The 144,179-nt window shown below is 34.8% G+C and overlaps 1 protein-coding gene across 3 annotated transcripts; it reads left to right on the top strand.

Annotated features, from left to right (window-relative positions):
• The first annotated feature begins 62,630 nt into the window (after positions 1 to 62,630).
• Positions 62,631 to 127,711, top strand: LOC138693354 (glucose dehydrogenase [FAD, quinone]-like). 3 transcript variants are annotated; one of them, XM_069817270.1, is made up of 3 exons: positions 62,631 to 62,713; positions 79,069 to 81,019; positions 122,549 to 122,628. In XM_069817270.1, the coding sequence occupies exon 2, from the start codon at positions 79,072 to 79,074 to the stop codon at positions 80,959 to 80,961; it is 1,890 nt and encodes a 629-aa protein (XP_069673371.1). In that variant the 5' UTR covers positions 62,631 to 62,713; positions 79,069 to 79,071; the 3' UTR covers positions 80,962 to 81,019; positions 122,549 to 122,628. The 3 variants fall into 3 exon arrangements, with proteins under 3 accessions (XP_069673371.1, XP_069673373.1, XP_069673372.1); XM_069817272.1 differs by lacking the exons at positions 62,631 to 62,713; positions 79,069 to 81,019 and adding an exon at positions 92,655 to 92,773 and having other exon boundaries at positions 122,549 to 127,711; XM_069817271.1 differs by lacking the exons at positions 62,631 to 62,713; positions 79,069 to 81,019 and adding an exon at positions 107,423 to 107,489 and having other exon boundaries at positions 122,549 to 127,711.
• Positions 127,712 to 144,179: the final 16,468 nt, after the last annotated feature.

The following is a 144,179-nucleotide window of genomic DNA, read 5'->3' as shown; positions in this document are numbered from 1 at the left end:
GTGTTTTTCTTTTCTCTATTTAAATTACCTATTAGACATTTCTACCTCATTAAGAATTATCTATAGATAATTTTATTATGTCATTATATTGAAACTCATAACATCAATAATTCTGCCAGAATGCAAGTGTTTAATTTTGGAAATACTCTTCGAAGCAAGTGAAAAATTTACTATCATCTTTCTATACATACAGCAAGAATTTAAAGACAACTTTCGTCTATTATGTTGCTCATAATCAGGGAACGGATTTATATGGACTAAAAATATATGAAATATGTAAATATATATGTAGTTATTTTTACCAAAATATGGAATTAAATATGGATTTTTACCAAAATATGGAATTAAATATGGACTTAAAATTATAAAAAAATGACTATGTACGTTAAATATTGGTACATTTTAATCAAACTAAACAAAAAATATAATGGACGTACCTTATCTTCCAATGTAGTTTCAACAAAACACAATTTTTATTGTCTGTTACCATACCAATAGGTTACAAACATTTCTTTCAAGTGCTGAAAAGTGAATCTTCTTCTATTGTCTCTGAGGATAGATTTATACTGACTAAAAGAGCGTTCGACGTCACAAGAAGTAACTGGTACATAATTCAATTTCACAATGTCTGCTGGGGATAAGTCCAAGTTAATCTTCACTGTTGATTCACCACTCATCACAGCAACAACCTTTTGTAGTTCTTCATATCCAGGGTTTTTTGAAAGTACAGTGTCCACCTTAGCTCTTACTGCATCTGCAACTTTACCTCTACCACGATTCAGTTGTTCCACAGTACTATTTATAATTTCAAAACTTTCAGATAGTGAAAGGTGCCTAATTTGGAGACTTTTGAGCGTTTTTATGATGCATGAAAATGTATGCTGAATGTGAGCTAAGTCATTCTTCACACTTATGTCACAGGTAACTGTTTTCGCAGTATCAATTGAGACTGCATCTTCAGAGTCCAATGCAAGGAGAACATTGTTAATAGAGTCTATATGTTCGGCATAATATTCAACTGCTTCTAGCCATGTACCCCATCTAGTTAAAATTGGCTTTGGTGGCAATGGAATTTCAGGGTACATTTCTTTCAACACGTTAACTCTACTGGGAGCTTTGAGAAATACTTTTTTCACTGATGAAATCAACAAATCTACTTTAGGGAAATTGTCTCTGACCACTTCTGCCACACGATGAAATGCATGCGCCACACAAGTAAAATGAGTCAATTTAGGATATACAACAGATAATGCTTGTCCAGCTTTGACCATATAAGGGGCAGCATCGCTAATAAAGAATAACACATTATCGTACATAATACCCTTTGGCCACAGGATACCCATAGCTTCGTTGAACAGTTTAACTATAGTTTTGTTATTGCACTTTTCTAGAACATCACAATGTAAAAGAATTCGTTCAGAATATTGTTCACTTAACAAACCGATAACTACATTACCAACAAGTCTACCTTCTTTGTCGGGAGTCTCATCAATGGAAACCCAAATTGAACTATCTTTAATTTCATCTCTTATCTTCTGTATTGTCTCATCGTAGATGGATGGAGCATACGTCTTCCTAAGTGTTGACTCATCCGGGATTGTATGTTGAGTATATTTTTCAAGGAATTCCCTGAAGACCTTATTCTTTAGTTTGTAGAGAGGAATATCAGCAGAGATGAGAGAACGGCACAGGTCGATGTTAAACTCAGATCTTACATTCGATGTTGTTGGTTGTGTTAAAAACAATTGTCTCTGCTTGGAATTTAGTTGTTTGTTGGCCTGATGTTTACTAGTTGTAATGTGTTGTTGCACCAGGAACTTTTGTGTAGATGATACTGCACACTGACACAAATTACAAAATAATATTTTATTGTCAGTTGATAAACCATCTTCTTTAAATTCTGAAATGTAACTTGTTAGTTTTGATTTTAAATTGACTGAATGACGTACTTTTGGCATATTTACCGTCTTTATAGTATGATTTACAAAACTGAACCTATGTGTACTCTGACTGGCATTTAACTGTTGAGCTGCACAACTGAAGTCTGTTAAAAATTTTAAATTAAATTAATACAGTTTTGTAACTTACTTTCCCATTGTTGATAGGACTGCTAATTTTCAAATAACTCTGATGTTAAAGGGATTACTGAACATGTGTTTAAATCTCTATTGTTGAAATGTATTTTTAAAAGTTAATGGAATTTTGTTTTGTTTTATTGTTAAACCTAATATAATATGGACTGTTTTATATGAAATATGGAAAATATATGGAAATTAACGAAAATATGTACTAAACTCTAAAATATGGAAAAATATGGAAAATAAAAGTAGGATTTGTCAACCCTACACATTGTGAAACATAAAGATAATGCAAAATATAAATTATATTAGCTTTATAAGTAAATATGTATTTACATATAAATCCTTTCCCTGCTCATAATGAAATAATAAAACTTATTTAGTAGAAAGTAAAAAAAAAAAAAAAAAATTTGAATTTGCATATTTGACAAATGCTCTCCATTTATAGATGTAAATTAAAATAAAATTCTGGATGATTAGTTATTTTCTAACTATTTGAGAGATGCCGTTAAAAACTTGCATCAAACTTAAATTTCGTAAGAGGAGGTAGATTTTGAAAATATGTACTTTTTAATATTTGAATAACTCCGAAATCATTCATCAGATCATAATGAAACTTATATGCAAGAATACGTAATAGTAAGTTCATAAAGTTTACAAAGTTTTAAGCCTCTGTCATAAAAATGTTAGAAAACAAAAATTTCGCCAATCACCCTTCTTAAAACTCCATGTTTTCTTGAACTCTGCATTAGAATGAAGTGTATGGTCAGCACTAGGGTCGTCCATTACAGGCGCTATGTTAAGTATGTTGAAGTTCGATCGATATTCGTCGATGTTCGCTCTGCAGGAGGAGGCCTGTCGTGTTTGTTCCACCTTGTTATAATAAACTATTCGCTGTCCTCCACTATCACCTCTTCACCGCTTAAGAATTTTACACAGATCTTGGGATTAGATTTTCATATGAAATAAGACGAAGTTTGTAATGGGCTATTCCATATTAAATCGATCGGTAAAAAACCTCGCAATTTTTATACTGTAATTTTTTCTCTATTTATACAAGGTGCTGAGGAGAGTGCATTTTAAAAAATATACTATCGAAAGTCAAACGGTTTTCGTACTATTGAGCGACAAATTTAGCGTATTTTATAAAAACAAGCCTCTTTCAGCGCTCAGAACTCTGGAAGCATTTACTGCAGAACATTGAACGAGAGCTCATTTTGAAGCTGACATTTGATAGGTTATGTTAAGAAGTAATCCTTATTTTTATTGTATACAGAGAGAAACAGATAATCTGATTTTACTTACTTTTAGGCTTTTTGCCAATTTGTAAAAATGTAAAAGCATATTGAGAAAAAACCTTGCATTATTAAGAGGGATTCGGCATTGTTTGGTTAACGGTACGGCAATAAATTTCGAGGGTATTAAATAGATTATTTTCACACGCCTAGACTTGAACGCCGCAGTACCGCACGCACTGGCCGAGAGCTAAAGATAAGTGAGCGTTGGGCAACATTTTACTCCTGTGTTTATGAAAACCTGTGATAAAGCTAGCACAGCCATGACTGCTAGACGACACATCACGTGTTTATGTCTCCTAGCCTTGCTTACCTCGGCTAGCTCCCGCCTCACAGTCAGCTGGTTAGTTCACGCGCGTACTATTTATTTTCTTTATTTGATATTTTCAATACTTTATCAACGTACCATCAGTAAAAAAATGTGTGTTTATTTGTACTGTCAATGCGGAATCTAACTATATATTTTTAAAATATTTTTTTCCTTGTCAAAGGCATCTTAATGAGGAAAAATCTAAATTTCTCCATTTCCATAAAAAGTAAGAAAAATCTGTTTATATGTCAATATAAACTTTAATTTCTCAGCATCAAAATAAACCATGATTTTGATCATTGGCTGAAAGGGTTTCGGAGCCACAACAGTTTAAAGTTGTTAATTTTATGAAAATACGATAAATTTAAATATTTTTAATTTAAACACTACGAAGTTCTGATGCCTCAAACTTTGCACAAACCATTGTATCAGAGTTCTCTACGTACAAAAAAAGTTTTATTGTTTTTAGAAATTATAAGATCAAGTTTCTCTATATTTCCGTCGATATGAGATGGAATAGCTCAATGTCTTAGTTGTCTCTCTCATGTTCGGACATTGCAGGACACTAGTCAGCACCACGCTTCGACCGCCTTTTACTCCCGGAAAAGACTCGGTGCTAGAATGAAAAAATCCCCGGACATTTCTGGAAGTTTCAGCATTGAGAATAATCATGTCACCATCCAGAATAAAATTAAATCCGAAACGTTTCACTCTGCAGAGAATACCGACGGAAGGAATGTGAATGAAACAATACGGGGGCGACAGCAAAGGTCACGAGATAGCTTGAATGATATTCAAGAATACAGTCGGAGGAGAAATGACATCGATAGAATCAGTCTTGCGTTGTGACAGTTACATTACGACTTTAGTTTGTTCCATTGCATGTGAATATGTCTCTTGTATCGGACGGTATTATTATTTCATTCGTAAATATGTCGCGCGTTTAATTAGCTTCGAAATTTTCTCTTGCTATCCTCTTCATTTCCACAGGCGATGTTCTCAACTGTTCATCTTCTTGGAAGAGGCAGTACTTTCTTCGGCCCGTAACTCTCGCCCCCTCAGCGTGCCTACATACACACGTGAAAACAGACTGCAACGCCACCATTGCTTTAAGGTAATCATTCCTTGCGCGAGCTATACTAACTGAAATAAGAGACTGCGTACACTACTGTGGAGAGCTTACGAGAAAGTCTCTGCGAGGTTTATTTTAATTAAGTGCGGTGCGGGGAGGTATTGATGAATGGAGCACAGCTCTGCCTAGAATTGACCGGAGATAAGATAAGTTGTTGTGAGTTTGACCCTTATGACACTAAACAGATGACACTCACAGTTAGCACATGATGTTTAATTATACTGTGGCTGAAAATATCAGATAGTTTGATGGCGAAGTGCATCAACCTCGGTTAAAAACGCAGTAATCATAGATTACAAAACAGCGGTTAAACAGTAACCGTGGTTAAAATGTAATTTCTGTGAACCATTCATAATCAACGATTATTTTAACATGGTTAGCTGACACCTCATTTAACCAGAGTAAAGTTTATGTTGGTACACTGTTTGAACAAAATGACTGAAGGTAAGCATCCATACCTCTGCAAAGATAATAGTCAATGTCTAAAAACGAATGCGCTTACTCCGTTCCACTTCGAAATGAACATGTCCTACATTGTTGTGTTGCATTTGTTTGCTTTTGGGCGTTGTTATATTTGCGAGTTACATTTATTTGTTTTTCAATGCTGTTAGGTTAAAATCGTACAAAATAGAAAATTGAATGCAAAAATGATATTCCAATGTGAGGTTGAAGTATCGATAGAGTTAATTACTAGATTTAAATACAGTAGGCTTATATTATATAAAAAGATGAAATATCCATAAAGGCAGAGGATGCAGAAGATTAGTAGGAATGGTGTACGATCCAGGACCCCATTTACACCAAGAAACTCTGCATTATCCTAAGATCCATCTATAACCTCTCTTCGTTCAGCCAGTGGCATAGAGAAAGAGATATTCGAGTGTGTCCTTTTAAAATACAGAAAATAACAGTTGCATAGAATCTTAATATAAGAAGCCAATCCATGTATTTCTGTGTTATTTCAAGTGATCCATTTGTTTTAGCAGAAATGAAACTGTAGATTTTCAAACACGAAATCCCTCCTGAAATTTTCAGTCACCTAATTCCTCGTAAGAATTTTCTCTTTCCACTAAAGAAACTTCATGCTCACCATCATCTCTATCCAAATAATTCAATTACTGTACAATAATAATCGTCTTCGAAATAATCACCTGTGGCTCTGGCCGCCATTTTGCTTTATTTGCTCTACTAATCACTGGTTATCTCCTTTAACCGCTCGAATATGGCCGGTTAGAGATTACTGTGGTGAATCTCCTTTTTAAGTCCTAACCGAGGTTGATTCACCGTAAAAATTCTTAACCAGGGATTAGGTGACAATTTTAACCAGTGGTTACACTAACCGGCGTTCATGCACATGGGCATGAGATTAGCTTTGTGTAGGTGTGTTCTAGAAGTTGAAACTGTTATTTTATATTTTAAAAGTTGATCGAATGTTTTCACATCGGTTAGTTACTGTGCGAGCAAGAGTGGCGTTACGCTGGCTGTTCCTTGCGTGTAGGATTGGCATTACTCCACATTCCTACCAGGGCTGATCTCGTGAGTTCCCCACAGTAAGTATGACTGCAATATTAGTTTAGTCCTTTATGTGTATGTACATATACAGCATTCGAAAAATCACGTTCAGAGACGGGAGGCGTAGTCAGAGAGCAGTGAGTGGTGAAAAGTTGAGGATAGGCCAAGCAAGGAATCCTCGAGGTGGCACTTTGATCGATTGGTTCTCCCACTGCAGACACATTCCATAACACGCAGAACGTTACGGAGATAAATGGTTTTTTGGCAAGAGTATGTTGCCACCGGTACGCCACTTCCATACCGCTGCGACGCTCAACATTTTGCCTCATTAATTATTTTTGCTCGCGTTAAAGGGCCCGCAGAGACGCTGTCTAACAAGCATTGACCCGTCCTCATGTACGCAACATGTTATGACGGGTTGCCGTGACTAATAGCGTTCTACACTGGTATGTGTTCTTGCAGATGGCAGGGCGAGCAACAAGCGAGTCCCATTATATCCTGTCTCCACCTTGAGTCAAGTTTGCTTCAAATGAGGAGAGTGTATTACCTTGCACGTTCTTACCCATTTTTATATTTTTTAATATCTGATAATTCTAGAATTATTAGAATTATTGTATCTCTCTTATTTTATTCTTATCCCTTCCCTTTCTGATCATTTATTTTCTTTTCTCTTCCTTCTTTCAGTATCTCTTCCATTTTCTTTTTTCCCCTTTTTTTTCTTGATGTTCACTTATTTCTTTCTTCTGCCATCAATTTCACCACACTTTTCCTTTCCTACTTCATTTTGCATTTCTTTCCTACTTCAATCTTAGTTTCTTCCTTCATTGCCTTGTCTTCTTACCTTCCTCTTTATTTCTCCTTCTTTCTACCCCATCTTCATTTATTTTTTCCTTCTTTATATTCTTCTTCTTTTCAGCCTTATTTCCCGACTTGTTTTCTTGTACTTTCATTTATTTTTATTCTTCTTTCCTTCCTTTTATTCATTTGCTTTCCATTTTCCTTTTTATCTTCATTCATTTCTTGTTTCCCCTTTCAGTTTGTCCTTTATTCTTCCTTCATTTTTCCTTTTGATCTTCTTTCTTCCCTTGTTAGCGTTTTTTTCTTCTTAATTTCTTTGCTATTTATTTTTTCCATTCTTCTTTCACTCTTTTATTCTTTCCTTCCTTCTATTGTTCTTAGTTTCCTTGTCATTCCTTCTTCTTACTTTCATCCAGTCATCCTCGATGGTCTAGTGATTAACCATCCTGACTGTTTGATTCGACGTCGATAAAATTCTACTCTGCGAAAAAAAAAAAACAAAGCTGGAAGGTCAGTATGCTTAATATAGCCTTGTAAACTGGGGAAAAGAATTTTATTTGCTATAAAAATATAAATATATTTATTTTTTATGTGTCAAAAACATAAAAATATTCAAATATGGCGAAAACAACTACTTTGTTTAAAAAATGATGCTAGGTACTCACAATCACACTTGAATATCATTACTAGTGCAATGAAAAACAAAGGTCATTTCCAAGTTCTCTATCACAAATACATGCCGGTTATCTCTGAACAACGACTTATACTGCGAAAACGATCCTTCCCCATCACAGGACGCCAGACGTGTATATTTAAAGAGAGGAATGTCACAAACATGTACACACTTCATTAAATAATTGGGCAACTTTGCACATTTATATATACCCTGTTTCTCCCGGACACATTCTAACATTTGTTCATATATGTTTTAAAATGTATCTAATATTACTGTAGACGCGATTTTATTTTAGGCACTTTAATAGACTCATATCGTATCGTATAATGCCGGAGAAATGCTTCTTCGTACAGAAACGCCGCTATTCTAAGGTTGTAAGGCCAATTGTAGTTTACTAATGGATAAGTTTCGGTCTTCCATTTTGTAACACACACTACGTCTCTTGTGACCCTATACCAGATATTACTGACGCCAGCGTTCCTGGCGCGTGTCCTTGAGTACAATACACAGTCTGCGAGCAACCACAGTTGCCAGTCTTGCTGCCCAGACTGTGGCAAAAGTAAGATACTCGCACTTAAGTTTCCCTACTCTAGCGTTCCTACGGTGTGTCCTTGAGTACAGTGTCCAGTCCGTGAGTTTCTGTTGTCACTGCAGCTGAGAACGGTACCTCCTCCTAAAAACACGTCACATCAACAATCTGCCATTCATAATTGCCAACTTTATCGCCCATACTTTGCTACAAATGTAAGACACTCGCACTTCAGGTTCCCATTACTTATTTCACATGCCAAAAACGGTGGCGCGGCCTATAACGGGGAATCAACACAAGATGTTATTAATCGCTGGGGTATTGCTTCACTTTGATGGAAATGACCGACATACCTGAGCTTTGCTTATACGTATATGAACTCTTATTGGTTGGGTATTTCAAATGAAGCAGAATGAAATCAGCTTGAGCAACAATAACCATTCCTAGAAATTATATGTTAATAGATCTCTCGTTTTTGTTCATTTGTTTTTGCTGTAATAACATTGACAATATGCTGCCTAGGAATTCTCAGAACTCGTGGCATTATTATTAATTAAAACCGCGGAGCGGTCATTTTGACCGCATTTAATTTTCAATGCATTTTTACGACAACGTTTTTTTGTACTACATTACTATGAATTTATGACTTTTTCGAAGTTGTTTCAAAGAACATTTCGGCTATTCAATATTTTATTTTTCTTGTAATAGTTTAGTATTTGTAGGCACGTAGACCAAGAATCGCGGAGCGGTCAGAATGACTGCCGTTACTTAAATGTTGTTATAACAGATTTCATAACGATTGTTGCGTCTGTGATTTGAACTTATAACTGAAATTGCTAATTTTCAGTCTCTCAACTTGCTTGCATCTTCTTTGTGCTTATTTTATAACAAGTTATTATGTAAGACTTCGTAAGTGCATTGCACAGATATGTATAATAATTTATGAACATTCGATGTTGTAGAACGCATGAAGTCCTTCCTTACTACGACTTAAATTTGCCGAAAGAAAGTGAATATGAGAAGTTATAAAAATTGTTTTCATTGTCGTCGCTGTATTTTGTAATAAAAAACATGGAAAACTATTTTTCCCACAACTTCTATCCATGACTGTTAAAACAGCGGAAATTTAATTTACAACTCATTGTCTTACAGAAGGTACTAAAACGTTCAGCTTGCTAATATTCCGGCATACACTCTTATCTCTTAATATGCTCTGCGAGAGGGTGTAATTATCGGGGAGGTTTAATTAAGCTATATATCTCTAAGATAAAGTCTTCATCCTAGGAAGATAGACGGCATGGATTTAATGCATCAAGTATGGAGCAGTAAGCATGTTTTATTGAGATATTACTATTAAAATGTCGAACTTACCGAGCTGTGTCCCTGTTGCACTTATCTTCTACTCTTTTCTCTGAAGCTGTGTCTTACAGCATCCCTCGCCAACAGCTGTAGATCAGCATCATCCTAGAAACAAACGGAAATATATTTAACGAGGCATAAACGTCAAATTAACCCCAACTTAATAAAAGGCCTAGGTAGAACAAGATGCGGAAATTATATTCTTCGATGAACTCTTCGAAGATGAAGTTTAAAATGTACAGTACGATTATTTAGTCCTGACAGTCGCCGGCAATGTGCGCCTGGGTCAGGCGAGTCCATTTAGTTACGCTATGGGGTGTTTGGGTTAGTCGCTTGCCGTGAGAGCGATCGGATGTCATGCGTGAGGTAGAGCTGTATGTTTCCAGTACAGTTAAGCTGTACTGCATTCCTTTACTGACGGCTCGGTCTTATCTCTACTCCGGAGCTCTCCCCACTACTCCTATTACTTCCCCTCTTTCGGGTCGAGCTGTCAGGACTAAATAGTCGGTCTGTATTTCTGTGATGTATGATAAATAAAGATGTTTAAAATCCTTATCAACTAAGTATGCTATTCACAGTCGATGATTGGATACCATGATATTGGAGCAATACTAAAATGAGATATTCAGAGGTAGTCGAGAGCCTTGGAGGAAATATATTCTGGAGGGTGTCCAAACGCCTATAGAACCAGGAGATATTTCATATCAAACATGCTCTGCTAAGGTCAATAACCTTCCATATAAAAATAGGAAAAACGACCTTAAAGAATATGCACTGCAGGTTGCTTACGCCAGGGGTTACCTCGTACGAGTTACAATTGGACATCTACAGTATTAAATCTGGAGCCTCTTTGCCACCGTAATTCTCACGAAGCCTCTGAAAGATTCGCACTCGGTTTCTTTTGATAAGTCATCAATGACGAAACAACATTTACCTTGATATATTACAAAAATGATATAATATCTACAGGAAAATCTAAACAAAATAGAAAGGAAAATAGAAACAAGTAAAAGAACAAATAAATCAAAGTAAAGAAAACGAAAAGGGAATAAATAAACAAAGAAAAAGGAAACAACAAAATGCATACATGAAACAGCAAGCGAGAGACAAAATTATCGAGAGACCGTAAGCACCAGAAAATACGAAAAAACAACAATGAACATATAAGAAGAAATGTACAACGAACAACAGGCAACAAGCAAGGACGGCAAATGGCAGACAAACAACAGACAGCAAGCAGAAAAAAAAAATATATATATATATATATATATATATATATATATATATATATATATATACAAGGCGTATGACGCAAGAAAGAAAAATTATCAAGAGGCAGCACGCAAGAGAAAAGAAGAAAGACAAGAAACAAGGGACAACAAATAGACAGCAAGCAAGGTACAACAAATAAAATACACATCGAGCAAGTGACAATAGTATCAAGGGATAGCAACTATTGGTAAGTACTTCACAGCAGGACAACGACTCAATAGAGCATTAAGTTCCATTAACTGGTTAATGGTAGACCATTACGGAAATGGGACCGTTTTAGGTAATTGCTTCTATTGAAATGCAAATTGTTTCCATGTGAAATGTGCTGTGCATAATATTAATCATAGCAGTGAAATTATATTTGGTCAAGGGAAACTGATACCTGTAATTTGATGGTTGTGACTACATTATAAGAAATATGTGATAACAAAGTTTATAGTGTATGGGTAAACATCATGCCGACAAGTCCATTTTTATGGGTCAGTCATGGCGTTAGCCTGGAGATTAATCTTCAATACCTCTCGTAGAAAATTAAAAATCTGTCTGTCTTATTTATGTCTCTATCTTTCTTTATGTAAAGGAGAGAGAATTCTCACTCGAGTTACGTTTTTCGAAGTTATGTTACTGCCATGTTAATAACCACATGATGATAAGGTCTTGGAACATGTGAACGATAATAGGATACTAATAATGGAATAAAGATCTTCAATTTTATTATTATTAATGATGATGACGATGATGATGATGATGATGATGATGGTTTTATAGATATAGTGATGTTGATTGTGATCATTATGAAAACGTCATAATCGAAGTACATTTCACTACCGACAATAATAGTAATGTGCGTCCATTTCATTACTCTATTACTGTCAACATGAGTGTAAAACTTCATCCTTCCATAATTTATAGTTCCTGAGAGAAGTGGGCATTTGCATTAATGTAACTTAACAATAAAATTGACATTACTTTAAAAATTCAAACATTTTCTACGAATTGTAGCTATTTCTTGATAAATCTGCGTCAGCTTTCTTGGAAACTTTGTATCTTTATCCTATAAAATGTTCAGCAGTTCCTGAGATAATGGGTTATTAACTAAGCAAATTTAATATTGGCGCATTAAAAGAACACGATCGATAGCTGACGTCGTTTTAATGGATGTGTAAATTAGATACATTATATTATTTTGTAAAACCGACATTACATGAGCAATGAAAATTATTTCTTCACGCCATTGTGGCACGAAAGTTAAAATCGAAATCGAAATTAATTCCAGCTCAAAAATCCAATGGGTGCTGTACCCATTAAATATATCCCTTGAGTGCTTGTGCACCTATGTAGTCGGCGTCTAGGGTGTATGAATTATCTGTAAAATGGAGACGGCACTCACGTGAGCATCGTACGTGACGCTTTATCACAGCCACGTTCTTTTTTTTTATTATTTATTAGGTTGGTGCATAATTCCGTAAGTTTATTGAAGACATCAGATACACATAAGAGAAAAGTTAATCTTCAACAATATATTCTCCTTCACTATTTACAACAATTTTCCAACGTTAGAGTAGTTTTTCAATTCCACGCCTGTATAAATCGCGTGGTTTTGAGTTAAAGAATTTGTGAAGCCATGTTCGGAGTGCATTTTCATCCGGAAATGATGTTCGTTGAAGGTCGTTCGATTGAGACTGGAAAAGGTGAAAATCTGAGGGCGAAAAATCAGATGAATAAGATGGGTGCGCAATGACTTCCCAACCCAACTCCTGCATAGTGTTTTGTATCAGGTCAGCAGAGTGCGGACGGGCGTAATCATGAAGTAGCATCACTTCATGCAGTCTTGTTAGTTTTTCTTGGATTGCGTGTGCAAGACGTTTCAGTAGGTGGCAATAAATGTCGCATTATGGTGCAATAGTCACAGTTCATCACATTTGCCACTTCGGGTACACTGACGTGGATCACTGTGGATTAATGTGTTTAACCTTTTCATTCACTGCATCCTCTACAGAGGACAGCAACTTCAATGCCACTTCATGGAAAACCAGTTGTTGAGAGCGAGTTCTCTCAGTGGACAGTTCATATCTGGAAGTCTAGGCATCATGCTGTAAAAATGATACTGTGGGTAATTCATAAAAACCTAAAAGGAGTCAAGAACAAACAATTAGACAACAACAAGAAAAGCAATTCGTTGAAGGTCTTCATCAAACATCGATGGTGTTTCTGAACGTGGAGTGTCACTAATGTCAAAACGAAGCTCCTTGAAACGAGAAACCATTTGCTTGCTGTGGTCTCTCCGATAGCATTGTACCCCATACACGGCGCAAATGTTTCTGGCTGCTTTCGCCCACTACTGAACTAAAAATGAATAATATGTGGGAAATGTTTCACTTTCTCCACTTGGCACTCCATTTTCTAGCGTCCATGGCTCCACTCACTATATGCAAAAATTAAAACTTCAATATGTAAACTCAAGCACAAGTGAACTTCAAATAAACAATGACAGTCGATAAATAAACCCATAGCAACTGGAATACCAACACGCGAAACAAAAACGCTACTAACTTATGCACCAACCCAATATTTATTTTTGAGTTCTATCTAGTTGTTACATATTTGCGCTAGTTAACACAATCAGTGTTGTTACAGGTGGAGATTCGGAGTTATGCTGACAATATATCAAGGGGATCTATGCAGTGGTGTGTACTATTTTAAAAAATACTCGGTTTAAACCCAACTAGAGATATAAAACCCTAGAAGAAATAGAATGAAATGATAAATTAGGTGTTGACACTGAATAGGACGTAAATTACATTTTTTATTGCTCAGTCGACATGCTATAAATTACCTTCAGTGTTATTACTCATAATTAAATTATATCTGTCCTTGAACGACTCTTTGATTAGAGAACCTACGTATGTCTTCGTCTCAAGAATTGAATAACAACTACAAATTATCAAGACATGTTACATAGTACATGGACAGATAATGCTGTTTTATGACTGCAAGAAAACTTATTACACTATACAGCATGTAACTACAGTTAATCAGTTTCATAGAATGATGCACTATGGAGGGAGCGAAGCGGACACATATTCATTATAAAACTAGATACGAATAGTGTGCGACGTAATTTTTCGTCCGAAATACTGTAATAAAATTATAGTCACGCTGGTAACAATAATAAAATTGTACATTAGCTGAAACCAAATTGTCGTAGTTTGTAAGTTTAGTACTCTACATTACTTTTAGAGTTCATAGTTCTGTTCAGGTAATAGTAATAACTGCAGGAATGACAGCAACACATCATGTGTAGGCTCGAATTTTGATGGGCTCTACTTCCTGCAACTTTGATAATATGTAAACCAAAATATAAAGAAGTTAAACATAATATTATGCAGTCAACTTATAAAATTGCATCATTTCGTCCCTCCTCTATTTGCGTACTATTTAATAGTACAATATAGACCATAAGTGCAGGGTCGCTTATTTGTCACTTTCGCTAGTTTTCCAATTTTGTTCGGCTAACGTGCAATATTTATTTTGATCAATGTCACTCCGTACAATTTTTCTTTCTCACGGAATTTGACGTTACGTATGTTATAGAATAGCAATGAATATGTTGTGTTCGTGTTAGGAGTCTCCCAAACTACGCCCCATAGTTTATAAAACACGTTTACTTGTACTCTGTGTAACTAGTGATGTGAGAAAGATAAATTCTGAAGTGCAAAATTTTCCGAAAAATATTCCCCTATATTATTTATCCAGAAAATTTTCCGCCCTAATGAATTGTTGCTTTCTCCGTTCCTTTGCTTCCAGCCTCAAGCTCAAGAGATATGCGTGTATTATTGCTTATTAGTTATCAGTAAAGCTCGGATTTCTAAGTAAAATGCATATTCTTTCCTCACTTTTAAAGATAAGCAGAAAGGTTATACTTCGTAAGACACACCTAGATAAGCAGTTTTAACTATGTTTGTTAGTGATTATAAATGCTTATTTCGCAGGAAAAGTTTTTGTTTACTTATTTTACGATTTTTAATTAAAACAGCATATTTTACCCAAAACTACAATTTTAAAGGTGCATATTCCACTCCTAGCCATAATTTATCATTGATTCTTTTTTTATATTGGTTAATAAAAAATTAACTTCCGTCGAATGCGTAAGAAAGCAATCCTAGAGTATGACTCAAGATGTTGTGAAATAATACTGCGTAGTTCTAATTAGGAGAGAACCTTGGGATTCCCCGCCAAGCTTCTGCGACTAAGCAGTGTATAAAGACGTGGATCTTCTTGTTTTCAGCGTGAAGAAAGTGTTTATAAAGTCACCGATTAGAAATAAAAAAATTTCGTGAACTCCTTCCAAATTTGTTTTTACCTCCTCAGCCAGTCTTAACTCGATGGGATACATGGTTACAGGCTCTGTCATACTACGCGGAACATTTCAGTGAAGTGAAAAATGATTTGAATTTCCTAAAAACAGGAGATGCAGTCAGCAACGAATATTTTGCTAAAACGGCATCCAAGAAAAGATTCAGCACATCCATAACCGTTTCTCCAAATTACCCGATATTTTAAAGCAATTGGAAGCTCGAAATAATTCCTTAGAACATTCACTATCTCTGATTGTCGAAATTTCGGTAACATTATCTTCAGAAACACGTGAGGTTGCAAAAATTGCGTTCGACAAACTCAGTTATTACGAAAAATTCCGGTTACAAAACACTGTGTCAAATTTCTAAAAGGCTTACTGGTGAAGAAACAGATATTGAAGAGGAATTCATCGAAGAACTGTAGTGCTTTTCGCATGTGCCTGTGACGTCATGCGACGTCGAAAGAACATTTTCACTGTACAAATCAGGAGCAGATGCCGCAGGAGCTTCGCAGAGGAAAATCTCAGGATGACCTTCCTTGTATACTGCAACAGCCTTCAATATGGTAAGAGTTCTACGAAACAAATAATTTATCATCATATTTCCGTGTTTTCGTTTTTGCTTATTTTGGTGCTTATTTTCACTATGTTTCGTGCTTATTTGCTTGCTTATTTTACTGTTTGATTGTGCTTAGAAATCCGGGCTTTAGTTATCAGTTTTTCAAAAGGAAGTCTTAAGTCTTCTAATCCTTGATGGTTGTGTCAGTACAGACTCCAAAACAACGCCATTGCCACGTTTGTTTTGCAATACCAATACTGATAAGAAAGAAGTGCTGAAGTATATTATATTATGGGAACTTTATTGATCTAATTGCCACAATATTATTAGGGCGTAGCTCCACGGGAGGCAGATGTAAGTCTAACATTTTATTTTAATAAAAAGATTATACTTCGTGTCTTCATAATGGATATATTTCTTCAAGAATGGTTATATTTACTGAGGACTAATTTAATTTATTTCTGCATAACTTACTTAGTATAAAATATATAGGTTAATATTTACATTCATGGATATAGCATGCAGCGTATGAAGTTCGCTGGAATTTCTCTTCCCGTAAACATCTAATAACTGAACCAAAGCGGCAATTATGCGTTGACCTTGAAGTGAATATTCAATTGACGCTGACTTTAGTTATTGTTGACTGAAGAAAATAGTATGTTTGTTTCTGCAGCGAGTTTGTAATGGTTTGACAGGTGAAAATTGTTACAAACTTAGCTATTGCGCATGATCAGCGATGATCGGTTTGAAATTAAATTCAAACAATCTCTGCACGAACGCTCATGTACTGTAAAATAAATAAAATTATAATCTCGTATATTGAAGATGTAATTAAATTTCACAGTGTATCTTAGTAACCGAAGAGACCTACAGATAAGCATGGGAACGCAAAAAGCACGTACCAATCTAGTATATAAAAGTAAATCACAGTTATCTTAATGTGCATGCGTCAGTGTGATCCGCAAATTTTTTTTCTGATTGTCATGAAATAGTTTGATATGCTGCAAGAACACCTGACTATCAGGATAGCGAGATAGTATTTTGACGATATGTACCAGAAAATTCGTCATGAAATTACCTACCAATTGCTTTACAGTTTGGAAAACTCAAACATCCCTCTAATCAGCACAAACAAAATTTTATATCGCGCTCAAATACAGAAATATTTTCGCTCGGTAATCCCTAGACAAATATGTTACCGTTAAGAAATCGGTGAACATATAGGCCTACAATAAAGAGACGTACAAGAACAACAAACAAATTCATATAGTACATATTTGTTCCATGAGTCTTTGTTTCGGAGTTAAAACCAACTTAACTGTACATAAGCGCATGTCCGAATCTGTTTACTAAGTATGCTATAGTTGGCCTACGCGTTATCCAAACCTAAATCTATTGTGCTTTTGTTTTCAGGGCCACTTGAAAGCAATTGTTTATTTACAACCCATTCCAGAAATTGAAATACTTCGTCAGCGTATGTAAGACGGTTGCCAAATTCGCCTATAAAGACAGATTTTTTTTTAAAGAATACGGCAGTCTACGACATTACGCCTACATTCTTAAATTCAGACTGAAGGTGGCCACTCTGATCATTTCCTGTAATGGTAAGCAGCTCCATGTTATTGATGTGTAAACATGAATATAATTGGAACCAAGACCAAATGGGACAACTATTTATGACATTTTGCATGGTCTTCTCTCCACAGATGAAGTGCGACCCATATGTTAGGACACATTCTGTATATATAATGTATATTACGTCGGTCTGCAGCGAAATGAAACCATAGGAAAACTACCCTGTTCTTTTTAGGTGATCTAAGCTATTTATTACACAGGGTGTCTCAAAAGTCTTCATACACAAGTTCAAAATAAAAATGTCACATGATTTCCTCAATATGCCCAACCCGCTCCCCAGATCTCACACTCCCTGATTTTTACCTCTGGGATCATCTTAAGTCGTAGGTCTACCAGGAGAAAATCCGGAATTCTCAACATCCGAAAGGTAACAGGAGAAAACCGAGAATGTCACGAAAGATCATTATCAAGAAAAACTGATTTTAATACCTGAACATTCTTGGTTTTTAATCAGTGTACCAAATGTGCAACGTTACCTTACACGAACATTTCCAATTTTATTATTATTATTATTATTATTATTATTATTATTATTATTATTATATTATTATTATCATTATTATTATTATTATTATTATTATTATTATTATTATTATTATTATTTGTGATTGGACAGTTCTGAAATCTCAGTTGCCACCTATAGAATGCATTGAATACCAAGAAATCGCTAAAAATTGAAATTTCTTGATTTCCGCCTATATCCTTCACCCACAAGCCCTTATCGTCGATGCCTGTCATGTGACGACAGACATGTTGCAGCTTTTGCGTCGGAACAGGTTGCATCGCCGACCTGTGCCTTACTGTCGAAAGCCGTTATATTGAGCATATTATGTGAAATTTCTATTTTGAACTGACATTCCCTATGTATGGAGACTTTTTGGACACTCTGTATATTACATTCCTTTATAATTATGAAGGATTCTAAAATATACCTACGGCATCGATACATAATTGATTCTGTATTTAATGATTGTTTACTAACGTCATTACTTATAAATTTATCATAATCTGTTGCATTATGTAACAACCATTAGAAACTTAATTTCCGCTAATAGAATGTCTTTACTTTTTATTTGTTTTGTGTTGACCCCAGTTTTACTGCAATGCAATGAAGTGGACAAGGCCGCGTTTATTTGCATATAGATAAGTTAATATTACAAATAATGATACTATTGAAATATTTGTCTTTCACAGAAAATGAAGATTTTCGCTCATCCGAAATTGAGTTCGGTCGTGAGTTCGATATCCGCTTCGACTGATTACTTGGTTTTGTTTTTACGAGGCATTCCCTCACTGTCAGTCGAAAGTCAGATGTTTTCATGACGAATTCTCGGAAATACGTATCTCGGCAAAATATCACGCTATCACAAATAACGTGAACACTAAATAACCTAGAGTCCATTGCTCTGGAGTAACGGTCAGCACTTCTGACCGTGAAACGAGCGGTCCTGGTTTAAATTCTAGTTGGGACAAGTTATCTGGTTGAATTTCTTATTGGAGGTTTCCCTCAACCCATTAAGAGAAAATTCTAGGTCAATTTTTGTGCTGGATCCTAGACTTCTTCGCTGGCATTATCATCTTCATATCATTTAGACCAGCGGTCATCAGAAGACTGCACCCTCGGGCTAGCGTCTCTTACCCGTAGACAAGACATGCCCTAGTGTGTATTCGTGGCTGCTAGCGGGTATATTGCCTCCCTATCCCTTGTGCACCACGGAGTATATTTCCTTACCCTTCATATACTCCACCAATTTCAGCGAGTGCTGACGACCATTGATTTAGACCAGGGCCGGGCATGAGAGCGGCTCCATTTAGTCTGCCAGAGCTGCTCTCGCTCAGCAAGGCACTTCAATTCCAAGCCAGAGCAGAACGCTCACGCAGTGGCGGACTCGCATTACAGCATTAGTATAATAAGATAATAATTAATAATTAATATAATAAGAGCCACGGCTGTTCTAGTCATTCAGTCTGTCAGTACATAATAGTTTATAAGGATATTACATCAATCCATTGTACATTGCAGAATTTATAACACTCTTATTAATTTAATGAAATAAACTTCGCTCTATGCACACACACAAATCATTAGGCTTATTTACATAACCCATACGCACATACTGCAATCTCCTCACCACAGTTCTACGTGACAGGCGTATGGCTTCCACTTCCCCTACTTGTTGTGGACAGAGTTCATATGCCAATATAATTAAACATCACTTGATGAATTCGCCTTCGTTGAATGTTTACAATTCCTTTGCAATTTCGTGACAAATTTTGTAGCTAATTCTCATAGCCGATTCACTAATTGCATTACTGTCATCCTGTTAATATATAATATAATATAATATAATATAATATAATATAATATAATATAATATAATATAATATAATATAATATAATATAATATAATATAATATAATATAATATAATATAATATAATATAATATAATCAATATAATATGACATAATATAATATGATATAATATAATATACTATGATATAATATGATATATGATATGATATATGACCATAAATTAATACCACTTAAAGAAAATGTTTCTCAGATACATTATATTACAGTATCTATTAGATATTTATATTGCATTATAAGTTATTATAGTACATTTATTAATATATAGTTTTAAATTATACAAATATTATGATATATCATAGTATAGTATATTACAGTTCATGATATATAATATGATATATATATAATAATATTTGTATAATGTAAAATTATATATTACTAAATGTATAATAACCTATAATGCAATGTAAATATCAAATAGATACTCTAATATAATGTACCTGAGAAACATTTTTTTTAAGTTGTATTAATTTATGGCGTTCATTACCAACATATTTGTCATATTCAGTAGCATGTTGTAAAGAATAATGTCGTTGGATATTGAACTTCTTAAGAAGTTGGAGTGTTTTATGCCAAATTAAACACTTTGCTAACCCACTGCTCTCTACCAAAAAGAACTCCTCCTCCCATGATACATTAAAAGCACTGGGAATAGCGGGACGCTTTAGTGTATGAGCGGAAGCTCCGTCTTCAAAGTTCGCCATCATACTGCAGAGTCACCACTGCACCGACAGTGAATGACCTACAGTATGCACACGTCACAGCGCTCGCAAGACCCGCTCTTTAGAGCACACAGCGCTCATTTCTCTGAATCACGTAATGTGGCCAGCCCTGATTTAGACTCTAGATGTAGTAAAATAAACAACTAAAACTAACCTAGTAGATGAGACAGCGTAGTTAAATAACAGACTTAAAACTGATAAATCTGTTCAAGGGCTAAAACATACTTATCCATACTATGACACTGAAGATGCAACAAAATGCCCTGTACTTAGGTTTACAATGTTTTGGAGACAATGTACATCCCGAACTGATGCTAACAATTACTTAATTGTCACAGCCAAGTCGCAGCAATACTGACGGACTAACCAAATGGATTTTTGTGAAACTGTTTTTTATATACACTAAAAAGAGATGTAGCTTAACTGAACATCCAAATGTAGGTTTAATCAAAGCTGCGATACAAAAGAGATACTGTTAAAATCGTATAATCTCGTATTAAGAGAGGAGGGTCCTCACAGAGCTGTAATTCGGGGCACTGGTTCTCATTTGTTCCGGGTTATCGAGCCTGACAGTGGCGATAATTAAACACTGTACAGCTAGCTGTAAACTCTCTCTTTGATTAACGATCCTCAACTATCGCAAAACTCCGCCACAGGCGTCGGCACCTCTGCACAATACTTAGAGAACTAATGAGAAAACAAAAGGCCAGTCCAGCCGTTAACAAATTCACTTTTATACGCTTTCAATTATGAAATCCATATATAGTAAATGCTATTTAGTTTATTTCTATGAAAAATATTATACCACATCTGTAGATATTGATAAAATATATACAGTAATAATTATATTTTTTTACTCATAATAGGCTAATTCAAATCAAGTTTTAACATCACCAAATTGAACACTGAAGAGGTGTAGCAGATTCAACAGTAACCTCTGTTAGTGGATGTTTCTTTCTTTCTCTTCTACTAATGACTAGCTTTACTATAGTGTGTATGGTAACTAGACTAGACGGCATTTCGGAAGGCGGTCGGCTGCTACATGCGCCGTAGCATTTCTGGTACGTGACGTCACAAACTTGTACCGTAGAACCAATCAGAATCAGTCTATAACAAGTACTTCCAGAGTTCGTTTGTTCACGTGTGAGTGTTTCAATACATTGAATAAGTAAAACTAACATTTACTGTGTACGTCTAAGATAAATAAATGGAAGATGAGACTGTAAAAAGACAAGTATTACACAGGCAGGCGCGGAAAATAGTGTTTAAAGTGTATAATTATTTTAAAAACGTTCACGGGCAGAACGCTGCCGGCCATCTGACTGCAACGTTGCCAACGCGCAAGAAACGACTGCAGAAGCATGCGGTGTGGGATTGAGAAACGTGCAAAGAACATTGTTAGTGAAGGAAAGAAGATTTGTTTGGTGTCGTGCTTACAGTAATCAACGGCTAAGGTCATTCTTGTCTTTTGATCATTTAAATTCTCTCCTGCACTATTAGTATTGCACGTGCTCGTGAAGTACGATGTGGCAATGTTGTACGCTGCCTTGCCTCCTCTATCTGACTCTCTCGACGCAAACGCTAGCAGACTACCGCCTTCCGAATTGCCGTCGACTCTAGGGTTGCCAACCCTCCCGTATTTCCCGGGATCTCCCGTATTTGTCACTAATTTTCAACGGTCTCTCGACTCCCGTATTTTCCTTCTCTTCGAGCATTTTTTTGCAGTGTAAAAATCATTATTATTATAAACTTTTGATTTAGAAAATTAATAATCACTCGCTGTAGTTCATTTTGAGAGATTCGGACAATTTCCTGACGAATATTATCTTTGAGTTCTTGTATGGTGTGCGAGTTCGTCTTGTACACTGCGTTTTTTAAATTTATGCCACAGATAATCGCAGACTGTTAAATCGGGGGATCGAGAGAGCCACAAATACTTACTAACAACTCTCTTTTTTGGAAACACATTGTGAATTTCTCTCATGGAAATATTTGCAGTGTGAGCAGTGGCAGAGTACTGTTGAAAAATTGCACGACCACGCTTACTGTCTGAAAAAAGGGTTCGTACGGTATTCACATAAGTAATGGAATCAACTGTATTCTAAAAAAAAAATTGGTCTCATGATTCTTTCACCACTGACAGCACACCATGCACCGATTTTGTCACCATGAGGAGGCACTTCAACTAAGAAGTCAGTTTTATTCAGTACTCCAGTATAGGTCGCGCCAGGGATTTTGGCAGATGGATTTTCTTAATGTGAATTGGAGAGCGAGTTTCTCACCGCTGCAAGATCGGCTGTTATCTCTGTCGCAGTGGAATGGGTAGGACATAAGAGTAAACATGCACGCCCGAGTATTTGTGCACTCTGGACAGTCACCTCCAAAAACTAAACAAATATTACAGTAGTCTATATGTGTCTTTGGTATTCCCAAGAAAATTGTTCGATTAATTAAAATGTGTCTCAATGAAACTTACAGCAGAGTCCGTATAGGCCAGTTTCTATCTGATGCTTTTCCAATTCTCTGCGGGCTAAATGAAGGAGATGCACTATCACCTTTACTTTTTAACTTCGCTCTAGAATATGCCATTAGGAAAGTTCAGGATAACAGAGAAGGTTTGGAATTGAACGGGTTACATCAGCTTTTTGTCTATGCGGATGACGTGAATATGTTAGGAAAAACTCCACAAACGATTAGGGAAAACACGGGAATTTTACTTGAAGCAAATAAAGCGATAGGGTTGGTAGTAAATCCCGAAAAGACAAAGTATATGATTATGTCTCGTGACCAGAATATTGTACGAAATGGAAATATAATCTGTTATATATATATATATATATATATATATATATATATATATATATATATGTATATTGAAATATGTTAATCCTTAGTCAATAGATAAGACTGACTTTTACGAAATTCGAACATTAAGGGATGGAAAATGGGAGGCAGTAATGATTAAAATAATTATACCGATTTATTTTCTTTAACCAGCAGACGTGCAGCCTTTAAATATAAGACAAAGATTCACTCATTAAATTGGGTTAGACTATTCATCTCATCTCTCAGAATTGTTTCTAAAATGTATAAGGAAAGTGAAATAATTCAATTTCATGTAGGCTTGAAATAAGTTCAGTTTTTTTTTTTTTTTTTTTTTTTACTTCCGAGCGGAGAGGAGAGAGAAAGAAGTCGACGATTTTAAAAATTCACTAAACTATATTTAACTAGAGACGTAAAATTTAAAATGAAGGTTACTCTCTACAATATTGGTTAAAAATTCTCAGATTTTTTAAATACCATGTACTAAAGTACTGATGAAAAGGCAGAAGGGAGTGAGAAATCTCATGTCATCCGATCTCGATGAAAGTCGATATCTGGGGATCTTTGCGATCACAGAATACGAATAAGGTATTATTTAGTCCGTCTTTGTCCCTAAAGTGGTGAAGTGGGACAAAAATGGGTGAAAAATTAAATTAGATATCTTAGGGGTTTTCGAGACGAAAATTATGAATAATACAATTTGCGCGTATTCAATATGGCAGTTTCAGTACTACGAATTATATTTAAAAAAATTAAACATCGGATATCGCACAGGTAACACATGTACAGTATTTAAGGGGGTATGTAACACCTTTTGATAGTAGGCCTGTACATTTAGTAAAATCCAAAGTGTAATTTCTACATATTCTGAATGAATGTTGTGCTGGAATTTAATATAGTCATCAGCCAATACCTCTAGATTAATAAACAACATTTTAGAATCCATAAAATACATTATTTATTGTGAATGGTAATTATATTTTTCAATTGGTGCAATTTGTGCAGGGAAAACTGGTTTCTCCGATATTTTGTACGATTTCGAATATTTTAAAATGCTTTCTTCTCTGTTTATTCACAATGTGCGTGTGAAGAAATTATTGCCCTTATAATATCCATTACAATCCTATTTATTATACTCTTATATAAATCTAACTTCCGCAGCATGCAATTTTACCCAATTAACCAAATTATATTATCATTATTAAGAAGAATCGTAATTTTATTAACTTGAATTATCGCACCACCAGTAGACGTTCCCTAGGTTATTACTGGACAAATCTTGTATATTGATCTGGTAAGGGTAGGATTTTATATATATATATATATATATATATATATATATATATATATATATATATATATATATAATATGCGCAATGCAATGCCTTTTCCTTTTAATTAAGAATTAATTTAATTTAGAAAATGTAGGAGACGTATTGTAAAATCATTGCGAACGGAAGTCATTTACATTTATGAAAGGTATTCTTTGAGTAGGACTGTACCGTGGTGTGTTTCATAATAAGGATAATTGATATGAGCTGCTGTTACGAAAATATGAACGACTCAGAATGTTATCGCATCTCATTCTCGCAGCTTACACAAACAATATTGGCTCGCGTACTGGAAATGTCATCGAGGTCATCTGCCAAAATTGGTGCCTCCGACTATAACTATTGTTTTGAGTACACACATAACCATAGAGGTGGAATCAGGCCTCGTTCGAAAAGAATATTAAATGTTAGTATATTTTTCCATTGTACACATTTTCCAGAATCCACTCACAAAATGTGCGCCTACGTACGGGGTCACCTGGCTGAAGAGCATATGCCACAGTTTTTTATACGGTTTGAAATGCAATAATTTAATAGCCTATAGCACAGATCTATATGAAAGTCCCACTTGTGCTAGACGACGAAGAAATTTTCTAGGAGAATTTTCTAAACAGTTACGAATGTCATGTAATCTTTCTCCGGTGAGAACGCTGCTTTCTTTAGTTTCTTAGGCTGGATACTTCCAGTTTCCTGAAATTTATGATAAAGATTATGGACTGTTTTATGATCTGGAGCGTCTACACATGTGAATCTTTTTGAAACCGTCTTCGAACTTCACGAGCTGACTAAGTTAATACATATGAATTGTAAATAAAGACGCGCCGTGCTGTTGCAAACTCACGAGGGATAATACACTTTATGTACACCGTCTAATTAAGAAACGAATAACACAAAACACACTCGGAACAGCTGCGCTACGACTGTAAGGTCAACAAGTAAGCAAGGAGGCTTAAGGTAAGTTTTCCTCGGTGCGACTATTGCGATAATCGTTGAGCACCATTTCTTTGTATTTTCTATGGAGCTGTTTTTCTCCGAGCTACTGCCGCGACTCTAGAAAATACAAAGAAATAGTGCTCAACGATTATCGTTGAACGATCATCGCAATAGTCGCACCGAGGAAAACGTACCTTTACTATTCCCTCCAGTGAGCGGTAAACAAGGGGGGGGGGGTAGCTCATAGAAAAAACCTCGCACCGCGGGGAAAGCATAACTGAACGCACTGTATCATATATCACATCACACATTACATCATATATCTTATCGTATCGTAGTCTATCATATGATACATACATACATACACACACACACACACACATACATACATACATACATACATACATACATACATACATACATACATACATACGTGTTGTATGTATGCCCATAGGCAGGTGTTTTACTGAAAATCAAGTATTCTCCAACATTTCCTATTTTCTGCCTTCCTCTTAGTCTCCGCATATGATCTACATATCTTAATGTCGTCTATCATCTGATATATTTTTCTGCCCTGAACTATTCTCCTATTCTTTTCAGTGCATCCTTCAGTAGGCAATTTTCTTTTTTCAGCAAGTTACTCAACAAAATTCTTTTTGTCCTTCTGATCAGTTCAAGCATCATTCTTTCTTCACTCACTCTTTCCAACATAACTTCATTTCTTTTTCTGTCTGTCCACTTCACACGCTCCATTCTTCTCCATATTCACATTTCAAATGCTTCCATTCGTTTCTCTTCACTTAAGGTACGTTTTCCTCGGTGCGACTATTGCGATGATCGTTCAACGATGATCGTGCAACGATAATCGTTGAGCACTATTTCTTTGTAATTTCTATGGAGCTGTTTTCCTCCGAGCGACTGCCGCGACTCTAGAAAATACAAAGAAAACGTACCTTTAGTCGTAATGTCCATGTTTCTACCCCATACAATGCCACACTCCAAACAAAGCACTTCACTGTCTCTTCCTTACTTCTTTTTCCAGAGATCCGCAGAAGATGCTTCTTTTTCTACTAAAAGCTTTCTTTGCCATTGCTATCCTCCTTTTGACTTTCTGGCTGCAGCTCATGTCACTGCTTACAGTAGGCCTACATCCACTTCCAAGCATTTGAAACTGTTCACATGCTCTACTGCCTCATTTAGAATTCGCAAGTTTACCTTCTTGTAACATAATATGATATATTATATCTTGTGTACATATTACATATTAGTATTACGTAACAAAATTGTAAATGTCGTTATAGCCGATTCTTAGTAAATCGATATATTATATTATTTTTAAAATAACAATTTATGAAGTGGTTAGTGAATTTTTTGTGTTATTAGTAAGATTTTGAATTGAATTTGCCACCAAATACTGCGGCTTTAAAATTACTTTCCCTTCATAATTCATATTCTGAGTGATAGTAAAAAATGGGCAATGAAACAAAGCTGTCAATGACACACGTTAGGCTACCTACATAATTTTCTTTCATATAGGTCTATGAAGAACTCGTGTATGAAATTTTAATTCAAAGCTGTCTAAGTTATCTTAAGTACACCTTCAATTGAATTTCATTGGAACGAAATTTAAAATTTATTTTTTGGTGATGCTTTGAAAATTTTACATTGAATTAGTGACCGCCTTTTTTAAACATGCAATGTTTTCCACATGTATTTGCAGTTCCAATTTACGTCTTGTATCGATGTCATATCCAACTTTAATATTACACAAGTGAGACATTTTTCTGAGCATTTCAGTTTTATATGCTACTTCAGTTCCACAACACTGAGTCATCTTCATCATATTTGAATGATTTCACCCCTTCTAAGTACTTATATACAAATTGCTTTTAAGGAACCGCAAGTTCATTGCCGCCCTTACATAAGGCCGTCATCGGTCCCCATCCTGTGAAAAATTAATCCAGTCTCTTATCATCATATCCCATCTTCCTCAAATCCATTTTATATTATCCTCCCAGCTACGCCTCGGCCTCCCCAAAGGTCGTTTTCCTACGGCTTCCCAACCATCACTCTATATGAATTTCTGGATTCGCCCATACGTGATACATGCCCTGCCCATCTCAAGCGTCTGGATTTAATGCCCCTAATTATGTCAGATGAAGAATACAATGCGTGCAGTTCTGCGTTGTGTAACTTTCTCCATTCTCCTGTAACTTCAACCCTCTTAGCCTCAAATATTTTCATAAGAACCTTATTCTCAAACACCCTTAATCTCTGTTCCTCTCTCAAAGTGAGAGTCCAAGTTTCACAGAACAACCGGTAATATAACTGTTTTATAAAATCTAACTTTCAGATTTTTTGACAGCGGACTAGATGACAAAAGTTTCTCAACCGAATAATAACAAGGATTTCCCATATTTAATCTGCGTTTAATTTACTCCCCAGCTTCATTCTTATATGTTACTGTTGCTCCAAGATATTTGAATTTTTCCACCTATTCGAAGAATAAATCTCCAATTTTTGTATTTCCATTTCCTACAATATTCTGGTCACGAGACATAATCATATACTTTGCCTTTTCGGGTTTCACTCCCCTTCTAATTAACTTCTGTAATTTAAGTACGTCATTAAGTATCCACATTTCACGAGGTAGGAAAGAATCGCACTGCTTCCATTCTAGATAAAATAATAAATTACCATAAAATAAGAGGTTTTAATCCCGAAGCGGGCACTGTATATATGCGTGCAGGCCTATTGGTAACAGAAGGTCGTGCAATTCTCACGGAAAATCGACAGGATTTTAACATTACTGACAGTTTATTGTGTGGCTGGCCAACTGCAGGTTTCAGTTTTCTGATTGCCGGGGTTAATGTCAGAGTCACCCTCCCAAAGAGGAAAATTACACGCATTGCATCACGAAAGAGATAGTCATGTCAATGAAGGGATGTTTTCCCTTTTGGGCGGGGTTCCACTGCAACAACATACAAAACAAATGACCACCTATGCTATGTTTATGTGCAGATTTACATTTTGGCCGGTAGAGGGGCAATGTGGTGTGAACGTCGCCTGCGTTAATTCAGAAACAATCAAAGGAATCCTCGCGGGATTTTGTAACGCTAAAAAAATTTGATGTAGTACTGTGCCTCGAAACTTTGTGTAAAAATGCCTGACATTCCGATGCTCATTGCTGGTCGATTACAACTCTCATCAACTGGCGTGACTGAGCGTCCTTCTACCCCCTGGGATCAGAGCATTCCACCCTCTCAACAGGGGCGGACATAATCAACTTTTATGAACTGGACAATTTTGCCAAAAATAACTGACCAGACCGTTGTGGACCTTTGTAGAGTTGTCATAAATGCGAGAACCGAAGATACAATCGCAAAAGGAATAATAATAGCAATGACAATAATAATAATAATAATAATAATAATAATAATAATAATAATAATAAAAATAAAAATAATAATAATAATAATAATAATAATAATAATAATAATAATAATAATAATAATAATAATTACTGGCTTTTAAGGAATCCGGAGGTTCATTGCCGCCCTCACATAAGCCCTCCATTTGTCCCTATCCTGAGCAAGATTAATCCAGTCGACCTCCCCAAAGGTCTTTTTTCCTCCGGCCTCCCAACTAACACTCTATATGCATTTGTGGATTCGCCCATACGTGCTACATGCCCTGCCCATCTCAAACGTCTGGATTAATGTTCCTAATTATATCAGGTGAGAATACAATGCGTGCAGTTCTGTGTTGTGTAACTTTCTCCATTCTCCTGTAACTTCATCCCTCTTAGCCCCAAATATTTTCCTAAGCACCTTATTCTCAAACACCCTTAACTTATTTTCCCCTCCCAAAGTGAGAGTCCAAGTTTTACAACCATAAAGAACAACCGGTAATATAACTGTTTTATAAATTCTAACTTCCAGATTTTTTGACAGCAGACTGGATGATAAAAGCTTCTCAACCGAATAATAATAATAATAATAATAATAATAATAATAATAATAATAATAATAATAATAATAATAATAATAATAATAATAATAATAATGTATATTTACTCCAATTAATTTTATACAACTTTCATATAACCCATTAATGTGGTCTTTTTTCCATTCCCGCTTGGTCTTTTTTCCATTCCCGCTTTCCGGGAATCCACCTTTAACTACATTTTTACTACTACTATTACAACATATACCCCATACTATGTACTATTTATTCTACTTACTATTTTAACAAATACCCTTTCTCCTATTTACCTGTTCTTATTCATATACATATTATGTTTCTATCTTAGTTTTCCCTTCCCACTTTTTCATTATATATTCATTCATAGTGTTCTACCCAAAAGTAGGTCTTTCACTGCAAACCCAGCATTCTCCTGCCTTTCCTATTTTCTGTCTTCCTTTTTGTCTTCGCATATCATCCATATATCTTAATATATGTGATATCTTCTTCTGCCACGAACTATTTTCCCGTTCACCATTCCTTCCAGTGCATCCTTCAGTAGGCAGTTTCTTTTCTACCAGTGACCCAGTCAACTCCTTTTCATCTTTCTGATCAGTTTCAGCATCATTCTTTCTTCATCCACTCTTTCCAATACAGCTTCGTTTCTTACTCTGTCCATTTCACACGCTGCATCCTTCTCCATATCCACATTTCAAATGCTTCTATTCGCTTCTCTTCACTTAGTCGTAATGTCCATGTTTCTGCCCCATACAATGCTACACTCCACGCAAAGCACTTCACTATTCTCTTCCTTACTGATTTATCCAGAGGTCCGCAGGAGATGCTCCTTTTTCTATTAAAAGCTTCCTTGGCCATTGCTGTTCTCTTTTTGACTTCCTGGCAGCAGCTCATGTTATTGCTTATAGTACACCCCAAGTATTTGAAGCTGTCCACTTGCTCTACTGCCTCATTTAGAATTTGCGAGTTTACCTTCTTTACTTTTCTTCCCATGGCCATGATCTTCGTCTTGTTGGCATTTATCTTCATTTCATACTGCTCACAGCTGTCATGTAGCTCCAATAGCATATCCCTGAATACTTCTACTAACAACAACAACTAACAACGCCATATTATCAGGAAATTTCACACACTTTATTCTTCTTCCTCCTACTATCACTCCTCCCATATTCTGTAAACACTTCATATACATACACATAGTTGTTCGTAGTTCCTTCAATTTTCTTCCAGTTATTGTTCTATTTAATTTCCTATACGCAATTGATATATTTAGTTTTAGTACTGGTTCTTCAATAGGCCTATTTAATTTTCCGGGAAAGATAGTAGAATGTGTATCGTGTCCCTTTTTGAATGCAGAAAGGGCATATATTTTTTCATATGTCTCCTCTTCTATTTTTTTAACTTCCAAATTCCTATCTCCACCACGCTAGGCCCATCCGTCCTTCCCTGGAGTTAATTTTTATTTACCCTTCCTGTCCCCACGTGATGTTCATTTCTTTATAAACTTTTAATCACTTTAGACGTTTAAACTGCTTAACATTTCTTGTCTCGCTATCTCATTATTTCTCTCCATTATAATTTTACCTACTAACTTTATATTAATTGCATCAATTTCCTGTCATATGCAATTTAGTCCTAATCTGTTTATGATATTTAATAATAATAATAAAAATAATAATAATAACAAAATACAATAAGTATTTATTAACACTGATTGCAACTACTCGCGATTAGATACAGAATAACAAGAACTAAGGAGCAAAACTTACTTTGAAAGATGAAAGGAATAAATTCAGAATTTGTAAAAATAAAATTGCAAAATCTAAATGTACGAAAAATAAAGTGTTGCAACGTTGCAAAAAGTAGCAGAGCTCTTTGAGGTTATTGCTTCGCAATTGTGGGTGAATGTTACTCCAATCATTCACTCCGCAAGACTTCCGAGAGGAGAGTATCTCATCAGATACGTTCCTTTGTAGCTCAGGACGAATATAATGAGTCTTATACACATTTGAGAGATAATATTTACGAAATAAATAAAGACTTTCAATATGAATATACACAAACTCAAAGTCTAAGGAGTTGCAAGGTCTTGATTGATATTGCTATTCTAAATGCTCGTCCAGTGTCAGTCATTTCTAAAGAATGCTCAACTCTTAGTGCTAAAAAAAGCATATATTCATTGAAGAATTTCTGCCTGTTCACGAATCTGCTAACATTTACTTGCAATATGCATATGTAAAGCTTTTTACATCATTGATTAACCTTGAATACCGTATGGTCATATGGTGTTCTGATATTATCTTAAATTAAGTTGAATTTTATTTTATTTTAGTAAGTTATTTTACGACGCTTTATCAACATCTCAGGTTATTTAGAGTCTGAATGAGATGAAGGTGATAATGCCGGTGAAATGAGTCCGGGATCCAGCACCGAAAGTTACTCAGCATTTGCTCATATTGGTTTGAGGGAAAACCTCGGAAAAACCTCAACCAGGTAACTTGCCCCGAACGGGAATCGAACCCGGGCCACCTGGTTTCGCGGCCAGACGCGCTAACCGTTACTCCACAGGTGTGGACTAGTTAAGTTGCAAACACGTTGAAATGAGATACTTTGTTTTTCGTTTTCTTTGTTTTGTAGATTTACCCTAGTAATCTATTGATAATTTAAAGACATAATCTGTAATTTTGAAGACTGTATATTTTGCTTATGATTTTATTTCTACGTTTTACTGATTGCTATCTACTATCAGACTAAAACCCTTTACAAAACCCTGTAAAAAACATGACAGTTATTTACACAGATTCACTACAATATTTGCAAACCTATTGGATTAAATGTGCAAACAGATAACCGACACAAATATGAGCGAACCCAAACATGAAGGAGTGAAGATGAACAAACAGAAATTTATATTGGAATCACCCCATAAATATACAGGGAAATGAAATAACCATAACTAGCTTTGCCAGCTGAGAGGTCCTGGGTTCGATTCCCGGTGCCGGAACGAATTTTTCTCCAATAATAGATATCTATATACATGACTACTTATAGTCATTGATTACTGAATGAAGATGGCGAGGTCACATATGAATATAAAGTTTATGTCAGAAACTATCTGTATGTCATTCTTGGCATCCATGATATGAAGGAAACCAAAAGGCCATACCGATGACTATTATTTTCGTTTTGTGGAAGTTGAACGTATTGGAAAGACTAAAAAAGTTAGTACATTATATCTGCAGTGCCTGAGAAAAGTGACATAAGTCAGTTTCCACAAACCTTTTTTGATAATTTATTGACAACTTACACTGGTTTATGTCGATTTGATTTTTTTCTGTATGAATTATTGTAGTGGGAGAAATGCTTATGTCTCGTTTTCCAAGAGAGCAGATGTTCCGTAAGTTGTCAATAAATTATCAAAAAAGGTTTGTGGAAACTGACTTATGTCATAAAATAAATGTATATAAATTTCAATCATAAGATACATCTGTTTGCAAATGTTTATTTGCTATATGAATATAGAATATATTAACGTTTTCGCCTTATTGGGCATCCTCAGATATAGTAAAATGTGTAATCTGAACCTTGATCAAATTAAGCAAATAACAAATGAGCAATATATTATAAATGGTGTTGGATCTTCATGAGCTATATGTATAAAACTATAAATAAATTTGGAGGATAATTAATTTCAATATGATGCAAATTAAAATTGATTCTTATACATGTAACTCGTGTTACAGTATTAATACAAATGAATCAATTAGAATTATACGAATTACCAGTGATGTTAAAATGAATTATGAATAAAATGAATAAAATAAATTAGCTTAAAAGAGAATGAATTAAAATTCAAAATATTCGAAGAATGAAATGTCTTGAGGTACTATATATAATGTTGATGTTGTGTTGTGACTGATAGATCTTACATTGTCGATTGGTTGTGATGATACGTGTAGAATTTTTCAATCGTGTAGTATACGTTCGCTTGTGATCTCAATGTTATCTGACATTGATGCAAATAGTGGTTGTTATTGATCATTTGGATCTAAATATTCTATCTGATATTAATAACATACAGATAATTATCATTGATGATTGCTATGTGTGATCAAAGTTTATCAGGTACTGTATGTGTAAAGATGATTTATATGTATATGTCTTGATGTTTGTATAAGTGTGTTGGTGGTTTGAAGCGAACACCGTGTATAATATATTGCTCATTTGTTATTTGCTTAATTTGATCAAGGTTCAGATTACACATTTTATTATATCTGAGGATGCCCAATAAGGCGAAAACGTTAATATATTCTATATTCATATAGCAAATAAACATTTGCAAACAGATGTGTCTTATGATTGAAATTTATATACACTTATTTTATTACATTACTAGACATATCTGAAAATAAAAAATGAATTGTAAATGACTTATGTCACTTTTCCCAGGCACTGCAGATATTATTCCCTCGACCATAGGGGCAGTCCCTCATGGACTCGAAGTTCCTGTACAATCTCTGAACTATTGGAGAACATATCCTTAAATTCGAATCCCAGGAAATTTCAGGAGTGGAAGTGTGTGATGAAGACAATGAATCGAAATATTTGCAACAACTTCTTCGAAGGAAACTAAATTATTTAGAGACTTACATTAAAAATAAAAAAGATCAGCTGAAATTCTTTGCTCTGGAATTTTTTGAGTGAAGGTATCCATTTTGGGTACAGATACAACCCTTAAATAAATTAACCGTGAAAATTAATATAATTTCTTACTTCTCTGAGATCGTCTGTAAAAATATTTGATTTAATAATTCTTTTGGTAGTATCTACAAAGATCCTGTCTGGGTACTACACTCCTTTCCGAAAAGCCTGAAGAGCATTACTCTTAGATAATTTGCACTCACTATTCTGCTGCGCATGATTTCCCTGAGGGAGATCTATGACAACTTGAAATAATTATATTTCTCTTAGATAAATTCAGCTGTAATAATCATGTTTGATATGTGTGTGGGGACTTTAAAGTAACTTGCAGGATGTTATGTCAACAGTCTGTTTGCACAATAATTCCATGTTTTTTCTGCGAGGGAACGGGTGATCGAGAAATGAACAGTGTAAGAAAAAACAGTAGTTGTGTAGAAAAGTGTTTACTTGTGGATATAAAATAATACTCAGCGTTGATTAAACAAAGTAATGTTATCTTCTTTACTTATTGTAAATGAGGCCTCATGAAAATATGCTGAAAAACATCAGTAAGTAACCTGAGCATCAATTGTCTGCGTCTAAAATTTTTACGAACATTTATTTATTTATTTAACCTGGTAGAGATAAGGCCATCAGGCCTTCTCTTTCCCTCTACCAGGGGATTACAACTACAATATTAAGAATACAATTACAATTTATGAAAAAAAATTGAAGTCAAGGTTTTTGTTGGGGCTCAAATTTGCTCACTAATATTGGAATATGAATTTAAGGAGTGAGTGAGTGAGTGAGTGAGTGAGTGAGTGAGTGAGTGAGTGAGTGAGTGAGTGAGTGAGTGAGATTAAAAAATATTCTCTTGAAAAGTTTAGGACGTAATGATAGATCTTATGTATAAGAATGTTATGCACACTTTAGTACATAATTTTAGAAAACTGGGTTATAAGTTGAGTTTAAAAGTGTTACTTTAACACTGATATTAAACTAATTAAAATATCCAGGAAGCTTAAGTGACGAACGAGATCAAGTGTGCTTAAATACGACAGGCTCATGTCACTAGATTTAGTGACATGTAAAAGAACTGCTGCTTGACCAAATTCCGGCACACCGGTGACGTTGATATAACCTCGACAGTTGCGAGTGTCGTTAAATAATTTTAAAACATTTTCTCGAGAAAAATGATTTACTATTTACACATAACTTCCTAGCAATATGATAACGTCACTTGTAGTAATTTTGTAGTGTTAATTATAGTGACATTTTTCTTAGTGAGACGGAACATGCAAGACGACATTGTATAACAACTTACAATCGTAACTTATAAAGTATGAACCCGTACTAAAGCTGGGTCCACACTATATAACAAAACACGTTATATAACAAAGTTATATAACTCGTTGTAGAAACGGGAAGAAAATGTTATATAACACGAGTTTTTTTTTTTGTGTTATATAGCAAGTTATATGTTACCCATCGGGTGTCGGTAAAGATCAAAAGATGTTATAAAACATCGTTACATAACATGTTTGTGCATCACGTAACTTGTTATAAAACACACCCGCTGCATAAAACGGTACGAGCTGAGCTTTACTGGAATCATCACGTCACGTGTTTCCATTATTGCGCAGTATCTTGTACGCATTCTCTGCGCTTGGCGTGATTATTCAACTGTGTTTTGAAGTCAACTTGGCATAATGAGTGGAACAAGACTGCAACTTGTGAGTTCATTGATCTGTTCAGAGAAAAACGGGCGTTATAGAATCCGACTGATAGGAACTACAAAGACAGAAATAAAAAACAAAGTTTTTGAAACTTCCATCACATCGAAGTTCCTCTGCCAAGAAATCACCATAATCTCTCTTGAGATCTGCTAAAAGGTTATTCCACTGTATTGTTTTCTAGCCTGTAATGATGGTCGCACCCAACTTTTTCGTTTACAAGGCCTACTACTTCCTGCCAGAATCACACAAGCAGCAGCAGCAGCAGCAGCAGCAAGAACTACATCCTCTGCAATCGACGCCGTTTTCAAACGTGAAATTTATTTCATTTATAGAGGTATATAATTTGTTACAAGAATATTATTTTGATACCAACATAAGTATAAGATATAGCAAGTTAAGGGAAATGTTGCATATAAAGTTTGTTATATAACGTGTTTTGTTATATAGTGTGGACCCAGCTTTAGAAATCTACTGTCATATGTAAGAAGTGCTTATTTTGCCTTCTTCAATAGTATAATAACCTATGGTATTTCTGTGTGGAGAAATAGTTCTAGTGTATCTAATGTTCTTCTTCTGCAAAAAGAAAAAAAAAGCCTTACGTATTTTAACTGGTTCTGCTTATGATGCGCACTGTAAGCCACTATTCATAAATGAGGCTATTCTGACTGTTATTAATCTTTACATCTTCATTCTTTGCTGAAGGTAAAGAAACATTTAGCAAATTATTATCATAGATCTGATCAACATAATTACAATACAAGATACAATTTTCAATTGACTGAATCTAATGTTAGACTGGAAACAACTAAAAAACAATTTATGTCCATGGCAGTATCTATGTTTAATAGATTACATAAGTCTGCACACACTGTTAACTATAAAACTTTTAAGAATGTTTTAAAACATTGGATGATTAATCATCCCTTTTATAGTATTAGCGAATACTTTGAGTCCTCCGTTAATAACTTATGTTTTTAATATAATTTTATTCACTCTGTTTTATTATGACTATGTCCATAGTATTTGTATAATACTCATGACTTTAATCTAATTTAATCTAATCCAATCTAATCTAATCAGCACTCAAGGTACACGATTTTGTAGTTGTCATCGCTAGGCAATACTGATATACTGTTTAAAACCGCAACATACGGTTATGAAAAAAATATATTAAAAATTTCATTTCGATATATCCTCTTTAATTATCGTGATACACCCACAATTCGACTATATTGTAGATTTTCGTACTTACAAATTGGGGTCAGTTAATTGCTAACAAAAATACTATTCAGTTATGATATTTTTCAGTAGATTTGGCCCATCTCTGAATTACAGATTGTAACAAAAATAAAATTCAGTTAATTTTTCCAATGAATAGAAACTATAACTATAGTCAAAAATTGATGGAGAGTCGAGTGTACAGTTGAGTACCAGCATAGCCAACTCTCCCGTGTTTTTAATATCAGTGCAGCCATACGCGATAAAAATTTGATGGAGTGTGCTCTGTTTCTCCTTTTTTGTCTCGTTAGCATGCCAGTAAAATAGTGTGTATTTCTACAATGAAGCGTACAGTTCTCATTATCGTCTCAGTAATAAATGATGTCGTGCATAGCTCTATCACTAACACATTTATCGTTAATAAAAGTTGTCAACAAACAGTGTCGGCTTTTTTTTAAATACTGCACTTATAAAATTGATCCTTTATCAATAAAAAGTACAAAAAAAAAACAGCAAACAAAAGCAATAGTAATTGGCACTTTGCGAACACAAGCATGTCTCGTCAAATGCAATTAAGTGCATCATTGTTGCCATAGCAACCAATATCATCTGTTATCGTATCACGTGTAAACTGCTATTCTGTTATCGGTGTGATGAGTACGGCTTTTGACGTGCAGATTTCCATACTTGTCGAACTAATTAAATTCAGCCAATGACACTGCGCGTAAGCTCGGCGTGGCGGTGTTCGTATGCCACAAAAACGAATTTGTATGAAACATTTTTGGGTTATGAAGGAAACAAAGCGTTGTGGGATGAACGTTTACATTATGTGTACGTATATGTGTCTGTATTTATGCGCTGTGTGGTGGCCTGAAAATGTAGCTGCGTTGATGATTGCATGATCATGTTTCATTTATCACAAACGAGCGTTGCACCATGCTCACCACACAATTACAGAGTTGGATACTTGTAAGCGTAAAGTGTTGGTTCGAAACTCGTACTGGATAGGAAATGAACAGATCTAGTTTCCTATTTTTGTCTTCTTTATAAGTTTCAATAACAATATTTTGCAATTCATTTTGATTGATTTTCAGAAAAGTCTGTAATATATATTAGGAATATTTATTTTTCAGTCACTGACTTTTACTGCAATATGCAAGGTACAAAACCTTTACGTTACATGTTTTAAAAATCGTATGAACGTTTTCGTTGGATTATGCCAACATCATCAGATACGTCATACATTCCAGCAATATCATTAGTCTCTACAAATACAATACATATTAAATGGCATAAAGAGTAATAAAAACATGCTAAAAAACCAACATAATGGGATACAAAATGTCATTCTTGTGTGATTGCCCTTATTGTTAAAAATACACGTGTGAATTACAATATATATATATATATATATATATATATATATATATATATATATATATGTATGTATGTATGTATGTATGTATGTATGTATGTATGTATGTATGTATGTATGTATGTATGTATGTATGTATGTATGTATGTATGTATGTATGTATGTATGTGTGTGTGTTGTGTGATAAAAAATAAAATAGAATAAACTGCATATTGTAAAATGTGAAGAGATGCAATTACAGTATTTGAACTATATTAGCGAATTTGTTTATGTTCGTGTTCTTATTTCTTATTGATGCACGTCTTTCCATTATCCAGATATGTGTGCACCGTGGTGTATATCTTGTAGGTTTGCCTTGAGTGCTTGTTCAAAAGTATTATGGATCTCTTTGTGTCCGACAATATATTTCCATGTTAGATTGTTTTATGTTGATTAGCTGTATGTGCTTAATTAGACGGTGATGATATTCATCCAAGATGTTTGATTTATGGTCGGTTTATGGCAGTCACACAAGAATGACATTTTGCATCCCAATTATGTTGGTTTTTAGTATGTTTTTATTACTCTTTATGCCATTTATTATGTATTGTATTTGTAGAGACTGATGATATGATATAATCATATTACCCTATCCCTGGAAGCAATAGGTTGGCTTAAACTAGATAAGAAAAGAAATTTACATTCACTGCTCTTTCTCTTCGAAATCTTGAACTCTTCTATTCCTTCGTACCTGTCGTCTCGCTTCACTTACCTTTCTTCCCACCACAATCTGAACACACGCTCTCGCCATGAAACAATACTAACAATACCATCCCATCGCACCTCCTCATACTCATCCTCTTTCACAATAGCCCTGCCAAGACTCTGGAATTCGTTACCTGCTACCATCAGGGACTGTCGAAATAAAATTCAATTCAAACGCAAACTTACTAGGCACTTGGTCAGTAATTGAGACTCGTTCAGACATGGTTTCTTGTAAATAGTTCTTTTAATCTACCACAAAATATCTCAATATCCGGTAATTTCATCACTATAGAATTTTGTTATTGTAGGTTTAATTTGTAATTTAGTAAATACAAAAATATTCTTTTTTCTTAACATCTATGATAAAATGTCTAGCTTTCATTAATCAGGTATTATTGTCGTACTTTAATTTTTATGTAATTGTAATTGTAAATTTAATATTAATTGTAATCTTATTGTTCATGTTATAGTTGTAATCCCCTGGTAGAGGGGCAGAGAAGGCCTTACGGCCTTATCTCTACCAGGTTAAATAAATAAATCTAATCTAATCTAATCTAATGATATTGCTAGAATGAATGACGATCTGATGATGTTGGCATAATCCAACGAAAACGTTCATACGATTTTTAAAACATGTAACGTAAAGGTTTTGTACCTTACATATTGCAGTAAAGTCAGTGACTGAAAAAATAAATATTCCTAATATATTCAATAAAAATACTTATTGTCGCTTTACATTATGATTTCAACAATTACTGTAATCATATGGTTAGTTTTCCGTTTAAGAAATCAACATTTATATCACTTAAAATAATGATGTTTTTTCCTTCTTTTAGCAAGCTGTTCAATATTATGTTCAAGTATCTAATGAAAATATGGAGGTCATTCATTACCTTTCAGTTTCAAATTCTTCTCGGACGCCAAACCTCTTTCTTTTCTCTTGGTTTTTATTCATGACACTATTCCGTACTCATTCAGTTTGTGTTTTATTTTTATGATTCATTTTATTCCTGTATCATATATGACATATACAGGATGTAGAAATATGTTAGAAACAAACTTAATTAAGGAATAGATTTTATTAAAGCAAGTATTTCTTTTAGAAGTTCGCTTCCTAAGATTATCACCCTTAAACGTTAGACAGCATTTTATTCCTGGATACAGTGCCGCTTTAAACACACGATGCACTGAATATTGTATCCAAAACTATGCTGCAGACTCCATTAACAAATACAGAGTTCGCTAATTCTTGTTGTGCAAGTGTGAATTGTATTCATTCGAGCTGATAGACTACAATTTACACTTCCTTTTTAGATTTCTCAATGTTCCGTGAAAGGCTTTTAATTTTCGTTGTCATTTAGCCTACTTTTAAAAGTTTAGAAGTTGATGCTAAAACTACTCAGAAAGAGACAAAAGGAATTGGTTGGGTCACTAGTTGAGAAGAAACTGCCTACTGAAGAATGCACTGGAAGGAATTGTGAACGAGAGGAGAGTTCGGGGCAGAAGAAGATATAAGATGATAGACGACATTAAGAGAGATGGATGTAAGTAAAGTTGAACAGCGGTCATGCGTGAAAATTGCAGTGATTCGTGACAGAAATGCTCGTCAGTTTCATTCTGAGCTACGAGAAGCATTGGGTGATAGTGCGTTGGAACATTCTCCCTACTCGCCTGATAATAGTCCATGCGACTTCGTTCTCATTCCGCAATTTAAGAAGCCGCTTGCAAATAGGGACGACATGTTAACAGCATTTCGACGAGCGGTGGTACACATTGACGAATCGCACACAGCCGATGATATTCAACGCCTGCATCATCGTTGGCAAATATATGTGGAAGCCTTGGGGGTTCATTTTGAAGAGTGTTAGCTGTGAGTAATGTACTTTGTTTCCTTTTGTGCATAATAAAACAATACTTTCTACTTATGCATCTTTCAGTTTTCCTTACCCAATCCCTTCTGTCCCCGGACTCAATTTGGTACTAGCATAGCCAAGCATATTCCACTGACTTTTAATCGCATATAGTGAATTTCTATTCCTGCAGCTTTATTGGCTGATATAATATTATAGTTGCCATGACTTGTGAAATGACCCTCGCATTTGAATTTTTTTTGAAAGTGGATAAAACGTTGTGCGATATACTTATCTAACTTCATAGTACAATACTCGACTGGTTATCAAAGTCGTATCGTAAATAACTATTACCCGTAGTTATGTCCTTATATTTCATATTATAAATTGTTGGATCCTGAATGCAATTGTTATATTGAAAAAGCGGTTTGAACTAATTGTTACGTTATAACTCTCCAAAAACATATTTTCACGTTTAACAGCAACGGTAACAGTGAATACTTTTCATTCACTCGAAAGTCGTATGAAAACTGCTACCTTCTCATACATGGCCGAAAATACGATATATAGTTTAGAACAAAATATTGGAAACAAATAGAAATAAAGATGTTACTTCAACGACAGGCTTGTTTGGAACAGGGATAAAAAAAACACGTTTTTTTTTTTCATAAATTATAAATCTACCGTAATACTTTCTTTACACTTACTATCACGAGACAAAGAAATACAAGAACAGTTAAATCTTTGGTGCAAAGAACCTTATGCGTGACACATACGTTATTAATACTGAGTCAACTTCGCCACAGGCAATATCGACGGGTACTTGAAGTATGTTATTACCAACAGAAGTGAAGGACTCGTTCTCATATACAGTAATTACACGGAGATTATTGAACTTCAATTACCATAATATTGCTTTGTGAACCCTTAAATGTCATTCAAATTTTAAAAGTTAAGTTTAAATACCTATTGGATGGGTGTAATGTACGTAAATTAAAAGGCCTTATAACAATTTTTTCTGCAAGCAGTGAAAAGGATACGTCGTGGTGGACGGCCATCAACTCTATGGACTTTTACCATACCTTGGGTTCATCTGAAGTCGCTAGTGTGGATCAGTGATATTCCAGACACAACAATACTGCTGTGAATTGAACGCGGCTGTGAAACTTACGGAATGAGTTGAACGAGTTCAGTGACGTAACAAGATCACAAAGACGAGGAACACGTCTGCCTGAGAGTTCACAGGAATCATTTTTAACATTTATTATGAACATTGTAATGTTTATCAAATCTTCGGAAATATGATCAATATGATTCTAAGGTTTAGATTATGCGTTGCTATACAAAATTGACGCATTATGTTAAAGGGGAAAGGAATTAAATTTTTGGTGAATTTTTCTTCATTCTGGAATACATTCTATTAACGCTTATATAATCACTGATGAACTATTAACTTATTTCAATTAAATAAATAACGATTTCGCTTGTGTTAACGTTTTAAATTATGGTGTTATTTTACATGAGTGACTAGAGTCATTATGTCCATCATTTTTGATTCAGAAGATGATAGAAATAACATTGAAACCAGACAATTAGTAAACTAACATCATAATTTAAACACTTAGTACACGAGTAAAAATTCAAGTGATTTGTGAAGTGATTTAACCGGATTTGTAGGAAGGAAGGTCAATGTCGAGAGAAGTGAAATTGTTTCTGTGAGTGCAAGAGCTGAAATGCTGAGAGTTGGAGTGAAGGAAAAGAATGACGAGTTTATAACAGAAAAGGGTGAAGTGGATGTTTCTGGTCATAAGTAAACTGAAAATCAAGAACAGAGTCGTGAAAGTGTCAATTTTGAATGATCTAAATTAAGTTGTTAGGTTTTAAAGGTGGGAATACTGATCAATTTAAATGGGGTCGAAAGCTAAATTACAAGAGCGTCTACAAAAGGTATATCTGTAATGAATGTCATTGTGGCACCGGATACAAAATTGTGAGGTCCACATTACATGGATGTAAATGTTGACATCAAATAAATCATACCATATCAATTTAAACACACAATTCGTAAGCGATGGCAACATCTCACATCATAGTAACTAATTAAATTTAATAATTACACTCTTATACAAAAACATCAAATTTACACAATGAAAGACAGTACCATGCATGCAGGAATTATAAATATCAGAACCCAGCTGCTTTTTGAATGAATAATTAATTGTTTTCTGTTACTGTGTGGAATGGATTATGCATATGGTGGAAAAATCGTTTATAATCTAAGTTTACACATAATACTTCGGATTCCTTTGCCATTTTGTTTCCAGTATTGCCATATAATTGCGACATCGTAATACGTCTCATTACCTTTTAACCTTATACTTGTAAAGGAGAACAATGGAACAATTCTTGGCAAGTCGCCACATACAAATCAGTTATTCATGTAAAAAGCGTTCCAAAATTCGCACACATGGGACTATATCATATGAATCCGGGATGAAAATTGAAACGGAAATATTAGTGACAAAATTTCGTAAGAATTAATTTGTAATTGCACAATGTGGCAACACAATATTTTGCAAACCATGTTATAAAACATTCATAGAGCAAATGACATCCCCAGTTATTTATTTTAATTGTCTTTTTGTCCTCTACATATTATTATTATTATTATTATTATTATTATTATTATTATTATTATTATTATTATTATTATTATTGTCTTAGCCACTACTCTTTGAAGTTGAATGCGGAGTTTGTGCAATGAGCCAGATGACTTGAAGAGTAGTTGCATGTGGTGCTATACAATTAAAACAGATTACTCCCGCATCAACGACGGGTTCATGCTGTACATTTTTTCTTGGTTATTTAACGATGCTGTATCAACTACGAGAGTGTTGTGTATTATAAAAGAACAAACATATCCTTTACTGTAATTTTTTAACTTAAAATGTTACTGTTTCACAGTCACTACTCTTAATGAAATGTTTAAGCCTATATTACATCAATCTTTGATGAAAAATTGTAATTTAAAATTTTATTGTATCAGAGGCACTACTCTTAACATGTTTAAGCCTATATTACAATAACCTTTAATGTAAATTTTAAACTTAAAATGTTTCTGTTTCATAGGTACCGCTCTTAATGCAATGTTTAAACCCACATTACGATAATCTTTGTTTAAAAATGTTAACTTAGAACACCAGTACAATTGTAACACAGGTACTCCACTGAATGAAATGTTTAAAACTATATTACAATAATCTTTGCTGTAAAATTTAACTTCATAAAAATTGCTAAACTGAAGTATACTGTACTTGTTTAGGAGTAAGGAACATGTTTTAGAATGACCGTGTAGTGCGCGTTACTTGTGTTTGTGAGCAGGGTATCTATTGAAGAATATGTGACAATGTATACCCCGTGCACACTTACACACATTATAGGTTGATTCAAAACCTCTGCGACAAACTCTGAGGGGTAATAGATCTAATATTAAGGAACCGTTTTTATTAAACAACCTACGTCTTTTAACGCGTAGTTTCGAAGTTACAGTTGAAAATGTTTTTGCGCGGGCGTACGTCAATGTATGCGAATGTGTGCACTCCTGTTTGTTTGTTGAGATGTTTGTAAGAGACGTGAAGGGTTGTTATTCTTTGTTTACGTTCAATGTTCAATGCCTTTTCCTTTCAGTTCAGTGTAATCATCAATTGAGAATGGATGTCTACGCGGTCTTCCACCAATGCGCCAGGGACGAAGAGACCCATCGTCTCGAAGGCGCTGATTAAGTCGAGCGAACATTGTGTGGTGAGGGTGATTTCTGTTTTGAAACTGTTGTGGTACATGTGAAAAACTCTTCTTCCCTTTCCGCGAGCCTCCCCATAACACATTTACAGGAAAAGTGTAGACATCCATTCTCAATTGATGATTAAACTGAACTGAAAGGAAAAAATTGAACATTAAACGTAAACAAACAACAAAAACCCCCTCTCGTCTCTTACAAACATCTCAGCAAACAAACAAACAGGGGTGCACACATTCGCATACATTGGCATACGCCCGCGCAAAAACATTTTCAACGGTAACTTCCAAACGACATAGATTGTTTAAAAAAAGGGTTCATTATTGTAAGTCTATCACCCCTCAGAGTTTGTCGCAGAGGTTTTGAATCACCTGTATAATGTGGGACAAGAGAACGGTCTTCAGTTATAACTATTCCCTAGTGAGTTAATTTTAATGACAATATAAACATTATGTATGTGTATATACAGAGAGAGAGAGAATAGAGAGAAAGATAGAGCTAGAGAGGTTTCATATACTGTCTCTATATGGGTAAATTAGTGTTTCGTTTTTTTGCATTATGTAGAAATACCATCAAATAAATTTGTATTTATAACATTTTATCGAAGTTAATGCAGTTTGTGCAAAGAATAGAATTCACAAATTAGATTGTCTTGTAAAGAACATTTTTACTATCACTGAACATTTGACATACTGATTTTTTATAATAGAGTATTCTGACTTACAGAGGAACAGGAATGAGGACAAGTTTGGAGGCAGATCTGATTTTATGACAAAATTAGATGGTACATTGAACGCAAAGTACTTCGTGTTCATGGTGAATAGTTCGTTCTAAGCCATACGGTAGTCTTATTTTTCTATAATCACCACTGTACTGTGAAGATTGCGGGAACTCTGCCAATTGGTTACATGACTTGCTTCTACAATGTTTAAAGAGGTTAGGAAATTGTTTAGTGATCCGAAAATTTTTATGGTTACATTGATTTATGCCTTCAAATTTAGTACGTGATAAAATCTCATTCCATGAAAATGAGATATAGTATTTCTTCATTACGCATTTTAAGAGCTTCGTGAACTGTTTTATAATGTTACCACTGAAATTGACGATTAAAGCTCATATTCTCGAATTGTCACTCAAAACCACGCAAATAAAACGGTTCATAGTTCACAAAAATATGACGAACTTTTCTAGCCTATCTAAATGATTCATAAAACAAATCTGTAAAATTCTCGAAAGTTGGTGTATCTAAATGAATCAATTCCGAGGCTTACGTAGTATGTAATGAACTAACTGTTTGCATAGCCACAAATAAGCCATTGGTACACTAAAACCTAGATCATATATGTAACAGATAACTCATCGCTATGTTAAAATCGGCAGCACTTTGAAGAGAACAACCGCCAGGATCGCCACCCGTTCGCCGTAAACGAACACAAGACGGCAGTACAGTCGCTAATGCAATTCAAATGGAATTTATGACGTGACTCCTTGTGTAATAACTAGATGGCAGAGTAGTAAATCTGACAAAAGTTGTTAACGTCAAAGTCTATAAGGCCGACCTATCTGTTACATATGATCTAGGACTAAAATAAACTGTAGTATTTCGTAGTTAGTTATTTACTAAAATTCTGCTTTAAAATGAATTACAGTGCGATTATTTACTCCTGACAGTCGCCGGCAATGTGCGCCTTGGTCAGGCGAGTCCATTTAGTTACGCCAAGGGGTATTTGGGTTAGTCACTCGCTTGCCTTCGGAGCGATCGGATGTCATGCGTGCGGTTGAGCGGTATGTTTCTAGTACAGTTAAGTTGTACTGCATTCCTTTACCGACCGATCGCCCTTATCTCTACTCCGGAACTCTCCCCACTACTACTATTACTTCCCCTCTTTCGCGTCGCCGAGCTGTCAGGACTAAATAATCGGTCTGTACTTGCAATTATTCACAAGGTAATGTTTATACCATCAGCTTTACAAACGTCTAGAGCAGAAGTTTTCAACAAGTGTGCCGCGAGAAAATGAAATAGTAAAGATTGCCGTGGTAAAATTTTTAAAAATAAATAAAAGTGAAAAGAGTATTAAACTAAAGGGTGAGTCCACAAGAGTCAACATTCAGCGAACGCAGCGTAAGCCAACATTGAGTAAACACATTGTACGTGTGTGAGCGGCAAAGAGGACATGACTGACGCGCAGGTAGGGTTGCCAGGTGAGTAAAGTTAGAATATCGTACCAATCTTTAAAAAAATATCGTATTTACTAGTCTTTATACGAAAAAAATAAATAAATAACTTACCCCCATTACGTAAAAATTTTCTTTTTAATTTGATTATTAAACGTAAAAACGTGAAATGGCTAATTTTATTATAACGACCACGTTAAAAATAAAATAGACTGTCACAATGACACACACAAAATGATATAACATTTACTGTCAGCCCACGTATATGACACTTAGCTATCCCCCATCTAACCCGATCTAATCATGTCACAGTACTCGGAGCACCATCACTTATCTATCCCCTCATATAACCCATTCCAACCTCGTCTCAGTTCTTGGCCTCATGTCATGTAGCTATCCTCTCATCTCACCCACTCAACTTGTTATAGTCTTTGTAATTCTGTCACTTATCTATCCCCTCATTTAACCCAATCTAACTTCGTCGAAATTCTTTGCATCATGTCACTTGTCTATCGTCTCACCTAAGCCATTCTAAACATGTCATAGACCTCCGCCCCCTGTTTATTATGCACTGCATATTTTTGTTTAGCATTACTGATGAATTGTACATGCTGTAAATAGAATAGTAGACATTATAGCTCTACTGATGAATTGTTTAAGATTATAAATTGATTTAATCTACTTGATATGAATTGTACAATTTTGTATAGTTTAACGAAAATATGTTTGTAAATTGAATTAATTGGTTTGCTATGTATTGTATATGTTTGTCTGATGAATTGTATATGTTTTTAAAATGAATAGTAGTCTGTACAGCTCTACTGATGAATTGTATATGTTGTAAATTGAATAATAGTCTCTATAGGTCAATTGATGAATTGTATATGCTGTAAATTGTATAGTAGTTTGTATAGCTCAACTGATGAATTGTTTATGATTATAAATTGAATTAATCTACTAGATATAAATTGTACAAATTTGTATAGCTTAACGAAAGTATGCTTGTAAATTGAATTAATCTGTTTACTTTGTATTGTATATGTTTGTATAGTTTGGCTCATGAATTTTGTACGATTTATATTGAATAGTAATCTGTACAGCTATATTGATGAATTGTTTATGTTTGGAATTTGAAGTAATTTGCATGATATGTATTATAAATTTCTGCATATCTCAACTGATTGAATGGTTTATGCCTTATATTGAATTAACTTACTTGTTATGTATTATATTTTATACCTCAACTGATGAATAATCGTTTGCGTTTGTAAATTTAATAATCTGATTGCTTATGTACTGTATAATTTTAGTAGAGCCATCGAAGTAGTTCAGCCGGCAGACTCGCTGGCCTGCTGATCTAGAGCTGCGCTCGGGCTTGAGTTGGATCTCCCATTTGGTCTCATTGATTGGTCTCTTCCGAGGTTTTTCCTAGCCGTAGGACTAATGCCGAATGGTCTATGGCGAGTCCTCGGCCTCACTTCATTTCAGCCTCTTTGGTCTGATTACCTGGTTGGATTTTTTCCGAGGTTTTCCCCAACCATAAGGCAAATGCCAGGTAATCTTTGAGCGAATCCTCGGGCATCACCTCATCCCACTACATCTCGCCAAAATATTGTACAAAATTGTAGAAAAATTGCAAAGTTGTAAAAATGGTAATATATTGTAAAAATTGTAAAAATTTGTCAAATTTGTAATTGTAATTTTAATCTTGTAAAATTTTGATTTGTTCCATACCTTAAAGCTTCATTGCTAATGTAAGATCTATGGAATATAATAAATGAAATAAAGTATCACTTAGTTATCTCCTCGTCTACCCACTCCGGTCTTGCCATAGTCTTTGATCTCCTGTAACTTAACTATCTCTTCATCCACTTTATCTACTCTTGTCACAGTTCTTGGTCCCCTGTAACTTAACTATCATCTCATCCAACCCACTCTACTCTTGTCACAGTTCTTGGTCTTCTGTAACTTAACTATCACCTCATCCAACCCACTCTACTCTCGTCACAGTTCTTGGTCTTCTGTAACTTAACTATCACCTCATCCAACCCACTCTACTCTTGTCACAGTTCTTGGTCTTCTGTAAATTAACTATCACCTCATCCAACCCACTCTACTTTTGTCACAATTCTTGGTCTTCTGTAACTTAACTATCACCTCATCCAATCCACTCCACTCTTGTCACAGTTCTTGGTCTTCTGTAAATAAACTATCACCTCATCCAACCCACTCTACTCTTGTCACAGTTCTTGGTCTTCTGTAAATAAACTATCACCTCATCCAACCCACTCTACTCTTGTCACAGTTCTTGGTCTTCTGTAAATAAACTATCATCTCATCCAACCCACTCTACTCTTGTCACAGTTCTTGGTCTTCTGTAAATTAACTATCACCTCATCCAACCCACTCTACTTTTGTCACAATTCTTGGTCTTCTGTAACTTAACTATCACCTCATCCAACCCACTCTACTCTTGTCACAGTTCTTGGTCTTCTGTAAATAAACTATCACCTCATCCAACCCACTCTACTCTTGTCACAGTTCTTGCTCTCCTATAACTTAACTATCACCTCATCCAACCCACTCTACTCTTGTCACAGTTCTTGGTCTTCTGTAACTTAACTATCACCTCATCCAACCCACTCTACTCTTGTCACAGTTCTTGGTCTCCTGTAACTTAACTATCACCTCATCCAACCCACTCTACTCTTGTCACAGTTCTTGGTCTCCTGTAACTTAACTATCACCTCATCCAACCCACTCTACTCTTGTCACATTCCTCAGCCTCAAGTCACTTATCCATCTCCTCAACTAACCTTCAAGTCACAAAATTTACGGAAAAATACGTCAGCTGAGCGTAAAACAGAGTTCAACATAATCCCCACGAACAAGCACCACCACTAATGTATGCACCGTCAACTGTAGTAGATAATTACCCAAAAATTGTTTTATTAATACGATATTATACGAGTATAATAAGTTGTTTGTTACCTCACTTCAAGTTGATTGCATACTCTTTGTTGTCAGTTTGTCTGATCGAGAATGCACATTATTTTGAACTTTTTTTGAGCAAGAGTTCTTATAATTACTAAAGATATTCCTTCCATTTACAAAGCATAATGGTTATGTCCATATACACAGGCACTGAACGCATGAGGATATTTTGAGTCACTATAAAGCACTGTATTTAATTTTCTGTTTGTACATAAAACTTCACCTACGATTTTTTTAGTTCACAAAGTTCACTAACTTTGTAGTTTTCAGACACAATACACACACATTTCCTCCTTTCGTAAACAACATATTCTTAATAGTAGAAAAGTTCAACATGGAACATTGAATAAACCAAACTCCATTAATGAAAACAAATGAATCATAGGCCTAGTAGCTTGGTAAGAATATCTATGGTTGCGTTTTCACAGATGCATTCGATATCTCGATGAATACCATGAACTTTTAGGTCTTGAAAGCCAGATGTCGCTTTGGCAAGACGTAAAATTTATATTACGCGGAAACAAAAATATCCATTATTAAGATATCGAATGTCATGAATTCATTACTTAAAATGCCACTTTGCATCGATTGTCTTAATCGACGTTTTAGCTATAAAGAAACGTTCTGAACGATTCAGGTTAGGAAATAGTAACTATGACAATTTACCTTCATCTTTCTCCCGAAACAACCTCCATTATTCAGATAATGGAATATAAAATTACTGTCCCATACGCCCTACATATTTCGTTCCTACAAGTCTCTGATATTTAGGTAAAGAAATAAACAACTGTACTGGCGTTCAAAGATATCTGACCTAGAATTCTCTGAGTGTGTAGGCTTAGTTTCTAACAACGAGATAAGTCAAGACCAAAGATAAATAAATCAAATAGGTTTTCGATACAATAGACAAAGAGTTCGGAATATATAACAAACTCTTAGCAATGGACAAACTTTGAGGTAGTTCCGCTAGTTCTCAATAGGTGACACTAATATCATTAACTATGTATAAGAATATTTGGAACTGGATAAAGCGAACTCTAGAGCCACGTTGGCCACTAGTTACCCTGCCGTACAGAGCTGTGTGAAACAACAGACAACCTCGATTATATTCTTAAACAATTTACTACACAGTCAAGTGCAAAGTTTAAGGAGTATAACGGCGGTGTTATAAATGCACTAAATAACTAAAACAATATAAAATTAAGAAATATACTATATCAGCTTATCACAGTGAAATAAAGGTGATATATGATGTGGTTTAGGAAATGTCATTTAAATGAGAGGAAGCAAATTTCGGTGCAATGTTTACCAAAACGTTAAGTGCATAATTATGACCACGTTTCCGTTTAATTTTGATCTAGAGAAAATACTTCCAGCAGCCATAAATTATTTTCCGTATTGATCATATTGTTTATCAACTCTAGGGAACAGAATTATCACAAGGACCATGGTCGACTGAAAACATCATGAACACATTCAGCCGAGAAAATGCGAGCAGAATACAACCGTATAATTAATTGCATCATTTCTATTGCAATTTTAAAGATTCGGCGTTCTTTCCAGTTTGTTCCATATTTTACATATTGCTGTTGGCGACACTGACTGTTACCTACGCCATCCATTCATTCAACAGTAACATGCTAGTAACAACCTAATGAAGTACATTTACACCAACAAATGTTCAGTTACTCTCGATTGGTAAGGGTCAGTTTTCTTTGATTGCCAGTGTACACTGGCGTTCAAAGACATCTGACCTTCAATTTCCTGATCGTGTAAGGTTATTTTCTAACCACGGGATAAGTCAGAACAAAAGATTTAACAATTTGACAAAATTTGAAATAGTTCCACTTGTTCTCAATAGGTAATATATTGTTTCCAATTTTAATTTGGGAGGCATTATCATCATACTATATTTTAAATGCCTGTGCCTATTTAGAATTTAATTTTGTATCTTTCAATGTTTCCCAAAGTTTTATTTCAATATTTAAATTCCTTTATTGTGCTGCAAATAATATTACTATCTATACATTCTCTCTTGATGTATTATTCGAAAGATATATTATAATGAACAGAGTACCCTTTTTATCATCTTTGCTGTTCACGAGACGACGAACTGTTGTGAAATTTTAACTATCTTCAGCAATGATGAAAATCCACGCCGCTCATTTCCATGTAATATATTCATGAGACAATAAATTACACATATGTCAACTATTTCAGTTATTAAATTTTAGCACAAATTTTAATAACAAAGTTAAGTTTTTGATCGCAATGCGTATAATACATTCAGTCACAACACTAACTAAACTAAAAAAGGACCAGACTAAAGCTATTAAAACAACAGGGTATTCATTTTGGTACATATTATGTGTGAACTATGCACGATCAAAAAGTTAGAATGAAACTTCTTTAACATCAAAGGAAATGAATGTGACCGTTACAGTTTACGAGATGCTATATTTTAACTAATAAACAATTTAATTGAAAAAGTACTGGATATTGCAGACATTTTTCATTCCTTGCGTTTTTGAGAGACACGAATTTCAGTAACAAAATTATTAAATCGATAAAATCCACGCTATAAAAACGTGCCAAGACATCAACTAAAGTACATAGGAGACGATAACTGACCTACATAGAATCGTAACTAGAAACATTCCGTTTTATGGATGTAAAGTCTGGAAATTAATAAGACAGAAGACACACCCTTAACATTAGCGGAAATGAAATCATTCAAAATAATTGAAGAAATAGGCCTAATATGTGAACTGAAGTTGCTGTTTAGTCAATTGTCCTAACAAGTTGGAACCTCATAAGTGACACCAATAAGACATCACTCATGAGGCAGCTAAGCCAGGAGATAATGGGTTAGTATGACCAGTTCTTACTTCCTTCATTGCATACATCGATGACTAGTAACATATTATACTAATCAAACTTCAGATGGATACAAATAATGTTATCGTTCTTTCTCTGGCACAAATCGTCAAGTGAGATGTACTGCCTGATAATAGATTTACATGTCAACCAGAACCTCAATAAAAGGTAATACTGGAGTTATAATCTAAAATAAAATGTATAAAAACACAAATTAATCTGTACTAACCATGTTTACATAAAAGAGAGATAAAGAGTTCATAAAATAAGAAGCAGAAGATCAAATATTCGATTATCTAACGATGGATCGAGATCATTACGTATGGCATGACCTAACCATTCTCAGAATTATCCTGATAATCATGACTGTTATGATATTGCAGTTTATCGTGAAATGCATATAAATTACACGACTTCCGTAAGCTAACCGTTTACAGCTCATCATTAGCGGTAGCGTAGCCCCACCTCCTAATCTAACTCTAAATTACGTCTTCCCAGTTTGCTCATCTTTCTCTAAGACTCGCCTTCCTCTACTCATTTTCTAGTTAACACGTTTGTGGTCGCTCGCTCCTAATATCATCTGGTTTATTAAACATTAGTTGTCTGCAATGAAGTAATTTGCCGACTCTATATTTGCTACTACAGGGTGTTAAAAAAGTGTCCATAATTTTAGGAGGTGATAGTATACATCAAGACATGAAAAAATGTTTGTGCGAGATCGTGCGTATTTGCTTGTTTTCCGCACAGAACCAATACGCGGTAAGTGTGAAATACCACATTCAGTATTCCCAACCTAACACACATAACAATTTCCCTCTTCTTACCGCTTAAGCGCGACATTCATTTTACTGCTTTAGGTTTTTAACATATTATTTTTAGAGACGTTTAACATAGTAATAATTATAAATAGGAAACTTACCACTGCAATTTCACCTAAATTGCAATGTTAATTATTGTTTTTAAATATTTGCAAAAATTAAGTAAAGTCTACTACTCCACGAAACTTATTACATTCCTGATACAAGTAACATTAAGGAAGCCGTAAAAAAATCAACAAGATTCCAGATGCGGATGTTATTACTGCAATATATTATATAAATAATACTGTTAAAATATTAAAATAAAAAAATAAATCATTACATAACCTTACCGTTTGTTTCAAGTTCGCATTTATAGATTGGGGGGAAAAGACAGACGTATATCACGGCCTGCTGGAGTATAGTAAACACAGAAAACATTTTATAGCAACAATGTTGAAGAAAGATATTTTGGTTTTCCGAAGTTGCCGTCATTAAACAGAAATCAACATGGAGATTTCATTGCAACTAATTAGAAATTCGTCTTTCAGGTATGTAATAAACGATCTTCGCACAAAATAATGTACGATACACGAGCGGTATGTTTGTTTTCATATTCTCGGAAATTAAAAAAGCTCAACTACGTTTCGCTTTTTCAATCTTTCCCTCGAACATGAAAACGTCAACATACCGCTCTTGTAACGTATATTACTATTAATAAACATGGGTTCTACAACACATACTTTCTGAAATCTGAACACTTGTTCATAGGAGGTGCTCAATATGACGTTCATCCATGGCAATGCATTTTTCTGCCCTATAATACAGCAGGCTACCAGATAATCATCCGTAGTTGACATCCTTGGCATGGAATAATGATACGTCGCAAGGAATACTGAAAACAAAAGTTTGGTTGCGGATACGAGCGGGGTTCAGCAGAGATGGTGTTGTGAATTTTCGTAATCAGCATGTGTGGGCGAGTGAAAATTCCCATGCCGTTGAAGAAATAAGGCATCAGCACCGATTCTCAATCAACTTTAAGGACCATACGTGCTACCACAGAGATTAACTGGGGCTCGTTATGAGGACATTCTTATTAAAATATTGCCTACCTTGCTGGAGTATGTGCCATGTCAGCAAAGGCTACAGATATGGTTCATACATGATGGCACACCAGCACATTTTTTCGGCAATGAGTGTGGACATGTGACGCTGATATTTCAGGACCGCTGGATTGATTGGGGAGGCCCCACACCTTGGCCTGCTCGTTCCCCAAACCTAGATCCCCTAGACTTTTGGTTATCAAGAACAGGCAGGTCAATTTCAACGAGTTCGTGATTCCTTACGCCAAAGGGCAGAGGAATGCACTGCCATGAATGGACGTGACATTGAGCACCTCCTATGAACAAGTGTTCAGATCTCAGAAAGTATGTGTTGTAGGACCCATGTTTATTAGACACAATTTTCTTGTTTTGATGTATATAGCACCTCCTGAAATATTGGATACTTTTTTAACACCCTGTATATGTATTAGTCTTCCCGATATAAATTATTTAATGGATGGGTTTAAGAAAAAATTACTTTCCGAGTGGAATTCTGTGCCGAAAACTATTATGAATGTTATACCAGAAATCGCTTTGATTCAAAGACGCAATTTATTATCCTTGTCTTCAGGCAGAATATGCTTTACTTGAAAGCAAGAATACAAAGTATATTCCTCAATCATATTCACAAAAACTACAACGTTAGCACCAGCTATAATTGAAGTCAATAATCCTAGTGACTTATTAGAAACATTTAAAAAATGATAAAAAATAAAGCAAATGGCAATGTGACCATTGAAAATTTCACTTATTTGAGTTGAAGCATAAGTACATCTCCATTTATGACAACGAAAAAGTTATCTAGTTAGAAAGGAAGCAGCTAGTACTACAGAGAGTCCACTGCTGTGGAGTAACTGTTAGCATATATGACCGTGAAACTAGCGGACCCAGGTTCAAATCCTTGTTGAGACAAGTTACCTGGTTTAGGTATTTTTCTAGGTTTTCCCTTAACACATTAAGAAAAAATGTTAGGTAACTTTCGACTCTAGATCTTGGACTTATTTGGTCGATGATATCACCTTCATTTCAGTCAGAGGTTAGATAACTGTAACAGCTGATATAGTGTCATAAAATGAACCAATTAACATAGTCCAGAGAAATATGACAAAATGTTCAGAATTCCATGCCAGCGAAGCTAGGAAAAAGATGGAAATAGGAATAGAATGGCACGGCGAATGGTAAAATGAAATAATATTTTCCTATGATTAAGGAAAGATTGGCTATGGAGCTACCATTATCCAAATATTTAAAGTTTATTGTTACTGATTGTGGAAAACTATAATATATTCTGCACCATATACTATTCTAAATTCGCCTTGGGAAGAGGAGATTACCTACCAGCATATTCCGAATCTCACCGGTCCGGTGGAAAACAATGAAGTCACGCTGTAGCGAAATAAGAACGAAACTGCTGGAAGGTTCGATGGCTATCATGGCGGCTGTACAAGTTGTTGTCTGTGCTACGCTAGCAAGATTTTGAGAAATTTTCGTACTGCCATCTCGTTCAAAGAAAAGAGAGCATAAACAATTTATTTCTTGAACCGGTAGTAATAACTGGTCCTTTGACATGTTCGCTCATAAGCCATTAACATATTGTTTTTACGTTGTGCTTATTACAAACAATACAGCAGAATCAAAGCAGGACACACCGACATGACACAGCAGTGCACGATGTCATTCGTCTGCTAATTCCCGCCCTATACAAGAACCAATCAGATTCACTGATGGCGACTGACGAAGACTGCCAACTGCAAGCTGATGGAACCGGTGCCACATCGGTGGAGCATCAGTGACGTCATCGTTGAAATTCGGAACAACGTGATGCCATCATATTGCTCAGCGCTGAGATTCGGAATAGGCTCTACCTAATACCTTCAAAACACTACAACGTCATTTACCACGTTTTATTTCCGAACCCGTCATTTATAGTGCCGACACTTAGACATAACATGGCATTTCATCGTGAGATAACAGTAATATTGTGAGAAGCGCCTAGTGAAGTAATTACAGAGAATATGGGAGAACACAAAATATCAAATACCGGTATGCGTATTATCAAAATATTTACTGACATTTTAATCCCGACCTTCGTCATGAGAATCGACTCTCTAACCATTACACCTGAGAACCAGCAGTATCAAAGATCTACAGCACAACTCAACCACCGTCAAATACCTGAATTCCACACTAAAAGAGGAATTTTCTTCACAGTTACCAAAGATTCCACAAGGTCGGTCGGTAATCGAAACCCTGTCCTTCTGCAGAAGGGGAGTCATCTGTCAAATAGACTAGAGTACTTTGGAAAGCACTTTAATAAGAATGTGATCTCGTAAAATATTCGCAGATCTAGACGCGGCACTGTCAGTTTCTGGGTGGAAGGATGGAAAAGTTAAGGAACATAGTTTGTCATTAGCGATGTGGAAAATCCGTCCTCAGATGGATTTGGAATCGCGCGGTCTGTGAGTATGTGTCACTCCCCTCTTCCTCCAGACAGACCCAATCAATCAAACAATCGATACATACTTAACACATTAGCACATCTACATTCAGCACTTCATCATGCTCGCAACCACCTCCCTCATTCCCTGCACAGAGACCCTCTCGTAAAAACCGCTGGATCGATGGAGAGCAATCATTGTACGTTCCGCACATCATATTGGGCAATTCGCTATCCACTTAGATTAGAGTAACAAGATGTTTCAAATGCTGTTACACCACAGCTTTATTTGAAAGCTTTCTCTTCCCATACTAATTTACAGAATAAGTGTTTCATTAATGTAGGTACTAGTGAATATAGAGGATTCCACTTCAAGAAAATAGCATTGAACATATCGAGGCTGTTCCATCTACCATTTATATGTATTTTTCTTGAGAATTGGGAATTAATTAGATTCATTTAATTCATAGAACATAATTTCATTGAGAACTAGAACGATTTCGTGTGCTAAAATTGTGTCACAGCTCTAAAATTAACATATATTTAATTTACAAATAACGGGATAACAGCTAAATTGATAGAATAGTCTTCCGCTGTCTTGCCGGACATCTCCGCTGTAAAACTTAACAGACAAGTAGGGGTGGTACAGTTAAGGCTATGATTTTACACTGACTATTACACTTTTACTACGTCACACTACTTTTGACCAATAAAACGGTACAAACGGACATCTTTCAACCAATCATGGATGCTTATCGCACAATTTTTATCGCGTCCCTAGCATTTGTTTAATTTTATCGCGTCCCTAGCATTTGTTTATTTTTATCACTACCCTAGCATTTCTTTCTTTGTTTGCCAACATTTCAAACTGCACTGGTCTGGACGTCAAAAAACAGAAAATTACAAACCACTCCAGTCGATGCACAGCACTTTCAAATGTGACTCGCATTGGTATTCAAGAACAAGGATTAATAAAGATCACTGGTCATAGCTATGCATCTTCCCTGAAACCCTATTTACAAATAAATGAAGAGCACCATTCGGAAATTCTGAATAAGTTGAGGGATACACCATGTACATCAACGAGTTCATTTCTTTTACGCACACGTCCAATATAACATCAACTGAACCACCAACCACTAAAACATTCAAATTTGAAAATTGTGCTTTCAATAATTGTTTCTTTTAAAATTATTCACGTTTATTTTTTATTTCATCATCGTTAATTAAAACGTTTCTTATTTATTTCATCATCCCTAATTAAAAGTTTTCCAACACTCGTTTATATTATTTAGGTTATGTTATAGCTTCTGCTATATGATATTATGAATAGTCACGTATCAGAGATTGTTTAATACTAAGATTTATAGAAAATCATCTGTCAAGTGACGTTTATTACTGGGATCGGGATAATTGAAGTGGAATGCAACTGTTTTAATAAAAATGAAACTGAATCATCAAAGCCTTCTTGACCAGTAACCGTCCACAGAGTTCAATGAAGATTCCATAGCTGGCACAACTGAATAACTGATAACAAGAAAACAGTTAATCATAACACACTACTGCCATCTACTAGCGTAATATTTATAATGTTGAGATGGTACAAATTTGAAGACAGTTTTGTATTTTCGTAAGTCAATTAATATTTTATTGCATTGGAGTACCGTACTTCGTTGCTTCTAATCTTTATATACTTTCTTCTAATCGTGTAATAGTCAATTAAATCCCACTCGAGTTTTGATTTTCTCTAGATAAATCAAAACCTCTAGTGAGATTACTGTTGATAAAACACATACATATTCTGCGCTTATTTGAAAAAGTACACAAAATTTAACTGTCAGCAAAACAACAAAGGCATTAGGTGTGTATCTTAGGTTTTTGTTTGATTATAGTGTGAAGTTAATAACGGAAAATGTGTGCTGCACATAATCCTAAATTTGTATTATAAGCACTTCTTAACATTTTTAATAACGGAAAAAGTGTGCTGCACACAATCATAATTTTGTATTATAAGCGCTCCGTAACATTTAATAAGAGAAAACGTGCGCTGCAAATAATCTTAAATTTGTATTATAAGTGCTTCTTAACATTTAATAGTGGTAAACGTGTGCTGCACATAATCTTAACTCTATATTATAACACTTCTTCACCCAATAAAATAATATTTTATTATTATTATTATTATTATTATTATTATTATTATTATTATTAATATTTGTAATTGCAGTAACGGTTTATGTCCCTAAAACTGTAATTTAATGCCTACTTTCGATCATTATGAAGCCTAGTTGAGATGTATAAAAGTTGGTTAATGATCTAAATATCCGAAGTATAGTTATAATGTATATAAAACATAATATATGTTTTTGGAAGTATCATTATGGCATTAAGAGGTTTTTTTATCATTTCAACGGACTCAACTTACCTATGTTGTGCGATAAACTTGCTTGAACACTGTACGTATTAGGAAGAGAGTGAGATAGAGATACTACACCTCACTCGTTCTACTAACGGCGGCATCTTGAGGCAACAGGCTACTAGCCAAGACCCGTACGACCAATGCTTTTTTCTTAAGGTGGAATGCTCTATAGTACAATAACGATATTTAATTGGAAATAAGGTATTTAAAATCAAACCTAAAATGGGCAAATAAAAGTTTGTTATTCGGAGTAAATACTACACCTTATGAATACAAATTTGTTTATTGCTCTATAAGGCATATGTATAAGTACTGATTGTCATTTACGGATGTACAGACACCGGGACCAATTTGTGTGCTTGGCGTACGTCACAGCTATGCCATACCTCTATTCCCGCAATTGCAAAATTAACTTAACTGAAAACGTTGGTCGTGAGTTAACTTATCTATTACATGCTGGTCCGTTCTGGTGGAAGGTAATGTTTGCTTTCAGAACACTGCCTGCTCGCTCTACAGTCTACACACTCACCAAAGTTTTCTAACGGTCGTGCAACGGTCGCCAAACGCAGGTTCCGGTATCTATAGCACGATTCACAACGCTTCTACGCATGCCAAAAGAAATAATTCTGCAAACCAAGTGCTTTGGTGAGCTGCTGAGCGCTAAAATGACTACATAGACTTGTAATCTACAAATAGAAACATTGTATACAATACAATATGTAGAAATGTTATGGTCAAAATTCTTACAGTCATCATTGATTCAATATGAAACCTATATTACATGCATAAGTGTTCTGCCCATGGGCAGGTCTTTCACTGCAAACCCACAATTCTTCAACCTTTCCTATTTTCTGCCTTCCTCTTAGTCTCCGCATACGATCCACATATCTTAATGTCGTCTATCATCTACTATATTCTTTTACCCCGAACTCTTCTCCCGTTCACCAATCCTCCGAGTGCACCCTTCAGTAGGCAGTTTCTCCTCAACCAGTGACCCAACCAATTCCTTTTTCTCTTTATAATCAGTTTCAGCATCATTCTTTCTTCGCTCACTCTTTCCAACACAAATTCTTTTCTTATTCTGTCTGTCCACTTCACACGCTTCATTCTTCTCCATATCTACATTTAAATGTTTCTATTCGTTTCTCTTCATTCCGTCGTAATGTCCATGTTTTTGCTCCATACAATATCACACACCACACAAAGCACTTCACTAGTCTCTTCCTTAGTTTTTTCCAGAGATCTTCAGAAGATACTCCTTTTTCTATTAAAAGCTTCCTTTGCATTGCTTTGACTTCCTGGCTGAAGCTCATGTCTCTGCTTACAGTACATCCCATGTATTTGAAGCTGCCCACTTGCTCTGTTATCTCATTTAGAATTCTCAAATTTTCCTTCTTCAGTTTTCTTGCGAGTATAGTTAAGTGAAATTAAAAGAAGCCTATAATAAACGAGGTTTCGTTATTTCCAAGAAAGGCATCTTCTGTATACTTAATAAGATTGGTAAACCTCGAATGGAGTTAATTTGTATCATCTCGTGGGGTGCGGTGACTTGTGACGGGGGATGGATTTGCTTGCTTTTTCCACTTTGGAATTAATCCCATCCGAGCTTTGCCAGTCTTATGAGGTACACACAAGATGCCTTTCTTGGAAATAACGAAACCACGTTTTTTGCAGGCTCCTGTGATTTTCACGTAACTGTACTTGGCATCGGAAAGGGTTGTTATGTACCCCTTCCTCGATTTTCTTGAACATTGCTACTGTGCTACCGTGCACTCTGATTATGAAATCACTCACTACTGGTCTGTCACCTCTCGCCGCAATTCAGCTGTCGGTGTGATTCCTGACGCACATGACGTCATTCAAATTCGTTATCAGAGATCGGAAACAACCGTACATATAACTTTAACTTAGGTTTTAGATTTCAGTTTTCGATGTCATTAATTAAATAATTTTTCTATATTTCTTAATTTGTATTTTTATTTGTTAAGTAGGATCTTTAGAGACTACAAAAAAGTGGAAGCCTAGATTCTAATTCAAATAACTGTTAAAAAGTATTTTTTAGAAAACTAAATGCGAGATGATGCATAACATGCTATAATATGAGGTATCAAGCTTCAAGTATCTGGAAATAAAAGCAAGAATGATGGATTTAATTATTTTCACTTCTTCTCATTTTCCTTTCAGAAACGAATATGAAATATGAGAGAGAAAATTGTGTGTAAGACACAAGGAATAGCAAAGAATTAAAGCTAAATTCATTTGCAAATCTAATGGGAAAACTTTCATTGTCTTATAATCGTCCATTACAAAAACTATTTAAAATTCAATATGATAACAGAAGACTGACAGATAAGACACCGTTGACAAGAAAATTAAGCTACTATTGCGGTAAATTAAAATTTCTTTTTCATTGCCTGTCTCGTATAACGTTATAATGATTGTAGTTCAATGAACTCGACTGTGTTGCATTGCTTACTGATGTTGTAATACACTATGCCCTTAAGGTGTGGGCCAAGCGACATTAAAGTTTTATAGTGACAAACTATTTGGCAAATTAGAATTTTATTATAGCCTGTCGGCGTGCAAAGATGGCAGCAAGGAAGCAACGACCTATAGTACACTCCCATATTCAGATAGTTTGTGTGCCAAAGGTGCGCAAAAAATTGCAAAGATGTTGCACGAACTCGCCAAGTTCAAGGGCGACCGATGGTATAAGAGAGAACGTGGTCCTGAACCACATTTATTTGCTTGCGAAGTCTGTGACGATAAATCTTCTTCATATACAGTCATCTCAGTTATTCTGTGTAGGCCTAAGTGCGTGGAGGTAATTCTTATCAGGTGTGTAGTGAAAAATCTAAGGTATTTTTTCTACAGTAACTACGAAACTTCAAGTAAGCTTATAACACTTATAATTAAGCTTTGCGTAAAATAGTAGAACTATAAGTGGTTTTTATAAGTGCTTATATATTACATAAATCTAACGTAAATGTATTTCAATATCAAGAAAAACTTTAGCTACATTCATAATAGAGTATTAAATAAAATGTTTATCAGGGAAGCACTGAAAGTGATAGGCTACAATGGAAATATTTCGACATGTGACTCACTGGTAGGATTAGCTTAGCAGCAGCTGGACTATTGACCCTAATGAGTGTATCTTATTACTAGAGTCCTGCGTTTGGTTACCTAGAGTCACAAAGCAACCCTTAACAGTGTAGTTGCGTATGGGGTATAGGCCTAGATCAGTGGCACTGAACCCCAGACACACAGTTCAGGTCTATCTTCAGTGAGTAAGGCAGTCAACATGTCGAAACAAAACAAATAGTAGTCAGTGTAAATGATTTTGTTTTTACTGGGATTCATTGTATGACTTTAATTTTATTTATTTAATCATTTCCTTATTTCATTGTATTATTTCCTTATTCATTCATTCATTCATTCATTCATTCATTCATTCATTCATTCATTCATTCATTCATTCATTTATATATACATATATATATATATATATATATATATATATATATATATATATTGCACACACACATAGGCTTGTGTCCAGTTCTTGTGGAAAACAAGTATCCATAATTAATTTCTACAATCTGTCATTAGAAACGGTAACACAAGGATTAAAAAAAATCTACAAATATTTCTAAATGAAAGAAAGTTAAAACATCAAGGCCGAAGTATACATATATAATTTGAACTGGTAATGGAAATTACGGGAAAACGGCTGAACGGATTTTAATGAGTGACCCCTCATTTTCATGCCTGGCATCCAAAGTTTTTCGGAAAAGTAGTAGTTTTCAGTGAAATGTCAATTTTCCCACATAATTTTCCTATTTTCCAAAATCCATCTGTTGTCAGTTTTGAGAACTAATTTTATTCAATCACGGCCGACTTAATTGAATTTCAGAACAAAACACACACTACAATAAACAATAGGCTATTACACGAAGGCCATGACTTGCAGGATTGCCGACATATTTAGAGCTCAATTCAATTTGTTATTAAAATCTGATTCTGCAGTGTATAATTTTCTGAGTACAGCTGTGTATTGGATATTCAAATCTACGAAACTTGAGGTGGTTTGATGACATTATTACCATTAGAAATTAAATATTATTATAGTTAATATCATGATGCGTCTATTCTTCATTAATCGTACATAATATTGATGCTATATTGATGACATGAAAGTGAAACGTTTTGAGGTTATGTAAGTAAATGTAGAGAATATCTTAATTTAGATCTTAATTTCTATAATTTACTGAGTGACTGCTATATATAACTACAAAACTTAAGTAAGATAATAATATTGTTATTAAAAATCAAATGTTTTTATACTTATTAACCCAGTGGGGTTGGGTCTTATTCATATACTTAATGGCGGTGTAGTGTAGATATTGATATGCGTCCTTGTCTTCAGTATTGGCTCGAGAGAGCCCAAAAATTACAGTTCCTAAGGAAAGATCAAAAGGTATTACTTACTGATAAAATAAGAGACCTAGAAAATTTTGTAGTCTCCAGATCATTTCAGCAAGTTCTCTTAGTAAGATAAAATGATTTTACGCTCTTCATTTTAAGTTCTACATGCAGCAGCTATACGCAAATGCTATTGTTCGAAAGCTTAGCAAACCTGACATTTTTTTAACTTTTGCCTACAATCCACAATGACCTGAAATAGCTACTGCTATCGTCCTGACATTGATACTTGCGTTTTCGCGTTAAAACTCAAAAACTGAATTTGGATAGGTTCAAGAAAAAGTATTTGGCTAAAAAAATCCATTCAGAGGGAGTATGCTTCATTATTATGGATATGGAAGCAAATAACTATCAAAAAGACAATTATTCTTCATTGAAAATAAATCTGAAAAATTTTTATTTGAACGTCTAACGAACATACTTTGCAGCAGTATTTGCTGCACAAGCCACTAGTTTCATATATTTCAATAGTAATTCAATTTCGATTGTGGATATTCGAATTTTAGTTTCTTCTATAAATTGCCATATTATTTACAGTAGTCTAATTCTAAACTCATTTTCGCTTTGATAATATATATTTTAAAAAGTGCAAATTAAATATTCAGAACTCAGTAAATATGAGAAAAATAATGAGCGTTGATTTTTACTTTTTGGATAAGTTGACTTTATTTAAATATTCAGCTTGTTATTAAATTCACGTGGCAGTATATTTTGTACGTCCGTACTATTCTAATTGTCCAGTCACTATACAGACGAACACACGAATAAACATATATAACAAGAAACAGAACGGGGAGACAGCCTGTGACTCTCAGAGCGAAGCTAGTAGCCTGTATGATCCATGTACACCTAACTTGTATTCAAAGTAACCAAACGCCGGACTCTACTTACTACGTTTTCTGTACCACGGAATTCAATTGTATCACAAGAGTAAGTTGCCTGCGTTCCACGCGTACTCAAATGAAGGAGAAATTGTACGTGTTAATAGAGCAATGTGACGATATTAATTTGTGCGACTAATGTCTATCTTCAAAAATTATAATTTGTTATGTAAAAGGAATTTTTTAACTGGACATAATAAATAACTTCTGGGAAGAAAAGTGGCATTGGGTTTAAGATATAATATCGAGTAATAATACAGTGTGTCCGCACAAATATTCCGGGATTAATAATTCTGTCACTAGGTGTTTTACGAAATTCATACCAGTGGCATTAGAAAGAATAACACAAAGAATTTCAGGTAATGTACGTATAATTCATAATTGTTGACCGAAACAACAGATGACAGCACAATAAGAAAGAGAAAACGCCGTTTCCGTTAATTCGTTTGTCAGTAAGGCATTGTTGGATATAAGCAAATTGTGTTAAATGATCTGAATGTTACATTTTCAAGGCTCTGTGAATTGTACTAGTGATGGGCGAAGTTGTTCTTTTCCCGGAACAGTTCCGACGGTTCCGGTTCCGAAAAAATACTATGTTCCAAATAACAGTTCCGAAATAACAGTCACCAGTGGTGATGAGTCGGAGTCGTTGAGTCGTTCAAACGAACGGTACAGTATCCTCCCTCTTCACCATAGACAAATAACACCATGCAGCTCACACTGGAGCACTCATAGGCATGACATAGTACACATTCTTATCTATAGATGGCACTGCAATGCACATTCGAATCGATTTTGGAAAATTGCTGTGCATGCGGACAGAACTCAAAAGCTTAATGTTAGTAATTACACAGCTGTTGACTACAAGGACAGAATACAACACTTTGTTTTCGTACATAAAGTTATAAAGACATGGTAGCCAACTAAAAAAAAATAACATAACATTTAAAACATATGGTATGTAATTTCTGTTCTCTCTCTTACATAATAAAAAAAAAACAAATCATTAATTTTTATTTTTACTTTTCTTAATGCACGGTTATAATAATAATAATAATAATAATAATAATAATAATAATAATAATAAATATTACAATTTCATAAATAAAAAAGATATATATTGGCAGTACAGAAACCTGGAAACCCCACAGTGGGTTATTAAAATGTTGGAATCGCATCTTTACCAAAGTGTAATTTAAACTTCGCATTAAACATCGCTCTCCAAATCAGTACTTATATGGGTAGTTTCCAACAAATAATGCTACAAAATTTTGTCGTTCTTTGATAACAGAGAAGATAGCACAAAAACTTGTGCTTGTCAGACTTAACCTCAACAAACGACATACAGACATTGTAACTAAACCACTCATTACCATTTACGACTTTAACCTTTGTATAGAATCAGCTGATCAATGAATTAATAATAGTATGCGTACTTTATGACTTTGTAGAATGTTTATAAAACAGAATTAGTCAACTAATGGTGAAATAAACCATAAAGCGGGAATGAATATTACAGATTATTAAATACTTACTATAACATTACAGATGATTGGCCAGTCTTACAAATGTTGATATTAAAGTTCGCGCCACCGCAAGGATTTCAATTTCCATGCGCCCCCCTCCAACCAAATGAGAGTTTCAAATACCAACTTCATCCAACGAAGTTCCAAGTACAACATAAAGAACAACGAGAACAGTGTAACTGCTGCTGTCGTTGGTTCATCGGAACAAGCTCCGACGTTCCGACTGTTATCTCGGAGTCGGAACATACCTTGTGCAACGCGGTACTGCGAGCCCGCAACAGCTAGGCAAGTGAGCAGCTCGGAGTCGGAACACTGTTATTTCGGAACAGGAGGTTCCGACCTACTGTTCATTTTTGCAACAGTTCCGAGGGAGTCGGAACATACCTTGTGCAACGCGGTACTGCGAGCTCGCAACAGCTGGGCAAGTGAGCAGCTCGGAGTCGGAACACTGTTATTTCGGAACAGGAGGTTCCGACCTACTGTTCATTTTTGCAACAGTTCCGAGACCGGAACAGTTCCAAAATAACTGTTGTGTTATTTTTTGCCCATCTCTAAATTGTACTTGTTTACTTTTCCATTGACGTGGAACGTTGCGTCGTCACTAAAAATGAATTTGGCTGAAAGGTCTTCATCATCCGCCATTAGTGTCAATAAACTTTCACAGAAAACACGTCGTTTTGCATGGTCATCAGGTTTCAACTTATGCACTAATTGCAGTTTGAAGGGTGAAATCGCAGACGACAACGTAGGACCTTGGAAACGGTGGATATAGAAATGGTTAACTGCAGGCTAACTCTACGCACAGACTTTCGAGGACTATGTACAAACGCCTCCCTTACCTGTTCTACAGTTTCCGCAATAACAGTTTGGAATACTTCGAATTACTGAATTTTCTATTATTCTGCTCCTTGCCAACGACAGCGAAATGTTTCAAATCCCATTGTGTGAATAAAATTGCGGATATATTTTAATGAGGCAACTGGGAGACCGAAATGATGATTGCAAAAGTTATGGTGCAAGATTCATGAATAGGGCTAAAATTCAGAATTCAGTTTGAAAATATATACCAAATTTCAAGAGACAGAAAGTAAATGTACGTTTCAAGAACAGAATAATTGAATACCGAGCCATACATGTTTGAATGTACAATATTCTTAATACTGAATTTAAACTGATTTCGAATTTAGATTTCTGTTGTTACAAATTGTCAGGCCTTCATAAAATTATTTCGCATTGAACATTCATTTAAAGATTTTATGACATTCAGAAAGTCAGTGCAAAGAGAAATTTATTTTGTCCATAATTATTACATAATTATATATGAATTTTAATTTCTTTAACAATGTGGAATATTTTTAATAGCCTATACATTTCGAAATAAGCTTTATTTTATATTGGTTACACATATTTTGTAGACGTTTGAGACAGGCAGGGCATGTAGCACGTATGGGCGAATCCAGCAATGCATATAGAGTGTTAGTTGGAAGGTCTGAGGGAAAAATACCTTTAGGGAGGCCGAGACGTAGATGGGAAGATAATATTAAAATGGATTTTACGGAGGTGGGATATGATGATAGACAATGGATTAATCTTGCTCAGGATAGGGACCAATGGCGGGCTTATGTGAGGGCGGCAATGAACCTCCGGGTTCCTTAAAAGCCAGTAAGTAAGTAAGTAAGTAAGTAAGTAATTAATTAAGTAAGTAAGTAAGTAACATATATTTTGTTTCAATTGTGTTCAGATTTTTACTGAACACACTGAAAACTAGATTTAAATCCTGGTGATATACAGATAATTTGGTAGGTTTAATTACGGAAGGAGTGTCTAACATTGTTTATATTGATACTCTTTTCTGATGTATTATTATGTTGTGTATATCTCAAATGTATGGATAGGGTAAAGCTGAAAATTTGGAACAGAATTGTAGCTGTGAAAATTAAGTAATCTAAACACACTGTATGAATTACATGACAAGTTTTTATTAACATGTCATACTCGAAGTAAAATAGTGCCGCAACTCGAAAATTGTGACTTGTAAAGGTACGCTATTTCCTAGTAAAATACTGCTGTAAAATATTTTAATAAATAGATACCGAAACTTTTGATAATTTACTATTTTATTATTAGAATTTTATACCTCCAACTAGTAAAACAGTATTGAAAAAAAAAATACGATAGTAATATGTGATTTTCGACATACGACAGTATTTTACTGGGAGTGCGATGTATACATTTTAATTAGTGTGTATATAACATTACTATACCCATTATTTCTATTAAAAATGAAATTAATTATACTTATCAAGTACATTAACTGACACAAAATTATACAAAATTTTACTTGTGTCACTTGTGTCTACTTCGATATTAAAAACTGCCAAACAATTTAATTGAGATGTTATTCAACATGCCTGTTTTTTCTTTCTGCTTAGAAGGGTCAGATTAATATTTTTCACTGTGATAAAAGCGAGAGACATGTATATATGATTCGTAAATAAATAGGGTAGCTTTCAATGAGAGTTCTCTACGTAAAATGAACGCAGTTATGGTATATTACAGAGGTCGTACCTGCCTATCTGCCCGTATATTTCATGCCGAGAGCCACTGGGTAAACTTGGGTGACAATTCACATCAGAGAGATTTTAAACCGTTTTTAATCTCAACCTAAATCGCGCAATTACAAAAAAAAAAACGTACTATGCACCGGGGCGCAATAAGTATTGTTTCATTCAGATGAATGGCCAAATGCCGTGAAATTGTTTGAATGGGTATTGAAAATGTAGATAAAATGGCATTTTTTGTCGACGTCAGATATTTATTCGAGATAATAAACTTTTATATTATCGCCGTTACTTCTTGAAAAATCATGATCCCGTAAATTGAGGTAATTATTTAAAATTCGTGCGTTATCGAGCGTATATCTAGAAAAAATGAAACCCTATAAAATTTCTATCTCCTACTATATTTCATGTGTACCCCCGATTTAAGAACTTTATATGCTCTACGTTTTCCATTGAAAATAATAAAAATAAAATGTGATAATGGAAAAATGACATTTATTCGGAGCATGCGGAAATTGATTCCATTTACACCCTTCAGCAACTAAAGTTTTCGTGAACCTGTTTCATAGATAGGCAACAGGAACAATCAAAGCCTTGTTGGATCCGCAGCGGTGATAGTATAGACACTTCTATAAATGTCATACATAATATTAAATAACAAATGACATTCTCCACTATGATAATAATAATAATAATAATAATAATAATAATAATAATAATAATGATGGTGATAATGATAATGATCATAAATGGTCGCCGATTTTGAAGTTCGAAGTCCTAATGGGAATTGGTGACTTTCGAAAAAAAAAAAGACAAATATCAACTATTTTTCTCCTACGTACAGATACCTTTCCCACTGCTACAAATGTCATGAATAAATAATATTACACAAAAATGGCGTTTTTCTCTATAATATTAGTGACAGTAATGATTACAATGACAGGTAATGATATACACTACCGGTCAAACGTTTTCGATCACTTATCACAATTATGGATTTGTGGTTGAAACAGGGATTTCGTTTTGGTTATTCTATCATATCACAATGCTAGAGAGAGAAAATATTTATTTTGTTGGTCTATTTAGTTTTTCCGATGTATCTGTAGTTACTTACTGGCTTTTAAGGAACCCGGAGGTTCATTGCCGCCCTCACATAAGCCCGCCATTCGTCCCTATCCTGAGCAAGATTAATCCAGTCTCTATCATCATATCCCACCTCCCTCAAATCCATTATAATATTATCTTCCCATCTACGTCTCGGCATTCTCAAAGGTCTTTTGCTCCCCGGTCTCCCAACTAACACTCTATATGCATTTCTGGATTCGCCCATACGTGCTACATGTCCTGCCCATCTCAAACGTCTGGATTTAATGTTCCTAATTATGTCAGGTGAAGAATACAATGTGTGCAGTTCTGTGTTGTGTAACTTTCTCCATTCTCCTGTAACTTCAATCCTCTTAGCCCCAAATATTTTCCTAAGCACCCTATTCTCAAACATTCTTAACCTATGTTCCTCTCTCAGAGTGAGAGTCCAAGTTTGACAACCATACAGAACAACCGGTAATATAACTGTTTTATAAATTCTCAGATGTATTTGTACATTCAAATAAAGTATATAGTTGTTTTCATAGCTGATCGAAAACTTCGCCATTTTTATCTTTGAAGTGCGAGTGAGGTTTAGTATATAGCGAAAGAACTTATAAAAAATTAACCTCTTACGTGCCCACACTTGTCTCCATCACAGAACATACAATGCAGAGGAACTTCGTGTTACGTTAAAAGTGTTAAATTCATGCATCAATTTTAGTTATAACAACGGCGAAATCATGTCCAATAAGGAAAAAAAGAATAATTTCTCTCCTATGATGAATTGAAAATTATTTTAATTGAACACACCATAACTGAAGAGAACATATTATAAACGATATGAGCAATAAGCAATTTGAAACAACTGGATAATGCAGAAGGTATAGCAGCACAGACTACGCTCGCCACTAGTGACCGGGCTGTACCGAGCCATATCAAACATAAGAGAATCGAAATGTTGCTAATAAAATTAGTATTACTCGACCGAGGCGAGTGGAGCCGCGGGCGTAATGTGAACTATCGCGATGACGCTATACGAACTCAGAAGCAGTACAAGTGGCGCTCCAGGCTGTAGGACTCCACTGGCCTCAGTCGAGTAATAACTATATTCAATAATAATACACTGTACTAGTCCAATGCAAGATTTACGGAGTATAACGGCGGTATTTTGAATGCAGTAAAAGAAAATGAAGTTTTCGAAGATATCATAACAAGTCATCACAGCGAAAATGAGAAATATGATGTGTTCTAGGAAATATCATTGAAATCGACAGAGGGTCTGACAATACTATATATCCTCATCAAAACTACTTAATCTTATCGCTAACAATGGCGCTATTAGAGGTGGGGAAAAAATAACATAACAGTTATTTTGAAACCGTTCCTTGTTTGGAACTGTTCCAAAAAGTAACAGCACCTTGGAACACTATGTTCCAAAATAACAGTGTTGCTCTGAGCTAGTACGAAATACTTGCGGTTACAAATACTCGTTTCACTTTGGAACTACATTATGACAACACCTGTTCCACAGAACGGAACATGTTTGGTACTATTGAAAGCAGAGACGCCAACTTTTGAAAAATAGTGGGTGGGTTCAAACATTTGACGAGCCTTAAATTAAATAAATCTCAAACCACGATAAATTATTGGGTGGGCTCGGATTCCACGAGTCCATATAAGTTGACGCCACTGTTTGAAAGCAGAATTGGGAATCCTTTCGTCGTACTGAAAAAAAAATGTTGGAAACTAAAGTAAAAGATAAATAGTAAAGATACGAAGATAGTCTTTAAATAATGTACACATTATCTTGGAACTGATGTTAATTAAGTATAGGATTCTATCAAATAACATAATGCCTGTATTATAGTAACTGCATTGTGAATTTTATCAAGGGAGATGAAAATATATAGGTTATGTTTTATTTCCAAAGTTTTAGTTTCATCACCATTCTTGAAATTAAACTAAAATCTGTTGAAACATGACTGTATTATTGAAGTTCTTTTGTTAAAAAAAATACAACGGTAAATTTTCATATTTCATTACAATGAGATTATTATTCTTCATGACGGTACATTATTAATATGAATTTTAGCATGGCCAAAGTGATTATAGCTTTTATTTACGCTTTTTTGAGAAATTGAACACTACTGTGACCTTCAGCTAAGCAGAAGAGGAAGAATAGGTTAGGTTTTATTTACCACTGGGATCCATTTCGATTTCGTGACCAATTTAAAAATAATTTAAAATTACATTACATTTCCTGCTTCGAACAAACCTGATCTACGAATTCAATTTAGCATTAGAAAAGATTTCATTTCCAGGAATTCACATCTCGACTCATTATGACATCGTACTGCATCACACGGCATACAGGGAAGTATGTGATCATTTAGCGTCCGTACTTCCTAAATACCACTGTTACATTACGTACTAGTAATACGTGGCTCTTCCACTGTTACATTAAATACTCCTGTTACAAAAAATATTTGCTGTTACAAAAAATAACTTGCTGTTACAAAAAATACTCGATGTTATGGAACTACATTATGAGTCATGACTATAAAATAACGTAACGGCCTGTTCCAAACCATTACTGTTACATTGCATACTAGTAGTACTGTACCTGTTATAAATACTTGCTGTTACACGTTACAATATACTCGATGTTATAGAACACGGCCGACTTGATGATACCTTTGCTTTCAAAGATGAAGCGAAGCTAGCATCAAGTCGGCCGTGTATGGAACTACATTATGACAACCGTTGCTGCAGTGTTATCAATTTAGCGACTTTGTCACTATATCTGGCTACTTTTAACAATTTTCAGGGACAAAATCAATACCAACTTTTAATCCTGAACTGGTGTCGTGCATAAATATAACGTAACTGGTTTCGTGGTGTCAATACTGTCAATATGACTTCTGGACTTTCTCATGGCCCTCGACTTATACTTTTGCCTTTTTTTACCCAAATGTTTGCATAAACTACTTTGACTAAAGGGTTTTAACAAAAATAAATTGTGTCACACGCTTCACAGAATGACAGAACTGAATTTAGGGACTTGACTCTGGAGGAGTTTCGTTCATTCCTGGTGTGTTTTATTTTGGTACAGTTTCCACATTAAATATATAATATAAAAATTAATTTCTGATCCTGCAGAATGATCCTATGGTAACAACATGGAGTCAGGCCACAAAGGGAAAAACACTGGAGGAGGGATTCGATCCGGTGCTGTGGAGCGAACTTCGGCGTAGGCTATATAATATATGATGGTACTGTTATTTTGGAACTGTTATTTGGAACCTAGTATTTTCATGGAACTGGAACAGTTGGAACTGTTACGAGAAAATAACAACTTTTCCCATCTCTAGGCGCTATGTCTCAGTAAAGTTGAGAACGAGGGAGGGAGAGAAATAAAAACAAATTATTCCTGCTAACAAAGTCACAGGGAAACATCATGCCCATATGCTGGCAACATTGTGTACTTGTCATCGTTATGGCACAACTGAAAACTGCCTTGCCTAATTGTCCAGTTTAGCGAGGAATTTAAATACATTGTTAAACAAAAGTTTTTGATAAAAACGTAACCCCTTTATTAAAATTGATGTTAACGTGATATATGGCTTTTTCCTTCTAAAAATATCAATTTATTCATCTTCCACAGTTCCTCAGTGTCAACTGAAAAGTAAATGTTTCACTCATGCTTTCAGTAATTACCTATTCTTTTTAAGAGTTTTCAATTTCTGTTGATGCAAATGGATCATTAGATTTCTGTTTACGTAGACGGACCAGTAGGGAATTCGTATGAATTTTATTTTTTATTGGGTAATTTTACGACGCTGTATCAACATCTAGGTTATTTAGCGACTGAATGATATGAAGGTGACAATGCCGGTGAAATGAGTCTGGGGTCCAGCACCGAAAGTTACCCAGGATTTGCTCGTATTGGGTTCAGGGAAAACCCCGGAAAAAACCTCAACCAGGTAACTTGCCCCGACTGGGATTCGAACCCGGGCCACCTGGTTTCGCAGCCAGACGCGCTGACCGTTACTCCACAGGTGTGGACTACTCGTATGAAAAATGCATTTTTTTTTTTTTATGTTCCGATCTTGCACATATTACATTCAAATATCGACAGCACGTGCCTATTAGCGATTCCTGTTGTGTCTTAATATGTATTGCGCTGTCAGCGCGTGAAGAAAATATAAACTGCTGCTAAAAGCATAGTGAACCGGTCGGGAGACATGGTAATGAATTTATATAGCTACTTCCTCGCTAGTACGCAACATACAGTTTTGTCATTTATTCTAGTTTCATCGAGTTAAGTAATCCCACTTGGTGAATGAGTATTCGCTTCAGAAGATGTTTTTGGGGAATGGCCTTGCATATTTAAAGATAGGAGAAAGTAGTACAGTACGTTACACATACGAACGACAAAATAATAAAGGCTGGTCCACAATAAACCGGTAACGGAAACGACAACGAGAAAGAGAACGGAAATATTGTTAAAATAAATGTATTTAAATGTGAGTATTCACAATTAACGAGCAGATTGTCGGAACCCGGGAACGGGAACGTGAATGTTAATTGTGAATGCTCAGATTTAACAATATTTCCGTTCTCGTTATTGTTGTCGCGTCCATTCCCGGTTTATTGTGAACCAGCCTTAATAATAAACTTTAAAAACTATAAATCGATCAGGAGAGGGAGTAGAGGAGAAAGAGTTATGCCAAAGAAAAATCATTATGAGGTAGGTTTTAAAGTCGAATTAGAACATACCTGTTCACAGTAATTTTGAAAATCATGAAGCTGTTTTCAACGTAGAACTATTGTTGTGTCAGACCTTTGTCATGTTATTATAAATTTTCCTGTTGTCTTTATCGCTTTTTCCATATGGCAGGCCTCTAATTAGATAAATAAATAAATAAATAAATAAATAAATAAATAAATAAATAAATAAATAAATAAATAAATAAATAAATAAATAAATAAATAAATAAATAAATACATATACAGATAGATAGATAGATAGATAGATAGATAGACAGACAGACAGACAGACAGACAGACAGACAGACAGACAGACAGACAGACAGACAGACAGACAGACAGATAGATAGATAGATAGATAGATAGATAGATAGATAGATAGATAGATAGATAGATAGATAGATAGATAGATAGATAGATAGATAGCCTAAATATGATACACATTTTCATATATTTATCATTTTTAAAAACTGACTTTCGTAAAAGTGAAGTATTATTAGATATCCCATGCAATATCCAAAGAGATATATCGCGGAAATTTGTGTGAGATTAATTATACACATCTAATTAAACTGTAAAATCTAATTGAGACTATACATGTCATTTGTGTATAATCCGCAAAACAAAATTTTATCTTCTTAATTGTTTCCTAAGACGTATTTAAAAAAAAATAAACTAAAAGGAATGAAACCAACAGTAATATAATACTGTACACAAAATAAATTGGTGCGAAGCATGTAAAAGTATGGTGTTTGTTTTATTGTAAACACACTGTTTTCTTCTCTTTCTTCTTCTTGCTGCCAAGTGTTAGGTCCTGTGGTCTGTTACAGTCACAAAATGTTACTCCATTTCTGCATATCTAACGCTGGTTTATAAATTTCACACGCTTGAATACATATAATTTTTAAATATATATTATATGATAGAAACTGCAGGCCTATTACACTGACCTGCTTCCAATTTTTCGGCAGGAAAGTTCAGATTTATAATTTTCCATAGAGACTAGTTATATGTCGATTGTACCTTCATCGTCTGTAGCGGTGAACTTGGGCCGTGCTAATGTATAAGGGTGGAAGTGAAATAGCCTTGCAGATTTCCAGAGCGAATAGCTCATGTAAGACGTAACAAAAAAACTATAATATTGGTGGAAAATTCAGTTTCTTCATTTTTTTTTCACAAATGTTTAACAATCTCTTATTGGGTAACTATCGCGAATAGGATCGTGATTTGTGTCCATATCGATAGGAAATCTAATAAAGAATAATTTATCCCCCTGGCGTATTTCAATAGCAGCTTACGTACGGAGACTCGCCGAGTTCGTTGGCTTCTTACATCTGCATCACGAGTAGGTGTATTAGCGACGATGGTTCCGGACTCCTGAAACTTCAAACTTAATTTACTTATTAACCGTGCGATTTAATCACAAAACGTAATAGCTATAGGTTTTCTATTCATTTACGTGTAACCTATCGCCCCTTTTAAGCTGCAAGGTTATTTAACTTCCACTATATTGAGTTTTGAGGCGAGGTGATATTAATTTTGAGGTGAGTTGACGTGAGAAAATTTGGCAACATGAAATTAAGTATGTTCAGTTTTGACATGAACCGAAGTGAAGTGAATTGAGAAAAGGTAAGGTAAACTGAGATGAGCTCTGTTATAACGTGAGTTGAACCTTGAGAGATAAGATGACCTAAGATGGAGTGGGTTTAAATTATTTTAGTTTTGAAGTGAGATGTTCATTTGAATTTTTATAAATTAAAGTGTGAGAGAGGAGTTGAAATTAACTGATACGGATGGGAAAGATAATATTAGATAATATATTCTTCCTAGTGGAAGAAAGGAGTGATATAAACCATACATCACCAATATATCTGTTCATATGACAAGGAACAAGAGGGTCAATGCCAATTCAGAGATCTAAAGACCGCGTACATGTATTTACATCACTTTCTTCTTTCTTTGGACAGACTTTAGAGTTATTCTTTTTTCCACTTTCCATCTAAACATAATAGAGACTAAGTGAACAAGGAGAAGGTCTGGAAATAATGAGGTAATAGTCGAATGAGAGTAAGATGAAATTCTACTCCAATCACTTTTTTCATCATAAATTTCGCAGATCTGACGAGAACGGTATCTCCGAATTAGCTTAATAAAAATTCCAATTAATCAATTATTGCGTTCTAAAAATAAACTGATAAATATAAACAGAACGATAAATTAAAATGGAAAAAAATATTACATGATATAGCGTAATTGAAGAGAGTGAGATAACAAAAAATAGTAGGCTACAAAATAAAAGAAAAAAGTACAAAACATCTGCATATGACAGCAGAATACAATGCACGATTTGAAATAAAAATAATAAATAACTATTAATGGAATCGGAATTGCAACCACAGTATATTACAAAATATATATTTGAACCGAGGTTGCAATGAGAAATACAATATTTTTATGTGTAAATATAAAGAATTATATTTATACAAACATATCACATAGGCCGAGATTACGTGATTACATCATCTGCGTTCAGGTTTTTTGTGAATTGAGTTCACGTACGAAAGATATAGACCAAATTATTTTGTTTTTCTTGTTGACATAATTCACTGAGCACTGAATATTCACTAACAAGTTACTATGAGACATTAAATAAACTGTTAACTTCAAAGAATTTCCAGTTTCATACTCGTATTTTTTTACTACAGGTGTAAGAAATACAGGATGAGTCATAAGTATGTTTGGAAAACGCGTAAGTGTGCTCCTGGATCAAAATTAAAAATAATTCCTTATATGAAAATTTGACGGAAAATACTTATTTATTGAAAAAATCGTAATAGTGACTTTTGTTTTCCTAAGTGGCCGATCATATTATTGTGTTATTTTTGTTTTGATTTTGATCCAATGTTTGTTTACAAACAACACAATGACAACACAGTAGTTTGTTTTGATTGGACGCGGTGGTCCAGTGCCTTGTCCACCCAGATCACCCGACCTCACCCCATTAGGTTTTACCTTTGGGGTCACTTGAAGGCTCTTGTCTATGCAATACCAGTGAATGATGCAGAGGAGCTATTGCAACGTGTTGAAAATGCACGCCAATTGATCCGTGATAACAACATGATGTTTGAGCGAACTCGCAAGTCGTGTGTACGTCATGCTCATGCATGTGTAAACAGTGGAGGAGGACACATTGATAACCTTTTGTAAACGTTAAATGACAAGTTTCCAAAAATGTACTTGTGACACAACAAAAAAAGAACAAAAACAAAGTATGACCTATTTTATTTTATTTTATATTCTCTTATAGGTCTATTAATATTATATCTGAACTGCGACCGAACACGAGCGCTGCTTATTCGGTCTCAAATTTTGTTAATACTACTGTATCTCCTTTTTTATATTGATTGTATTATTTTATTTCTATTTCCCTTGTTTTTTTGTAATTATATTATACCATTTCTGCAATAAATAAGAATTTTCCGTCAAATTTTTATATAAGGAATTGTTCTTATTTTTTATCCAGAAGCACGCTCACGCGTTTTCCAGACATACTTATGACTCACTCTGTATATACAGGAAATGTAACAATATATAATAATAAAGTAAGTTATAAAATGTTCATGATATATCCATTTTACTACCGGTACTTATTAAACTTATGTAGATACTCGTATACAAAGATTGGAATGCAACCAGTGAATAAAAAAAGTCTTACGAACAATATATTCTTCACAAATCGTATTTTTACAGTCATATAGTGAATTCATGTTTCTTGAACGCGAGGTCACAGCATGTATTATTAACATAACAAAATTCGAAGAGTTAAAAATATAATTTACTTAAATTAAGAGACCAATAAATTAAACTAACATTTTCTGTTTCAGATAATGGACATCAGTACTACAGTACTTCTGGTTGTTATCTGCGTTTTGAGTAATTCTTGTGCTACTGGATTGAATTTCAAGAGCAGATTTGCTCAATATGTCAAGAACTATCTAAGACAGGGAACAATGGCAACAATAAATTTTATAAATGAAGGAACGAAGCATTTCGAAGAGGAACCCAGAGATGAGAAAAACATCCTTCAAGAGTATGATTTCATAATTGTAGGTGCAGGATCGGCCGGCTGTGTTCTTGCGAATCGTCTTAGCGAAGTTTCTAACTGGAAGGTTCTACTAATTGAAGCCGGAGGTAAAGAGAACTTCGTGATGGATATCCCCCTGGTAGTATCACCGCTACAGCTTTCAGAAGCAAACTGGAAATATAAAACGGAGCCGAATGGAAACACATGTCTTGCCATGAAGAATGGACAATGTACTTTGCCTAGAGGGAAAGTTATGGGCGGAAGCAGCACAATAAATTACATGATTTATACAAGAGGAAACCGCCACGACTATGACCACTGGGAAAAGTTAGGCAACCCTGGTTGGAGTTACAAAGATGTTCTTCCTCATTTCCTCAAACTTGAAAATATGACAATCGCTGAATTAAGTAAAGACGAACAATTTCATTCAACAAAAGGCGAGCTGCCTATAAGCTACGCTCCGTACCACACACCCCTGGCTGGTGCATTCCTTGAAGCTGGGAAGGAGATGGGCCACAAAGTCGTTGATTATAATGGCGAGACGCAAATGGGATTCAGTCTCGTGCAAGCAACGATAAAAAATGGAACTCGCTGGAGTGCTTCGAGGGCATTTCTGCATCCCATTAGAAATAGAAAGAATTTACACGTTATGAAGTGGAGTCTTGTCACTAGGATTCTTCTAGATCCCTTCACGAAGACTGCATACGGCGTTGAATTTTTTCGTGATAACAAGTTACATGTGGTGCATGCAAAGAAGGAGGTTATAATATCAGCAGGAGCTGTAAACTCTCCTCAGCTGCTTATGCTATCGGGGATTGGACCAAGACCACATCTCAATGACATGGGAATTACAACGGTAAAAGATCTCCCAGTTGGTTATAATCTCATGGATCATATAGGAGTGATGTCAATTCACTTTATAGTCAATGAGTCAGTTGCTCTAAGAACAAGTGATTTGATAGGTACTGGGAAATTTATAGAGTTCATGGCTCATCGTACAGGGCCATTCTCTATACCTGGAGCTGCTGAAGGCATATCTTTTCATGACTCAAAGAACCCACATGAGTCGAATGGAAATCCGGATTTAGAATTAATGTTATTTTCCTCAAATATGGCAGCAGAAAGCACCCTTCGTGAGACATTAGGCGTTAAAGAAAATGTGTACGATACTGTATATAAACCTATTGAAAACGTTCATGCATGGAGCGGTGTACCAATAGTACTAAAGCCCAAAAGCAGAGGGAGAATTATGCTCAAATCTAAAAATCCACACGATAAACCACGTATCTACCTCGATTTCTTTGAAGATAAATCAGACATTGAAATGTTACTTAAGGGAGTTAAAAGAATTTTGGAATTAGCCAAGACTAGAGCATTTCAGAAGTATGGGTCAAGGTTGCACGATATCCCCACACCCGGCTGTGAGCATCTTCCGCCTGGCTCAGACAATTATTGGCGATGCGTTTTACGGCATTTCGCTTTCCCCATTTGGCACTTGAGCGGCACTTGCAAGATGGGACCCGGCGCAGTCGTGGACTCGAGGCTCAAGGTGCACGGCGTGAAGAGGCTGCGAGTGATCGACGCTTCTATTATGCCAGAGCTTCCAGCCGCCCACACCAACGTCCCGACCATGATGATAGCAGAGAAGGGAGCAGAGTTCATAAAGCAGGACTGGGAACTCGGCAACATATAGAAGAATTGCATAACACGTGCTATTTCTATGTACTGTGAAGCTATCGACGTAGATACAGGTGCGTACGTAATAGCAACTGATGATAAGAATATATTATAAAAATATTTAACAACCTGCATTTAACAATTACAAATGTAACAATTAAAATGTAAACAGAATATGGCAACATGAGTTTAACGATAAATTTTAACTATTCCTGTTAATTTCATTCTGCTAACTTTATACTACTGTTATCAAAAAGTCAGATGACTTGTGAAACCATAGAGGATTTGCTAGGAATAAGGTTTATTTTAAAATAAAACCAATAAGAGGAGGAGTTGATTTGCATAAAAAGCAATTAATATAACATTTGAAATATGACCAGTGGCGACTCGAGATATTTTTCTTTGTATGTAAGATATGAGATTGATGACTGATGCTCAAGACAGAAACTAATAATAATAATAATAATAATAATAATAATAATAATAATAATAATAATAATAATAATACGCAATTAATTTCTTTCTACAGTTAAATTCTTCCAAATGATCAAATACATCTTCAGATATTCTTTCGGCAGTATTGTCATCTGAAAGTCCTGTTAATTCTTGTGTTTTATTATAGCTTATTTTATTTATTTTTATGTAATTTTGGTTTTTATTAGTTTTATTTTTATATTATATCATTTTAAATTATTTATTATTTCGTTTATTCTGTTCTTTTAAAATGACCAATGAACTACATTTAAGGAGGCTGCAAGGCTACTTGAAAATTCGTATTGTAGTCTCTGACAAGGTCTCCACCACCCAGAAAGAAGGGCCGTAGTATTAGGATATACGGTCACATCCTCAAACGCGGTTAAAGTTAAGCCATACCCTGCCCTCCGCATTCTCCAATGTCATTAACTTCACTGCTAGAAAAAAACCGTTTGCTGTAAGATATTTGGATGGTTCCTTGGAAAGTATTTCTAAGGTCTGAGATGTGCAGTGGCGACACCTCACGACAGAAAGTGGAAGTTTGAAGAAAATTATTACGTCGGGACGCATTAAAAATCAGAATCTGTAATTAAAATGTTTTCTATCCTCAGAGGCACGAAGTTAAACTGTAGGATCATCCTCATATTGTTCATGGAGGAATCGCCAGTGATTATATGACTGCCATTTTGTTCCTCAGTCATTTATTAATAGCCTCTCTTCATAATGTGTACATATCCAGAAGAAAACTCTGATATACTTACTAAAATTTTCTGAGGGCATTGAAAAATTCTGACGTCTGTGAAAATAACATCACTTTTTACTAATGGTGGGTACTTGACTTTTCGTCATTCACTCTTACGAAGCCAGTTATTCTACAATTTACCGACTGAGTCATTGCCCAGGGGGCGCCATAGAAGATTGGTATAATGTTACAACCGTGTTGAGATGAGATGATGAAGATTTTTGTTGGGATGCCATAGGGAAACTGGAGCTTCCGGACAAAATCCCTGTGTTACCTGGACCACGGGAGGTAAGTCGGGGATTGAATCCGAGTCCATATAATTACTGTATAAGTCCAGTGCTCTAACTACTAAATCACCGTGGCGGAAAATAAAAATGTAATGGGTAAAATGGGTAAAAATAACTTGTATGTAATGATAAGGTAATAATAATAATAATAATAACAATAATAATATAGGCTGTATATATTTATTAGTATTGTTATTATTATTATTATTATTATTATTATTATTATTATTATTATTATTATTATTATTATTATTATTATTATTATTATTATTATTATAGGTCCACATTTTTAAATTATCAGAGATATAACTATAAAAGTTTAAATAAAAGCCTATTTAGCTAGTTAGAGCACTGGATATTTTTTTTTAAAAACCTCCAATAGTCGGATGTTATTGACAAATGAGGGTAATTATTAAATATCAGAAATTTTGTTGATGATAAGGTTAATATAAAAATGAAACTTTTTTGTCTGCTTCACAAATAGCTTATTTTTATAACATGTGAATAATATAAAATTCAGATATAAATGCCATTTAGTTCTTCGATCATCAGTGATATTACCTTTATGCTTTTATAGGAAACTAAAGAAAATTAAGCTAATTGTTTTGCGTGTAGGGATCTAGGAAAGTTTGCACTAGATTTACTTAAAACTTAATATTATGATCAATATGAAACTTTAAAAACATTTTTTTAGGAATAAAGTTTTATAGACAAAAAGGGCAACATATTTTACAATAATGAATCGTATATGTTTAATGTTTTTTATACTTCGAAATAAGCTTTTCAAAAGCAATCGGTACATAATAATTGAAAACAATAGGGTATTGTGGAGTTAAATCTAATCGTTTTAAGAATGAAATTATGTTTTAACTTCTATGTAAATATTACTGTATTTCAACTTAATTAAAGGAAATTAGAAAGTTTTCTCAACTTTGAATAGATGTATACATTTGAGTTTCATTTAAAAAAAGTATTTTTGAATGTGTTATATTAAAAAAATGAAAAAGGTAACAATAGTCTGAAAATCTATGAAAACGGGAAAAATACACATGGGTAAATTGTAGGAAAACTGAGAATATTAAGTGTATATTAGTTTAATATTCTTAAGGAAATCTGAGACCTAAACAAAACCAGCATAATTTTATTAACTGCTCCCATTGGAGGTAGCCCAGAAGGACTCAGTATACTCTCCTACATGAATTTTACAGTACCTAGTAAATGTTTTACATAAATACTGTATTTGTTGACTGAAAATTAAAATAAACATATAGAGTACATAATGAATTATAGAGTGAAAAAAAATTAAATACAGTGAATATGATGACTCAAAATTTGAAAGAGCGTTTCAAAACTGACGTTATGATGTCAGTTGTAAATGTCTTTGGTAGTTCAAGTCTTCCTGAAGCTTTCAAAGAACTTGGGAATCACACCACGAGCTCCAATAAGAAGACCAATTCAAGCTGGTATTTTACTTTGAAGTAATCAACTATTGGCAGGTAAATGTTGATCCTTTCTTGATTCACATCCTTGGACTGGCTACTCCCCGTTTCAATCCTTATGGTAGGATGAATTATATATCCTTTCTTGCCAGTCTGGGAATACGCTATGATGCCAATAGCAAGGCAAAAAACTTCCTCTTCTACTATCCAAGACTTTTTTTTTTTCAAAGCAGTTGCAATTAAGGATGGAACATGATGGTGTTTGGCATTTCGGAGGAGTAAACCTCTGTTACACTGACCTTGGACGTGGGCAAGGGTTTCAGTCTCCGGGAATCCATGTCTGCATCGGGATCCGTCCAAAGAGCGACCAGGTACTCCTCTAACTGCTGCTAAATTGACATTCATTTTAAGGCAGGTTACCCAATCAGATGTAGATAGTCCAGACTTATAAAAAATCCAGGCATTGGCTTTAGGTACTTCGCTGCATAATTCTACACTTCTGCCTCTTCCAGGCATTACTTTCCATGATTCGAATTCTCTGAGAAAGTATCAGAAGTACATATTTTGTAACTTTCTTCTCTTAATTAAGAAGATAGTCTTGGTTATTTCTTATTAGTCTTTTAGGGTGCTATGCATAGACATTTCGCTAGCCGCGCTACAAGCGTGCTAAACTAGCCCAGGCTATCGACTGATTATTTGTACAGGATCCACATCACATCACATCACATCACACATCACACATCACACATCACACACCACACACCACACATCACATCACATCACATCACATCATATCATATCATATCATGTATCATATCATACCATCACTGGTTTATGAATACGAAAAATGTTAGTTCGCTGATCATCAACCGGAAGCCCGCGCTAACAATGTCTATGAATATGGCCCTTAGATTTTAAAAATCTTTCAAATAATTGGTGAAATTACGTACATTATTATATATAACCAGCTACTTTTTCCTCCACAAGACTCAAAATCTGCAAAGAATTGAGCCGCAGTCCCTTTAGCAAGCTCAGTAGACAGGTGCAATATTATGATTACAGTGAGACAATGGAATATTATATGAAATGTCATCTTAATCCAATTTGTCTTCCACAAGTGTCATGAGATCGACAGGAAAACGAACTCTGGTCTTTTCAAACTACCACCCGATAGCTGGACCAGATGACGTGATGAAGTAAGAGAAGGACTGACAACAGTGTTCAACGACTTTTCGATCTCTGATTATTCCATAGTACTTTTAATAACAAGCTTTATTCGACTGAATTATGCTAAGGTCTTATTAAAATACAGAAAGACGAGAGAAGCTACCCAAGATAAGGGAAGAGATCAACATACACTGTTTCATGTCGTATGCTTTCTTGATCTCGAATCTGGAATATGGCTATGTACAGAGTGTAGGCCGGTTCCGAAACCCTGTGCATGTTGTTTCGTGTTTCGGCATCAGTATGACGGTAGCAGGTGTTGGTCAGGGTGGAGGCGGTTACTGATAACATGAGCTACTGCCAAGAAGTCAAAAGGAGGATAGGCCTAGCAATGGTAAAGGAAGCTTTTAATAGAGAAAAAGGAGTATCTTATGCTGACACCTGGAAAAAGAAATAGAAAGACACTAGTGAAGTACTTTGTGTGAAGTGTGGTACTCCACGGAGCAGAAAAATGAATATTACGGAAAAGTGAAGAGAAACTACAAGACGCATTTAAAATGTGGATATGTAGAAGAATGGAGCGTGTGAAATAGACAGACAAAATGAGAAATACTGCTGTTCTAGAAAGAGTGGATGAAAAAGAATAATGCTAAAATTGATCAGGAAGAGAAAACGAAATTGCCTACTGAAGGATGCACTGGAAGGAATGGTGAACGGAAGAAAAGTTCGGGGCAGCTGAAGATATCAAATATAGGCAGCATAACATACATGGATTATATAGGGAGACTAAGAGTAGAAGGAGGAAAATAGAAAAGTTTGGAGATTGATGGGTTTGCAGTGAAAGACCCGCCCGTAGGTAGAATACTGTGAATGAATGAATGAATGAATGAATGAATGAATGAATGAATGAATGAATGAATGAATGAATGAATGAATGAATGAATGAATGAATGACAATCAGTTGACACGTGAATTTCGTAACTTCATTATTCTATCCCGCAGCTAAAAATGATGATTTTTAATATTTTAGAATGGATATTAAGACATTTTACTGTATTTTAGAAAAACTGAACACCGTATTCTCAAGAATTGGCGCAATCTACATCAACAGGAGATCCTTTCAGAAGAACGTGTCGTAGTAACCGTCAAATAAGATTTTTAATAAGCTTACTATTAATTCTTAGAATAAATAAATACAAAATGTAGTACTTACGTAATATCATTAATTTAAGAATTTTTTTTTGTCAGAGAGAAATTACACTCTTTTTTGCTAAAGAAGACATTTAAAATATTTTGCAATGTTAATGGGCAAGTGATCTGAACATAGTTTAATTCATAATCAGTGTTGACGTTTGCAATAAAAAACAACTTTCAGTGTTAACATGGAAACTACATTACAAAGACATCAAGATATACAGTAACGGTCTTCCTAATAAACTGGGTAGCTATAATTTCTATACGACACATATACAGAGTTGATGCATAAACCAGTACTAATAAACCACGCATACCTAAGCGATGGATGTATAAGCAATGTGTAACTATATATGAGAATTAATTTATTGTAGTTACACACAAATGAAACTTCAGTTTAAGCTTGTATACATAAAAAATGGCCGTCTCTGTAATATCTTTCGTATGGATTGTCATTTTATGATGATGGTTGTGTTGTAACCACAGAACAACAAATAAAACAGCATAGAATAATAAAATTAGAATAATATTGATGTAGCTGTACTGTTGATGGAAATATAGCGTAATAATTGATCAGGCCCAGCTGTACTATCGGAAGTAGCGTTAATGTCAGTTGTGGAAGAAAACTGTAGGGATATCTCAAATGGCGGCTGGTTAAAAAGATGAATTACTTCAGATGGAAGAGATTTTTCAGGTTATCTTGGCAGTTTTCGAAGTAGTGTGATGATTGGATCAGAAGTCAACATCATTCTTAAAAATGTCTTCGTTTTTAACAATTCTTTAAGTTTTTTTTTTTTTGAATGGCGTTCACGGAAGAATTTAATATCCTTATTTCTGGCTTCATGAGCTTCTTCTGAAATTTTCTCAATGGAAGAAGTGCGGCAGAAATGACACAGGCCCCATGCAGAAGAATTTTAAGTATAGATGAGGCGTATAATATAAAGGATATTTAAAAAAAATGCATTACTAGTATCGTAGTTAAGGCACACTCATTGAAGGTTAATTCATTCATACTGTATCCACAATAAATAGTGATCAAAATGACACCAAAGCGTTTTGTCACATCTTCACCGGCACCACTGACAGCAGAAACAAGTGAAGTGGATTCTGATGGGTCTGTAGTATCGAGTTAACAAGGAATGAGGATTTTATCACACAATTGAGGTGGTCGGAAGCAAAGGGGTGTAAGTGCACATACGTTATTTACTAGAAAATGTGATTCAAAGTTGCTAAGCTTTCGTAAATTCCGTGAAGTTTTAATTTTAAATATTAATGTGTGATGTGGTTAAAAGATTACATCTCTTTACCACTTACGGGATTAGGTACAGCTTACAGCAGTAAAAGTTTTAGAAATATTCAACATCTGTTTCCTTCATTACTGTATCTTGTACAATAATGAAAATTGGTATGTGTAAAACACTGTCCTTCTGCTATATAAAAAAAATATTTTTACGATTTAGAAAAAATTATTTTTTTTTTCAAAATTCAAAATGGTGGCAGTTCACTGTGGAGTGATAAAGCGTTTCCTTTGTAACTCATAAACTTGTTAACTTTTTCAAGTTCTCTGTCTTTTATTTTATTGATGAAACTCATGTTTATAATATCATGCTCTTTCAAGTACATTCCTCAATAAATAATATTTCTTTTTATTTTGTGTTGAAAAAAAAATACTGATATTTGACCATTTTTAAAAATGAATTCAGTTTTTACCAGACAATCTACCAAAGGTACAGAAGTGATCTTGCATCATATAGTACGAGATATGACATGCATAAATACACAAGAAATATCATCACAGAATGTTGGATAGTTTTTAAGTTATATGGGAAATGCTTCATCACTGCACAGAGAATTGAATTTTGAAAAAAAAAAAAAAAATGTAAATAATTTTTTAACGTAAAAATATATATATATATTTTTTTTTCATATAACAGAAGAACACACACTAATTTTCATTATTGTACAAAATACAGTAATGGAGGAAAAATGTTGAATATTTCCAAAACTTTACTGCTGTAACCTGTCGGTACCTAACCCCTTAAATTTTAAATGCTTTAGTTTACCTTGGATTAACTGAAATTATTTTTTTTTTTTTAGAAATGTCACTTACACTCCTTTGCTTCTGACCACTTCAATTACCTTCGAAGATGATTCATCTACTTGGTAAAGTAACTGAACTGGCACAACACACGATACAAAGACATGACTTTCGTTGTAAGTCGGATTACTGTACCTTTGTTTATATGATGATTCCCCACTACTGCTATCTAATCTTCACTTTAAAACTAATATGAAAGCATCTGGATTTATTGTATCTAATGATTCTATTACAGTAGGTATCCTGTAGTTTTACTAGACCTGTTGTTGTATGGTACAATTCCTGCAGCTTCACTTCTACAGATGTTTCATAGAAAGTCATTGATGTTTTTGGTGGGTAAAAATGTTCTTTAGCTGCTAGTACCCGATGATAAGAGGAATAAAAATGAGCATTTCTTTCCGGATTAACTTACATTGTTTTCACTTAAACTCGCCTCGAAAATTCATTATACAGCTTTTTCTTCTGAGTAAGGCCCCATTTCTTTGGGTGATTTAGAGTCAATTCACGCCCGATGTATTTTTCAGCTCTCGTAGGGTTTGCTAATACAACTTTATTTTAGAAGCTACCTACCTCATTCCTTTCTTTTAACTCTTGTTTAAGTCTTGTTATTGTAGCAAAAGCTACCTGGGTCACACTTTTTCTTGACGCATTGCTTCTGTTTTTCGTAAATTATCTCTGTCACTGCTTTCATCAAAAGTCAATTTACGGCATCCTCCTTAACCTCATCTGAAGCTGACGATTCCTCTATGATTCTACCACTGAGAAACCCATTCCACCAAATTACATAATTTAATGAAAATTTTCTCGTTGTCCACTTCTATTTTCACCAAATTTTTGTTGAAGAATTTCGTACAGTTCTCTCCCACATTTTCGACATTCCATTGTGTACGCGCAATAATAACAGTATGCACATTCGGAAACTGCAACATATACACACTATGTGAATAACCAATACAAACGAATAAAAATCTGCAGAAATTTACGCTGTGCGGTGGTGCCAACGTGGGGGTGCTGATTGAGGAAGCGTGGTATTGTACCTGCTTGCATGGCTGGCCCATGCGCTAATGCAGACTCTCACCAGGCATAATGTACACTCACGACTGCACGTGACTGCAAACGTTTTTCATTTTATCACATTCTACACACTATAAGCATTCTTCAGTACGTAAACTCATTGCTACGTTCAGTTGCAAATTTTTTGTAGCTCGAAGAGATTTTATTTCATCACACTATTTGTTTTTGTCGAATATGTAAGAATTAAATAAAGGTTATATATAACATTTGTTGATGATATGGTGTTATCAGAAGAGCAGATGACACTAAGGGATATGCTACTAGACCTAATTGACAGCTGTGAAGAGGGGATGAAGATAAATTCCAACAAGACGAGGACCAAAGAAAAGTAAAGAAGGTAAACTTGCAAATTCTAAATGAGGCAGTAGAGCAAGTGGACACCTTCAAATACTTGGGGTATTCTATAAGCAGTAACATGAGCTGCTGCAAGGAAGTCAAAATGATGATAGAAATGACAAAGGAAGCTTTTAATAGAAAAAGGAGCATCTTCTGCGAACCTCTGGATAAAGAAGTAAGGAAGAGACTATTGTAGTGCTTTGTGCGGAGTGTAGCATTGTATGGGCCAGAAACATTGACATTACGACGAAGTGAAGAGAAACATTAGAAGGAATGTAATTCAGTCAATACTTAACAAAGAGAAATAAAATTCTATATTATAAACGTTTTCGCCAATCATATTGGCATCCTCAGGTAAACATGTACATAATTTTTTCCTGACTGGCATTAAGAAATTTCAAAGACATAATGGCGAAAACGTTTATAATATAGAATTTTATTTCTCTTTGTTAAGTATTGACTGAATTACATTCCTCTATATTGTACTTAACGGACCATTATGCCTTTGAAATTACTTAATGCCAGTCAGGCAAAAATTATGAACATGTTAACCTGAGGATGCCAATATAATTGGCGGAAACGTTTATAATATAGAATTTTATTTCTCTTTGTTAAGTATTGACTGAATTACATTCCTCTATATTGTACTTAACGGACATTAGGCCTTTGAAACATTAGAAGCATTTGGAATGTGGATATGGAGAAGTATGAAATGTATGAAATATACAGACAGAATAAGAAACGAAGCTATGTTGGAAAGAGTGGGTGAAGAAAGAATGATGCTGAAACTGATCAGAAAGAGGAAACGGACTTGGCTGAGTCACTGGTTGAGAAGAAACTGTCTTCTGAAGAATGCACTGGAAGGAATGGTGAACGGGAGAAGAGTTCGGGACAGAAGAAGATACCAGATGATAGACGACTTTAAGATATATGGATCATATGAGGAGACAAAGAGGAAGGCAGAAAACAGTAAAAACTGGAGAATGTTGGGTTTGCAGTGAAAGACTTCCCTTGGACAGAACATAATGAATGAAAAATGAATATTTAACTTTTACTATTTCTTTGCGATCCGCCGAGTTAGCTCTGTGGCGTCTGCCTACAGACTAGGTACTTGGCCCGGGTTCGATTTCCGGCGGGGTCAGAAATTTTATTGTAAAATTTCTACCTCGGGCCTAGGATACAACTTCTAATCACTAAATTGTGTACCATATCCCTGAGTTAAGTCCCAAATCTCTCCGCAGTGTATATGAAGAGTAGGCATGTGTCACTGTTGATAGTGATTTGTCCGCCGAATGGGGGCGTTAAGTCTGGCGGCCCCCTTGATGTTATTTGACGGGATTAGGCTACGTGATGGCACCGGATTTCCCCTTCTCCCTTCCTCACCATCATCACCCTCACCCATTTCCTACACTACACTTACACATACACTCACTCAAGCACATGACATAACTCTTCATAGATACGCATCATGCATAATGTGGCCCACCGAAATGGTGTGCAAATTGAAACTGGGTTAAAGTCCTGCCATCTATCCGCAATATGCGGAACCGAATGACGCAAGTGAAGTGGGTACACACACACACACATACACAATTTCTTTGTGGTGCATAAAGGTCATTCTTGACATTAAAATGCATTAAGATTAAAACTACGTTTGTAAAAGTTAGGAAAAAAAGTATTACTTTCATTACCGTAAAAAGTGAAATGTTTAAACATGTAAATTCAAACTGTTCTTACCGTCGTATTTATTAAATTAAAAATCTTTCAGTATCGAATTTAGTTGGTTCAATATGTTGTTAATCAAGTGTCGTAAGAAAAAAAAAATTGCGGGATTTTCCGAGTTTCGGATCTCTGTGCGATGGAACACGGATTGTGTGAGAAATATGATAACCACTGGATCACAGAGGTTGAAAAATTTATAAATACATACATTTTTATATTGCAAGATGAATTAGGAATTTATAGGTAAATTTAATGTAGAACACTATTTCGATGAGTATAGGACGTTTTATTTTAAAGTTCAAACTAGGTCCTAAGTTCAGGGCCCACCTCGAAGGACATTAAACTTCAAGGGCCCGCAAATTAAATTGGTACACTTAAATATTAACTATGTTATTAAATTTTAGGAATTAAATTCTTCTAATTAAACATTGTCTAAAAGTCAAATGGATACACTTAAATGTTATTTAAGAAATTAAATTATTCTAATTAAAAGCTTTGATGGCGAAGACACATCATTAATTCAGACTCTTGGGACAAGGTAATGATAATCAATTGGACGGTGATCAGCAATAATAATCAAGCGCCAAAAACCTGTTTCGAGATATTGGTCATTGAAATAAATCTGTTTCTTTTTTTTAGAAAACATTTAATGCAAGAAGTATTATAACATGCATATTATTACAAAAAATACCACAAATAATACCAGAAAAGGCTAACCGATTTTTAATAAGAGACCAGCAGTTGAATTAATATTTCAAAGCAAAACAAATAAATGAAATTTATTCCATAAACGAATTTTTGCTTATAAATAGCAGCAAAATTCAGATATCGCATTCTTGATTTTTTCCGAGTTAAATTAGCCTGTCATCAACAAATCTTTATTTACACCATCATTATTTGATCTGATATAGAAAAGAAAACATGCAGTATAAACGGCATTGGTTATTCCAACATTTTTTTAAGAAAGTTCTTTAACCGTAATTGTAGGCTTTGGAAAATATCGGTGGATTAAAACTCCTATCTTTCTCGGTTCTAACTACCATACTTAATGTTAATACTAGAATAAATGTCCTCTTATGATGAAGCACAATAATAACTCATGTAATGTACATCTTTCTCAAGGACTCTCCTCCCGTAAAACTTGAGATGTTTCTCGGTACTTCGCCATTCTGCTGCAGCATTTAATGTAAGTAGGAAGTGAGAGACGCACAATATAATTCGATCGCAAGAGAGAAGTTGTATCGCATTCAACAGTGTTACAATACTTTGCAATTCAACAATCACATAATATTACATACGTAAGTAGTTGCAAGGTTAAAGATCTAAATTACTGAACAAATTAATAATTACAATACAATTTTAATCTTCTTTCCTAGACTAATTCTAGCTATTATGATGTAAAATTCTATTAAACGATATTTTCAGTTCTTCTTCTTCTTTTTTTTTTTTTGAGAGCAACGAATCTAAAGAAAATGTCGTAATTCAGAGCCCGAAATATTGGATTGTGCCCGTTCTTACGTACCTTAGAGTGCAACTTATTTTTCAGTAAAATATATCCATACGAACATTGATCTGATTCGAAAAGATAATAACGATATAACAATAATAATTTTATAGTATTCCTTTGTTCAACAAAAAATTACTATTCAGTTTTAATCAGCACTTCACTGAACTATCTGTTGCTGAATATTTCATTGTTGGCCTTGGTCAAAGCTAGGTAGTATTAGGGAGACAAATCCGAAGAGTTAGCTATGACTAGGATTGGGCGAGTAAATTACCTGTATGTTTTTACGTGTAATTTACATGTAAAATACGTAATGTAGGAAACTGTTTTATATACGGAGTAATAACCTATCATTTACTGATTTTGATAATCTAAACATAAATCACTTCATTTCTTTTAAGTCCTGATAAGAAAAATGTCTGTTGCAGGAGAAAAAAAAAATTTTTGTGATTTTATACTGTAGTTTTTACATAAATTATAATATTTGTTCATACTTCCTTTCATTAACTTTAATACTTAGAAAAATAGCAATGTTTTGCTGAATTTTGGTTTGTTTGTTGGAAAGACCCCATAACATCCTAACTAATTAATTTTGGTTGGGACTTTATATATATATATATATATATATATATATTATAAAACACAACTAATGATGAATAAATCTATCATTTAGCAACTAATATCATTATTAAATATATTTTGACAATAAAAATGAACTAAATAGTTTTAATTGATTTCCCGAAAATTTTGTTTTTGTCACTTGTGGGGTTTTAAAAGTAAACGATTCTAGTGAATAAAGGCCTTTTTATAGTATAACACTTTAAGATAAATATTATGATTTGAACATAACAACTCATTAAATGTGATAATTTTCCAAATTTGATGTGATAAATGACTAATCATCAAAGTTGGGAAACATGGCTGAATAGATTGTTTGCATGTCAGAACATTAATAAACTTATTTTTCAAGCTTCGTTTCCACTGGCATTACCATTTTTGTTGGTAGTAGGCCATGTGTACAGTTCTGTGTAGAAAAACTTTGACTTCATCCGGTATGAATTGTAAAATTTTCTTAAGGTCTCCATTTTTTTACATTAATTGGTAGCTTCCAGTTATATATTAGATTTGTTGACAGTTGAAACTAAACAAAAAAGGATTAAAAATTGAAGTTCTTGGAGGTTTTTTTATGTATTTTACATTTATTACGTTAATTACTTGTTATTTAGGCGTATTTTACTTTAATGTAAATAACCTTTTTTTACGTGTAAAGTCCAACCCTGGCTATGACATTGTCAGATATTAAAACATCGCTCCGAGTACTGAACCGAAGCGGGATTCAAAAACACGATCAAGCTTCTGGGAATTAGTTCTGTTGTCACGCTTTGAAAATGCCGCTGATTAATTTAAATTTAAGGGATTTGATGGAAAGAAAAATGAAACCAATGAACTTGACTGTGCAGATGGATAACAAAACTAAAACAAAATTTAATTAATGAAAGTATCATTTTATTTAATTATTATTCAGTTATTGTTTCGTCATGAAAAACCAAGGCTTTATAAGTATATCTTAAATATCTGTCGAAATTTTGAAAATGAAAATATCTGTTTAACAAATATTTAAAATGGAAAGCAAATTTATCTTAAAATTGTTGTTAAAGCACTGAGAAAGATTTTTTTTTTTAATTTTTATCAGTGATCATTATAGTACGCAAGTTTATGTCAATGCTTATTTTTAATGCATGTCCATTTACGAGGCGTTTAAAATAGCAATGACGTATGGGCCAACTGTAAGAATTTCTATTTTTTTCTCGCAATATATTTCTTACACTGTTCTCTATCAACATAGGAGGAATGGCTCGTTCATAGTCCTGTAAGTGGGTGTAAATGCTATTTCAATACGTGGTAGGCTATGTGGTCCTTACAATATCTTTGGAACGAGGTGGAATTATGAGAATAGCAATGGCATATGCGCTAGCATGTCCCTTTAAATCCGCTGTTCTACCACAGAATGAAACATTTAAATTTGCTCATCTTTAATTCGCATAAGGTTTACAATAATGTAACAGTAACTATTTCAAAATTCTCGTAAATTTTACAAAATCATAAAAGTAATTAAATTTATATTTCACATTTATATCATACATTTTGTATCAAACATTACATTTTTCATCTAATTCTTGCTGTGAGGTGTTTATTTCTGTAAGGTTTGACAATATTAATCCCAACCCACTTACAGTATTTGTTATTTTAATGTGTTTATGTATTTAATGTGGTCCTTTACTCAGCAAACAATGCAAATAAGATGTTTATTCTTTCCAGTAGACCTATTGTCTACTGATTTATTGTGTCTCTGTCCACAAGCAAACTAGAAACGTGATCTTTTTAAGATTCTGTAATCTATCATCCCTCATGTGACCAATTTGTCAATAAGCAGAACTAAACGTGATGTTTACTCTTTCCGGTATCAGTTACCCCTCATCTCAATCTCCTTGTAACAGTATTTTATTTTATTTACTTATTTATTTTTATTGGGTTATTTTACGACGCTGTATCAACATCTAGGTTTTTTAGCGTCTGAATGAAATGAAGGTGATAATGCCGGTGAAATGAGTCCAGGGTCCAGCACCGAAAGTTACCCAGCATTTGCTCGTATTGGGTTGAGGGAAAACCCCGGAAAAAACCTCAACGAGGTAACTTACCCCGACCGGGATTCAAACCCAGGCCACCTGGTTTCGCGGCCAGACGTACTGACCGTTACTCCACAGGTGTGGACTCTTGTAGCAGTAGGATTTCTTTCAGCCTTCTCTAGCTCTCTTACCGAGAAGTATATAGACGTACAGTGTTTAGGGTGTTTAGTTTCTTAAAGTTGCGTTTGTAACAGTGCTAAATAATGAGTGAAACAAGTGGTGCATCATTTCGTCCTAGGAAAACCTTGCTTTTCCTGAACTGACGCATGCGACGTGCGAGGCCAGCCTCGCACAAATCCGGACTACAGGAGAGATAGTGAGTGGTTTCTGTAACTGCGAGATGTGAGGTCTGCGCACCTCGCAGCCATAGAAACCACTCACTATCTCTCGTGTAGTCCGAAATTTTGCGAGGCGGGCCTCGCACCTCGCACGTCGCATGCGTCAGTTCAGAAAAACCAAGGCTGAAGCGCTCAATACAGAAAAAAAAGTGTAAAGCAAGTGTAAACAAAAAGATGCGAAATCTAGGAGAACAATATGTAAGTGAAAGGACAAAGAAAGTTGTGAAGGCAAGAAAAATACAGGCTCCAAGTAGATGTGGTTGCTTTGATAGAAGGGATAAAATAGAATATATATATTTAGTGAATTCTGCAAAATTGGTGGTTTTTTGAAATGCAAAAGGCTTATTTAAATAATTTAATGACAAGTGTGGATGTAAAAAGAACACGCGTTAAGGACAGGCCCTCTCGTAGTTTGCGTACTGTGGAATACAAGGTGCTCTTCCAAGGTATGTCTTACAGTGTTTGTGCTGTCGCTTTTAGGGGCATATATGGTTTAACTGAAAAAAGGTTACTAATGTACGTGATAAGATGAGAGCAACAGGCTGTTTAGATAAAGACCAGCATGGACATCAAAAAAAGACTAGGGAATTGCCTGAATCTACGCGGGCAAAAGTAATAGAACACATCAAGAGGCCCGGCGTTAGGGATGCCATGCTGTCATCTAATATGACAAGCTCATCATCAGGGACGACACTTCGTCCCAGTTCGCCACGAAGTTCACTGGTACTGGTGTATAGAGTTCCCGTGTTTACTGGTTGATAGGAGCAGTCCAGCGACAGTACGCGACTGTTTGCTGGTAGGCTATAGATTGACGGAACAAAAATTCAACGTTTCTACAGGTTACCACTGCCATATAGTACTGTACTCCAACCAGGAGAAAGTCTCAGGGTAATGAGACGCAGCGGGGAATTGCTTTGAACGAATGTTGATGTCATAAGATGTCATGAGGTCACACACGTGGGTACACGCATCTCCATTGGCTAACTCTCAAAGCACAAACGATAACACTGATACACACATATTTATACTACCCTAATTACAAAATTAGATCACGGTTAATCTCCTGGTCTTTTAATCTTTCCATACAGGAAATAACATATGCAGGAGAGCGCATGTTTTTTAAACTGACGTTATAACGGTAATATTAACAATCTACTTCGCTCCAACAAATGACACAATAGTAAGCACATTCCTTTCACGGTTAATCTCCTGGTAGGAGAACAGTATGTATGCGCGTAGCATATGCCTTGATTAGTTATAATATTACTTACACAGATACAACAACGACAAGTTAGTCAAATTACATACACGTCGTATTTGCAATCGAGTTAAACATCATTCTGATATAAACTGTAGTCCGTTACAATATATAACAATGTGCATTTTTAAGGGTGAAAAAGTGAAATTCCTTCTGTTTTCACTAAAAATATGCTTGTCCTGCGAGAAAGTTCGCTCAACATCACACGATGTTATACATAGTTTCATCTCAAAAAGATTAACAATAGTTGCACTGTTTACTTTTTCTAGTATTTCCGATGTCAACAAAAATTTCTTTCTTGGTTCATTGGAAGACATCACTCTTACAACAACGTGAGTTACTTATCGTCCCACAGAATCCGATGTCTCATCTATAGATACAAATATTTTGTTACTACCTATAGCTGTTCGAATGGGTTCAGAGTTTTTCGTTTACAGATGATAAATAGGTTGTACGCATTGATGTTATACTAGGAAGTTTTCTAGACGTGTATTTTTCCATAAACCGCTGAAAATGCGGATTACTGAGCTTGTGTATTGGAATATTCGCCGATACCATCATCTCGCACAAATCATTATAAAACTCAAAGTTTGTAAACCGAGCAGATGGGAGAAATAACGGCAAACGTTCACTATGCCTTTTCGTTTCACAATGCTTTTGCAAATCTTTACGAACGTTTACCTTTAGTTCTGTGTTGCAGACTTTACAGCGTATGTTGTCGCCCTCCACACTAAAATACTCACTTCCAAACGCAGTTGCAATTGCATTCAGTTTAGACTCTTGTCTGACTGCATTGTATTATGTTTACACTACTGCACACAGAGTCACGATCACAACCACCTTGCCATTAAGTGACAACGGCACCAGTAGCACTTAGCAACTATAGGTAAGCCACTTCAATGAAAAACAAGCAGGCAGCGGCAGAGAGCAGCATAGGTTCGAATCCTAAACAAATCAAACGTACGTACGTTCTCCGGTGCAGCACACACAGGTTGCCCTTTCCTGTCACAGTGCAGTACCTTCGAACCCATGGCCTCCGTGACGTCAATATAGGAAGCAACAACCAACCTAAAATCCATCCACGCTGGGACAATGTGTCGTCCCTGCTCATCATTAACGGCAGGCTGTGGTCTACATTGGAACTGGAGACAGTGGACAGCTTAGAGGAAGATGGGGTGAAGTCGGGAAAAAGGAATGTATAGGGGTCAGTTTTTCTTTAATATATGCAGATAATCAACCATTAATTAAATGTTATGATACACATTTATACTTCAGGAGCATTTTCACGACCGCTGTGGGACATAACTCTAAGACCGTATAGGCTCTATTTCGGCTGATAATAGGTAGATAAGTAGAAAATATACTCTCATGACGCTGGGACTCTACCTGAGAAAATTAAAACAAATTAAACATTCATAATGTAGGTGAAATCTACGTTCGTAACTTTCGATGTTTTGTATCCGATGCAATTACCACCGCCATTATGTACGCTCGTATCATAACCTTTACATCATTTTTATTTCTGCATCTTAGACATTTATTACAAAGGGAGTTTCTTTTTTAAAGAAATGGTCAAGGTTGTCATGGATAAATGCCTAATAGTACATATATGCTTGATTACAGGAGTAAAAATGAATTTTCTCTTTTTGTGCACAGCAGGCGAAAAATACCTTTTTTTTTACAAATTAAATGCTGTATGTTACTACCATAAAACTAGTAATTCGAAGAAAAGAAAATTATTATCCACATTTAGCGTGATACTGATTTTGTTATTTTCACTAGTAAAAAGTTATTTTTGTGGAATAATTTATTAAGTACATAAATTCAATTTCACCTTGGATGAGATTAATGTTCTACCTTGAACTTCAGGACATCCCAATACGATATTAATTTTGCTATTCACAGATTTACGATGAAAACGATTAATGTTAATAATAATAATAATAATAATAATAATAATAATAATAATTCCATGTGTGGGAAAATGGAAAACACAACTGAATGTTTATTTTATCGGAAAAGCACCTCTAAATTTTATGCTTTTTTCTTATGATTTATTGATGATCCTCTCAGATAATGAGCACAATCTACAAAAAGCAGTATTCAGCATGTATAAAATGGCTTTCGATTACAATTTGACGGTATCTACAAAGAAAACAAAAAATTTAGGATTCATAAGATCTCAACCCAAACGAACCAAAATTTCAATCAATGATATTAATTTAGAACAGGTTTCAAATTTCAATTACCTAGGGTGTAATATTACGTATGACCATCCAAGCGATCAAGAAACTAAACTCTCCAGACTTCTATAGCTTAATACAATAAAACGAACTCTAATGAAAAGAGTCCGGAAAGAAACAATACTGAAATTTTATAAGATAATGCCAATACTATTGTTAACATATGGACCCGAAAATTGGGTACTGACCAAACAACAACGTAGGAAAATAGAGGCGGCGGAGATGAGATTATTGAGACCACTTGCTGGTTACAGATTGAAAGATCAGAAGAGAAATAGTGAAATTCGTGAAGAGTTACAAATACAAAGTCTTATTGACTTCATAGACTCTTCTAGACAGCAGTGGTACCAACATCTGATGAGAATGGACATAAACCGCACTCCTGTACAGATGTTCCTATATCAACCAGTTGGTGGAAGGGATCTTGGCAGGCCCAGAAAGAGATGGAGAGAACAGTTCTGATTTCCTGGAAATTGAACAGGCCTAAGGGCCTAAACCATGATGTATTTGATGGTGATAATGATTATGACTAGGAGGATAATGATACTGAACAGGATGACGACGAAGGTGTTGGCAGGACGAAGGCAGATGAAGATGAAGAAGACTACGAGTAATGACGATGACAACTGAATCACTGATTTCAAAAACAACACGCCATTTATAATATTTTAGTTTTTTTTCGGTATTTTTATTCTACAGAGGTAGACACATATGTTGAGATCAGAAACATCCCAAGTCTCCGGATAGTATGCGGTTAAACACGATATTTTACATTGCAGTGAGTGTAAAAGCAACTCATTTGATGGGCTAGGCTGTTTATTCACTCAACTTATTTCAGTTGGTATGTTGCCTGTACCTCCGAGTGCAGCATAAGTCTATATTTATTTTTATTATGACTGTAATGCAAATGGCGGTGGTTGTTTCTTGCATGAGTTAAACTGTGTATTACAGGACACCATGAACTTAATGTTCGATTAGTGTACTAACTTATTAAAGGCAAAATGTTATACAATTATGGTCAAATAGGAATATTACAATAAAATTTTCGAAGAAAATAAATTATTATGTTAGATTTGTACGGCCACAGATTGACAATTGATCCTCGTGTCAACAGTCACATTTGAAGATAAAATCTAAGACCTTAAATGATACAGCCAAGAGGGCTGCAGTGGCAAAATTCATTATCCATAAACGGAGTGTCAAAAAATTCTATAATGCATTACAGAAGACCCAAAAAATTTCCAAGAAAAAAAGACAGTGGGCTTCTGTTTTGAGTATACGCAAAATGTCAGTTACCATGCACTCCTGTACAAGAAATCATCTACTTACGCCATCTTAATTTCTCAGTATTATGTATTCATAATCTAAATTTGTCAAGTCTGCTGTCTTCATTTACCACGAAGATAATGGAAAAAATTATTTAAACGAAGCGTGTACTTTTGTTATCTAATACTTAAAGTCATGTGTTGGTGAAAAAGTCAAAGAAATAGTGCTATTCAACGACAAATTGTCGTGGACAAAACAAGCACCATCCGTTTTCAGGCTTATCAGGATTTTATAGAAATTTGATAGAAATGAGCAAGACATTCGTATCCATAACGACTTATTTTTGCCATGTTACAGGGTAATTAGGGGTTATAAAGAGAAGTTTGAAGAAAAAGGATATACTTTGTGTACGAACTGAAGGAATGTATAATTCTTTAAACCGTAAGACCAGCTTTGTAGTTAATTTGATTTGTGGAGCACATCTAACGGATTTTAGAGGTTGATAGGGAAGTTTATAGAAACGCACACGTTTATCATTGGAAACATCTACTAACAGTATCTCTCGAAGTGAGAAAGTGAGCTTCATTTCTAAATTTAACCATTTTGTTTACAGCAAAAGCACTTCAGGAGCAATGGTATGCAGGAACTTCATCAATGGATTTTTAAAACACACTTTTCCTCTCAGGTTATTATTTGAAATGATTCCTTCCCTAAAAAATATTGAAGCTTTCCAAGTGATGTGGTGCCAATAGATGAAGGAAAGATGGAAGTCATTATATATTGTGCGCTCTATGTTCCTAAATAATTTTAGCAGTATTTTTGGAATGAAATTTTGAGGTGGCCCATTACTGGGATGGAACAGTAGACGTTCCAGCAGAATAAGGACTGAAGAAGAGTGACTGAATGCTTACTAAATGTAATATAATTCAGTTTGTTCACTGTTAGGACAGTTTATTTCATATGGTATTGCCCAACATGGATACTTAAAAAAAAAGAATAAAATACTGATAATGTAGTGTCATATTTAAGGTAATCAAGAAACAAAATATATTCACAAAATGTAAATAATAATTTGTAACTGCATGTGTATATACTTCAAAATAAGTGTAAACACACAATTTATGAAACAAAAAATATACGTATAATTTGAGACAAATTCACTATTTTCCAGTTTTCCTAAAATTTACTTTTTGTGATAGAGATTGTTTTTGAAATCAATCCAATAGAAATACGATGACGAATAAGATCGTAATAGAATGATGTTGATGTTTATGTATAAGAATAATGATCCTATCACAACCTTTAATGTTTCGCGCTCGATGATGGTGAGTTGGCACTCGTACTATATATTAGCCGAAATTTCATTAGAACTTGAAGCAGCGCGGTTTCCATGACACGAGTCCTAGGCAGGATGACTTAAACCTTGGTTTTTCTGAACCGACGCATGCGAGATGCGAGGCCCGCGTCGCACAAATCCGGACTACACGAGAGATAGTGAGTGGTTTCTATAGGTGCGAGGTGCGCAGACCTCGCATCTCGCAGTTATAGAAACCACTCACTATCTGTCGTGTAGTCCGATTTGTGTGACGCGGGCATCGCACCTCGCACGTCGCAAGCAGAACGTCGGTTCAGAAAAACCAAGGCTTTAGCGGCTTAGCCCACGACGGTACCGTGCGAGGATACATATAGTAAGCAGTGTCAATTTTCTTTCTAGTATCAACTTACTGTTTAATATATTTGTGTTAATTCGTTAATTCATTCGTTCATTCATTCAAAAAGCAGATTTTCTACTGTAAACCTAGCATTCTCCAGTCTTCGCCACTTTCCCCCTTCCTCTTAGTTCCGCATACGATCTATTATATCTTAATGTTGTCTATCTTCTGTTCTCTATTCTTTAGTACGAATTATCATTATTTTTCGGTGTAAAACATTCAGCCAGTTAAATGTGGTCACGAATTTGGGGAGCAACGATAGGAAGTGAAATCTGGCTACGGAAACCAGTTGTAACGACTGGGTAGGCCATCGTACTAAAATCACGATACATCTGTTCTGGTTGAATGATCGTTCACTTCTGTTTAGACACGTAAACGTGGTCAGTAGTTGTCTGGTTAGCTTTGCCCTGTATGGGCTGTTGACCCAATAAGTATTTACAGACATGGACAAATTATTACACTGACATACCGTTACATTATTATTTTTCAGTTTCTTGAGTTAATTATTCTGTAGTTGTGCAAATGAGCACATAATGTTCACAAAACTGATCCTATTACTATAATTATAATATCAATTTTTGTTTTCCACCTGTGCTTATCTTAATATTTGGATTTATATTAACGTTTTCGACACTCGGTGTGTGTCATCTTCAGATATGGGGTCTATGTCATTGTGTGTCGTGAAGACCTAGCTTCTTAATTATGTTGTGGGTTGTTCACTTGTGTATGACATTTCATGATTTCTTAATTTAGCTAAAATTACTATAAGCAGTGTGTGGTTGGTTGTTATGATTCTGTTAAATTCTATCTTTTGAAAACCCATATAGGACAATAGAAAATTATGTTAAAACCATTATTATGACACATAAATATAAACAAGTAAAATATATACACTATAAAAACACTGTAAAACACTGTATACACTATATCACTTTTATCACATATATGGTTGGCTGTGTTGGCCTGTTATATCGTTAAAATTGGGTTGTCTTTACTGTTCTTGGTAAAAACTGTCTTTTTGACGCACTTTCACTGATTTTCCATAGTATTGTATGTTGGAGTTTTTGATGTTGTTCAAGTTGACTACTGTGAATCGTGGATGCTGTTATTGAGTACTTAGACGTATATAATACAAGCTATTTTCTGTTGAGTCCGCTGTCTAGTATGGCCATGCGTGTCTGCAACAATTTACTTTATATTAATTGATTGAATTAAGACGATTTTGTTTTTTATTAAGTTGGAATCTATCGCGTAAAAATGTTGTATGGAAATACTTACAATTTTAGCTGATGTTGGAGTGTTCCTATGTGGTGCATGGCTGAGATAGAATGGCGGGCTCAATTACGTCATCTGGAGTGGGAAGTGGAGGGGGTACTGGTGGGACCTGTGTGGTTGTTGTGTGTGTTTGTTTCGGCGGGAATAATTTAAACAAGTTAAAAAGTGGGTTATTTGTATTGGCCATTTGTTCGTTGAGGAGGGGTCTTCCTGAGTTAAATTCTTTTATAATGTGAAATTGTTCCGCGGTGTCTATTGTGGAGTTATTTATGATTTTTAATATTTTTAATGTGTCATTTATAATTGTTAATTCATGATTTTTTCGATGAGGTGCTGTGCAAATTTGGATTTGTTCCTATTGTAAATAAAATCGGAGGTGTGTTCACGGTATCTAATTTTGAAGTTTCGTCGAGTCTGACCTATGTATGTTTTGGGGCAATTTTTACATTGCAATTGATATATTCAGCTGTTTAGTAATGGTTCGTTGTTGTTGGTTTTGTTCGGAATTATATTGTTTAGTTTATTGTTGGTGCTGGGGGCTATATTGATGTTTTGTTTTTTGAAAAAATTACTGAGTTTGTTTGATATTTTCCCATAGAAAGTCAAACTGTGCCATTGTTTTTTGTTTTTTATTTTTGCGGGTTGGAGTGTAGTGGAATCTTTTTTATTTAGTTTTAATTTTATTTTTTGTATTAATTTATTGATTAATTGGTTTTCATATCCTTTTTCCCTGGCTAGTTTTTTTTATGTAATTTAGTTCTTTGTTATAATTATCTTTATTTAATGGGGTTGTAAGCAATCTGTCAATGAGAAAACGGAATTTGCTAATTTTGTGTGTAATAGGGTGCGTGGATTGTTTGTTTATAGAGTGTGTGGTTGAAGTTTGTTTCCTGTGTATGTTGAATGTTATTATTGGAGGTTCTATTGTTATATTTAGGTCCAAAAAATTGAGACTATTTTTATTGTTACTTTGTTCTAGTGTGAATTTTATATTTTGGTGTAGTTTGTTGAACTCATTTAATATTTGATTGTCTATGTTTTGAGTGTTTTCATATAGTATTAATGTATCGTCGACGTATCTCGCGTAAATACTAAAGTTGAATTTTTTGCTTAGGTTATTTATGTGTTTGTTTTCTAGATCTAGTAAGAATATATTAGCTAAAAATCCGGAGAGGGGGTCACCCATGGCTAATCCTGTTGATTGGGTGTATATTTTATTGTCGAATTTAAAGTAATTCTGTTTTAGAGATGTTTTCAGTAATTGAGTAACTTGTTTGATTAGGTTATTGTCTAATTGGGCCTCGTGAAGTTTTCTAGTGACTATATTGATGGTTTCATCTATTGGTATGTTGGTGTATAGATTAGTAACATCTAATGAGAGTATTTTGGTGTCATTTGTGGTTTTCAGTTTTTGAAGTTTTTTTAGAATTTGTTTAGTGTTGATGATAGTGTGTTGGGTGTCATGGATGATGTTATTGTTTAGAAACTTATATAAATGTTTGTTGAGTTTGTGGTTTGGTGCTTCTCTACTGTTTACTATAGGTCTCATTGTCATTTCTGTTTTGTGGGTTTTGGGAAGTGTTTTTAGGTTGGGTGCTTTAGGGTTTTTCATAATATAGTTATGGGTTTTGTTTTTTGGTATGAAATCTGGTGCATTTTTATTGCAGTTTTTATTTGTTTTTGATATGTTTCTGTAGAGTCTGATTTTAATTCTGTGATCTGGTTGCCATTAAAGAATGCGTTAGTTTTGTCTATGTATTCTGCTTTATTCATCAGTACTATTGCGTCATTTTTATCTGCTTTTATGTGTATGATGTTGTTTTCCTCTAGTTTTTGTTTTAGTAATTTTAGCTCTTTGTGTTGTTTTTTAGCTGTTATGAACTCTTCTTTGGTTGTTGGGTCTTTTACGTAATTCTCTATAATTTTTGCAGTGCTATATTGTAGAAATTCTTTGTTTTCGTGGTCGCTATTCTGAATAATATGTTGAGTTTCGATTGCTAGGTTTTCTATTACCTTGTGTATATTGAAACTGATCCTATTACTGTTTCAATTATTGTGATAAACTAGACTCCTGCCACAGATAAGAAACTGGTTTGCTGATCATGATTGCTTATTCGTGCCATACAGTGAAGCAGGTTTCGAAATTTCTGCAGGACTTCCACAATAAAACAATTAATTATCTAGGCAACAGTCCTAATATGAACTAAATCGAGAATCTATGATCTTTTGTTGAGAGGACATTAAAGAAATTCAACATTATCACTAAATTTGGGCTCATAAATCATTAATAGGTATTTGGCACAGAATCTGATACACTTAAATTCGGGAGTCAAGCAGAAATCTCACAACATACAGAAGAGACTTGAAATTCTCAAGGAAAAATTAATGCATGCGAAATATTAATATATATCTAATTGTTATAATAGATTATGCATTTTGCAAATATACTTTAAAAACAATATGAAATTATGCAAATAGTTATATTTAATTTAATAATTTGTTCACATCTGCAATTTAAGTATTTGTAGCCCTTATATCGAAATTTTATGAACAGTAATCTCATTAGAGGTTTTAATTTATGTAGAGAAAATCAAAACTCGAGTGGGATTTAATTTACTATTACACCATTAGAAGAAAGTATATAAAGATTAGAAGAAATAAAGTACTCTAATGTAATAAAATATTAACTGATTTACTAAAATTCTATTTCATTAATGTTGCTTCATCAAAACGTTTGACCGCAACCGCCATTTTCAGCTGACTATGCAGTAGGCCTAAACAAATCAAAATCGCAAAGCATATTTTATAGTACCATAAAGAATTTGGAGTTTGAAATGTTGACAAACAAAGAAATAAATGATAGGGAGGTGATAAAAACAGAAAAAAGTATATAAAGCTTAGAAGAAATAAAGTACTCTAATACAATAAAATAGGTATTAATTGACTTACTAAAATTCTGTTTCACTAATGTTAGCTTCACCGAAACGTTTGAACGGAGCCGCCATTTTCAGCTATCTATAAGGGGAGAAAATGATGATCACAAAGCATGTATTATAGTACGGTAAAGAATTTGCATAAATAAGAAAAAAATGCTAGGAAAGTGATAAAAACAAACAAATGCTAGGGAAGTGATAAAACAAAAAAGCTAGGGAAATGAACAAATTATAGCAATGAACAGTCATGGTTGGTTCGTACCGTTTTATTGATCAAAAGTAGCATGACGTAGTAAAAGCGTAATATTCATCTAATCATTTTCTAACAACATGATATGTTGAAGAGCAACTTGAAGATGAGGCATTACTCACGAATACAAGAGCAATACTTAAGTTAATACTACTGAGTATTCTTTATGCATTTCTAGTATCTTTGTTCGATACACGCAAGGTTAGAATGGACATCACTTTACTTTCAGTACGCAATCATTTCACGTACTCCTCCTCTTGCATAAGGAATGGACAGAATAAAACAATGGCTCCAGCTCTGAACTCATCTGCTTGCAATACTCGTAGCATCTACAAACAACTTATCAGAAATCGCTAGTACAGTAATGGAACGCCCATGAATTCTTGTGTCGAAGACCCCAGGACTGTCGCATCATTCCTTTTAAAGGAGAGAATACGCATTAATAATGTTACGTACGAATCATTCTCAGTCAGATAGTGAAGTGGACATCATCACATTCAATTTGCAGAATGCGTCTGAATATCGGTACACCGGCACACTCCGTCAAGGTAAGTGTTTTCAATACATTAGAGCAAAGGATGTAGTACCCTCATGCTTAAAAACGATCGGAAAATGTAAACAGATCTTATGCATTTTATTCTTCTTCCTCCAAGAAAGGATTTTCAATTTTACTTATCTTTTATCACTGAATGGATAAAATATTTAACATCTTCGTCCAAGTGTTGTTGTGTGATATTAATTGTCAAAGCCTTGTATACTAGTGACACAATCGCAGATTTCGTTGTTTTCTCAACCTCAGTGCTCAGATTTATTCTTTCCTTTCTCAACCTCTGTGCATTCACTTTCCTCCTCCTCTCCACCTTCGAGAGCACTTCTGTACCTGTCTGCCTCCAAGCAGTCTTTGGACCATCCTCGTTGTGTTCCAAGTACCGGACAGATTTTTAATCACATTCTTTCCATCATAACACCGCTCATTAAGGCCTATATTATATTGACATCACTTTATTTATTTATTTATTTATTTTGCTAATAATTGCAACATAAAATGTAATATATATAGAAAAACTTTAGCTCGCCTCTGAAAGAGTAGAACTCGTGCTCAGGGGAGGATCCCTGAATTGAAATTATTTAGTATACAATACAATTTGTCTTATGTCTACTATGCAAATTTACAATTTTTCAATTTTTATAAAATCCAAACATAACTTTTTAAATTTAATACTAAAACTATTAGAATTGACAAGATTAGGATATTTAAATATAAATTTGTTTTATATTCTTGGGCCTAAATTACTACTATGATTAAATACTGTAACAGTGTTGCATTTTGGTTCAAACAATCTTAAGGGGAGTCTGTACTGCCATCCCATCAATGTAAAGCAGAGTAATACAAGATAAAGACCGTAATTTTAGCCTGTTACATACAATAATACTTGAAGAATAACCAATAAAAATTTCAAATGTGTATCTTATGCAAGTCCTGAGAAAAGTGCACCTAAATTAGATTAAATTTACATTGCTGGGATAGGCAGTACAGACTCCCCTTAAAGAATTCATACCTTTTGTTTCATAACAATGAGAATAAAATTCAAAATTATTTCGATTTTTATATATGAATTTTATTAATACAATATAACAAATTTGTCTTATATTAAGTACATTAAAGTCTAAAAACAATTTTTGAAATGGAAAATCAATAGGTTTATGAAGACATATTTTAATTATTTTCTTCTCCAATAAATAAAGTGGATTAAAATTGGATTTAAATGAGCTACCCCATCCTATAATTCCATACATTATTACCGACTGAAATGAAGTTAAATATATTGTGCGTAATAAATTTATTGACAAGTAATTCCTCAATAAAACAAACTAATATATTACTTTACGTACCGGTAATTTATTACAAAGGTAATTAATGTGTTGGTTCCATTTTAAATATTGATTTAAATATTGAATTAAAAAAATAGTTACACAGTTTAACAGAATCAGTAAATTAATGTTACTATATATGTTGTAAAATTACATATTCAAACGTACAATTACAAGTGATTCGAAAGCGCTGACAGTAATTGAAGACCTCCCTCAACCTTCTTTGAGGGAGGTCTTCAATTGCAAGATGTCTCAACACTTTATGAAATCAAAATTGCGATTGAAAAGCTGAAAAAGTACAAGTCTCCAAGTATCGATCAAATTCCAGCAGAATTAATAAAAGAGACTGCAAACGCATTATCTAGCGAAATTTATAATAATCTTGTACTTGCTATGTGAGAAAAGGAAACTATACCACAACAAAGGAAAAGATGCATAATCGTATCTGTCTTTAAGAAGGGGGAAAAGACTAACTGTAGTAACTTTCGAGGAATACGCGTATCTATTTTGTTGACGTCATACAAAATTTTGTCCAATATTCTTTTGAGAAGATTAACTCCATATGCAGATGAAATTATTGGGGATCATCAATGTGGTGTTAGGCTTAATAGATAGATTATTGATCAGATTTTTTGTATTCGACAGATATTGAAGACAATTTTTTTTATTTTATTGGGTTATTTTACGACGCTGCATCAACATCTAGGTTATTTAGCGTCTGAATGATATGAAGGGGATAATGCCGGTGAAATGAGTTCGGGGTCCAGCACCGAAAGTTACCCAGCATTTGTTCGTATTGGGTTGAGGGAAAACCCCGGAAAAAACCTCAACCAGGTAACTTTCCCCGACCGGGATTCGAACCCGGGCCACCTGATTTCGCGGCCAGACGCGCTGACCGTTACTCCACAGTTGTGGACTTGAAGAAGAAATGGGAGTATAAGGCTACATTAGTTATTCATAGATTTAAAAAAGGCATATTACTCGGTTAAGAGAGAAGTTTTATATAATATTCTTACTGAATTTGATATTCCTAAGAAACTAGTTCGATTAATTAAAAAGTGTCTCAGTGAAACGTAGCCTACTGCATAGTCCGTATAGGCCAGTTTCTGCCAGATGCTTTTCCAATTCACCGCGGTCTAAAGCAAGGGGATGCACTATCACCTTTACTTTTTAACTTTGCTCTAGAATATGTCATTAGGAAAGTCCAGGATAACAGAGATGGTTTGGAAGTGAACGGGTTACATCAGCTGCATGTTTATGCCTAATTTTAATGAAACAGTATAAAATTGCATTTCTGAAAAATTAATATTTTCATGATTATAGCACCCATTAAAGTGATTGTTTACAAATTATATTTATCGTACTAGGAAATGTGAAAAATTTCCGGGTTATCCCGGGAAGCAATTTACTGTCTGATCATTTGCTGAAGGAACTTAAAGAATAATGATTCTTGCCTTTGCATGGATTTAAAAGAAAGATCGAAGAGGTTTAACCGGTAATTGCTGTTATTTTGTACATAGTTTTTTGAAATGATTATATAGTTGATATACCTTAAGTAATTTCAAATTTATTCATAATGTATGTTAATGATTTTTACGTATGCATCCATTTGTAAGGCAATGTATGAAAAATAAATTGCTGCTGCTGCTCCTGCTTAGTAGTAGCAGTAGCAATAGCAGTAGCAGTAGCAGTAGCAGTAGCAGTAGCAGTAGTAGTGGTTAAAATTTACGATAGGCATTGCAAAAAAAAAAAGAATTTAAAAATAGGATTAAGGACTTTACTAATAGACGGTAGTATATTATACACACTATTTAAGGGGTGTAATTGATATTTTGTTATTTGAAGTGTTGTATCAGTGAAGAAGTGTGTTGTGTCAGTGAAGTGTGTTGTGTCAGTGAAGTGTGTTGTCAGTGAAGTGTGTTCCTGTCAGTGAAGTTTTATAGTTTATGGTGGCAGTGCAAAATATCTGAACAGTGAAATGAAGTGTTGGTGAAATCAGGATAGAATCAGTGAAATGTGTCGTAGTTCCAGTGCAGTGAGTGAGTTGACAGCGAAATGAGTGTAGTGCTGAAAGATACTTGTGCTGGTATGAACCTACTATACTCGTGGGGTTTAGTTCAAACTTAGGGTTAATATACAAATTAGATTTACTTTAAATGTTATTTTACGTGATCGTGCTTCATTTAATTTAGGATGCTCCTTATTATTAGGGTCTATTAATTATTATTATTATTATTATTATTATTATTATTATTATTATTATTATTATTATTATTCAGAACTGCACGCATTGTATTCTTCACTTGACATAATTAGGAACATTAAATCCAGACGTTTGAGATGGGTAGGGCATGTAGCACGTATGGGCGAATCCAGAAATGCATATAGAGCGTTAGTTGGAAGGCCGGAGGGAAAAAGACCTTTAGGGAGGCCGAGACGTAGGTGGAAAGATAATATTAAAATGGATTTAAGGGAGGTGGGATATGATGATAGAGAATGGATTAATCTTGCTCAGGATAGGGACCAATGGCGGGCTTATGTGAGGGCGGCAATGAACCTCCGGGTTCCTTAAAAGCCAGTAAGAAGTATTAGTATTATTATTAATTTATTATCAATTGTATTTTTTATTAATTGTATTTATTATTGTCATTTTTTAGTATAATTAGTTACCACTGCCACCGGGAATTTACCCATTTGCAGTGTGAATAATTACGTACATACATACACATACATATATAATTGGCGAAATAAGACCAAGATTTCGTCATAACATCATCGACAAACTGCGGCTTGCAGTTAAGGATAATATTGCAAAAACCGAACCAGATGATTAATCCAAGCAGATTTGAACCGATGCTCGGGCACAGACTCGGACCAATATGCTACCTACGTCACAAATCCAGTGCTTGTAGTGGTGGCGTATAAAAAAAAAACCTTCTTGCAAAACTCTTCCTTCTATACTGTTTTCGTCGAGGTCATTATCAACTGTTAAAAAGAAGCAGAAAACCTGTTCAGAATGTATTTAAATGTAGGTTATACCAAGAATCTTGCAGGTCAAGAACCCAACAGAGACGATGTTACATAAGGTTGTGCTGTATATGAAACATGGGAAAGCTTTCATGTGTTGATTATTACTTAGAGTTAGCTAGCAAATTCTTCATTGCAATTACTCCAATCGTATGTATAATCTACCAAACGTACACATGTAGTGTAACTAATATTAGAGTGCAGATTTTAACGACCTATTTCTTGGATAGAGAACAACAAAACATTCTAATGGAGGCCTGGACATAACTCGATTGAGTAACTGCAGACTGCCCCTTAACTCCCCACTTCACCTTCCCCAGCTGAGAGAATAATGTTTTTGTATGGTACGAGCAGACAGGACAATCAATGACGGATTGTATCAGGCGGGTATCATACCTTTTACGAACTTACGGCTCTCATAGGTCTCCTAAAATCCATCACTGATACACAAAGCCTTACTGAGCGTTTGTTTATAAGACGGTGTAATCACAAAGGACATGGGCGGGAATTTCTCCGTCTCTTTTATATCCCCTCTTATGCCTAGCGCTGTTCTAATGCCATATTAGTCCCAAATGAATATTTATCTCAGAAAAAAAATTGCCACTAAAAGTTAACACTGTTTTACTCGATAAACACTATCCATACGATTCCGATCATTACTCTTATCATAAGAGGAACTGATAAGGAATGACTTATCCCTTTGAAGTTCAATAAAATTGACTGTTTTCTTACAAATTACGTAAAGAGATTAATACGTCTCGTTATTTTCTGTCATTAAAAAGTCTGGCAACCACAAAGCAGTGTCTAAGGGACAGAACTCAGCTGTTAAGACTGAATGCGCGTATGTAGCCGGTGACGCGCTGTTGACAAACTACGCAGACTTTTAGTTTAGTCCACACCTGTGGAGTAACGGTTAGCGCGTCTGGCCGCGAAACCAGGTGGCCCGGGTTCGAATCCCGGTCGGGACAAGTTATCTGGTTGAGGTTTTTTTTTTTTGAGGTTTTCCCTCAACTCAATATGAGCAAATGCTAACTATCGGTGCTGGATCCCGAACTCATTTCACTGGCATTATCACCATCTCATTCAGACGCTAAATAACCTGAAATGTTGATACAGCGTCATAAAATAACCTACTAACCTTTTAATCTAATTTTCTAATAAGCCATGCACTTCTGTGTTACTGTGGTGGGGTTTGTCAAACCCCAGCTCATACGTTACACCAAGGAAGTTTGCGATGACAAATTGAGTCTCTGTGTGGCTTCACATTATTGGTTCTAGTTTTCTGTATCATAAAGGCCGTTAGTTGAACTTCAAATGTTGGACAGCGTAGACGCCTTTTTTTCTTCTAGGGTTTCACACATCCCATCACAGTATCGGTGCAAGTCTCTTTCTTCCTATAATTTAAGTTATTTCTAAAATTTTATTATTATAATGATTACGATACCAAGCACAAGACATACAGTGTTTTCGCTGTTCGCTTATATGATTTAGGTATATATTGTGCTGGGGTGTGACAAACCCCGGAGAGATTTTTGAGCATACAAATAAATATTTAAAAATTGTTTACATGTATATTATGAGCTGTACTTGTAACAAACACATATGACTCACAAACCTCTTTATTCTTCTTGAAATGCATTATTATTCGGATTTGAAGTATAGCTCCAAATAAGTAACCAATACGGTATATACTCGTAGTTTATAAAAATATTATAGTATTGGAAAAGAAACCAATTTCCTCCCAAAAGGTATACATAAAGAAAGCAGATATACATAATATAGATACATTGAGCAGCACGCGACCGACATGAAGGCCATACAACACGCGGCAAATCGCCTCCCGCACGCTTGGCAGTTCAGTTCAGTCTATCTGTAGGAGTGGTTGTGTTGACATTAGACTGAATGTTGTTCTTCTCATTGTCAACTGAAATTCCGAGCGTGAGAGAGGCTGTTTGCATAGTGTTTTATGGCCTTCGTGCAGGTCGCGCGACACCCGGTCGACCTAAATGATGTAAGCGAACACTCTGTAATTATGTCTTGTAGGAGATATCTTAATTACTGTAATGATAAAAATTTAGAAATAACTTAAATTGTAGAAATAAAGAGACTTACACCGATACTGTCGTGGAGTGTGTGAAACCCCAGAAGAAAAAAAAAAACGTCTGCACTGTCCAACGGTTGAAGTTCAACTAAAGGCCTATATGATAAAGCAAACTAGAGAAATAATGTAAAGGTACACAGAGGCATAATTTGCCATCGCAAACCACCTAGTCGAAATTGATGCAACGTATGAGCTGGGATTTGACAAACCCCACTACAGAAACGTAGGGTTAAACAAGTAAATATTTTGTATCTGTTCCACTCGCTCGGTATTGCAGTTCCTGGACAGTATAGAGGGACGATAACGCCTGATACTGATACAGAGATGTGCTGATCTGTTGAGACAGTCAAATATAGGGTTAGTTACAAAACGAATAATAGATTTTGTATTTATTTTAAAGTATTCTATTCTTCCCTTTAATTTCCATAGTAATATCGCTTCCACTTCTTATATTATTTCATTCCTAGAATCGTACTAAGTAGTCCTGCCTTTGACATCCTTGTCCTTGGATTCGAGGATCGCAGATTCATACCTGGCCGAAGAAGAAAAACCCTTTACTTGGTTTCATTCGGGAGTAAATGCCTCATTCACGTTGAGATCTGTATCGGTACAGGCTGCAAGTATCTGTATTGCGATACTGATGGCTAGAGCTAGGAAATTGGTACCGAAACTGTTAAGTTGTGTGAGCTTGGATTATATCTCTAAGGAATGAAAAGTAGTAGCACAACTCTTAATGTCTATGAACCAGAACGACAAACATGTACAGCCGGGTGGTATTCAAACTTGTGTTCCATTCGTCCATAGCCTTAGAACAAGAAAATAATAAACGAATAATATAAAAAGAACAATAATTTGTAAATGATTTACAAAATGGCAAACTTACTAGTGTTAATTATATAAGCACGTGTGGCTTACAGCTGTTTCGGTGTATACTGTACACCATCATCAGAGTCTACTGTAACAGCTGTAAGCCACACGTGCTTATATAATTAACGAAACAGCTGTAAGCTACACGTGCTTATATAATTAACACTAGTAAGCTTGCCATTTTGTCAATCATTTGTATTTAAGTGTTAAAAGTAGGGTACGCAAGATTCATGATGGAATAATTTGTAATTATAAACTTCGTAACTCCCAATCTAAAACAATTTACCCATACGTATAAAATAACATACAAAGTATATTATTATGATTCTAACCTCATTACAACAAATTAGAGGATCGGAAACAATAAGAGCTAAAATTATATTAGAAGGAAAACCTATTGAATAGGTCAACTGCTTTAATTACCTCGGTTGCAACATATCATATTAGAAAAACGAAGATTTTACAAATAAAATAAATAAATTCAATTACTGTACATATGTGGTACAATAAGATGTTTAAAGAGTACGCGGAAAGACACCAAACTTAAATTTTACAAAGTGGTAGCAGTTCGTATGTTGATGTATGGTGCAGAATTTTGGGTTCTAAATAAGAAAGAAGAACGCAGAATAAAAGCTGCACAAATGAAAATTTTTAGAGGTGTGGCTGGATATAATTTTTGGGATACAAAAAGAAATGATGACAGCCGAAAAGAACTCAAAATATTCAAATTAACAGAAAAAAATATATTAATATAGGAAAGATTGGATGGAGCATCTAAAACAGGTGGAAGATGACCGCATTCCAAAATTAATTTTAAATTATAAGCCGAAAGGTGTAAGGAATGTAGGCAGACCGAGAAGGAGATGGATACAACAGTTGTAATTCATGAGACCGGAACGAGCCAGTTATGGCTTAAGCTCTGAAGCTGATGATGATAATGATGATGATGATAAAAAAATAAATACTCCTTTTATGTTAAAAAAAAAACAATATTTGTACTCCGAAAATATTCGTCCTACGTCACAAGACATTATTAGAGCAAATATGAAATATGATACAGTATTTGAGCCGTTCAGAGCAGAAGTGGTGTAAGTCAAAATTGGGTAATGAGGATTAAAGTAAACATTCTGTAAAATACAGCGCAAAGTAGCAATTATTATTCAATTTATAAACTTTTAGTAGTCAGTAGATAGCAAGAAGGATATATTAATTTATTACTACCATCACGTGAACAACACCTTTGTGGATCTGATAATGTATCTCGTATGTATCACATAATATTAAGCTCATAATTGTTTTCAACACAAATTTTCATTTCTATTGTAATGACAGCTACGAAGTTCGTATCGTAATTCCGATGTTGAACTTGGACTGTAACGCAACCGAATGCATAGCAGCGCGATATGACAACAGACCAGAAAAACAAAAAAGAAGTACAGACTGCTGCTGAACAAAATTGTCTTTCAACCAACATTTAACGAAGAATAATCCGGGATAAAATAAACATATTACGCGCTCCTGTTTGCGTAATTATTGAATAGCAGATGAGATTACTTGTTTTGGAATCATGCATAATATTAACATTACGTAAATAATAATTGTAATAAAAGAATTGCTCACTTTGTTCAGACCGTAAACTGTTATAAATTAACAATATTCTTCAAACTATTCACAACTGTACACAGATCCACAGAATGATACTATGCGTTGTTTATGTGAACAGCATATCATCTGTAGCGAGAGGGTGCAGGGCGAGGCGCGGGTAACATCTATACTTCTCACTGTACTCAACTGAAACCTACTGTTTTGATATGAAATTTCTACCTATGCTGATAGCAATGTGTTTTACCTGTCTCAACAGGTCAGCACGTCTCTGTATTGGTGTACAAGTATCAGGTGATATCGTCGCTGTATACTGTTCAGAAACTGCAATACCGGGCAAGTACAACAGATACAAATATTTACTTGTTTAAAGTAAGTGACGGTATACTGTAAGTGCATTACAAATTATTACTTTAAAATTTCAGCAATGTATGCATATTGGAAGTTTTGGAAATATTTCTTGAATTTGTATGCTATAGCCGTGTTTGTGGAATTCGAAGTCAAAAGACTACTCAAATAAGCAACATAAAATGGGAATAACAGAACATTAGTTTTCAAATGAATAGTGTGGATAATAGGTTTGTTACCAAAAAGTACATAATTTCCGTTGTTCCTTCCGCGGGAATTTGAAAGCTGTAGCTAGTATGATTGAAGAGTGCAGCATCTTTCTATTATAAATATACTTAAGGCTCTAGAGAATTTTAAATCTTCGTAGCTCTTTCCGGTAGCCAAGTAAGTCACATTCAGTTTCTCTTTAGCGCTTACTGCCTTTCGCATGACACATGTTTTTCAATTTTTGCCTTTACTGTTTCCTGTAGCTTTGTAAACAGTACGTCATTCATTATCAATTAGTTCATGAAGTAATTTTGTTCGTTGACTTAGTTCCCGAAGTAATAAAATCTGCATCCACTTCTCTTGCATAACCACTGCTTCGTCAATGTTTTGTTCCTTTCCATTTTAACTTTTAAAACTTCTGAGTATGTTATTGCAACTAGCTATGTTCGGTTCAACTTTGTCGAGTATGGCGAAGTTCGATATTCGCCGAGCGAGATTATACCGAGCAAGGTGGCTCAACATGAAACACTAAACTGGCATTTGTGACATCCGGTATTCAAATTCGGAGGTTGGTCAATATGATCAGAGATTTTATGGTTCCTTGAATCATCAATAATGGAAATCTAGATATTTTCAACTGCAAATGTCGGATTTATTGCAACTTCTACCAGTATATATACAGGGTTACAATGTAAACTTCATCTTCCTGTATCCAAAGTGTTTAAATTCTTATCTTCTTCCTCCATTCTTCTCTTGCCTCCCAATCCAGTTCTTCCAAGCCTCTCTCCTTCATTCCACTTCTTGTATCGTCAATCCAAGTTTTCCTTGGTCTTCCCCTCTTTCTTCTTCCTGGCGGAATCCATTACAAACTCTGTCTGGACAATCTTGTTTCTGGGATTCTACGTACGTGGCCATACCACTCTAATTGCTTGTAGCTAACTAAATCTAACAATGTACTATTAAATCCCATTTCTTGTCTAATGGTTGTGTTTCGAATTTTTTCAATTTAGAATGTCTAGTGGAACGTCTAAAACAATTAATTTCAGTGGAGAGGAGTTTCAATTACAGATTCGTGTTTAAATGCCATGTTTCCGCTCCATATATTATAGTACTCCTTATTATAGCTTTGGAGTTTTGTTTCAATTGTTATTGTCTTATCCCACCAAACCCCATTTAACATAGCTATTGCCGATCTACTTTTCTAAATTCTATATTTTATGTCACTTTGCTGGCTGTATGTTGAGTTAATTTTTACCTCCAAATATTCACACTCCTCACATCCTTTGATACATCCCATTCCATCTTCCAAAACCAAATCTTTCATTTCCTCCTCACAGGACATATATACCGGTAGTGTTTTCTCTAAATTTAGTTTTAAACCCCATTTATTATATTCTTCTATAAGTTTTCTGGTCATATATTTTATGTCCTCATAGTCTTGTGCTATAACTAGCTGGTCGTCTGCAAATAACAGAGTATAAATTGTAGAATTCTCAGTAGGTACTACCATATCTTTACATTTATTCTTCCAATTTTGTAAGGCTTGTTGTATATATATCTTAAATAAAGTTTGAGATAAACTACACCCTTGACATAAGCCTCTGTAACTAGAAATTCCTCCGAAACATTCTTCCCAATCTTTATCCTAGAGGTTGCATTCACATATAATTTGCCTATGGCATTTACAAGAAGTTTGTTTGTGTTTTGTGTGTGTGTGTGTGTGTGTGTGTGTGTGTGTGTGTATATATATATAGTGGTTGGCGAAATCTGAGACATAGTTGAGGATGGTGATGGCTACATGACAGCAAAATTGAAATCCAATATATCAACAATGTATCGTGCCCAAGAGAGTGTCGCGATATGACTTCCCAGCGAAAGAAATTAAAATAAACTGACCTGGGCCAGGATCGAACCCGCAACCTCGAGCATAGAAGGCCAGTGCTATACTGACTAGCTACCGACACTGACGAAAGAAATTATAAATAAAGTCTAAATATGAACACTTTTTTTTTCTAGGAAAAAATGTTACAAATCAGAATTTATACTTTTTTACCATCCGAAAAATATCACTAAAATTCGTCTCAAAATACTAAATATTTCTTGTGTAAGAGTGATTACGGTTATTCGAAGCAACCTTAAAGTATTCTCGTTCAGTGTTTTGCTTGAAAGTGGCCTAATCTTACAATGGGCAAAGTACGAAAAGTGCCAAGGATTAAATTTCACGGTGGACAAGGTAATTAGACTTTCACCACTCTTGACCCAGCCAATGAATTAAACCCACAACGTAACTAAATGAAAAGATAATATATTTGGTAACAGTTCAATATGGTAAATTAGTACAATACAAATATAATTCACATTCTATTTCAATAACAATTAAATAACAAGACCACTTTATCTCAACCCTTTAACAGGTGAAGTTACAGATAACCTCAGATCAATGCAATAACTAACTTTAACAAGCTTAGAAGTTAAGGAGGGATACAAGTTTCAACACTAAAAACTTAGGGAGATTCAATATTTATTCTTTCTCAGCAACTAATGACTCTTTCATCCTGGAATTTGATATGTTCAGTATTCACAGCTTCTGCAATTACAGACTATTTTCATATTTACTGAAATTTTCACCATTATGAGTTATTATCATAGCAAAAAAGTGGCAGCTTTTGTGCATTAATGTGCCATTTTTATCATATTGTCCGCAAATATGAATATTTCTGAGTAATTCTTTTTTCTATTTATTCTTGAATGTTAAATGAACAATATGAATTACAGTGTTTGAAAGGTCTACAATAGAAGTATTTTCATTAATTTTTATGAGAAGTTAAATTTTTAATGTTTCTTATTTAAAAAACTTAAAATAAAGTATCAATCTTACAGCAATAATTGTAGTTCATCTTGTTCACAAGTATGAAAGACAGCTGCATGGAAAATGTTACTGCGGTATCTTAAAAACTTACCGAGTTATCACGAAAACGGTTTTGAAAAATACAAGTTAACGGGAAATGAGCATCTTATGTGTGGAGAGCTAAATAAGCGCACGATCTCACGTTTATGGTCATATCTACCAAAATATTATGTATCGTAAAAATTCCTTCACTGACATAGATATGAGTGTTCCATCTTCATGTTATAAAAAATAAATTGAAAAATAACTTTTTGTGACCCTCAAATTTGTAACAAGGATAAAATTACTCATAGTTTCCGACGTACAATTATAACTTAACTAAATACCAGCTAAGGCGGCAGAAATCGTAAACGTTACAGGTTATAAATTTTGATAAGCCAGCCGAAAGATTTAAACCAAATTACCATTGCCAATATTTCTAGCTCTCACCCTGACGGAAAATACCAGTTACCTTACATTTGATCCGAAGTTTTATGCTACCAAAGGAGATATGGATTATTACTGAACTAATTTGTAGGCCCGCACTGGAGAGAGAGAGAGAGAGCGACCAAATCCACGTTGTAGTCTACATCAGGTGAAACCAAAAGAATTGGTAAACATAAAACTATTATATTGGAAACCTGAGAAATCACGATTTACCATTCTGTCAGATGACAATAAAATGACACACACTCGTAACGTTACAAGAAGCACACTATGAACTTGATAATATCACAGTCTAATATATACAGTCACTAAGCTCAATACTTACTAAATATGCAAACATAGATAGTTGCTCACCACCAGGATCGCTACTATCGCCACATCACAGACTCTTTCCCCAGCAGACGATAAAATGTATTGTACTTTCGATATCGTATTCTTTTTAAAAAAATTAACACCTTTCTTCCACTATTGAAATGTGAAGTACATAAGGTTTATATATTATTTTCATAAAGCAGGCTATATATTATACTTTATAAACTCACCTTCGTGTATCTTTTGGAAGAAGGATAACTCTGACCTCTTTTTCTTACAATATTTACAGTACCACAAAGTCTCCTTGTCCCATATTATTATTCAAATTATTGTATTTTAGCCATTTACAGTTATTACAGCAGATAACAACATTTCACAGTTTACACAACTTTTCACAACAAAGCGAAATACGGCACAGTCAATGCCTTTTCGATCTAGACCAGGCCGTAATGTATGTTCGGGTTTTCTATTTCAGTCTATGGAGCTCAGTGAAATATTACATTATAACTTTATTGCGTATCATTGCTAAGCTTTATTTAGTGTAATGTGTCCATAAGTTCCGTTTACTTCTTGTTGCATAATATGTTGCAGAAATAATTACAAAACTATGATATTTTAATGTAAAGAGAAATTTACATGTTAAAATAATGTGTTGGCATCAACACTTTAAGTTTAGAATGGAAGCTATTTTGAGGGTCAATAAAGACGAATTTATATTGTGATTTTAATTGTAGACAGAAAATTTACCATACCACTCCTATGAAATTAGTGTACGTACGATTGTGATACTTCGTCTCTTAGGTAATAAGTACAATTCAGTACTCAATTGTAGGTTGTAGTATTAAAATACAGATAAATTGAATGTGAGGGGTGTCATACATGACATTGTGTTTAATTATAATGTATAATTGCGAATATAGGAATATAAGTTAAATATAGTAAACATAACCTACAATATCCATATGACATAACATATATATGTAGTGGCAGAGCATTGGAGATCACTAAAATTAGACAGAAAGAGACAACTGGTACAGTCAACATAACCTATAATTTCAACATATCTAAATATTCGTGCGGTGCAACTGAAAATTATTGAATCGTGCATAAATGAATGTACAAGAATTTCGCAATATTTAATCGAAATAAAGGCAGGTATTACACATACGAACGTAATTTTAACAACAAAAATAATTACACCTTAACTCGCAAGGAATAATGTCTGAAGTGTCCCCTAATCATTGTTTTAAATTTTATTAATCCAATTACACTACATTTTAGAGAAATATATGTTACTCTTTATGCATTCCAATTAATTTATATGGTTGAAACGCCGCCCTTAGTGATCGGGTTAAGCGAGTTACATGGTCTGCCTTACGGCCTGTATTAGGTCAAGATGGCAGTGACACAGTCTATTGTTCCTAGTACTCAAAGCGCACCAAGCGGCTAGCAACTATCGCGAGAAATGCAACTCGTTGGCAAAAAATCATCCCAAGCTTCGTGATTGTATATAGTAGACTGTGATAATATCAAGTAGAAGCGCAAAAATTTACCTCATGATATAATCACTTTATCTTTATTAATTTTCACTTCGGCTAACTAACCGAGTATGGTTTAATAAGGTGTGCTGCTATCTACAGCGTCATAAGATTCATGTAATGCCAGAATTCAAAATCGCGACTTATCTATTCATTAATGGAAACAAGAAAGTGCCGTTTGTTGTACGATCTCAACTAAGAATTGATAAAATTTCGATAAAAATACTAATTTGGGAAAATTAATATAATTGTCTCATGAACTATTGGGAAGTTACGAAGTTATCAAGTTAGAATATGTGTTTTTCTAGTTAAATTTTATTCCTATTATTACCACTGAGTGTACTTTTTACTTCAAACAGACAAACAAACACGACTTATTTGATAATTCTTATGTTACAGATTTGGACTACATAGCAGAATGGATACAACAAAAATAACACTTATCCTCTCTCTGTGGCTTGCTCAATCATTATCACAAAATATGAACGGGGGATATATAGAAGGATTGTTGAAATTTATACAGGAAGGAACTACGTACTTAAGAGAAGAACCTCCGGACCAGATGAGCATTCTCTCAGAATATGACTTTGTTATTGTAGGTGCAGGAGCAGCAGGTAGTGTATTGGCCAACCGCCTAACCCAGATTCGGGAATGGAAAGTTCTCCTCCTTGAAGCTGGAGGAACAGAAAACTATATAATGGATGTCCCGATTCTCACAACATGGTTTCAATTCACAGAAGTGAATTGGAAATACAAAACCGTTCCATCCAACAATGTTTGCCTCAGCATGGAAAACAGACAATGTTCGTATCCTAGAGGGAAAGTTATGGGAGGAAGTACATCAATAAACTACATGATTTACACAAGAGGCCATCGAAGAAACTACGACGAATGGGAGGAAATGGGTAATGATGGATGGAGTTACAAAGACATCCTACCATATTTTCGGCAAATTGAAGATATGACTATTCCAGAAATGGCAGTTGACAAGAAATACCATTCCACAGGTGGAGAAGTAACAATTTCGTATGCACCTTACAGGACTCCATTAGCGGATGCATTTGTACAAGCAGGAGCAGAATTGGGCTACAGAATCATAGATTACAACGGTGAAACACAAACTGGATTTAGTTACCTTCAATCACTCACCAGAAACGGTACTAGATTAAGTGCATCCAGGGCTTTCCTCCATCCCATAAAACAGAGAACTAATTTTCATGTAAAGAAGAGAAGTCTTGTAACGAAAATAATGATTGACCCACGTACAAAAACTGCATACGGAGTAGAATTCATTCGAGGCAGTAAGAAATACTTTGTCCGTGCCAAGAAGGAAGTGATATTGTCGGGTGGTGCAATTAATTCTCCTCAACTTCTCATGTTATCAGGAATCGGACCGAAGAAACATCTCAATGAGATGAATATTCCAGTAATACAAGACTTGAAAGTCGGTTACAATTTGATGGACCATCCAGGTATGATTACTGGAACTTTTGTGATCAACCAGTCTGTTGCAATTGTTACAGAGGATGTGCTAAATGATGGACGTGCACTGTATGATTTCTCACATTTCCATAGTGGACCATTATCTGTGCCAGCTGCATGCGAAGGAATCGCCTTTCTGGACAGCAACAATTTGACGAATCCCGATGGAGATCCTAATATAGAATTTCTCTTTTTCGGAGGTGGGATTCCGTCTGAACTTACATATTACAAAGTAGTGGGACTGAGTGACAAATTTTATAGAAATGTTTACAAACATATTGAGGGTGCACATACGTGGACAATTGTTCCTCTTGTAGTTCGACCGAAGAGTAGAGGAAGGGTCATGTTAAGTTCCGTAAATCCATACAAGAAACCACTCATATATCATGATTTCTACGAAAATCCACAAGATTTAGAAGATGAGCTTTTTGCAATAAAGAAAATGATGGAGCTCAGCAAGACTTCAGCATTTCAAAAGTTTGGATCAAAAATCAATGACATTCCTATCCCTGGTTGTGAACAGCATAAATTTGGGTCCGACGATTACTGGAGATGTGCAGCTAGGCATACTTCTACCGGGATTTGGCATCTTAGTGGAACTTGTAAGATGGGGCCTTATTGGGATCCTAACGCAGTGGTCGATCCAAGATTACGGGTTTATGGTGTGAAAGGCTTAAGAGTGGTGGACGCTTCCATAATGCCGATGATTCCGGCTGCTCATACTACTTTTCCAACAATGATGATCGGCGCGAAAGCAGCTGACCTCATTAAGCAAGACTGGGGAAGAAGATAATATTTTATTGGATTGTCTGACATTGGGTATGATACATTAAATCTATTTCATTAGAAATTTATTTCGGAATATGTATTATATGACTTTCTTGTCTTAAATTCTATTGTATCTGGTTTACATGTTTCGACCTAGTTTCTCAGAACTAGTCGTTGTTGGTCTTTTTGTGTGTCTGTATATTTCATATTGTTCTAGTGTGTTCTCAACACACAACTCAATTTCAGCACACACACTCTTTGACTTCACATTACCCCACAAAAACACATCCTCAAAGGAAACAAAACAAGAAGCGCCAAGACCAACAACGACCAGTTCTGAGGATGACCCATAATAGGTCGAAACATGTAACCAGGTATGATAGAATTTAACACAAGAAAGTCATATAATACATATTCCGAAGTGATACAGTGTTAAAAGTTGTGAAATCAAGATGAATAGAAATTTATTTTACACTTATCTGTATTATTAACATTGGTTCTGTCACAATTGACAGTACCCTTCTCTTAAATTTATCTTTGGAAAATGGCAAAATGGTCCGACTCTTGAATTTCCCTACAGAGCACAATTCATACCACAACAATAATTTAACAAAGGTTTTATCCCAGTATTATTGGAATAGTGCAGTGTGTCCCGTAGAATCACTACCACAAAGAAATATAAATACCTCGTCACTCAGTGATTTTAGAAATATGTTTCTCATCTTGTCTTATGCAGAAGCTCTCCAAGTTTGGTAACAATGAAAATTATGTCTCTAGTGCGCATGCGCGGGGTATGACAATACACAGAGTTAAAATGGCGGAATTCACGGTGCAGCAGAAAGTGAAATGTTGTTATTGGTTAGCCGAATTGAAGTTCCCAATTGCAGCGCAAAGACGATTTAGACAGGAATATGGTGCAAATGCTCCAGAGCTTCATACCATTGTGAAATTGTATAATCAGCTGTTGAAAACAGGCTGTGTGTTAAGGAAGAAAGAAAGCGGCAAAAAAGCAGTGTCCGCAGCTAAAGTTGAAGATGTTAGGCAAGCATTTCAGCGCAGCCCAAGGAAATCAATTCGACAGCCAGTTCAGAGCTGGGTATTCCGAAGTCGACTGTTTACAATATTGTCCATAAAAGATTGCGACTTAGAGCATACAAAATTCAACTTGTGCAACAGCTGGAGCTTGTGCTTCCGTCACACCTGTAATGCTGCGGAACACATGGAGGGAGACGGAATACCGTCTTGATTTTGCCACAAGAGGCGCACATTTAGAGATCTATTGAAACTTGGTGAGTTTTCTAACATAAAATCTAAGTCCGGTTATTTTGTCACTATTAGTTCAGGAGATATTCAGGTTTCTTTGTGGTAGTGATTCTACGGGACACACTGTATTATAGAAAAGTATTCGCAACTAAAGCAAAAAGGACAAAATTAATCTGAAAATAAGTTCAAGTTAATGCTTAATAGTCATTATTAAACAAACACGATACATATAAGCCCGATTATGGAAATTCATTGGAACATTTCGAAAGTTGTGTGCTAGTGTGCTTGCTAACAGATTACAAAGTTCAGTGTTCGGATACCGTTGAGGAAAGTGCTTTTTAAAATTAATTATGCAGGTTGGTTTCGTTTACCATCATTCTATTTTATTCCACTATTTATAAATATTCATATAATATTAAGGATAAATCAATTTTCGTAGCATCTTTTCAAATGCCTTTCGGGTTAGCCTGCGACAACAATCGACGTAAAATTAATTTCAATAACTGCCAATGCAATCTGTTGTGTATCTTTGCTTTGCAGTACTGAACATGCGCTTTGTGTTGAATCTGGAACTTAGAAGTTCAGGCGGGCCATTTTTCTAGAACTGTACTTCCATTGTCTAGGAATATACGGGTATGTTTTCTTGCAATGTACTGTGTTGTTTTAAGTAGTAATAATATTTCAGACTGATCAGATATCCAAAATAATCAATAAATTCCTATGTACTGTTTATATTTTTCATGGAATTCAAGGTATAAATGTGAAAGTTTTCCAATACATGACATGAGGCACTTTGGAACGTGGAGGTAAAGCTCCAGTCATTCTTTGACCTCAGCACTCCGTCCGATTGAGGTGTAACGAATCAAAAATCTTATTTTTTAATAGGTAACTCTTCTTTTGATGACAAATAAGTATATAGGACTATTACTCGACCGAGGCGAGTGGAGCCACGGACGTAATGTGAACTATCGCGATGCGGTATTACGAACACAGCAGTAGCGCCACGGCTCCGGGCTGCAGGACTCCACTGGCCTCGGTCGAGTAATACACATAGTCTATTTATACATACGACTTACTTAAATCAAATGTCAGATTATACTTTTCATTGTGAATGATGATTCGCAGATTCTCAATACAGAGTAGGAGACGGAAAGTGTAGCTATTACTGAAATGTTTGTGACTTACTGTGACAAAAGGCTAGGAGAAAGAAAGAACTGTGTAAGTTTCATATTACCGTATTATTGCAAAGAAAATAACTCGAGGTCGTTCTGGGTGGCGCAGTCGGTATAGCGCTGGCCTTCGATGCTCGAGGTTGCAGGTTCGATCCCGGCCCAGGTCGATGGCATTTAAGTGTGCTTAAATGCGACAGGTTCATGGCAGCAGATTTACTAGCATGTAAAAAACTCCTATGGGACATAATTCCGGCACACCGGCGACGCTGATAAAACCCCGGCAGTTGCAAGCGTCGTTAAATAAAACTTAATTCCAATTTTTTTAAATGGCTCGAACTTGTTAACAGCTTTCGCCAGGCATAATATTTTTTAAGAATATTACATAATTGTAACGTAGTGTGAACCATTACCTGAACTTTCAGTATCAAACATGAAAGCGTTCAATATAACATATACCATAAAGAACCTCCGTAAGTTGTGAGGTGTGATCTACAGTTTTCACTACCGATACCTAATTTACATGCTCTGCGATTTATTCCCTTGCTTTTTATTATAGTCCATTCATGTTAAGGCTTTATATACGATTAATTTGTTAATTTCAGTTGTTTCATAATTTTTATGAAGTAAGCACAATTGCTTAGCTGCATCAATTTCAAGTTTAAGTAACGGATTGAAACGCTAAGACATTTTTTCAGCAAACCGAGACAAAACATTAAATAAGCAAATGTGGTGAACCACGGTACAAAATATAAAACCTAAGGATTCACTCTAAAATCTAACAAAGTAGGCCTATCCTTAGTGGAATATTAGCTTCATTTACTATATAATACTTCAATGAAAATGTATTTCCTTAGTGAGAGAAGTGACCAATGGGCTTGGAGATTGAAGCAGTAATTAGGAGAGGGAGAGACCGATTTATTAGCGAAGTGATATCTCCATATTTTTATTACATGTATTCGCGGGGATGTTCTGGCGACTTCGTTAGAATTAGCTTCCTCACACAGGTGTTTCGTCACTTGTCAGCATCGGACAGATTTAGGGCCACCTTGAGCGGGGTTTTCGTATAGAGACTCGATGAAGCATAAAATTCTAAAGCCGGAGTCGGACTAGACCCGTGGGAAAGATACTGCCAAGCTTGGGTTTTCCAAAGAACGGGTATTCTTGTGAGATATACAAACTAATTTGACGTTATGGGAAATCCAAAGTTTAAATTTAGAGATGACATATTTCGCGCCCAATAAGAAGAGATCTTGGTCCAGCTTATGAGGTCACTTTGGACCAATAGGGAATAGATTTTAGGCCAGTTAGTGACGTAGTTTTTAACCAATAGAATAGTTAGTTTTAGCGTAGGATAGGTTTTTATAAATAAGGGTGACGGGGAGCGGAGATGACGACTACTATTCCGCTTCGGAGCGGAGATCATCAAAAACTACTTTACATCGTGTCGGCAGCCCTACATACAGGGCAGAATAACTACTTCGTTTGGTGTCGACAGGACTACTATTTCGCTTCGTGTCATAGTGTACTGGACAGAATATTGAATTTGTAGTATCGGATAGAGCTTATTCAGAGCCGCCATAGAATCGATACAGAGGTGCGACCAACGATTGAATTATAAGTCAGCCGGAAATACATACTCTAGTGTTTACCAAGTGAATACGACAATAAACTTATAGTTTTGGAATTTACACTGCCTTTTATATAAGTAGCCGGCTTGGTATTATTCCCGACATCACCCTATACCACAACAGTACCTCGGCTACCCTGAGTGAATCTCACGCAACATCGAGACGCACCCACCCTCAAATGGCGCCCAACGTGTGGTCACAATAACCACTCACCCTCAAATGGCGTCCAACGTGGGAACACAACAACGATACCACCCTCAAATGGCTTCCAACGTGGGGCCACAATAACGACACCCTCCCACAAATGGCGCCCCACGTTTTACTCATTAACCCGAATCTTTTGCAAGAACACTAAAGCGCCCTTAAATTTTAAGTTAATTACTCATCCATTTTCATATTTTTTTATTAAGTTCCAGAGTTACAGAATGAAATGTTAATTATGTTTTTTTAGTTGATTATTTTATGACGCTTTATCATGAAATGTTAATGATGTGTCTCAGTGTAAGAGGAAGATATGACATTTGGGGTTTTTAAAGCTCTTAAAACATTGAAATACGTGAATTGAGGGGTTTGGTGTAACAACCAGTTAAGTCCAGAAAAACAATTTCGGAGTACATGCGAAAACAAAATTGGACTTACTTGGTTTTTCAACTAAACATTTAAAATCTGACATATTACTAACAAAAGATTATTACTAGAGACGAAAATTCCATGCATCATAAAATCCCAAAATATGCATGCATTCATGCACTATCAAACTATGAAACATGCACGATCAATCGAAAAATACATCAAAATCATTAAAAATATATACTTTCAATTTTGTTACAATTTTTTTTATTTCACTTCACTTATTTTTGCACACTTAACAACTAACAACATTTCTAAATTGATTTCTGTGAGGTTTCTGCGCTTGTCAGTCAATATGTCTTTGAAGACAGAGAATGACCTCTCTACATCGCAAGAAGTTATGGGTGCAAACTTGAAAGAACCTTTTTTTATTTAGTTTTTTTTTTATTTCCTTCTTCACTCTTGATTCCTGAAGCTAAAATAATGTTACGTAAAAATTGAGAAAATGAAGTGTCCACTCTAAACCATTAAAATATGCATTTTTGTAAACTGAATATAACGTATATTACATGCATGATTAAGCTAAAAATTGCTTAAATATGCATAATGCATGTTTTTATCTCCAAAAGGCCAAAACATTGAAATAATCACGAAAAAAGTACACATAGGCTATTTTGAACCACAAAGTAGTGAAATGGATAAGTACTAAGTTTGAGCTATGTCCTATGTTCCTATAAAAACATCCATTTGTATGGAATTCTCACTATCTAAGTGAAGTTCATGAATTACAAAATACAGGGACATCATTTTATTTTTACTAACATTTTTAATATTAACCTGGCTATACCTTTGGATTAATGGTTGCGACCCGGAAACACCTTTTGCTACCCCCTTCCACGACTAGAGTTCGGTGATACTGGCGTAAAATACAAACAAATCACTTTACTAGGTATAGGAAGGAAGACAAGTAGTTCATCCATTTACGTAAAGTAGGAAATATTGCAATTTTGAGTTTGATAACTTTCATTAGGTTTTGTTTACTCAAAATACAGTACAATGTTAACAAGAAATGTTTTTACTCACGGACTGAGTCATCCATGCGAACGTATTCATTATGCAGTGTATATTACACTGTCTACAGCACATTAGCGTACAATATAGAGAATGAAGTTAAAATGAAAAATAATCATCATACGGATATTTAAACACATTTTTGAAAATGGTGACCGTTGATTTCCATACAGGCTTCAGTTCTTTTGTCCATATTATCGCACTATAGACTATTGCATCTATTTCCAATTACTAGTTTCGTCTTTCATATTTAGTAACTCATGTTGAAATAATTCTGTATTTACTCTATAAAAGAGTACCTTACGTACTGTAAATTCAATCTTCACTTTTGCCCGACCCACACAGATAAAATTACTCAGATATGCTATCTACTGTCCGTCCAAGTGGTTATGTCGCAGGGTCGTAGAAGGGGGGAAATCATGTGATAATTAATTACTTAACGAGGCCCTTTAATTTAAGTTATTTTAAACAGTTGCCTAATATTACGTAGACGTCCAATTAGTTCCTAACAGAAATTAATGTTTTCAGAAAAGAGCTAAGAAAGTCCAGCCACTAGTCTTTACAGTAGAGCGAGCAGAAGCAGATGGGGGAAATCGGGATGCGACGTAGGCAAACGGACGACAGTTTACCTGTGCGAAAATATGATTCAATATTGGAAGTCTTCGTCACTGGAAAACGTGCTATAAGTTACTAACTCAGTACTGCTTACTATATGCGGCCTTGGTTCTGTGTGGAGGACAGTTGGAACTTCGTTAGTAGACGGGGTGGGAGTGAAGTACATTAAAAAACTCAGGTACAATAAAAATTGAAGTAAAAATAAAATGATGTCCCTGTATAAAGAATACATGGTCATATATTTATAAGTAATATTACCTATAATCTTAAATACTTTTAAATGCGAATCACATTATATTAGCAAAAATACAAATAATTCTACATATACACATCCAGGACTAGTCTGATTCTTGTTTCAAATAAACCAAGGTCTCCGTCGTTAACTCATTCAGGTAAGTCCGCACAACTTTGGTTCTTGAACCAAAAGATGCGCAATGTCTTATTATATACGATGCATAACTATTTTAAGTCATTTTATCTTGTTTTTGCACCATACTCAACTGTAGTCTTTTTTAATCCAATTAACTCCATAATAAACTACACATGCTCTTTTGGGAACCTGATTATACCCAAGAAATCAATCACACACAGGTAAGTAACAACAATAACAGTATTAATAAAAACAATAATAAAACGCCTATAATGATGAGGGGTAATCATTTCTGATATTCACATTGTACTAGAGTTTACCTCCAACATTACAGTACTATATAGGCTACAGTTTCCATCAGAGTAGACTGGTACGATCTGAAAGTATCTCCTATTCTGCTGCGCCTATAATACATGTATACACCAATTTACAGTTGTTTCAAGGGAACCTTTACAACTAGAGTTTGAAAATTGTAAAATTGAGCATATCTGTTTCAGAAGATGTTTACTTGACTATCAGTTTCAACTGTGGATGTTATTTAGAGTTAGTGGCAGAGTCCTGATTAATAACTGCATGTAAGAGTTGAAACAATGAGTATACTCCTTGTGATTAGTTGGAATCAGTCATAACATCCATTAACATAGAATTAATAAACCTACTGATGAACTATTAAGTTATTTAAATTTAATAATTAACGACTTCAGTATGTTAACATTTAAAATTATGTGCTCTTTTACTGATTAAATAGATTCGATGTTATATCCATCATCTTCTGAATCGAACCTAGTCTGAAAAATAACACCATAATTTAAAATGTTAAAACAGTGAAGTCGTTGTTTATTTAATTTAAGTAGCTAAATAGTTTGGGAGGATACATTGCATTCGACATGCTCATGACTTGAGATTTATGCAATAAAACGTCAGAAAATAATATGTATTCATTTACGCACTTACAATTTCTGACACGCGCAATAAAAATAAATCACAATGTATAAAGCAAAACATTCCACAGTATATTCATAAGTGAAATGCTTTATTCCTAACAATCATCACCAGGAATGGGACTACGAATTTGGACACTTCCTAAGTTAATGGAAACATGCACTGCGTCTCTCAATATTTAGATATATTATACAGCTGTTAATTTTGGGAATTGCGAATGATTTACATTAAAACTTATATATTACCATGAATAATTTACCAATTCCATGAGGAGCCTAACGTGTGACATCACAGTACAGAAGAGATTACCTAGGTTAGAGTTGGTCGTTGATCAAACTAAGCTTACTGACTGATAATTTTGCTGATTTTTAAATTGATCATTATTCTGATATAATAAGCCAAAATAATTACTCATCATGATGTAGTGAGAGAGACGAAATTCGATATAAATTTCCGTTTCGAAAATTGTCATCTCCTGTGTTTGCGTGACGTCAGATCTACCGTCCGCCGCAAATATACCTTGTGATTTGCCAAAAGATTGGTAAATAACAATAGTAATGAGTTCTAGAGGACTCGTAGTTTCACATACAAAGAAGCTCTGACGATCCCCACTTTGTTGTTGGTCTGACGGTGCAGGCCAATTGACGACTCACACACATATATAGATCTATGAGAAGAGGCAGATCATCACCAGAGGTATGTTACCAATATAGGTATTAAAAGTATGGAGAGGAGTGCGTAGTGTGACAGATAATGACGTCGACTTAGTGCCGTAGCACATTCGGCACGCAACTCTTTCCATCATGGGTGCACAAAAACTTCTTTGGTCTACAGTACAAAGGAATACGTCATGTCTCGCACGATAAACAACTCTGTACCTCTATTATTATATTAAAACAATACTCAGAAATAGAAACGCACTAAAAGGAACTACACAATATTGTCTAGTATACTGCAGATGGTTCCCAGACGTTATGTTCACGGATATTTCGTCCACTGTTTGATATTTTGTCCTCTGGTGTTTTATGTCCACTATTATTTCGTTCACAGTTTAAATGTCCATTGTGCTATTTTGGCCACTGAAAGTGTGGTCCACATCTTATTATGTCTACATTTACTGTATCTTTGTCCTCTGCATTAAGTTGTCCATTTTATTATCTCGTCCAATAAACTGCGCCCATTATTCCTGATTGTCCATTTGCATAAATGGTTTAAAACTAATACACTGTTACTACTATACCACTAGTGGTAAGTGTAATTGTTGTTTACGGTTGTTATAATATGTCATTTTAAATGTTTTCACTTACTTCAAAATTTAATACTGAACCAATGAACTATATATTTATATAGAAATGAATATTATTATGGTACAAAATGGTTAAATACATTTCCATAGCAACCCTTCTTTTTTAAATTGCATATTGGAAGTACTTGTTACCCAAAAATGAACAAAATTTTCCAGGACAAATATTTAGTTGGCACCAGAGGTCTGCATTGGACGTTTTCGCTCGAGCGCCAAGTAGTTCATAGCATAATCCGATAGGTAGCGCACATGCAGGATGGGCAAAATTGTCACGAGCGATAAATTCTCGAATGGTATAAGCCGAGCGCTAGACATTCGTTCTTGTTACAGTGATGAACTGTGTAGTAACATCATAGATGTTTATCATTTCAAAACTTTGCAATGTTTAACTAACCTCTTCATAGTATAACTACAAAACTTGTTTTAAAATGGAATATAAATGTTGTAGGTAAATGTCCCCCCCCCCCACACACACACACACACAAGAGTGATTTTGTTTTTGCCATATCTGATAGATGTTATTGGATGTAAATGTAATTATTATAAATGGAGAACACAATCACGATAATGCAAGAACTGTATCAAGTTTTCTAGTAATAATAATAATAATAATAATAATAATAATAATAATAATAATAATAATAATCTCTAATAATTAGTGTATCAATCTTTGCGTCTGTAACAGTTGTGCAGCATGATTATTCGTTTTATTATATGTTATCTCTGTACTAATATTATTATTAATCTACTGCTATATCAATAATATTTTGTAAAACGTTTCTACATTGTCGCAGTATATAGGCGGAACACTATGTGTGGACCTATCATAATATTATACATGTGGTAAATCAAATATTGAATAATTATTAATTAGCAATAATAACTGTATATCGAAGTTTTTTTATACTATTTTATTTATAACATCATGTTCCTGTTATTTATTTATAACTTCATGTTCCATTGACTGTTCCATTAAACGTTTGTCATAAACGCAGAAAATAAAGCCTTATTTTTACCGTGTGAGCAAAACATATATGTATCTTATCTGTCGCATTCTATACAAGACATGTCGGTGAGATGACCTTGTACTGTGCTTCTATTTATTACGAGCGTATCACGACCGATCGTATCTCACTCGAGGGTGCGACACTCGAGCGAGTTCAAGCGAACGATTTAACTCCAATGCAGCACTCTGGTTGGCACAAAAACTAATAGACAAAGAAAAATTGGGAAAAAATTATGTACACAACAATTCATGACCGAAATGTTAATGGACAATTATTTTTTTTTGTGGACGAAATGTTTGCTGGACTAATTTCCTTGGGCAAAATAGCTGTGGACGTGAGATAGTGGACAAATTGTCTGTTGGACGTAGCCTACTGCTGTGGACGTATCGTCCTGGAAGCACTGTAGAAATATCATCATTCAATAACTAATACATGTAATAAGTTTTTTTCTTTTTAACCTTGTGTGTAATTACATTTACAGTTTAATCGGAGTTGTGATTAATTTTTTTTTTCGATTTAGTTCATAATTTATCATACCCGACCTCAAGCATCAAGTTCTTTTCGGGTGTGACAAAGTTATAATTTTATTAATACAAAAATTGTAATGTGTATAGTGTAAAATGAATAAATAAAAAAATTGATATATTGTAATTGTAATTCTTAGGATCATAAGGTAACAGCGTAATGCCTGATAGGGCGTTTTCTATCATAATTCAACTTTTTTTCTAAGTGCTTGACACCAATTAAATCTGCCCGTTGCTTAAACCATGTGTGAAAGTGCAATACTCAAGGACGACTTCACCAAGCTTCTTTAAATCAGTACAAACGACTTGTCTGCAAACAGGTCGTTTAATTTTAACTAGATCGTTAAAAGTTGACTGTTTCACCAAGCCTCGATTCTTTAAACTTAACATGCGTTCACTAATGTGGGGATTTCGTACTTGTATCTTCCATATTTTATTTATCATACGACCATGGCTTCGAAATCGCGAATTTCATTGGTTACATATGATCATGGCCGACTTTGTTTTCTTTGTCATGAGGAAACAATGATAGGCAAACGGGTAAAATGCATTAATTTTAATAATATCTGAAAGTTCTTAGTTCTAGATATTATTTCTAAATACAATATGTTGTCATACAGTGTTTAAAAACAAAAAGGTGGCTGGAATAACGTTAAAAAAGAAGACATTTGGGTAACATATGAAAAAGAATTATATAGTTTTCCAAATAGTCAAACCGTACTTCAAGCGGAAATCTAAGAGGAATTTTGCGGACGAATTTGCTTCACAATTGATGTCACAATTCTGCAGTGCTTGGGAAAAGTGACATAAGTCAGTTTTCACAAACCTTTTTCGATAATTTATTGACAATTTACGGAACATCTGCTCGTTTGGAAAAAAATACGTAAGTATTTCTCCGATTACAATAATGGGCAGGGCATAGTTGCGCCACATGGTCAGATAAAATGCAGAATATAAAAAAGGGTCCCTGTTTTGTGGGCATAGTTGCGCCCCGTTCCCATCAGGTAGAGAAAAAGGCATGGCATAGTTGCGCCCCGTTCCCTTCAGGTAGAGAAAAGGTCATGGCATAGTTGCGCCCCGATGAAATAGGTAGAGAAAAAGACACTAAGGAAACTCGAGCCTCGTAATCAACCAACCTTATTGATTTCTTATTCGATTTATATTCATTATCGATACCGTTAACATAAACACCATGAAGTTGGCAGTATTTTATTAATTGTTTTTCTACTGTTTATGCAGTGATTATCAATAGCCTACCGTTAAAATGAACACCATGAAGTTGGCAGTATTTTATTAATTGTTTTTCTACTGTTTAATAATAATAATAATAATAATAATAATAATAATAATAATAATGGCTTTATTTAACCTGGCAGAGTTAGGCCGTAAGGCCTTCTCTTACACTCAACCAGGATTAAAACTTGCTTACACAGTTGAACATAAAACTGGATCGGAATTAAGTAATTACATACTGATACAATTTAGGTACATAATGAGATCAAAAGAGGTAGTTACATAAAATTTACCTCATAAAATAAAAATAAACATAGTGAAATACATATTAATGTTAGAATCAAATACGAATCACATAAAAACAGAAGCCGATAATTCAATTTAAAAAATGTAGACAGTAAAAATAATATGCAGTGATTATCAATAGCCTACCGTTAAAATGAACACCATGAAGTTGGCAGTACTTTATTAACTGACATATTCAAATGAGTGAGCCGTTGGAATATGGGGCCTTAGCAGTCTTTACATTTTATTAGTGATTTTCACACCGTCTGTGGCGTATAGTGAGGTTAATTTAAAATGAATGTTAAGTTTAGTGAAAAGGGTAAAGAGTTAATAATTCACAATGTTTCTAAGTTTCAATTTTCGAAACCCTGTACCGTAGGGTTAAGATATCGATGTACAAACAAAAAATGCAGTTAATTTATTGTGTGTGATCATTAAAAAAAGTGTTATTTTAAATAGCAAAATTGATCATACGCTAGGCCTACCTGATTTCAATGCAGCTATCACTGTAATATTTTAAAGTAATTTATTTATTTTATGACAATCACTTTCGTGTGTACTATGCTCATCGGGGCGCAACTATGCCATGTCCATCCTGCTACCTGATTTCTTCGGGGCGCAACTATGCCATGTCCCATCTGCTACCTGATTTCTTCGGGGCGCAACTATGCCATGTCCCATCTGCTACCTGATTTCTTCGGGGCGCAACTATGCCATGTCCCATCTGCTACCTGATTTATTCGGGGCGCAATTATGCCATGCCTCGGCCTCCCAATTGACCGCGGGGAGCAACTATGCCATACCGACAATAATTCATACAGAAAAAAATCAAATCGACATAAACCAGTGCAAGTCGTCAATAAATTATCAAAAATAGTTTGTGGAAACTGACTTATGTCACTTTTCCCAAGCACTGCAGAATTAGGCCTATTTACACGTACAAAGCATTCTCAGCAGTTGTTCCTAGGCCTAAATTTAGGACGGAAAATCGTCTCTTCCATAAACTGCATAGTATTTTCCCACAGTATTTCATGCAGATTTATGTACCCTGTTACAATTTTGGTGTGATTGTGTGGCAGGATTGAGGAGAGGTGTCAATTGGATTTTAAGGAGTATTCACTGTGGCCTAAAAGGAAACCTCTTTGTTCCCTTCCAATTAAGAAAAGTATCCTCTTCTTACAGTTTTGGAATGTTGTGCTATCGTGTACTGATCCTGGCCATCTATTTACAATTTCGGTAAAATTAGCACTGAGGTAGTTCTGATGATTTCGGAAGTGAAAATCGTTGAATTTACGTTCTTTTTTTTTTTTTTTGAGATGCAGTTGAACGTATATGCAAGACATAAAAAAAACCTAAACTAACCAAACCTAACCCGTCACTGATTCGTATGTGCAAGGTCTATAAGCAGAGTACGAAGGAAACTACCTCAGCGCTAATCTAGTCACAATTTCTCTATGCGGAACTTTGCATATGAAATTGTTTGAATATTAAATGAAAAATAGGATCTTCTATTGTAGAATCATTTGGCCATATTACTCCCAGGAGATACGATTGAAACATGTACACAATCTATTGTTGTCAGTGACATGAAATTTAGCTCTAGGCCTATTATAAAAATAATGACTGCATTGTCGTCGTAATGTTGATAGTATGTCTGATACTTTATTCACATATCTAGACAATACAGCTTTTTGACACTCCTTTCATATCATCAATTACCATTTAAAAACTTCCCGTAACATAAAATCTTAAAGCGAGAAGTTTCTGTTGAAGAGGCGTTAAATGGGTGATTCCTATCTGTGGTATTGTAATGTATATTCAGTTTCTTCTAGAATCATTCTTACTACTTATTTCCTTAATGTGTAGCTTTCGTGGAATTCTTTGTCACTTAAATATTCAAAATGATTATTCCGAGTGTTATTACCACGTATAAGTTCGCCAGTAAGTTGAAGTTCTATATGAAGATTATCAGCATCGAATACGTCCGCCATGTTGTGACTTCTCAACGCATTGTTACAGCACTGATTTAACGCGACGACTAGGTCCTCATATATTAACGATGAGTTTAATGATGCTGGATGAAGCACAGAAATTGACTATTGTGTCATTAAATTATTTAACGAGAAGTTACAATGATAACGAAGGTTGGTGAAATCGGTTATCAAACTGGTTGGCCTAAAATTAGCTTCTCAAGGATAAATAACTTTTTTTATTCAATGTCATGGCCAGGTGGTTGCCTTCTGAAGTCAGACAACCTTGCTCTTGCTTCATAAAGCACACTATTTAAATATCTTTTCTAATTATTGGTGTAGGATAGACATGCATGCGGTTAAGAAATTACAACTTACTTACTTACTGACTGGCTTTTAAGGAACCCTGAGGTTCATTGCCGCCCTCACATAAGCCCGCCATTGGTCCCTATCCTGAGCAAGATTAATCCAATCTCTACCATCATATCCCACCTCCCTCAAATCCATTTTAATATTATCTTCCCACCTACGTCTCGGCATCCCTAAAGGTCTTTTTCCCTCCGGCCTCCCAACTAACACTCTATATGCATTTCTGGATTCGCCCATACCTGCTACATGTCCTGCCCATCTCAAACGTCTGGATTTTATGTTCCTAATTATGTCAGGTGAAGAATACAATGCGTGCAGCTCTCCGTTGTGTAATTTTCTCCATTCTCCTGTAACTTCATCCCTCTTAGCCCCAAATATTTTCCTAAGAACCTAAGAAATTACAAACACAAGCAAAAATGAGACACATGTATAAATGTTCTAATGTTAAGAAATATATAAATAAACTGAACTGAAACTGCAGCTGAACAACCTGTAGCAGTACATGAAGAAAGGAAGACCACCTATGACCCTACAATTCCATAGTTAGGGATTATTATCATATACAAGGACAGATTGAAGTATTTGGACTATTGTTCGGAGCAAGGGAAACAATTCCAAAATTCTCAGTTGAATGTTTTAAGTCCTTTGGAATTCCTTTCATATTTTTGAAAATTATTGCTATAGACGTAATGAAATATTCTGTTCAGATTTAAAGCAGTCACTTGTACACCTAAATTTCTTTGCATTCTATCTGATTATTAATAATTATTGAATAAAAGTACTTTCCCAAGAGTAGCTTGCATTTGAAAATAATAATCATAAATACTGATAACACAAATGTTTATTTTTTATTTTTATTTGTTTAGTACGCTGTGTCTTTTGCCAACCCTTACTGAAGGGCAGCTACCCTTGTGGGATTTAAGTATGTTGTAGCGGCAGAAGTAGTAATAGTAGTCTAGTAGTGATAGTAGTAGTATTAGCAGTAGTAGCAGTAATTTATTTATTTGTTATCAGCGACTTATAGAAAAGTACACAGGCTACGTGCCTCACATTCTTTGCATAAATATAAATAAAAAAATAACTTATAACCACAGTCTAGTATATACAGTCGCGAAGCTCAATACGTAGTAAATATGCAAACATTAGATAGTTGCTCACCACTAGGATCGCTAATATCGCCTCATTACAGGCAGTGCAAAATAGTACCGTCACAGTCTATTGTTTCTAGCACACTCAAAACTCAAGCTTCGTGACTGTATATAGTAGACTGTGTTATAACTGCCATTGTTAACGATTTACATGAGCGGCAGTTATACTGAAAACTGCTCTCGCCGAGTAAACACCCTACTGGACAGAGAACTCGCATACGCTGTCAACTCTCATTATAGCTACTCTAAATTTTTCAGCTGAGTTGAACTTTCTCATTAACTCTCGCGACAGAAGCAGTGGAATGGCGGCCAATGCGACGTATACATGGCGACAGTTTAGCTTCTCTAAACCCATTAGCGAGCTCTCATTAGAATTATATAATTCTAAACTCTAATGTTACTCTCCGGACCGTTTACATGGTGCAGACAGTTTAGAGCAGCAGTCATCAGCACAGAGCACCCTGAGATTAGCGTCTCTTACCCGCGGAGAACACACTGCACTAAGGTGCACTTGTAGCTGCTAGCGGGTATGCTCTCTAACTCTTCCTGCTGCACGACGGTGCACACGGAACGGCTCCGCTTACCCTTTACCCATTTCAGCGAGTGCTGAGGACCACTGGTTTAGAGTGAGAGCATTTAGAGAAGACCAGGCTGCTCAGTGCGTTTTTACGACACGTAAACTCACCTACCTTCTTATCAGTGTGTCAGCAGTCTGTGTAACCTGACCGCGCATAGCACTTGCGTTACTGATATTGAGTGAGTCATTATTTATTTATCCGTGTAGAATATTATAATAAAATTGTACTAAGGGCGGAGTTGATGGTCTTGATACAAAAATGTGTAAATTATAGCTCATTCGGCGCACAAGAAGGTGGCTAATGGCGATTTTTGTTTTGCTATTCTTGACATAAGTACTGTAAATGCTTATGTGCTATTCAGTAGCTATAATGATTCTGTTACATTTCATGAAAAGCATTTGATTGAGTCCCACATGAAATGAAGACTAGCAAGCACCTTACCTCTAGAATTGAGACAATATAAGGTAATTCCGAGAGAGTTGCCCCACTTAAAGTTTTTATCGTTTAAAAATGAAACAAACCAAAGCAGATCTTTTATTCATGTGTCATAGCAAGTGACATACATTAAAGGTTTATGTAAAATATGAAATAATCGATAATTCATACACAATAAGTGTAAAATAAAAATTAATCAGATACGATGTCACTGTAATATACAATCATATAGGGGAGAGATGCCCCGCAGTGGTAATTGCCAAATTAAACTATTAATTTGATAAATAACACTCTAACTAATGTTTCTTATTTTATTTTTGCAATAAGTTCATTTTCTGAGCTCGTTTTTCAGTGCGACCACACATATGGCACTTAGCCCACATGTTGTGCAACTTCTTGCAGGAAAATCACTGAATCCAATCAACAACTTCCTTCATTTGATAATAATTTTCAAGGCACTCAACAAAGTAGGAACTATCTACTTTGTTTCATTTGACGACACTTTCTTCATATTTTCACCAAAAGTGTCTTCTATATCAACTAGATTTTGAAGAATTTGACTTTGAGATTTTTGGAACTGGGAGGCTTTCAAAGATGGTGTTTCCATTTTTACCTCCACCTGTAACGCGTTCTACCGATCGCTTTCTTTTGTTCACAGCAAAATGTATTGCTGGCACATAGTTTATTTCATGAAGGGATTTGAAAGGAGTCGCTGTCGCTAAATTTGCCATTGTGGCACTTGAGCCGAAATTACAACTTATCCCGTTATCATTAGAACTTGTAGCCGATAAAGTTTTCTTTTCTTTGAGATTTCCTGAAGAGGCACAGAAAGGAATTCTTACAGCTGTGTTGTTGATCGGTGCATCATAAATACTGAAGAGGTGCTCAGAAACTGCATCTGGATTGAAAGGATAGAAACCTCTGGCTCGAAATCCAAATGACCTCTCTATTACTACCAACGCAGCATTTGTCCAGCTTTCTAGATGGATAGTTAGGCTTGCTTTTTATAAGCCATCCATTGCTGTGGTTCTCTTCTTGAATGCTTGAGAGACTTAAAATGTAAGCGATCAAGAGATTGTAGTGCTTGAGTTGCATAGGTTGGTAGGCAAATAATTGTGATTCATTATCCTCATTCTAGCATTTTATGTTATCTAAGTGTGCTGAATGTTCATCCAAAATTAAGAGAATCTTGCCAGGATTCTTTCTTGGAGTAAAATTTTCCTTCAATCTCTTCATAAATAATTCTGATGGAACATAGGACGGCTTTGGATTCATATAAACCCCCGTTTCTGCTAGGAATCCGTCAAAAAACTTCCATTTTTCCTCTCAAACATTGCCGGTGGAAGAAATGTTCCCTCCGAATTGCAACATGTTATGACAGAATCACTTCCACCTTTCTCGCTTGAAGTTAGGACTTGAACATCTTTGGATCCCTTTTTCTCAACCACTTTTCCTTGTAAATTTGTTTAGTTGGATGCTACTTTCCTCTATTTTATGTGGCTCTCCTACAAATTGCGTTCACATAGAGTTGTTTCCAGTAGGTCAAAATACTTCTTGACTTCTTGTCTCGACACACCTCGACCTCTTGAGAGAGATGGATGATCCTTCTGACTGCCTGACAGGTAACTCAAGGTTTCGCTCTAGGAAGAATCGCTGCCATTGGATGTTTCTTGAAGACTCCACTAGATTTCAGTCGGTAGATTTTTCTCTAAATAATTGCATAACAATGCGATACTTCATTAATTCCCAATTCCCCAAAAAGTTACACTAAGATTAAAGAAATCTCTGGGATTGCATTGACTAACGTTTGGTCGTGAAATGTGTCTTTCAAATACAACTTTGGACACCCCTTAAAATTTTGAAGGCTCTCAACTTTGGGCACATATTGAAAATGTAGCTGTAAAAAATTTAGAATACCGCTATTCCTTAAAATGTTCATGCATTTCATCTTTGGACACCTCTTGAAAATATGTAATCCTCTAGCAAGTTTTGGTCACCCTTTAAAAATTATTGGCCTCTAATATATAATAATTCTATTCTAATATAATAATTCAATTAAAATTCCAATAAATGCAGGAAGGACACTAATAATAATTAGTTATGTGCGGTAATCTCACTCTTAAGTACATGGGGCGTCTCTCCCTCAAACAGGTGGGGCATCTCTCCCATTAGCATGACCATTACGCCTTATGTATTTAAGGGTAACCATAATGGACAATTGCTTAATTTTTTTTAGAATGGAGTATAATGTATGTACTTGTCAAATATATTGGATTAAGCCACATATACATAGCCATTATCCAAATTACGAATTTTGAAAAATTATAAATATTATAACAGAGCCTACGAAAAACAGTACTTACTTTTTCTATTCACTTTTCACACACAAAATAACCGTTACAAAGATTGCACTGCTTGCCCTTCGAGGGTCATATACGAATTAAACAAATGGTCCCAAGGTCGATTCCTTAGAGGTTTTGAGATAAGGAGAAAAGGAGGTTGGGGCGACTCTCCCCGTGGGGAATCTCTCCCGGAATTACCTTAAGGAGAATTTTGAGGCTTCCTGATGAAAGAGAGGAAACGGATGCAGCTGAAGAAGTGGTTCTTGAGAAGAAGAAAAAGAAGAAGAAGAAGATGTGCGTTGTGCACCCCAAAATTGAAGAGGAAAACAAAATATCCTTTCTACAAGATCTAACGTCCAAATTGTCTCCAATGTTAAAAAAAAAAAAAAAGATGCAAAATTTGAGGTGAAAATGACTATTTGTGCTTAAGTTACTCAAAAGAGACCAAGTGTTTAAAGAATGAAAAAATATAATTTTTCACATAACATTGTTCACCTTCTTTCATTATATTGAGTTCATAATGGTTCTATTGGGTACAGTGTAATAGGCTAGTTGAGCCTATATTTATTGTTAAATTATAAGTAACTTATATTGTTGTTAACATTATACCGGTACAGACCCCACTGTACCAATTATGTGACTTTTTGTAATGTACCATTTGAAGGTTATTATCATTAAATGATTCATTATCAACAATATGAAAGGAATATAGAAAATATTCCACATAAAATGAATGGTGATAATAACAACAGTGATGATGATGATGATAATAATAATAATAATAATAATAATAATAATAATAATATTGATAAGAATAATAAAATAATAATAATAAATAATAATAATGATAATAATAATAATGATAATAATAATACTGATAATAATAATAATAATAATAATAATAATAATAATAGTGACAATGCCCGATTTCTTAGGTCCATATTCTTGTAATAAT

Source organism: Periplaneta americana, chromosome 17, assembly GCF_040183065.1.
Source record: "Periplaneta americana isolate PAMFEO1 chromosome 17, P.americana_PAMFEO1_priV1, whole genome shotgun sequence".
Taxonomy (NCBI): domain Eukaryota; kingdom Metazoa; phylum Arthropoda; class Insecta; order Blattodea; family Blattidae; genus Periplaneta; species Periplaneta americana.
The sequence above is the reverse complement of the archived record's forward strand: the minus strand, read 5'-3'. Positions and strand labels throughout refer to the sequence as shown.

Coding starts and splice junctions, on each gene's coding strand:
- LOC138693354 (XM_069817270.1), top strand. CDS start 79,072: ATGGACATCAGTACTACAGTACTTCTGGTTGTTATCTGCGTTTTGAGT.